Source organism: Lacerta agilis, chromosome 4 (assembly GCF_009819535.1).
Source record: "Lacerta agilis isolate rLacAgi1 chromosome 4, rLacAgi1.pri, whole genome shotgun sequence".
NCBI classification, from domain to species: Eukaryota; Metazoa; Chordata; class Lepidosauria; order Squamata; family Lacertidae; genus Lacerta; species Lacerta agilis.
In genome coordinates, this window is record NC_046315.1 from 36,855,913 (window position 1) to 37,000,091 (window position 144,179).

At 40.6% G+C, this 144,179-nt stretch overlaps 4 protein-coding genes across 7 annotated transcripts; 2 read left to right on the top strand and 2 right to left on the bottom strand.

The window, feature by feature from the left end:
- Window positions 1-10,894: 10,894 nt before the first annotated feature.
- PROS1 (protein S) lies at window positions 10,895-45,666 on the bottom strand. Its single transcript, XM_033146738.1, has 15 exons — window positions 45,434-45,666; window positions 36,717-36,874; window positions 34,809-34,833; window positions 31,621-31,707; window positions 27,519-27,641; window positions 27,245-27,376; window positions 26,195-26,320; window positions 22,316-22,437; window positions 20,268-20,386; window positions 19,876-20,065; window positions 19,117-19,284; window positions 16,312-16,480; window positions 15,159-15,310; window positions 13,196-13,412; window positions 10,895-11,432 (listed from the first exon to the last, which is right to left on the bottom strand). Exons 1-15 carry the CDS (start codon window positions 45,510-45,512, stop codon window positions 11,245-11,247), a joined length of 2,055 nt encoding a protein of 684 aa, XP_033002629.1. The 5' UTR covers window positions 45,513-45,666; the 3' UTR covers window positions 10,895-11,244.
- Window positions 45,667-47,095: 1,429 nt separating this feature from the next.
- Window positions 47,096-90,012, top strand: ARL13B (ADP ribosylation factor like GTPase 13B). Of its 4 annotated transcripts, XM_033146741.1 has the most exons (12): window positions 47,096-47,229; window positions 49,349-49,510; window positions 51,003-51,073; window positions 59,486-59,735; window positions 77,304-77,409; window positions 78,456-78,658; window positions 81,550-81,664; window positions 83,487-83,742; window positions 84,033-84,149; window positions 85,491-85,562; window positions 86,489-86,532; window positions 88,394-90,012. In XM_033146741.1, the coding sequence occupies exons 2-11, from the start codon at window positions 49,452-49,454 to the stop codon at window positions 86,494-86,496; spliced, it is 1,257 nt and encodes a 418-aa protein (XP_033002632.1). In that variant the 5' UTR covers window positions 47,096-47,229; window positions 49,349-49,451; the 3' UTR covers window positions 86,497-86,532; window positions 88,394-90,012. The 4 variants fall into 4 exon arrangements, with proteins under 4 accessions (XP_033002632.1, XP_033002630.1, XP_033002631.1 ...); XM_033146739.1 differs by lacking the exon at window positions 86,489-86,532 and having other exon boundaries at window positions 47,099-47,229; XM_033146740.1 differs by lacking the exons at window positions 47,096-47,229; window positions 86,489-86,532 and adding an exon at window positions 47,384-47,402.
- On the bottom strand, window positions 68,945-76,678 carry STX19 (syntaxin 19). The gene is made up of 2 exons (XM_033146743.1): window positions 76,229-76,678; window positions 68,945-69,892 (listed from the first exon to the last, which is right to left on the bottom strand). Exon 2 carries the CDS (start codon window positions 69,834-69,836, stop codon window positions 68,961-68,963), a length of 876 nt encoding a protein of 291 aa, XP_033002634.1. The 5' UTR covers window positions 69,837-69,892; window positions 76,229-76,678; the 3' UTR covers window positions 68,945-68,960.
- A 630-nt stretch (window positions 90,013-90,642) lies between the features above and the next one.
- On the top strand, window positions 90,643-107,132 carry NSUN3 (NOP2/Sun RNA methyltransferase 3). The gene is made up of 6 exons (XM_033146745.1): window positions 90,643-90,747; window positions 93,297-93,406; window positions 94,969-95,312; window positions 96,754-96,908; window positions 97,789-97,910; window positions 106,865-107,132. Exons 1-6 carry the CDS (start codon window positions 90,649-90,651, stop codon window positions 107,124-107,126), a joined length of 1,092 nt encoding a protein of 363 aa, XP_033002636.1. The 5' UTR covers window positions 90,643-90,648; the 3' UTR covers window positions 107,127-107,132.
- The last annotated feature ends 37,047 nt before the right edge of the window (window positions 107,133-144,179 follow it).

Genomic DNA, 144,179 nt, shown 5'->3' on the forward strand with positions numbered 1-144,179 from the left:
ACTACTTACTTAATTGGTTTGTATACAGTACTTGTAAAACAGCTAAGAAGCCTATTTTGCCATCAAGCAGTATATCATTAAATTGTTGGCACCATTATTATCTAATAAAAGGTAGCAGGAAATGCTTGTTTGTGATTAAAAATGACCCATGCTCTTGCCACATGTAAAGTGTGGTTGAGTGAATTCACCCTGGCTTTCATGTTGGAACCAAAGACTGCCTAGGATCAGTTCTAGAAGCTTTGCTCCCTAATCCTAAGTAGGTAAGGACAGGATATTTGTGCATGGTTACATATTCTGGGACACTTTTCTTCACTGCTACTCCACATGTTGCAGAAATCAACGGGAATTATGGGCCCTCTTGAACACATTAAGCCCAGTTATGCATCCCACAAAGCTATGGTACATTTCTTTCTTTGTACATGAATGTATTGAGTGTGTTCCTCCTCTAGTTTATTTAACCGTTCAGTTTAAATGGGTGTGTATGACCAGAGGCATCCTGCATAGTACATCATAGATGAAAGCTCCAGTGCAAAGCAGAACAACCTTAGCTAGAAAACACAAACTCTTGCCTGATGAAAAACAAACTAAAAATTGTGTTGCACAGTAGTTAGGACATCTTGGCAGTGACCATTTGTGTACCACTGACAGCTTATGTGGTTTTGAGGCTTTGCAGCCTTTGGGTAAAGAATTGCTCTGAGTGCTGCTGATACTGTTATTGCTTTGAGCGTCATCACACATATTTTTTCATGGTATTAAATCATTCTTTTATAAACAATGGTTTATAATAAAACTGCTTCGTTACCATTGGACCCATCCCAAGCTCCTCGACTCTAAAATAAGGGTAAAGCTGGGACATATCTTACAGAGATCAACTATACAGAAATATACAAATACCAGAAGGTGGGCTGTAATAGCTGGGGAAAGCTTATATTTTGGCCTTGGTTTTATTTTTCTGTTGGAGGAGGAGTATTTAGCATCCCCATTATAATCTCTCTAGAGTCACCATTGGTGATAAGATTATTTCACAAGTAAAGGACTTCTATTAATGGAAATAGAAGTGAAGCAAACTGTAATTTTCTAGCATCAAAAATAAATAGGAGAATTTCTTCCCTCAGTTAAATATTCTTATTCCTGCAATGTGAACACCAGCTATGAAGCACATATTTGAAGGTTACAGTCCATATTTTTTTCATTCTGATAATAGGAAATTTCTTTGGAAATTAGCTAAGTGCTAGAGCAGGCATAGGCAACCTTCGGCTCTCCAGATGTTTTGGACTACATTTCCCATCATCCATGACCACTGGTCCTGTTAGCTAGGGATCATGGGAGTTGTAGGCCAAAACATCTGGAGAGCCGAAGGTTGCCTATGCCTGTGCTAGAGTATCTACTTTGCTTGCAGAAGGTCCCAGGTTCAGTTCATGGTGTTTCTGAGTAGGGCTGAGAATGTCCCCCGGAGAGTCACTGCCAGTCAGATGGATCAATGGTCCTATGATTTCAATCATAGGGAGATTATCCCTGTATACCGGTATATATAATCTCCCTATGGGCTGTTGCTGCCATTTTGTGGCTGAACCTGCCCTCCAGCTGCCATTTCATCATTTGCCATTGCTGATGGGAAACATCATTCCATTATCAGTTTGTTTATTTTTAATAGATTCCGTAAACATGACATTGTCCAAATTAGTTTATTTGAAATATCTGGTTGGAAATTTGCAGCATCTATCTATCTATCTATCTATCTATCAACTATCTATCATCTATTTTATATATTGCCCTTCATCCAAGGATCACAAAACAGTTTTCAGTGTAAAAGCACAAAAATCCATAATATAATAAAAGACAAAACAATAGCGTCCCCCCAGTTTCAAATGGCATAGATTGTTTAATTGGCCAAAATCCTAATTAGCCAAATCAACCATTGTAAGATGGTTTCGTAACAGTGATAAATCTTTGTATGCTACTGTCAGACAGGCACTCTTGGTATGCAACAGCGGGGGTGAAGGGAAAGTGATAATACTTTCCCTAAAATTTTAATATCTGTTCAATTTGGCCCACAGATTCTAACCTGCAGCACCATAGCACATTCCAGTATGCACAAGCAACTCCATGCTCTGGCCCACCAAACGCTTGATTAGGTGGAGGTCCTGAAAGGTAAAATGAAGGTTAGGAAGGGATCCCCACAGAGCAAAATATGTGAGAAACACTGGTTTGCTTGGCCAATCTTATGGGTTTCTTCCTTCTGTGATAAGTAATGGCCAAGAGCACAGGCAGTGACTCATTTCTTCCAAAATGTTGTTGTTCAGTCGTTCAGTCGTGTCCGACTCTTCGTGACCCCATGGACCAGAGCACGCCAGGCACGCCTATCCTTCACTGCCTCCCGCAGTTTGGCCAAACTCATGTTAGTAGCTTCGAGAACACTGTCCAACCATCTCATCCTCTGTCGTCCCCTTCTCCTTGTGCCCTCCATCTTTCCCAACATCAGGGTCTTTTCTAGGGAGTCTTCTCTTCTCATGAGGTGGCCAAAGTACTGGAGCCTCAACTTCAGGATCTGTCCTTCTAGTGAGCACTCAGGGCTGATTTCTTTGAGAATGGATAGGTTTGATCTTCTTGCAGTCCATGGGACTCTCAAGAGTCTCCTCCAGCACCATAATTCAAAAGCATCAATTCTTCGGCGATCAGCCTTCTTTATGGTCCAGCTCTCACTTCCATACATTACTACTGGGAAAACCATAGCTTTAACTATACGGACCTTTGTCGGCAAGGTGATGTCTTTGCTTTTTAAGATGTTGTCTAGGTTTGTCATTGCTAGGTTTATCTTCCAAAATATCCATCCCAAATGAATATTTATCCCAAATGGCTGTTATCTGTTTATGAAAGAGGGGGTGCTTAACTATCTCATATACAGTTGATTTATCGTCATAATGTGGAACCTCTTAATGACCTCTCCTTACTTACATTGTTATACTGTTATTCAGGTATAATTTGAAGCCAAATAAATAATTTTACATATTTTTAAAAGTCTGATATCACTGTAACTCTACCATAGTGAACTCTTGGCTTCATTTATGGGGTTGAATCTAAATTAATATTAATATTTCTTAATCTTTTCCCCCCACACAGCCCTATGCATGTTTGCTCAGAAGTAAGCCCCTCTGGAACTTTTTCTTCCTGAGTTCAGTGGAACTTACTCCCAGGTAAATGCATATTGGACTGCAGCCTTCATATTTTCTAGTCTTTACAATGAGAGTGAATCTGAGGCTGTGTAGCACAACGTTTCGTTCTAGAATCAATGGAGATGGAGTACTTGTCCACACACAATCTAGATCTATTGTATTCTTTTTCCTTTTTGCCCTTGAAAAGTGCTTTTTGAGAAACTGGCTTCATTCCAAATATGAAATATCACTGCATATCGATTTTTGCATTATCCAGCAGTGTGCCTATTTGAAAATGGATGTAGAGGGTCTCAGCTATTGGAGCTGTATCCTCAGAAGCCCAGAGATACTGTGGGTGGATGTATAACAAGATTGTAATCACTCCTTATTTGTTCACCAGGAGCATTTGCAGGGAGACAAAAGCATTGATAACCTAAAGAAGGGAAGGGTTTTAAAATACATTTTAAGTACTCACACCCACCCTTTGGATGGCAGGATCGAGAATCCATCTAGACTGAAAACAGCACGTTGAGGACAAGTATGAACAACTTCAGATTGAGAAAACCTGATTTTGTGCTACAAAAGTGTGCATGTGCTCAAAAATGTTCCAGAGTGCCTGTGCTCCAAAACAGCATAGAATAAAATATAAATCATTTCATAGTCTCTGGCAAAGTTATTTATTTGTTTCTGTCATGCTTAACTTTCAACCAGTGTTTGAACTTTTGAAGGAAAGGTGGGGGCTCTTCATACCCCCCCCCTTTAGCCCCATCATGGCTCCTTTAGGCTTCTAAAGACATAGCTAAGGGGACTGCAACAAATGTTAAAGGGATGGCACTCCTTCACACACATATTATTTAAACACTGCTTTCAGCCACTAATATATTGCCCTTAACTGGGCATGAATCATTGCATTTTTGGATGCTTGTTCTAAACCCTTACAAATGAGGGAATCAGTTCCACCACAATTTTTCCATCTGCATATGAAGAGTAAGACTGCCAGTCAACCAGACTAAATACCCAAGTTGACCGATTTTTGCTTTTAGGATTGTTACCAGAAAAGCAAAGGGGCAAAACTGCTGAGTGTGTGTTATTACCCAGTGATAGCCTGGGCAGCAAGGTCAGCAGCCAGCTCTGAGTGCTGATATACATTGAGCAGTTTGATACTGACACAGTGCAGAAGCAGCCAAACCCCATTTTGCTACTTCACAAAACTGTCCGGGAAGGTTGTCGTGTTCCCTTCCTGTGCGCCTTAAAGCACCCAGAAGCTCAAGGTGCTGGGATTCAGATATGCAAATGTTAAATTCAAAATTATTCTGCATCCTATATTCCTGAGAAGCATCAGAAACCTGTCATCAGCCTTTCTGAGTTCAAGCTATGAATAGTGATCAGCTAGCTGGTTGATGGGGAACAAAACAAAGCAATTGAACAAATATAAAGAAGAAGAAGAAGAAGAAGAAGAAGAAGAAGAAGAAGAAGAAGAAGAAGAAGAAGAAGAAGTATAAGGGGAGGAGGGGGATGAGGATGAGGATAATAAGAAACAGCATCAGGCAGAATTGTACATATGAGGGTCAGCAGTAAAATCAATAAATATCTTAGGAGAATAAAGTCATTCTGTATAGTTACTCTGTATAGGTCAAGCAGAGTTCTTGGGTGAGGGAAGTCTACAAGTGCATGAGACCATCGGTGGAAACAGCCTGACCTTTGTATCCACCAACTTTATAAATCTTAAAGAATGGGGTCTCTGAGGCTGATCTTAGGACCTGGGCATATGGCTTAGGCAATCATTCAAGTGACTGGGTCCCAAACAGTTCAGGTTTTAAAGATTAATATTGGAATTTTAAATTGAGCCTGATTATGAATAGGTACAACTGTTGTGAAACTGGTATGTTCAGATTAAACTGCCTAGGTCCCACCAGCGTTCTGGCAGTTGAATTTTGCACCACCTGAAGTTTCCAGCAAAACTTTAAAAGCAGCCCTATGCAGAGAGCATGACCGTCGTTTGGTCCAGAAATAACCAACACATGTGTGGCCATGGCCAAACTGATTTCTCCAAACAGGGTCTCATCTGGAGAGCCAACCTAAGCTGGTAAAAGTCATGAAAGTAAACTGCAAAGAGGACACATTGTGAAAATAAGCAATTGCCCATTACAATCAATAATTCCCTGAAAGGAATAATAGTGGCACAATTATTGCAATGATGCTCCTACATAGCTCCCATATGCTTGAAAAGGCACATTTTCAGTTGACTGGGCCTTTAAAGCAAAGGAACCCCCAAAATAACATGGTTTAAGTCCATAATCACCATTTCTGAATATCCAAACAAGGATGTTCGTAGTGAAATGTGTTTAAATAAAAATTTGCTTTCTACTTCTTGGATAAGAAAGAGTCCGAAGTGTTTAGTGAAATGATCTTTCATAAGTTATTAGCATCATTTGAACTGAATTATTGCAGTCACTCAGCTCCATCTTCTGGTCTCCAAATGCACAACACCAGTTTTTTAATATGTACATGGATAGAGTGGAGTTTGGTTTTTGGTTGTATAGCTATCTTATGAATCATTAGCAATCATTTATATTGCAATGTTTAGTGTGCAAAATGCATGAATAGTTCATTCTCCTTTCTGAATCATTATCCCCCTTCCCTGCAAAGAAAACTGAGACTAATAGATAGATGGATATATAAAAAGTTTGTTCCACCCTTCCTACAATGAGTTCAAAATGGCTCGCTGCAACTATTTGAGACTCAGACGGTGACTTGCTTTAGACACCACGCTAGCCACAAACCACACTGGAGTGGACCATCTCTTGATTTGGCAAACCCACCCAAGGGAAGTGTGACTTTCAAGCTACATGCTGTTTGTTTGGGGAAGGGCTGGGTTTAGTGGTAGTGCAGCTGTTTTGCATGCAGAATCCCCAGTATCTCCAGGGAGGACTGGGAAACACCGCAGTCTGAAATGCTGGAGATCTGCTTCCAGAGATTGTCGACAATACTAAGCTAGATGGACCAAAGATTTGACTTGGTGTAAAGTTGCTTCCTAAGTTCCTGATTGTTTTCTGGTCCTGACTCCTGGCTGGTTCTACCCCTTCTGCATTCTTGTGTTGTCCTTTGATCACAATTGTTTTCCAATTCTGATTTCCAGCTCCCAGCTCCTTACTCACTCTGGACTGCTGCCCACAGCCCGTCCTTGACAGTTAAGCAGGAAACCGGTGGTGTTTAACTGTGGGTAACAGTAGTGTGTATGCTAAAGTCTGCTGACGGGTAGTGAGATGAATGTTTGCAATAGAGGGAGCAGATGTTCCAGACTGAAAGGTCGATCCTGCTGTGAAGGCATAGCAAAATACCTATTCGTGAGGGCAGTGAGAGAGTTAAAAATAAAAATACTGTTTAATAATAATAATATTCACAATTGGAAATAATAATAATAATTTTTAGCAATGAGAAGAAAATAGAAGTGCGTGCCACATAATTAGGCTGTTGTATTGCTTGCTGGTTGGTGGCTGCTTAGCAATTGGAAATAATAGTCATAATAGTAATGTATTAGACTGTGTACAATGTAGTCACAAGAAACAAAATACTGATAAAGACAGAAAGAGAAAACTGAACACAGTTGAAAAAAAGCCTAAAAACTAGAGACAAAATTGGAGGGGGCATTCCATCCTGTTCAGACCTCAAAACCCCTAAGCAAACAGCAGATTCAATTACTATGATCATTCCTGCTCAGTATGGCAAGAGTTAGAAGAACAATAAGACATACCACCAGAAACAATAATATTCATCTCTTGTAGCCATACATGGCACCATGAAAACACCCAAACATAGTACAGAAATGGAACTGGTTGTATTTCACTAAAAAGGACACATCCAAACTTATCCCCCCCCCCCCAAAAAAAGGGGGGGAAGAGAAAAAGAGAGAACTTGCTTCATGATTCAACTAAGATGTTAAAACTCATTTAGCAGCTGTTCCCATTCCCTGTAAACTGCACGGCTTTCCGTTTATATTCCTCAGCCGAGCGTTGTAAAGAGTCCATAGCTGAACTATTAAAAAAGACCCCCTGGTGCTACTCCAGTTAGAATCTGAGCAGCCCGGAAGGGCTAAGACATGCTTTCCTGTCACAATGACATCTCTGTTTCAGGCTGAAGAGAAATGGCAGTCTCACCTGCTTCTTGGGTCTCACCAGCTGAAAACTCTCAGTGGATCTTGTAAGCTTGACTTTGCTATGGCGCTACAGTTCACAGTAGGCAAGAAAAATGTGGGGTGGGGGAGAGAAAGAGAAGGCAGCTGTAACACCATCTGAGTACCAACTGCATGAGGCATATAGGGTTGTTTATCTGTGCACCCAGGTAAGATGGAGTGCCTGTGCTGAAACTGCATTTTGGCATTGTACTAGGGACATAAGCCTTTTTTCTGAATTGTGTGCACCAGGGGTTGACAACATGACACCCTTGGGTGCCAACATGCCCAGCAGTACCTCCTACTGCATGTGTGAAATCTCTCAGTGAATATTCCCTGTAAAATCCAGAAAGGATACGAGAGTTTCTTCTTTGCATAGGGGCTCACCTCTCCTACATCCTGAACACATTCTGTTAAGCAAGCCTACATTTCATTGGGGGGTTTTTTTTTCATTGATGGGAGGACAGCGGAGCAAGGCTGCATCATTTTGTGGTCCTTTTTCTTCCTTCTCTTTTCAATGAGGCAATCAGTTTGCTCTACTTCACATCCCTGCCGCAAACAGTCATTTCACAACTGGCATCCACACAGCAATTCCTCAAAATATCAAATGGCCTCCAAAAGGTTAACCACCCCTGGTGGACTGGTGCAGAGAGAAAGCTGACAAGGCTGGCTGGCTTCTGCTTCTGCCTCTTGCAGGAAAGGCTATATGGACAAATAAGAACTAAAGCAAAATATACAAACAGAAATTGGTATGAATAGTCACAGTAAGAATAGCAGTGAAGATGCTTTGAGCAAATGTGAACAAAACTACCCGAAACTCTAAATCAGTGTAGAAGATGTGCTTCTATACAGTATTTGGACAGAAAACACACACTTTTGTCTACTTCTAGTTTGTAAGCCTCTTGGGACAGGGACCAGTTCACTCATTCTTTGTGAAGTTTAATGTACAGGGATGAGGCTTCATTATTAATAATACTAAAGCAACAAGCATATGGAAGGAAAGTGAAAGGTTTTTGTTTATTTGTTTATTTTATTTTTTGTTAAAACAAAGCAGCATTTACACTTTGGTGAAACACCCACCTCTGTAATTTACATTACAATATCCATACAGAAAAACAAAATAGAACTCAATTAATTGGTTTTGCAAACTTCTGTAGCAATATATCTGCTCAAACAGATCTTATTCGGAAAAATAATTACTGTCCGCTACACTCTATGACTGCTATTATTAAAAAGACTGATATTTTTAAAAAATAATAATACTAGGGGAAATGTTTGTTTGGTGATATTGTTTATCTGTTTGCATTTAACTACTACTTACATTTAGTTTTCTTAGAAAGATGTCATTTACAAACAAAACTATACAAAAAAAAAAGCCTCTGCCCATGGCACAAACTAGCAATCTGCACATGACTTGCAGAACACAGTAAACCGAGGTTTGGCATAGCAAGTTGTCTGAACCCACTCTTGTGGCTAAGCTTTGTTCTCACTAACCACAAACTGTAACCAAGGTTTGTTCTTGCTTTAGCTCAGCATGGTGCGTGACCAAAAGGGAGCTTGCATGTTCATGCAGGCTTGGTAAGCTGTAGTTTGGCTTGCTGTTATGTTGAACAAGGCCAATATCTATGTTGAATATGGTTCCAGTGCTGTGAACTGTGGCAGCACACTAGAAAACCCAAACAGGTAGGTGCAAAGATGCTATCTGAGTATCCGGTGTCACTGCACCTAGGAATTCAGCCTGCCAAATCATTTTTAATACACTTATTTAGAACCTTTGTATACCACTTTCTGCCAAAGGTGACCTCAAAGCCACTTTGCATAAAACAGTCACACAATTTCAATGCAAATCATAAAAGGCAATAAAAACACCAGCCATAAACAATGGAAATCAATTCATCAAGAACAGTTGAGTGTGTAAAGCTCTCAAAAGGAAGCAAGCAACAGAAACTGGGTGACTGGGTGTCTTCACACATTTCTTATGCTAGGCTCTGTCCAAGAATGTCAGGTGCTGATACCAGCCCTCTTTACCACATTACTCATACTAAAATAAAATAAAAAGTTCAGGGGTAATCTCATTTTCCTACTCATATTGAAACACTGCCCCTTAATGAGGCCAAACGTAGATTCATAAAACGTTTAGGGGTATGCCTACCCCTGCGTATCCCCAGAAAAAAAGCACTGCTCATACTATTAGTTAGATTGAAAAGCTTTTACTTGGTTCTTCTGAATTACCTCAATTATGCAAAAATAAGTTCCGTTAACACTTACTGTAAGCTCTAAGCTCTCCAGACTGCAACCCTAAGCATACTCAATCAAAAGTCATTCCTGTTAGCAACAGTGGGGATGTATATCTTTAAATATGTGTCGGGTAGGATCAGGTATCAAAATAAGGCTTGGGCTCAGATCTAAGCCGTGATCCTAGCCATGATTCTGCAGGGATTGGATATCTCAGTTGAGCAGCAAATCCAGTAGGCTGAACTTCCCCCCTTCCCTGATCAAATGATGAACAGTGAATTCAACCATTCTTTCTGGATGGATGGACTGTGTGAACTTGGTTGCTGAGCCAATCCAGCCACATATCTACCTGCCCCACATCTGATGTCGCATATGGATGTGATTTGGAGGAAATAGCCTTGCAGGCAGGCCAAAATGGGCCCAGATTTGGCCCAGAGGCTGGAGGGTCATTACCCCTGACATACAATTGACTTCTATTTGAAGTTTCCATTTGGAATTAAGGTGCCAAGTCATGAAGTTTTGATGCACTGGAATCATGATTCTAAAGACATTCCTGTGGTTGGTTTCATTGGACCTACTTAAATGTGTCAGGGATCAAATTTGTAAAATTATTGTATTTTAATCCTATTGGCAGCCAAAGTTCCTTAAGCGGCATATGATGTTTCTGAGCTATGTTCTAACCATGGCTAAAAATATAGTGCCGGTTTGAAGCCTTATGCATGTTTTCCAGTTAGAAATGGGGGGAACATACTCTTTCAGTCAACAGAGGTGTTATGCTATGAAGAAATCTAAATGGGATGCCATAGGAGGCCATCATGCTGCTTGCTAATAAAACATATATAGCATTCTTCCTAGAAGTGAAGTGCAAAGCTGGGATCCCTCATGGTGAATGGACAACATACCTTAATATCCATACAGAATTTCAACCTGTCCAATAAGTCAGATATATCGCTTTCATCACTATCTTCCTCTATGAATATCATAACTTGAAATATATAGTACAATGAGATCTTACTGGCTCAGAATATTTTATAAATGGAATGTCAGGTTACTCTATTATGGCAGCTTTTTGATAGTAGAAGTTGTAGCCTGGTTGCTGCTGCTAATAGATCTACTCTGAGAAAGAGGTTGTTCCCATTTAATATACAGGTAATCGCTTAAAAATAGTAAAAATGTGTTGGAGTGGTCTCAATTGTAATTTTTCTCTAAATACTTGTGTCACTATTATTGGGACCTTTGAGACAGGATCTTCATATATACTTGATTTGGTCTACCTCTGTAGACATGTAACACTCTTTTTGTAGGATCTATGTGCAATATTATTCATTAGAAAAAATGAAATGTCTTGGTTCAGTTTATTCAGTGTGATTATTTGCAGCCACAATACAATATATTAGAACCAAGACATTAATCTGAGTGCAGATAGATGTTTCTGGATTTATTCTCCAAGGTATAAAATATGAATGGTATAATTGTTGAACAGCAAACAATTCAACTAAAAACTCTTGAAATGTTATAACTGAAACTATTTTGATGAAATATTAATCTTGGTACAGTCCCTTTATTTTGGAAAAGGATGCAATTCTTTTGTTCTCAAAACACATTATTAGAAAAGGAGAACCTTTACAGTTCAATTTCTGTCCTTATTCATGTTGTGCAAAACAATCTGGATTTTCTCATGAGAGATTAATGAACAGATGGGAGATCAGTGGCAACAACACTCGGCATCTCATCCATAAGCAATGGGCATGAATGCGATCTAATGTCATTCTTTTTGGAGATGGCTTCATCCAGATCCAGCTGTCTATCATTGATCTTCACCTCCATGCAGCCATTATAAAACACTGTTACAGGGGTTGCCTCAAGTGGAACATCTGCATTAAAAAAAATCAGCACTCTTTATTTAAATATTGATCCATGCTTCTTTTTATTTTTTGACATGTATAAATGCTAAAAGATGTATTCAGTTGTGTATTTCGTATTCCACATATAGAGACACACACATATTCAAATAAATGTAGAAATCAAACAAGAGTGAGGAATGTCACACACAGAGATTAAATAAATAAAATAACATGGAAGACAAACATTGCAGCTATTGAAAATACCCTGCATACTCCTGACATTGGGCTCCTCCAGAAAACCTGTTTATTGAGCATTCATGCTGTGCATGTACAAAGCTTGCATGGAGGTTAGACTGTTACCAATCTTTATTGAGCATTCACCCCAATTTGCTTGTTTTACACAGCTTCTCAATAATATTCTGCTCCCCCCCCCACTTTTCAATGCATGTCGCCTCTCACTTTCCTAATTGCAAAAAGTCGGGGGGGGGGGCGTTTAAAGTGGATCTGATGCACTTCCATTTTGCAAACTTAAATTTCCAGCATTAGCTTGAATCCCTTCCGCAAAACAGCGACAGTCTGGAGGTACCCATTCATAATTTGTTCATCACATTGTTTGTTTTTTTTTGTTTTTGTTATGGGTTTTGTTGTTAAGTCTCATTTTGCCACAGAAAGGCGCATGAACTTCAAGCTGGTACACTTCTCAAGGACACTAATGGGGTGGGGAGTTAATCTTATTGAAAAAGCTCCTGCTCTTTATCCAGCCATTCCAAATTTCTTTTCTTAAAACATCTCATGGTTAAACTGTAGCCACATGGCTCAAACTAGGAGGGAAACCTCCCTTAGGTGGCAATTGATGGTAGAAGAATTTCCCATTGACAAAAATGTGACTCTAGGTGATGTGCCCTTTGACTTTCTGTTGTGTTGATTTATGTACCTGGATTATTTCTTTGTGTGTGCTAATTCTTTTCATGGTCCTTGAGAACTATGAAGCACATGGTGGTTCCATGTGATTCTAATTTGCTCTTTCCCCATGACTTTTATTGCCAAGGTTTAGATCAGCATTATTTTTCTCAGCTGATCTCCCCTTTCTCAAACGAGAGGAAAACACCCACAAGGGTGACCACTGACCACTGGATAGCAAAGAGTATGAAACTTCCATACAATGTGCTGAAGGACCACACAGTTGATTCCACCCATAGCTAATCCGAACCCAAAGCTTACTTGCACCAGCTAGGTAACATTGTTTATTAATGTTACCTCAGTGAATTTCAGTTACAGTATTCACAATTTCCAGGTCGATTTTTACCCACTTTCAAGGAAGTTCACCAAATCATAATAGCAGGTAGCATTTTGGATGGCCTCTCATAAAAAGGCTTTCCTTCACACATCTCGAAATTATTAATATAGAAATAATAGGTTGCAAAATACACTAGCATAGTTACATTTTGTATGTAATTCCTCGGACTAGCCAGCAGAGGACACTTAAAGTATGCTGTAACAGCTTCATAAGATTACAGGGGTGTGGGGAACAGAAAGGAGTGGGCAGGGAAGGAGGGAAAATAGCTCCCCTAGGGTCATGTCCAAAAATAGACTTTGTGAGAGAAAGTCCTCTTCTATTAGTGTTAAACTAATGCAGTTCTAACCACTATTGCAATACCATGTTTCGCTAGAAACTATGCAACAGTGTTTTAAAAGAAACAAAAGGACAAATACAATTGTAACAAAAAAGAATTAAAGTATAACTTAATTAATTATTCTAATCAATTAAATTAATTAAAGGGAACAACACTTACCAGGAATGCCACCTAAGTAAGTATCAATAGACTTATTCATCGCTTGATCAAGAGCAGAGAGCTCCTGTTCCAAGGAGGCAAGCACAGTGTATGAATCAGCTGTAAGTTCAAGCTGCTGTCTAGTCACTCTGAGTCTCAGCAGCATTCTTCCTGAGGTACACAATCGCTTTGATTCCAACCGGGCCACAATGACATTCTCAATTGATACAATGATATCCTATGGACCAGAAACAAAAAAAAAAATGGCCTTGTTAATTGCATTTTCTTTCTTTCTTTCTGTCTTTCTTTTATCCACAAGGAAGCTTGAAGCAGCTGACGGTAGAACAGTAAAACAAATGCAGCAATATAGAAATACCACAGCCAAATATGAAAAAAAAATGTTACAACGAATCAGCAAATGCTCTAATAATGTATAAATAAAATACCCAAGGGAAAAACACACTTAATAAACAATGCACAATTCATAAATATTCAATCAATGCATCCTGACAGCAAAACCATGACAATAAACAATAAGGGGACATGTACTTTAGTGGAATATAACCCCCAGCTGAAAATATACTGAAAATATTGTGACACACCATTAGAGCAGACAAATCCACTCTAGACCCAGCAGAAGCTAAACAAAAGCCAAAGAGGAGCCCTTCTGGATCACACTAAAGGCCTATCTAGTCGAGCATCCTGCTCTCACTGCAGCCAACCAGGTGTCTATGGGAAGCCCCCTGGCGGTTTATTAACAGAATGGCCAGGTTACTCACAAGATTCTCTAACCAGGGAGGCACCCATTAATACTCTATCATCATAGGGAACTAGTCATTATACCCCAATAGACCTTTATGGCAAGCCTGATGTCTCACACCAGGTGCTTCCCTAGACAATCTGTTTATTGAGCATTCAGCCTAATTTACTTGTACAAAGCTTACACAGTGGTTAGACAAGGTTCCAGTCTTTACTGAGCATTTGTTGTGATTGTGTTTGTGGGACGGATAACAGTGAGCACTCTTTCTGATTTGTGAATGTGCTGGTTACACATTTTCCCACTAATCATTCATTCATCCTATATTTTTCAGTGCCTTCAGTGATAACTTCCCCAATTGCAAAGTCTCAGTTGTTGCTGTTTTAAAGTGAATTTGATGCACCAGGGCGAGAGAGCACTTTAACTGTGCAAACCTAAATGTACAGTGTGCACTTGAATCCCTCCCACCGGAAAAAGAGAAACTGGGAAAAAAGGAGACAGCCTTCTCCATTCTCCCAACTGGCAACATAAAGAGATGAGCTGTCTCCAGTAGTGGTTGCGACTGCAGCCCAGCCTGGAGAGTCTTCACAAGGTAACAAAGATGTACTTCAACGCCGAGGGAATCTCTGAAGTCTATTCCCTTTAGTTGTTACTTGTTTTATTTTCACACTGTAGCACAAGAGGAACCAATTGTAGCAACATTTTCAAAGAACTTCAAGCTCAGCATCATTATTTCTGATGAGGTAAAGCACCTATGCAGGACTGTAACTAACTGTACTATCAGCCAGAGAAGAGTTTGCTTTAAAGAATCAGGTCGTAAAAATTCTGCACATAGTAATCTAGCAGGTCAAGGAGAGATTTGCCACAGCAAACTTTCAAGCACGCCAGCTCCCAAGGGCATTCTGGAGTGGTGCAGCTGAGAAAGAAAAGCTTCCCCTTTGAGTCACCTCAGAGTTCACCACTCTCAGTGGAAAAGCTCCATTCACAATTCCAAAACCAGCCTAGTCATTCACAAGTCCTAACATCAGGACTGTCTCTCGAGTCTTCACCTTGCTTTAAGCCTCTGTGGGGTGGGGGTAGAGGAGGATACCGAATTTCAGTCAGATCAGATGCCATGGGAAAGGTGAGGGCTAAAATAGTATCCACACTTTCCCTCAACAAATTATCCCCCCCCCCAACTCAGCAAAAGAATCTGGCCAGCTCTGTCCACCATGCACAAATAACTACCTGTGTGCCCTTGGAGTTGGAGTCAACTATGGACAAAGCAAGAGGCACCATTTCACCAGAAACCAAGGCAAGCAGGACTCCAGTGCCTGTGGATGGCCGGATGGCCAGGGTCATGTTTATTAACCAATCTTCAGCGTTGTTCAGGCTGTTGTCTGTTTTATTTTAAACAAATAAAGCAAGAGAAAATTGTCAATTTAGCAAGCCACAAAATAATTGCTTTCTAGGCTTCTTGGAAAACTTGACTCTCTAACCGAATACTTAACACTGGGGTTTTGTCCTTCCTGAACTTCTTTGTTTAACGACCAGTATGTAATTTTCTGAGAGATCCCCCTTTTGATGGTTATAAGTCTCCCAGGAAGCCCTGACGTCTTCCCAGTGCCCTGATAAAGAACAGAATCAGAGTGTGCCAATTGCCCTGACATACTTATTCTTGGTTATTGGTCCAACTGTTTGATTGCAATGTTCACAGAAAATAGGTAGCTGTTGATCTATAGCACATCACAAGAAGCTTTCCACCCGATAATCTAGTTAGAATCACATCGTGACAACAATTTAGGCTGTCTAAATCTGAAGGACTGCCTACTTCCTTTTGTCTCCCCTGATGGTCTGGTCTAGAAATGTTTACTTATATATGTTTAAAAAAAAAAACTACGTCCCGCCTCAGGGCAAAACCCTCCCAAGCGTGCATCAAAACCATTCCACAGTAAAATTAAAACCTTGAAATATTATATTGAAACAAAAGCAATTATATAGAAAAAATAAGAATGCTGCTTCTTAAATATTTTGAAATGAAAAGGTGTCTGGAAAGGTGGTAGGGTAGGAACCACTATATATCTCCCTAGGAATGGAAATAGGGCAGGAGGCCTGTACTAAAAATGTGCGGCAATATTTCATCTGCCATACACAGAAGCAGAGCTGAGGCCTGAGAAATAACTCAAACTAAATAGAGGACACTGCTTCCTACTTTGGGAATTCTGGTACCACATCAAGCCTACCACCCACATGGTTAGATGGAGAACATTTTAATAGTTCCACTGATTGCACTGAAGGCAAAGTGAAAGACAATGCCCTCCCCTCTCTCTGCGCTGTTCCTTAAATATAGTAACTACCCCTGCTGAAAGATGTTTTCAGAGAAAGTGCAAGAATTACTTACTGTAGTTAATGTGAAACTTGGCTACTCCAGTGCCGGGATAGTAAGTTCCTTTCCCAACGCTTATTAAACAGTGTTTGCTTTCTTTCTGTTGAATGATGTCTTTTACACCAGAATTTCCCTGATTCAACAAGTTCCAGGCACGGATACACCCATCCAGGCGTGGGTTAATCTGAAGAAGAAGTTGCAGCACTGTTTGTGGCAATCCACAATGGTCCAAAAACATACCCCATATTACACTTCTGTTTCAGTGTATCTGAAGAAGTGTGCATGCACATGAAAGCTCATACCAAGAACAAACACAGTTGGTCTCTAAGGTGCTACTGAAAAGAATTTTCTATTTTGTTTCGACTATGGCAGACCAACACGGCTACCCACCTGTAACTGGACCCATATTACATGTTACAAAATGTCATCTAGACACTTTTTTTCCTTTTTTGATAAAAATGTACTATGTAAGTTTTATAAATATGCCAAATAGTATAATTTTATATGCTAACAAAATTATAATTGGTAAGTTATATGTTGTTAAATTAGAACATTGAGGTTTAATAGGAAAGTAAGCATTTTTTTCTATTTGCCCAAATATTTCACCACCAACCACAAAAATAGAGGACACGGGCTCTTTATTTCCCACAGAATTCCCACAGACTTTACATCGGTACCCGGAGTTTTCCAGATCATGTACTTAGCTGCAAAATGAATTATGTTCATAACTTACCATAAATCCAATAATGTATACTATAGTTTCACCCCACTACAAGAATTGATAAATGTCACAAGGTTTGCATGTCAGCAGAAGAAAAGAATTATAGGTGAGATAAGATAGATTCACGGATCTTTTTCTCTTATTCTTAAAATGCATAGTCACCCTGACACAGCAATTGCAATGAGCATGTGCATTGCTATTCGAGGAGGGTCTGCTTTCACCCCCATCACAGTTCAGGAAAGAAAGAAAAATCTGCTTGGGATCAAGAGTTTTTTATCCATCTCTGAAGTAAGATACAAAAGTTTTTTTTTTGGGGGGGGGGTTTCAACAGAACATGGGATATTTTATTTTATTTTATTTTATTAAAGATTTTCTTGGTTTACAAAATGTCTCTCGCATTTTTCCATGTAACATTTTTACAGTTAGACCACACAGTGAGGTTTTATCTAGCAGAAGAACTGTCAGTGCCTTTGTGGTGCAGCTCAATTTTGCTTTCTGCTTTCTTCAGAGGTGGATTTTATTTTTATTTTTATTTTTTGTCAACTGGACAGCAAACTATACAAGAGCAATGAACAATAGGACCTGAATTTTAATTTTTGGACAAGCCAATTTCTATGTAACTCTCATAAAATAAGAGCTTGCAGTATGGAGACAGCTTTCTGTGGGCTGACTGGTTCTCAAAAAGAAACTTTAATTATATGCCCATAACGCTAGATAAAAAGAACCCTCAATTTAAATTTTCCATAGGGCCAGTGTTCACACTTACAAGGTTTTTAACCTCTGTGCTGGTTCCTTTATGTGCAGTGTTCCCACACCAGGACAACTTCCATTGTGGCCACAGTTTGCTTGTATGAAAATGCAGCACAGGAGTCTAAGAACCCTTTAAATTCATTTCCTTTTTACCACTGTTACCGCAAGAGTGCAGGGGGTCCATGCATCTGGCTGTTAACCAGAAGGTATGGGGTCGACCCCACCCAGGGCAGGATTCCTGCATTGTGGGTGCTTGGACTAGATAACCCTATACAGTACAATTCTATAATGCTTGAAACTTAAAGGTGCTTCTTTTTTCTGCCCCTTGTTTTAGGGCCTTTGCAGGAGCGGTTTCAAGGATATGGAATGGCTGGGGAAACCCAGCCAGATGGACAGGGTATAAATAATAAAATTACTACTACTACTACTACTACTACTACTACTACTACTACTACTACAATGGAATTTCCTTCCTTGGAAAACTCAGCAAGCTCCTTTTCTTTCAAAATACTTGAATTTCACTGGATTTTTGGACTGTCACTAAATTTCATCCTGCTGCTACAATTTGTTCACTGTTGCTCTGGTAACTTGCATTTCGTTTCTTTTTTCTTACAGTAGCATATATTTATTATGATACACACACACACACACACACACACATATATATATATAGAGAGAGAGAGAGAGAGAGAGAGAGAGAGAGAGAGAGAGAACTGCTATAATGTGGCCAAATGGCAGGATACAAATCTTCTAAACAAATAAATCTTGCAGTAATCCCAGCACAAAACTGCTAGCACAAATGGGCCTGTTGCAGATTTGGTGTTTCCAAGCTTAGTAGCCCTATTCTAGTCCTCTCCGTTACAACCCTCAATGCACTGGACCACTTTTTCCTGCATTCCAGGATGGCTTCCCTTTTTACTGAAGTTACATGAATCTGCAGCAGTAGATACAATTGGTTGCATGCATCCTTGAATATTTGTTTCTGTTCAAAGTCTCCCCAACTTGAATGCCTTTCAAACTAATGTGTTTACTTTTTTTCTTTTCTTTTTATCTGGGGTCTGGAATTACCTGGAACTAGGAAGGCCAGACTTGTAGATTAATCTGTAATGTGGATGTGTTATGCCCTGTGTTCTAAGAATAAAACTAAATAATGAAATTCACAAATCTACCTGAAAGGATAATCTCTCACTGGCCACTCAAATGCAGTGGTACAAAGCTTCGTAACAGATCTCAGGAAATATTGTCCATGATGATGTTTTTAAAAGGGGGGGGGGAATGCATTAACTCTAATTACAATAAAGGAGATAACGCAACACCTGATGTGTGACATTAGCACTGAAAACAATTACCGGTTTAATGAGAGTGTTGTCCACTTTGCGAGGTAGTCCTGCAATATACACCTTTGTCTCCAGAAAGCCATTGGAGGGCTTAAAAAGATTTCTTGGACTATTGATGCTCATAACTGCTTCTTTTGCTATTTTTACACTGATGCTGTGCTCTAGTTCTTCCACGGAGATCTAAAGGTAAAGGAAACAGATATACTTATGTATGTTGAGAGAAGTCATCCCAAACCAACAAAGGGGATCTGTATTCAGAAAGTGTTCTGCTTTGAATGGCACAAGGAAAAGGGAGCTCAGTTTGGTTAATAATAATAATTTTAAAAAACCAGGGTGTGCGCACACAGATAGTTGTTAGATCAGATCCACATATATCCATATACAGATCCATATACAGAAGTGTTGGGTACATGGATTTCCCCGCCCCGAAGCCTTGCACATGAAACAATATCCACACAAGTGCATGTGCTTTTTAAAGGACAGGATCTCCTAGAAAGGAATTTTTCAGCTTTTCATGCCATTCTTTAGAAAATGCCAGTATGAGCTCCTCTTGTCTGAATGAAGAATAGGAACTGTCTCGAATCTTAGACTCAGAGCTCCAACGGAGTGTTCTTTTATTATGAAGACATGGAAGTATTTTGTGGACATGAAAGTATCTTGTGAAAACGACAATCTGAAGCTAGTATTGCATATTCATCAAGGGGCTTTAAGCTTCTTCTTTTATAAGCAATTCAATGTTCAGTTTCCTAACTCATGGGGGAGGGGGCTTACCATGTGCCACAAACCATCATTAATGGCTTTGCCACCGCTTGTTACTTTGGTTGCCAGTTCATTCTTGAATTGAATTTCAATCTTTCCATCACGCAGTGCAAGCAAAAACCATTCAGTGTTGTCGTGGGACTCGGCATACAGTATAACACCCTCATTATCGTAAGTCCGGAAATCAAATTCTGCAGAAAATCTGGGTTGAGGTTAGGAAGGGGGAGAATGAAGTATGACTGATAAAGAAACTGGATCTGTACTTTTAAGAACTTTGTAACAGAATGACAATACAATTAATAAGTGGTGCTGATAGGAGAGCTGCACACTGCTATTCAATAGGACTAAATGTGCATTCATACTGCTATCTACTTAAATGTGCATTCATATTGATATGCACTTACCTTGTAACTTCTGGCAATCTGAACCTTAAATACAAAACAGGGATCCCTGAAAATTGCTCTGCCAGATAAAGCAATTCATAATACTTTTCAAGATTCAGGGCGAGACAATCCTGTACAACCTAGACATAACAGGAAACGAAATGTTACATTATAGTTTGATCAAGTGAGTCCACTTTTCTGTTCTAAGCCAGTTTTTGTAATTTATTCCTAATCAATAGGATGAATTCAAGCAACTACCCCCTCCCCAACTATCTCCATGTACGTTGGTTCTTGCAGTCACCATGCAGTGAGGAGATTTTACACATAAGCAATAACATTGATTATACTGGAATGATCTTTAATTTAACTGGTTCCTGGTACTGAATTTCCCATACGTTAGATTTGGAAACTGTTTCCACCCACTAAAGGGGAGACTGTTAATAATCCTGGCCAGATTAACAAAGACTTCTGTTTATTCTGCCTAGTATTAAAAAATAAACCTATGAAGCTGAAATATTCTAGGGCAATATTTACTCGGAAGATAAATGGCCTGCTTGCCAGTTCCATTATCTTCAGGGAATGGAATCACACCCCAGGTTGCCTAATCATTAAATCACAGTTAACTACCACTCACTAGGTTCTCTTAAGTATGTTCAAGCACAATAGCAACCTTTGATCTGTGAACTATTTAAGCCCCACTACATTGAACTGCGTCAAAGCTTGTTTTAAGTGGTAGCTGTCTGAATACATTTCAACATGCCCGGCCTTGCCAAAGAAGTATAAAGGAAGCTATTCATAGAGGAATGTTTTCATTGAAATCGTGCACAGCCTCATGGTTTCCTCAGCAAGAAGTGTGCATGTTAAACTGCTTTGCCCACTTACTACACCTCTTATGAATTTTTAGCTTGCTGCAAGAGAATTAAATTATTTTTGAAAAAGTGGAGCCACATGTTAACGTTATAAAACAACTATACTAGTGATGGATAGTACAAACACAGGTTTTGAACCTATGATTAAACACTTACTTTGGAGAACAGAGAAAGAGGCAATCATTTCCAGGACTATTGAAAGTGTTATGATATGGACAAGCCATTATTAATTGTTTTCCCTTTGTGTTGTCAAACAGGATTTAGAAGTTTTTGAAGTGTAGAAAACCCCTGCAAATTTAATTTTATGGATACACTCAATGAAGGGTCTCCATCAATGACCTCAGGGCACAGGTAGGGATGTATGAGATGAGATGTTCCTTTAGGTATTAGGGTTCCAAGCCATACAGGGTTTTATAGGTAAAAGTTACAGGGAGGTAGCCGTGTTGGTCTGCCATAGCCGAAACAAAATAATAATAAAAAATTCCTTCCAGTAGCACCTTAGAGACCAACTAATTTTGTTATTAGTATGAGCTTTTGTGTGCATGCACACTTCTTCAGATATACTGAAACAGAAGTCACCAGCTGTCTTATTACAAAAGAATTTCAGAAATAGACTGGAAAGAGAAGTTGCTGAATTGCAACTTATTACCAAACTTAAAACCATGGAGAGACCTGGTCTGAATAGAGACATTGGATTCTTATCTCATTATACATGATAAAGCTATTTTTAGCCATCTCACCCCTTGCTTTTTCCTGTAAGACCAACTGCAGTCATTAATAGTTGTCAACAGGTTTACCACACCCATGAGCCAATCACCCATTCCCACCACCCTTCTGAGTAATACCTCTCCGCACCCTCTCACTATATATAAAGGTCTCGTGACTTCTGTTTCAGTGTATCTGAAGAAGTGTGCATACACAGGAAAGCTCATACTTAGAACAAACTTAGTTGGTCTCTAAGGTGCTACTGGAAGAAAAAAAATATTTATAGGTCAAAACCAGCCCTTTGAATTGGGTCTGGAAACAAACTGGAAGCAACTGAGGTGGGGAGCAAGGATCAGCTTTATGTGGACCCAGTTTACATTCAAACTGTCATATTCTGGACCATTTTGGACAAGTAGCTGGTGCATGTGTGGTTTTTCTCAGCCTCATTGGGGATGAATATTACTTTCAAAGGAAAGTAAGGAGGGGATACTTCACCTCACAAGTTCTCATGTCCTTAGAAAGCTTGAAGCCCTTCTTGCCATCACAATAGCAGGTGTAGCTTCCAGGAGTATTGACACACATTTGGGAACAGGCATTTTCAGCACATTCGTCCACATCTGCAGTGAAATGGGAAAAAGCAGCTTGACATTTGCACTTATCACGAGCCCAACCTCCTGGGAAGCAAACTGACATTTAAGTGGCATGAAGCTCAGGCAGTGTTGGGATTGCTCAACACATCCACATGGCATGCAAGTTCCAGGTAATGGCTCCATGGTTCCCGTGCCTTTTTCCAAAAATGAATTTGGCATTCATCTACTGTAAAACTGAACGGTCTGTGGACAATCAACCCAAATGCAGCCCACCAGTTAGGTATTGTGGCTTAGCAGATACTTCACCCACACTCCAGTTTTGTAATCCTAGACTACCACCACCAACTACATCAAACTTTGTTACAGGTTTTGCCAGCCTACTGTACGTATATTTTCAAGCATCTTAAGGTGAAGCATGCATGAAATTTCACATTATGTGCAAAGGACGATAGGCAAATCTAACTCCCTTAGTCCATGTTTAGCTGGAAAAAAGAGAAGGTTAAGAAGAGACATGAGAGTGTCTTCAAACTCCCAAAGGGCTGCCATGCAGAACATGCAGCAGACTTGTCCCTTTAGATGGCAGAATGAATGGGTGGAAATTGCAAGGAAGCAGATTTCGGCTAAGCATCAGGAGAAACTTCCTAATGGTAAGAGGTGCCTGACAGTGGAACAAGCTGCCTCAGGTGGTCCTTTGCTGGAGGTACTTCAGCAGAGGCTGTGTTGCAATCTGTCAGGGATGCTGCAGTTGCATCCTGCATTGCAAATCCTACACTGAGCAAAGGTTTGGACTTCAATGACTTCTAGAGTCTCTTTCAACTAGTGGAGGAGGTCCATTAAGATGCACCTGCCTGCCTTCTTACTCCAGGGAGTTGGCACTGACTGTCTGCTTCCTTCTTCTAGTCATGGCTTTGCCCTTGTAAGAATCATCAAGGAGGAAGATGGCTCCACCTAGCTTTGGTCACCTTGCCTTCTGCCCTACCACCCTTAATGGGAAACAGCTACTGTTGCTTCTAGCTCTAGGCTTCCAGTTTATGCAGCTGTCTTTCTCAATCACAGCAGCTCAAAAGCAGTTTCCCCAACCAACCACACTCCACTCATACAAATATGTTCTTGTTGGCATCCGTCTGTCTCGGGAGACAATGTAAGCACCTAGAAAATGTCTGTGGTGGCTGTGAACTGCATAACCATGACTAACTGTTGGAGAAAAATATTCACAGAAATGAGCTGCAAAGCTAAAAAGTAACAACAACAACAACAACAACAACAACAACAATCAGAGCGTAAATTGTGCGAGCAAGCTCAGACCAAGGTGCCTTAACCATGATATGATATATTGCTATTTTAAAAAAATGTAGCATCTCAAAATGGTCCCTATTATATGCTCAAACACTATGCACCGCATACATACATGCTACCTCTGCTGTAAAGCAAAAATCAGCTCGGTACAATTGCAGTGGGAGATGAGTGTGCGTGCCAAATTGCAAAGCCCAGGGGGCTTGGGAAGCATTCATTCAGAAAAGAAATGTGGGCTGACCAGGGCAAAACACATTTTGTCCTGACTGAGTGAAGCTGACTACGTTCTCTGCTTTGTTGGCTAAGCACAATAAATAATTTAGAAGTGCAAGGCTGTGTGAAAGACAGCATTAGTAACTTGCCTTCTCTGAGAGTAAACAAGACTCCCACTGCCTGAGAATATCCCACTGGGATCAAGCCCAGGAAATCTTGCAAATCCTGTTCCTAAAATATCACGCTTGCATGATAAAGACTTATCATGCCCTGAGATGTATAAAATTTAAGTTGCAGAGCTTGGTTTTGTAGCAGCCTAAGCATTTATGTACATCGTGTGACTCGGCAAGCTAAAAATTTCCAGTGTATTCTAAACTGCAAAGTAGCTATAACCCTTCCACAGCTGCAGAAAAATATTGCTTTTTGCAATATTTCTGCCCCATTTTGGGTCACATAAACATGGCAAAATATAGTTTAACTGACAGAATGGAAGATACTTAGAATTTAACTAGGAAGATCTCATTTACTTAGATAATAAGTTCATTGACTAAGGGTGGTTTTACACTTTACACAGCAGGTGCCAGTTCTGTGAATACACGAGCATTACACCAGTCTTTCTGCAGTAGAACTTTACAATGTGTGGATGTCATACCAATAGCTTTAAAAGTGGGTGCTTAAGCCTTTTCAAGCGAAGTATGGCACTCACCCATCAGCAACACGCGGGGTGTGTGGCCAATTTGTATTTTATAAATGGGAAAATGTGGAGTTCCTTTTGACATCACAGAATCATAGCAGGGGACCTGCGGGAGTGGACAGTACAAAATAGTCTTCTTTTTAAAATAAAAGTTGACAAGATTTTGGGACGCCACAGAAAGCCCTTTGACATGATGGTACCACAAAGGAGCTTTTGGGGGAGAGGCAGGTGTAGCCTGTGGGCCACAGCTTTAAGCATTCAGCATGGTGCCATGATTGGAAATATCTAGCCTCTGAGTGGCCATTGCAGCAGACAGACTCCAGTGTAATACTTGGTGTACTCAAGAAGATCACACCTGCCACATGAAGTATGCAACTGCTTTAACCAAACCAAATTAGTAAAAATGTTCCAAGAACTTTGGAAGGAAGTTTGCATGGCAATCTGTGTGGTGTGATGGCTACTGGTCTTGGGTCTGGATACAGAAAAGGCAGGTCCAAACTCCTACTCAGCTTTGGAGCTCAGATGGTGCTCTTATAGTTCAATCCTTAATATGTCTACTCAGAAGCATGTCCCACTGAGTTCAAGTTTGCTTGTTTCTTTCTTTCTGGCATTTCTATGTAGCCTTTCAAGATCAGTTTTTGGCGATTTAAAATAATGTAAAAAAACCAACAAAAAACAAATAGCATAAAGGTTCTTTAAAACCTTTGGTACTGAAAATGTAGGAGCAAATTTCTCTGAACCTAACTGACACCAGAGTTGTAAGGAAGCAAAAAATATGGCTTGAGCCTCCCTAAGGAAGGATGAGATGCAAATAACTCAACAGTGGAAACAGACGTCACTAACCACATGGTAAAAGATTACATAGGGAAAGAAGCTAACTGGACTGGGAGGTGAATCTTACTTCAGCACCAACTATAGGACACTGCCATTTTGGACAGTAGGCTAGTTTAGGGGGTGCAGAGCAGGCCAGTGTTGCTGCTTTAAAATGTTTTTATTGTTTTATTCACAACCCCTTCAGCTGATGGAATCTTGGGTGGCTAGGAGACACAGCTCTGTCCTACATCTTGCTGCCACTTCCTGCCTCTCTGGCCTCTGCATCTCTCTGCCGAATGGTAGGGTTAGCCCTGGAGGCAGGAAGGCAATAGTATGGGGCTCACTACCGGTACTTCACATGTAGATGGTACATACAGATATTTTTCTGTATTCCACATATTTATTTGACTTCTTTGCTGCTGGGTGGGCATATGTTGTATATATTGATGGATATGGTGTTTTCTTTAAAGAATATTCCCTTCGTTCAGCTTCCTTTATGTTATAGAAACAAGATGGTAGAAACTCAAGAGGGCTAATTTGAGTGGCATTGTCCCAATATTGTGACATTTGCAATCTGTGTGAAAAGTAATCTAAACTGCCTATGCATTACCAAAAACCAAACAAGCATGAAATCTGTAAAACAAACCAATGGTGAAGTGCACACACACACACACACGCACCCCTAAATAGAATGTGGAAAATCTGCAGAAAATAATGGTGAATACGTCAAGAAAGGTAAGCTAAAACATCATTTAAAAACAAAAGTTCTACCTTCACACTTCTTTGTAGTTGAGTTATAGGCATAACCTGCCGGACATTCACACTCGTACTTCCCAGGAGTATTCTTGCACTGTGCTGTCCCACAAATCTTTGGGTCCAACATGCATTCATTCCTGTCTGTAAATGCAAAATGCTATTATTAATTTCCCACAAAAAAGGGAATGGATTGATTTCTGCTGCTATTGCCTATTGTTTCTTGCCACTTGCCCCAAGGGCAGAAAGGATCTAAAGAGACAATAGGAAATGGTGAAATATGCAAAATGTGAACAGCATAAACCAGTCATGGCCAAACCTGCCCCTCCAGCTGTCTACAACTCCCATCATCCCCAGCTAACAGGACCAGTGGTCAGGGATAATGGGAATTGTAGTGCCAAAACAGCTGGAGGGCCAAGTTTGGCCATCACTGGCATAAACCATAAACTCACAGAATCTAGACATTTTACTGTTTTCAAAAAAGTTGATAGCCATAAGAATGGGCAGTTTTCAAAAGAGAATTATCTTATTTTTCATATTTTCTCATAGTGCACTATATTTTCCTTGCATGTGCTTACCCAGGTGGCAAGGTTCCATGTGATCAGGCTAAGCAGCTCCACCATTTCCTATTAATTAAGCAGTATGATTGCAATCCAGGGCCCTGCATGGGGTGGATGGTTCAGCAGCAAGCTAGACAGATGGCACATTGTGAACACATGGGTCACAACAGGCATTAGGGTAGCCTCCCCTCTGCCCCTTGTTTGACCCAATCCCATCTGTTAATAGACTTGTTGTTCAGTCGTTCAGTCGTGTCCGACTCTTCGTGACACCATAGACTACATTTTCATAGAAGACCAGTGGATTTACTGGTACGTGCCAAAACTTTGCTACTCCTGAGGCCAAAGTTGCCGATACACACAATTCCATATAATATATAAGACAAACATGTTGAAACTTGCCTGTATGGACCTTAGCACTGCAATCAATAGGTATAAATCTTGTTACATAATAAGATTATGTTTTTGTTTTATGTGCTGCTGGCATTTCTATGTTTGGCTTCTTCCTTACCCTCACAGTCCAGTTTATTTGGATGTATATAATAACCATCTTCACAAATACAACGGTAGCTTCCAGGAAAATTAATACAAGTTTGACTACACCCTCCATTTCTGTTTGTTAGGTCTTCACATTCATTGATATCTGGGGGAAAACAAAACAAAACATTCACTAAGAACTTGTTTGCCTCTATAGTGCTTGTTTGATATGGAAAGATATGTTTAAAAGTGATCCAGCTCTGTTTTCCACCGTAGGGAGGAAAAAAAAAACACCTACGATCACTTACCCTCTTCACATTTCTCTCCTTGCCATCCAGGTTTACAGACACAGGTGAACTTGGCTTGCCCATCTCTGCATTCCTTATAACCATCTTCATTGCATGGCAGTGGAATGCACTGGTTTGATATTACTGCAAAGGCAGGCAAACAAAGCAGAAAAAGTGTCAGTCTTATGATCCAACTTTTCTTAATCTTGATAGTTCATCTTTTTTTTAAGAACGGAAAACCTTTATCTACAAGAACAATAATTGACAAAGCCAATTCAGCCCTAACAATTGTATTTTATTCCTTGCCGGGTCTTTGGGCACAGCTAATGGATGTCCCATGGACTGCAAGAAGATCAAACCTATCCATTCTTAACGAAATCAGGCCTGAGTGCTCACTGGAAGGACAGATCCTGAAGCTGAGGCTCCAATACTTTGGCCACCTCATGAGAAGAGAAGACTCCCTGGAAAAGACCCTGAGGTTGGGAAAGATTGAGGGCACAACGAGAAGGGGACGACAGAGGACGAGAAGGTTGGACAGTGTTCTCAAAGCTACCAACATGAGTCTGACCAAAATGTGGGAGGCAGTGGGAGACAGGAGAGCCTGGTGTGCTCTGTTCCATGGGATCACGAAGAGTCAGACACGACTAAACGACTAAACAACAATGGCTGCACATTTGACATAGGTTTTATTTCCAACTTCTTTCACCAATCTGAACAATAGTATGCTTCCTATTTCTGATGAAGTGGGTGGAACTTCCTTAAGAGTTACGGTTGCCACCTGCATATACGGCCTTTAGGAATCAGATCCAGATACTTTTTTCCCCCTTCAGCCCTATAGAAACAGTTGATATAAGACATAATCTCCTACTGGATCTCATTTTGTTAGTTTAGTTTCTTCTCATTCTTCCTCCTTTGAGAGGAAAGGCAGGATATAAAACTAATAAATAAGAATAATATATTGTTAATGTTAAGAGGATTGCATAAATATATATATTTTACTAAATGTGTGCTGCCCTGGGAACCTTCAGGTTGAAAGGCAGGCTAAAAAAAATTGAAAAATTAAAAATACAACACAATACAAATAATAGGCCTCTCTTCCTGAACAGTATATGAAAGAATACAAGAACAAACAAAAGTTAAGACACCAGATTGCAGAACAATGAATTTGAGAACTTCATTCAGCATCAGTGTGTGTGCTAGCACAGAATGGGCAGATCTACATCAAACATTTAACCAATGTACATTTAAATCACACCACTTTCCCCAAATAATCCTGAGAATTGGAGTTTCCTCCTCATAGAGCTACAATTCCCAGCATCCTTAAGAAGCTACAGTTCCCAGGATAGCACCCACTGAGTTTTTGCACATTTCCCCCCAAGTCAGTTGCGATCTAAAATGAGAGAAAGAATGACCTAGCTGTGTTTTAATCCAGTTATGTTTACACAGCCTGTAAAAGCTTCTTCCTGAGATTGCTGTCAAAGAGAAGGGGGGAAAGAGAAGGGGGAAAGCAGAAAACAAGGAAGTGGTGGTGGGGAGGAAGGAACTGTGAAGCGTATACTGTAAACATAATAGAGAACACATTAGAAAGCTGGTGCTGCCAATAAACGTGGTAATATTTTGTATGCATCCACCCATTAATAATTTGTCCATCCTGCAATTTTCAATGCATTTCCCTGTCACTTTCCTAACCGCAAAAGTATTTTCTTTTAAAGTGGATTTATTGCGCCAGGGTAACAGAACACTTCAATCCATTTTAATTGCACAAACCTAAATACCTGGTATGCACCTGAATCTATTCAGTAAAAATAGTGACAGTCTGGAGGCAACCGTAGTGTCCCTAAGCCTTGGGATACACCGAACCGTGAGATCAAGTGTTATGATTTCAGGCGCATCAACCAACCACTTCGAAAATTCTTACGTGGCAATGCTAAGACTTGTGGCAATGCTGAGACACAAAGCTCTTGCTGCAGAGGAGGCGCCGATATTCCTGGTACATCACTGTTGCTGCAAGCCCGGTGCATCTCATATTGCAGGCATTCCCAAACTCAGCACTCCAGATGTTTTGGGACTACAACTCCAATCATCCCTAGCTAACAGGACCAGTGGTCAGGGACAGTGGGAATTGTAGTCCCAAAACATCTGGAGGGCTGAGTTAGGGAATGCCTGTCATATTAGCTTGAGATGCTACAGAATTTTCGGGACTAGATTGCCAGGATATAAAGTCGCAGTTACAACATTTTTTGTTGTTGCTGCTTGTAATATCATCAGAGCTTCTCCAGTGGGTAATCTGTGACAACCGTTTTATGGCACAAGCACATATGAGGAATAAAATTAACATCAAGTACAGCGACGCTCCTCACTAGAGACTATTCAGCAAGATAATTTGCTCACACTTCCCTGCCACCCCCCAAGAGCCTCTAATGAGAGAGAGAGAGAGAGAGAGAGAGAGAGAGAAGGGATGAATAAGAACACACTTTAATTTGTGACTGCAGGCATGCTAGCACAGCAGTCTGGGAGCCTCCATCTCTGACTGCACGTGTGATAATGATCAAGGATTCGTTTTTGCCCTTATCTGTTCTCAAGGACAAAAGACAGAGACAGATGCTTAAGGATTAGAATGTATGCTTCGCTTGGGATCTCTTTCCAAACACCTAGAAAATGTTGCGATAAGAACAATGGGAAGGAGCATTTACAGCAAAGGAAAGAAGCTGCTTCTGAGAGATTTCTTCCTACTCATGTATTACACCATACTTTGGATGTGTTTGTTTATTTATTTGAAATAATCTATATATTGCCTTTCCAGCCACAATGGTTATCAAAGCTGTTTGTGCCTGATCAAACAGACTGAATGAACTGCAACATTTGGAGTTGGAACTTTTAAAGATAAAAAGAAAGGAACCACTAGAATCAGTCAAGAATTTAGTGCAATTGTCTCCAACTTTTTCAGACCCCTATAATCAAATTCATGTTGTAGAAATTTACCTGTTTTGTGGGTTCAGGAAGGGCCAAGACAGGGGAAGCCCTCGACATTTCTGGTAGCCCTGTTAAGGGAGATGTTGTCCCTCTCAGAGTACTATGCCTCAGTCTGCACATGCACACCACACAGCCCGGTTCCCATGATGAAAATAAACTCTGGGACTTTGTGGTCAAAGTTCTTAGATACCCAGTCAAAGAAGACTTATTGCAGAGGGCATGGAGAGCTAAGATGGGGCCAAAACAGGGATAAAATCATGATATTTCCTGACTACACGAAGGAGGTTGTAGAGGCCTAGGAGACATGTTCTGGTGCAGAAACACAGCTCAAGAGCACAGCATCATACTGAATTATCTTCATTAAATTTCCCACACTTTTCTGCATCAGCATTAATGGGAGAGTCCAGTCCTTTAAGGGCCCCAATGTGGCTGAAGACTTCCTCAGCAGCACTTGCATAGTTCTATGCCAGGCACGTCTAACATGTAGATAGTGATCTACTGGTAGATAACTGGATGTCTGTGATAGATCACTGGTAGATCACTGGGTCCCCCCAAAGAAGCTCAACAAGGGGGTAGATCACTGCCAGTCTTTAACTCTGTGAGTAGATTACAGTATCTTGGGAGTTGGCCGCCCCTGTTCCATGCTATTGTTGTTGTTGTTGTTGTTCAGTCGTTCAGTCGTGTCCGACTCTTCGTGACCCCATGGACCAGAGCACGCCAGGCACGCCCATCCTTCACTGCCTCTCGCAGTGTGTTCCATGCTATGCCTCAGAATAAAGGTCAAGTTCTCTTCTTGCTGGAAAAGCACTGGAGAAACTGAGTCTGTGTAGACATTACTGGCTTAAACTGCAGCTGCGTCGTTCTTTTTCACAATTTGGATTGAAGACAGTTTTAGGGAAAGCATATACAAGGGCAGCAATGCACAAGAAATGACAGGATAGATACAGGATAGATATGGTTCCTGACTAATGCTGAGTGCACTGGAAGCTGAGTAAATGGGGGCGGGGGCGTGTTGGGTTTACACAACATGAGTAACTGTGTTATCTGCAATCTGTATTTCTGGTAGACCAACTGGTGTCAGTTACAAGAAAGGCTGGGACAGAAAAAATAAATGTACGTCTCGACTCAGGAGGTATGGTATAGTGCTTACCTTTTACACAGGACCTCAGGTCAGCTGGAATCCCGGAAGTCTGTAATGAACTCGTGAAAATTTCGGTTCGAAATGAAGCCAGGCAATCTGTGGAAGCACAAGCAATTTTATATGTTTTTTTTATTTACTATACTTATAGGCTGCTTTTCAGGGCTGTCCCTCTCAAGGAAAATCAAGCTGCATATTGAAAGACAGTAATCACTACAACCACAATTTACTATTCTAAAGATTCTTAAGGGTGGTGTTCCATATTCAGCTAAATCACACAGTGGAGGAATTCTGGCATTGTCTTGCTTCAGACTGTAGAGGACTATTGGTGAGTTGCAGGGAGGTTCCTTTTTTAAAGGCTCTCCCACATCCCACATACAAAATGAGTTTGAAGTAGCCTTCTCCCTTCCATGCTGGCTTTTCATGTGCACAGGTAACAATAAAAAACCGTGATCCTCCACCTGTAGACTGAACGTGAAATGGTAGAACCATGTGGTTTTGCTGTTTGCACAGCTCCTTACGGCTCATCCACACTTCTGTTTGTGCTGCAATTTGTGCCTAGAAATTGTGGCACAGACGGACCTGTGCCTAGAAATTGTGGCACAGACGGAAGTCCTGTCAGAATCAAGAAGAGGCACATTTCTTTTGCATTACAAAAGAGATCATAGGACTGGAAGAAAATGAAGGCCACCCAGATGTTCAAACTAATTTCCTTCAAGTGCTAGAAATTTATAAGAGCTAGTGATGGGTAGCATATTTTGCAAGAGCTTGAATAATATTATACTATTTAGCAGTGTTTCCCCCCAGAGGGTACTCAGGGGTATGCAGTACCAGCTCCTCTTTTTTGTTGTTAAAGAGTGTGGCACTTACTGTGACAACTTCAGGGCGAGTACTGGCACCTATTTTTCCAGGAAAAAAGCATTGCTCTTTAGTGGTAAAGTTATGTAACTTTGTTTTGGTGCTCCATATCTGACTATTTCTGCCTGGTTTCACAACTGATAGCAATCTGATTCTGGCAAAAAACAAAATACCAAATGTACTAAATACGATTAAACCATAAAAAAATGCATGTCAATACAGTACAACATTATAGTGCGTCCACCAACAGAAAGCTGACAAATCACTCCCAGGTAAAGAAGGTGGGTGTAGACAAGGAATATGATTGCTCAAGCATAAAGAGAGTGCTGTATGCTGTATAGAAGAGAAAAGAAGGAGAATTCTCAGAGTAATCAGCCATTATAACCCAAGAACTGGCTAGTATTGCAACAAACTTAAGCACATTTACCTTGGAGCAAGTCCCATGAAACTCAGCTGAGATTATTTCAAATTGTTCATGGAATCAGGCAGCAAAAGACAGCAGCATCTGGCTTGCTGCCATTTCATGTGTCCCTCAATGCCTTTAGATCAATCCCCATACTGCTAGGCCTACTGTGGCATGACACACAGCCACAAAGCTGCTGCTTTATTTATTTGGACAAAAAATAAGTGGTCCTGCCCTTCTGTCCCAGTAATGTGACCTCCAGGGTAGCTAAGGCTACAGTACAACAATCTAAAACCACACCAACAAAAAGCAATACCCATCAGCCAGTAGCAACGGCCTGTTGAAAAAGCAGCTTTTTTAAAAAAAAAAAACAAAAACTTTTTTTGCAGAAGGCAGGGAGAAAAGAGGTCAGCAAGGTTTCCAGGGGAAGGTGTTTTGGAATCAACAAAAATGTCCCTATTTATGCCAGATGCATACTTACTTTTGTTGTAATGCTTACTCTGATGACCACAATGAAACTCATATGGAAGGAAGTGGCCAAGGATTTCCACCACATGGGAAAAGCATGTGGAAAGCATGTGTGGGTGGGTGGGGGTATTGCATGACCTCACCTGCCTGTGTGCTTGTGCTACTTGCCCATATATTGGGGCCACAGAGACAACAGTAAAGGGAAGAGGGCCCCATGTGGCTTGGTGAATAATAATAATAATAATAATAATAATAATAATAATAATAATAATAAATTACTTATACCCTGCCCCTCTGGCCGGGCCTCCCCAGCCACTCTCAGCAGCTCCCAACAGAATATTAAAAACACGATAAAATATCAAACATTAAACAATGTAAAGGAAGATGTATTGGAGTATCATAATGTATTGATGTTGTTAGTTTTTCTTTTTTGTTTGTTTGTTTAGTTGTTTTGTGTGTGTTTCTGTATTGTTTTTATCTTATTTTATGTTTTTATATCGGAAAATAAAAAAAAACTTTTGGAAAAATATATATATCAAACATTAAAAACTTCCCTAAACAGGGCTGCTTTCAGATGTCTTCTAAAAGTCAGATAATTGTTTATTTCCTTGACATCTGATGGGAGGGCATACAGTCGTACCTTGGAAGTCTAACAGAATCCATTCCGGAAGTCCGTTCGACTTCCAAAATGTTCAGAAACCAAAGGAAGCTCCTGCAGCCAATCAGAAGCCATGGAAGCCCCGTCAGATGTTTGGCTTCCAAAAATAGTTCACAAACCGGAACAGTCACTTCTGGGTTTGCGGCGTTTGGGAGCCAAAACATTCGAGAACTAAGCTGTTCAAAAACCAAGGTATGACTGTAGTTGTTTATTTCCTTGACATCTAATGGGAGGACGTTCCACAGGATGAGCACCACTACTGAGAAGGCCCTCTGCCTGGTCCCCTGTAACCTCACTTCTCACAGTGAGGGAACCACCAGAAGGCCCTCGGTGCTGGACCTCAGAGTCTGGGCTGAACGATGGGGGTGGAGACGCTCCTTCAGGTTTACTGGGCTGAGGCCGTTTGGCGAAGTCTTTGGTCAGTCATCTTTCAATGACATAATTGCTCCCAAGAAAACTTTCAGATGCAGTTTCTTTCTCCCAAGAATTGCTATTGCAGAAGCTAGAAAGCAGGGCAGTGGGTGATCTCGTAGGGAGATGCTAGCTTTGCTGGATTGAAGAAAATATGGCATTAACAGAGAACAGTCCTGTACTGTGCATTCTGCTTTCAATGAAAAGCATCCCATATAGTGTCACAGTGGGGCAGCTATAATGGGAGATGCTGCCCACACAGACAAGTACTTACATGCTTTGCTGACTGCAAACCATTTCATTGCAGCCACCTTCCAATTTTCTCCTATAATCTTTTAAAGAAAAAATGTTTTTTGTAATCTAAATGTTAAATAAATTTGCACTTTGAAAAATGAAACTTACCTAAATATCGGGGATAGAAATAGTCCTGTGTTTAAAAAGAAAAAGGAAGAAAGACAGATCCCATTAGAATATAAATCAGATAGGAGAAACAGCTTAATTTTTGCACTACTTAGGATGATAATTAAAATTTGCTTGTGCTGTAACTGTAATAGGTCATAAAGAAACTGATTTTATCCATTTTTAGTATTTGCCGCTTGTTTAATAGTTTAATTAAATTGTTTTTTTAATGCAACTCACAAAATATTTATTAAGTAAAGAGCAGCAAAACAACCCAACTTTGAAAATACTTCTTGAGGAACCAACAAACTGAGATCAGGTTATCCTTTCTAATTATGTGGCTAAGAACCTGTAACTGAGCTCACTATTCAATCTCATTTGTGATTTCAAAGAACGAGATGGGGCATCTTTGCTTGGTTACTCCAGAACCTGGATGTTCCATAATTTTAGTCACACCTTAAAGACATCAATGCATACTCTGTATAGTCTGAGATCATGGTCAAGTGCTAAGGGCCACCTGACCCAATAAGAATAAGAATAAGAATAAAAAAATTATTATTTATATGGCACCCATCTGACTGGGTTGCCCCAGCCATTCTGGGAGGCTTCCAGCAAATTAAAACATCAATAACAAGAGCTGATAAAAGCTCTGTTGCATAGTCATTCTCTATCAAAGTGGAACGGGAGTGAAGATGAAATATGAGCAATAATTAAACGACACAAGAGCATTATAAAGAGCAGTATAAATCTGAACTAAAGCCATAATATGGAGAAATCACATATACCGTCACTTGCTTAATGATGTGAAAGTGTACATAAATTGGATATTCAAACCCTAAACAAAGGCTCCTAGTATTTAGGTTTGCTGGAGAATTCAGAATAGTGTATAAATATGTGCTTAATGATAGCTGTTAAATAAGTGTATGTACACATCTTGAATATTAGAAGGGAATGTTACTGGCTGCCCATACACTGCCAGGCTTGGTTCAGGTTTCTTGCATTAATTTACAAGACCCTTAACAACTTGGGAACAGCATACCTCAGGGACGTCTTGCGCTGTCACCAAGGTATTTGGGGGAGTCAGTGTTAGTGGTCCCCTGTGGCTTGGATACATGGCTCATATCCATCAGGAGCCACACATGCACTATTGTGGGCTCAATTCTGTGGAACTCCCTTCCAGTTAAGGTCAGATATTTCCCCTCCATGTTAAACTTCCAGTGCTTATCAAATGCTTACTGAAGGCTTACTGAATTGAATTCTGAGCCATCTTCAAATATTTAAAGGACTGTCACATGGAAGATGGAGCACGCTTGTTTTCTCCTGCTCTGGAAACCAATGGTTTCATGTTACCAGAAAGGAGATTCCGACTCCCCATCAGGAAGAACTTTCTGATGGTAAGAGGAAGAAGAAGAAGAGGAGGAGGAGGAGGAGTTTGGATTTGATATCCTGCTTTATCACTACCCGAAGGAGTCTCAAAGCGGCTAACATTCTCCTTTCCCTTTCCCCCCCCCACAACAAACACTCTGTGAGGTGAGTGGGGCTGAGAGACTTCAGAGAAGTGTGACTAGCCCAAGGTGACCCAGCAGCTGCATGTGGAGGAGCGGAGACGCAAACCTAGTTCACCAGATTATGAGTCTACCACTCTTAACTACTAGAGTTGTTCAACAGTGGAACATACTCCTTCGGAAGGTGGTGGGCATTGCTTCACTGGACGTTTTGAAGCAGAGGTTGGATGGCCATCTGTTGTGGATGCTTCAGTTTAGACTCCTGCTTGCAGGGGTTGGACTAGATAACCCACAGGGTCCTTTTCAATTCTACAATTCTATAAATCACAGAAGCAGGCTATGCTCTACCAAGACTACTTGCCACCCTTAGTAACTGGAAACTGTCCATAGTCTTAAGAGCTCTTACCGTTTCAGGGTTATTTTCAAAGACCTCTCTGGCTTCTTCCTTGTTGCAGTATTCTTCAATGCACTCCCGCTCCAAATTCCCCTTCTTGCTTTCTTCCATAAAGGAGTTTGCTCGACGTTTTCTGGCAAGAAACTCTGATGCATGATGCTCAGATAAAACTTTTAAAAAACAAGCATTTTGCGTGTAAGAGGCTCTGCTGTGCATCCAAGCAATGTCTTAGATTATAACAAAGATATAAAGTTAAGATTTTTGTGACCACATAGACCACTATCAAAGCAGCATAACTAATTAAATGTCAGCATTGCTTTGTTTTTATGTGTGTGGAGTAAAAATCCTAACCCACTGAACAGCAGCAAACAGGAACCCTCCATACATCCTCCACGGAACAGACACCATACCTTTAAAGCACCTGGCTTTCACCAAAGTGTACTGGTACCTGTAGTTTGTTAGAGGTGCTGAGAATTGTAGCTCTGTAAAGGCTAAACTACAGTTTCCACGATTCTTTGAGGAAAGCCATGTGCTTTAAATGAATAGTGTGGGTGGACTTCCGGCGGCGACGCCATCGCCGGGTGGTCGAAGGCTGCTTCGGGTCCGAAGCGCCTTGTCCATCCCGGGGGTTAGGAGCCGCGCTACCGCAGCGCGCGGCTCCGGTTGGGGTGCGGGAAGAGCGTCCCGCACCCTGGGCTCCCCGGCTGCGCCCGCGGAGGCTCCGAACCCTTCCCCTGCCCCCCTGTAAAGGGGGAGTGGGGGTGAAGGGACAACGGAGCCGGGCTTACGGGGATATGCCCCAACCGGGATGCAAATGCGGCGGCAAAGCCCGCGGTGAGCGTCTAAGTTCTACCTGTGAAGAATGGAGCTAAAGGAACCCGGTGGTCGTGAGTAAATAATCTTGGCAGAAATCGTGTTTTTGGAACGATCCGGGGGGAAGGAGAAAGGCAGCCTGCCTCCCTCCCTTCGAGCCTAAGAAATTAACCAATTGGAGGGATTGCTGCCACAGAACTGGTTATAAAGTATTTAAAATCGATACATGAGACTGGCAAACTTTTTTCTTGGGAAGCTAACTAGCGGAAAATATCTCTATTTAAAGTTGCGGTGTTTGCGCTCCAGCTTAGGAAAATGGCGACGAACAAAGAGACAGGAGAAGAAATATGATACCCACTTCCTCCTCCTCTGTCAGTATGCTGGGTTTCGTCCTTGAACTGGTATTGAACTCTGGACTAACAGATGAACAAAGGCTCACTGCCTTGAAGGTGGAACTACTCTACAGAAAAGTTAAAGTCTTGTGTGGGGGTCTGAAATGGAACCAACTGCCCACAGAGGAGGCTAACAAAACTTTTGACACTTTGGAAGAAAATCTTGTCAAAGAGCTGAGAGGATGGATGGAAAGATGGAAAGAAATGAGTGAGCTACTTCGGAGAAGAAATTCGCTTGTTGGGGGTGGCAGCCCCAAGGTGATGTCAAGATTTGCTATATCCAGTCCCCGAGGTGTGAGCTCGGGGGCCAGGGACAGAGAATTAAGGTATTTACAAGAAGAAAAGGAATGCTACAAAGAACCGGAGAAGCTGAGAGAGGGAGAGTTGGACACCTCGGAGCTCGTGGCAAGGAGAGCTTTGGACTATGCCTGGATCTGTGGACGTTTGGAGAGGGAAGATGCATGGAAGTTCAGGGTTGATGCCATCAGGAGAAGAAGAATGGACAGAGGGGGTGTGGGGTGATGTATTAAGCAAAATCTAAAAGTAATCTGTTATGGTACTCTGAAATTGGAGGGTGAACATTGTCAACAATAGTTTGTTTTATTATCTGTGTGAACATGAAAAGAGATATTTTAAGTTTTTATGTTATTAGCAGCAGTTCAAAGGACAGAAGAGATAGATGTGATGAGGATGATCTATGAGGATTTATGAGGATGTAGTATAAATAAAGTCGATTTAAGTGGTTTAAGTTTATAGATTAAGACGATTAAGATTAAGATGAAGATTAAGATGAATGTTCTTTTTTATATATATAATTAAGTTTAATTTTTTAAATGAAGAGGTTAAAAAGTAGATTATGGATATAAACTCGAAGGTGAAAAGGCAGGGGAAGTCAACTGTCAAGATTGGAAAAAGAAATTTTTTTTTTTTGAGATGTCTGATTAAGAAGGAAAATCATGGCAATTTTTGTATTAGATGTGTAATTGTATTTGTTTAGTATGTGTATAAATGTAGGTGTGGTTAAGGTTGTATGTGGTTATAAGTAAAAATGTCAATAAATTCTTATTAAAAAAAAAAATAAATAAATGAATAGTGTGGGTGGGGACGGGTGGGACCCAACAGCCCAAGTTTCCAGCACCTATAACCTGTAATTTCATACAGAAAGTATCATGGTGACCAGGCTCCTCATGTGATGTGCATCCACATAAGAGAGAACACTGGCCACATCCATGCCACACTAACAGTCATGGAGAATCTTGGGAACTGTAGTTTCTTAAGGGTGCAAGGATATGTAGGCCTGGGGGATTAGCACTACAGTTCCCAGGGTTCTTTGGGGAAAACCATGACTGTTAAAGTGGTATAAGAGTTCTTGTAGTTTATGGTGCGGGTGTGACCACTGTGAAAAAAATAGCCACTCTTGAGTTTCCCCTGGCTCAGGCTGGGGGACAAACCAGGCAGGGGATAGTTGGTTTATCCTGGTGATTAGGCAACCATCTATACATAAGGGAAGGTAGTACTTTGGTTTTGAGCACCGCCTTTCATTTGCATTCCCCTCTAATAGTAAACACAGGGGGTTGAGCACCAACAGAAAAAGGGGCCAAAAGGCCAGCCACTGAAAACTATGAGAGTGGTATCAAATTGGTTGGGGGAACCTTGAGATTGCAAAAGTACAAGAAATAAGGATCACTCGCTCCAGCCCTTTAAAAAGGAGCCCAAGGAGCACTGAACTGCTTAGCGGCCAGACTATTAAGTGACAGATAGAAAATGGCATGGAATGGAGAATCTGATTAGCTGCCCCTCTGCAGCAAGTTTATCCACCTACCCACCTACTCTACCAATGGATTGTCACTGAACGGTTGCTTGTGTTAGTTATATGTCAAAATGATAAAGAGGATAACTTCAAGAATACTTAAATAAGCTGTTTTGGAGGGAATCTGCAAGCAATGAAGCCCGTACTGCAGGAATGAACAAGCTCACTTTCCCACATACTGTTGAGTACTGGACAGGGATGTATAAAAGAGGCCCCCTGACAACAGAGACTGGTTGGCATGCAAAGCACTCTAGGGAGAGAACAAGGACACTCCAGCTAAACTAGGCACAACTTCTTCCTACTGGCTTGGACTGGACTGGTCTGTGTATGTATACGTGAGAAGGGTTAAGAAGATTGGACATTTCTAACTAGGCGACTGGGTAAAATGAAAAAAAATATTGAAATAGCCTAGTTATGCAGCTTTGTATACCTGAGACACAATTGAGTAAAGAAAATACTGCACTGGCAAATACAAAAACAGCAGATTTGTGCCTGTACAACTGCACAGCAAGACCATTCCATAGTTGTGTCTGTAATGTGGGATTATCTGGAACTGTGCATTCTTTCCATATTTTTGCCTTGTTAATAACGTCCTGTGATTAAAATCCAAGTAGTGAATAGGCAGGAAGGTGACTACCGGTAGTAAAATACTTCCATAGCCCTACATAAATTTAGTAGACTCTTCTCTGTATGATTTTTTTAGACTGGAACTCACTCAATATATTTTTCAAATTTTTAAAAAGTTACAAAATTAGTACACGAATGTGCTTATATCTGTAAGATATAATTACATGGCTTATAATATAGCACTAGCAAAATGTGCACACCAGTGTTTTCTAAGAAAGAAAGAAACCCTGCCACCTAAAACTAAATAATATGTTGAGCTTTTCTGGAGAGGGTTTAGCATAACTTCAATACCACTAGCACTTCATCAAGCACTAAAATATTATATTCCTGGCAGGGGGCACATGCAGCAATATATCATACAAGTGGGCCTACAATAGATAGTTATGGAGTGCTCCTATTCAGGGTACCAGACATGACTTTCCCAAAGACACACCATCCCACCACTACCGCCTGGTTTTATATTCCCCATCCCACAACAAACACTCAGCATCCTGTGGCCACTTAGAATGTAAAGACTGCTTTGAGCTGTTTTGGGGTGTCTCATCTCCCTAGTTAGACTTTCTCCCTCTGTATTTTTTTAAACTTCTGCGAAGCTTGGGTTTCTCTGAACCCTGCTGTGAATGGTGCTGTTTTGGTTACAGGTAGGTAGCCGTGTTGGTCTGCCATAGTGCTGTTTTGGTTACTTAAGGAACAAAAGGTTACTTAAGGAACAAACCAACAAACAAAAAGTGTAGGATATACAGCAACTGCTGCTAAAAATATACCGGTATATATTTTAAAAATCAATTTTACTAGTCCAAATGATTCAAAGCATTTCTCCATAACCAGGAGCATTATTCAGATAATAGACAAGGACAGTATTTTGGATAAACAAGGCTGCATTTCTAAATAAAAATAAATCCCTATTTATTTCAGTGGGACGTCTTCTGAGAAAATAAGATGTAGTTTGGGGCACGGGGGTGAGGGAGGTTGAGCAGGAACTTGGGGGAACTGAGTTCCCTTAACTTTTTAAAATTAAATAAATAATGGGGTGGGGGAGTCCTGCTGGGGCTGGAACTGATATCCCCCCAATGCCTGAGCCAAAAATCAATAAAGTTGTTGCCATTTCTAATCCAGATCACTGTCTGCTTGAGTTTATTAATCACATCTTACATTTAGCCACTGCTGTATGTGTGTGGCACTGCAACTGGCCCACAATAAACAAACAAACAAACAAACTTTGTAGTGAGTCCCCCCACCTTTTTTCTAGAAAAAAAGCACTGGTTTTGGCTTTAGGAGTTGAAAGTCACTTAAAAGTGATTCATGAATAAGGCTTTTACTGTCAGGGAAAGAAGAAATCTTCTTGCATGTAGGTCATATGTTTCGATTCAAGTGAAAGGAAACTGAAGTGTTCCACTGCAATGCAGTGAGGCCTGCAAATCAAATGAGCTTTGGGCCCTTTCCAATCAAAAGTAGAGAGTATATTTATTAATTTCCTATCTATTTGGGAGAATTTCTATACAGCTCAACATAGAAAATACTAGAAAAATGGTACATTTTGAGTCTTGAAAGAACATACAAAATAAAATACAGAAAAAAAACAGTACAGTGGTACCTCGGTTTATGAACTTAATCCGTTCTGGAAGTCCGTTCTTAAACTGAAACCGCTCTTAAACTGAGACGCGCTTTCCCTAATGAGGCCTCTCACTGCCAGTGCCCTTCGACCATTCGGCTTCCGTTCTTAGACCGAGGTAAAGTTCAGAAACCGGGACACTACTTCCGGTTTTGCGGAGTTCGTAAACCAAATAGTTCATAAACAGGGCTGTTCTTAAACCGAGGTACCACTGTATAGCATCTTCAATAGTGTGGACAAGAGGGCAATAAGAAAGAAAGAGAATAAGAAAGTTCTAACAAGGGTGTAAGCAGGGATGGGAAACTTGAGCCCTCCAGATGTTGCTGAACTACAACTCCCATCATTCTTGACCTGTTACTATGCTGGTTGGGGCTGGTGCAAGTTGAAGTCCAGTCCTGGTTCAAAGCAAAGCACATTGGATGCTTGCTGGGTAGCAAAAAAAAAAAAAAAAAAAAGGAATTCCACTAAATTAGGATTTCAATGGCAGAAATTCAGAGGGAATTTCCGAAATGCTAAAATACCTTGTTCCTGGTGGTTATGGAATGAATGTCAGAGTGGTTATGGAGTGGAACAGTTAAAAGTGCCTCACTTGAAAACTGCAATACCTGGCACACAACAAATAAGGGAGTCCCTCAAATATGCTGGTCCCAAATTGTGTACAACTTCAGTATCAGCAAGACCTCAACCTGGCCTAGTAGCACAGTGGCAGCCAGTGCAGTCATTTCAGCAACATTATATGCTGATGACAGGCTGTTCTAGTCAGGAGTCTTGACTGTCGCACTCTGCACTAGCTGGAGAGACCAGACCAGAGCAACCAGTAATCCATCTCTGATGTCACCAATGTGGGGTGTGAAACACAGAGCAGTCAAATACAACATTCCTAGAGTGGACATAAAAGGGGGGTGTCTGGACCAGCCAGTTGGAACTTCCAGTTTCCTCCTGGGCTGGGACAAACTTCCTCTACATGTGACCAGAGGTGGGCGTGACCTCACCTATGCAGGTAACAAAATAGCACAGGAGAGGCAGCCATCTCTCTCTCTGACTCCATTCCTCAAAGAAGCAACATCTCCTTAGCCTGAGATGCTCTCTTGGCTGGAAGCCAAGAAAGCATCTCAGGCTAAGGAGATGTTGCTTCCAGTCAAGAGAGGACAAAGGAACTATCTCCTTGTGGGATAGATTCCAGGTGTATATGTTTTGTAACTTAAGTCTGCCTTCTGGGATCCATCTGTGAACAGAATGTGAGTAAACTCTTTTATACAAGACTGTGTCGTGTCTTTTCTTTTTAAGAGGGAATAAACGGGAATTACCAGGAAACTTATACAAGCCTGGCAAACCTATCCGCTGTGAAAAGTTTAAAAGGGGAATGTTACTCTGCTATATTGTAGAACTTGTTAGCACAAGTTGGGAAGGATATAATTAAACAATATATCCTCTCCTGCCTCCCTGAACATTCCCACAATCAATGCCTGAACTGCTGTGGATAAAAGTTATCCCTGTCCAGGAACAGCTGAAGTTGATCAGAGGTACTCCTAGCCACCTGTTTGACCTAGCCATCTTTCTCAAGTCAACAGGGCACTTGCTATTGGCTTCCAACGGATATGGACTTCATAGTTCAATAAAACAAAAGTGAAAGTGAAACATTTTATTAGCCCCATGTTCAAATCATTGAATGCTTTGAGTTACAAATACCTTTCCTTCCAGTGCAGATCTTTTGAGGCAAAAGCATTTTTACAGCAGCATGGCATACATTGTACTTTCAAGATATATCTCAGTTCTACTAATACAATTGTAAGTTTTGCACAAGTTGCTTTCTACTTTATAAAAGTCAGTTGGCATTTGCTTGTTGGATCCTTGTCTTTAATTTGTTGAAAATCTGTTTCTGTATTCTGCCAGAAGTAATATCTCCAGGAAAGCAAGTTTGTGATCTATTAAGATTTATAACTTTGAAAAAACCTTTCTGTGTACAGCATATCATTTCTGAATGAAAGCAATTCCAATCAAAATGTCCATCAAATACTGTGAAAGTGTTTCCCCATAGATGGCTGTGAGATGCAGCAGATCTAATAAAACTTGTCAGACTTCTACAATAAAAATAATAAAACTTTTTCTGCTATCTTAACCCCCCCCAGCTTTCCTAGCTATGTAACATCATTCTTTTAATTTAATTTTAAATCTTAGTTTTGGATACCAGAGTTGAAAGCAGAGGTAAGTTCTGTGTTACTTGAAAGCTAATGTTTCTGACATTTTGAACAAGCAATCCTAAACATATTTACCATGGGTAACATATCTCTCCTCATCCTCCTACATTAGGCTAGTGGGCATTGTGGTCATAGGCTATGAAAATGTCTTTTCCTTTTGCCCTCTATTGTAAAAGCTCAACAACTTTTTGCACCCCCACCATCCTGGTTATGCCCATGTTTAGGCCCGGTTTGCAAGTCACATTGTGCCATAGTTTAAAACAAACTATGGTTTATTGTGAATGAGCAGTGTGCTGCTGTGGTGCTCCTCCTCTGCTTTTGTTGCTGCTACACCAAGAAAAAAACACACCTTACAAATCCATCATGGTTTGCTTAGAAACAACCCATAAACTGAGTCCACAGTGTGGTGTGTGTGCATGTGTTAGGAGCATCATGGGAACTTTTGAGCAGCATGCAACAACATGCTGCTTGTTCACATTAAACCATAATTTGTTTTAATTTAAGCTATGGTTTAAGGTGACAGGCTACTATAGCATACCTCTTTGTGATAGAAAAAGCACAGTACTTCAAAGAAAGAAAGAAAGAAAACCAAGAATGTAATGGTGAAAAAATACTGCCAAAAACTCGGACAAAAAGAGAACTGACTCTTGATCAGAAAAAGAAACATTATTATTTTTTGTTATTATCCTGTGTCAGATATTGCATAAACATTCTGCAGCACAGCATTGTTTTTTTTAAGTGACCTCATTATTTTGCAGTAGTGGAAAACATGTTTATTTGTCAGTGTTACTAATTACTTCTTCTGCACATTGATTGCTTCCTAGTCCTTAGCTCTGCTTTGCACAAAAACTGATTGCTTCAGGATGGGGGATGGGGATTTGCTTGAGCAGCACAGGGTCACTTTCCCAACAAGAGCAGCTCTTTACAATCAAAATCAGCATCTCTCAGCCATACCTGATACAAATGAGCCAAATCAAGTTTACAGTTGTCCTCCGCACACATTCTGGAGAGCAAATTTCCTTGAACTCAATGGGATTTACTCCTGAGTAAACACACAAAGAAAATGTGCTGCATCTCTACTATTTTAGAAATTTGTTGATGCAAAGATACATTCTTTGCACTCTTTTTGTTTTTAAAACGGTTTTGCAATTGTCATTACACACTACAAGCACCCAGCTGGAGCAAGAGGGCACCGGGACACAATTCTGAGTTTCACTGGAAAAGCAAACAAAAACGGACTTTTAACTAAAGTTGGGAATCCAACTGATTTTACTTACATGTCCTAGCTTCAGAGAGAGCGATCGCTGAAATATACAGGCAAGAAATAAACAAGCAAGCCACGCAGTGAAGCCTCATCCTTTGGGGGAGTAGCTGCAGTGGGTTATGTAGGGCGTGTGTATCTGTTGGGGGTTAGGAAGGGGAGGGGGCTATTTGCATTTGCTGACAGGTCGCCTTCTTGCTGCTGCTTCCTCTGTTGACACCGTGCCTGGAATCAGGGAGGCAGCAGCAGGGGAAATGTTCCGACCTCCCCCTGCTGAGGGAGGGGAGGGAGAGGAGACTGGCTGGGGGCTGGAATCTGGTTGCATACAGAGGCAGGACATTTCCAGGAAACATTCCTGCTGCAATTCACATGGTGGGTAAACAGGAAGCACGGGAGGGAACCTCGAGTCCATATCCCAGAGGCTGTTGAACCTCCCTGGTGCTGGTTTCAAGCAGCTGACTGGAAAAGATAGGGGGGGGGAGAGGGAGAGAGGGAGGGAGGAGGGATACAGTATTAGAGACAAAGCTGCCTTTCCATCATATGTTTCCCCACTGGTTTCTTTAGCATTGAACTGCATCCGGCCTAATCGCTTTCTAAATCTGGCCCGCAGACGGTCCGTGAATCAGCGTGTTTTTACATGAGTAGAATGTGTCCTTTTATTTAAAATGCATCTCTGGGTTATTTGAGTGGGGCATAGGAATCCCCCCCCCAAATATATATATAGTCGGGCCCTCCCATAAGGTTTGGACCCGCCCGCCCCCCTGCTGAAAAGGTTTTCCGACCCCTGGCCTAGCCACTGCGACTAGCAGTCATTGAGAGCCTCATCATCCTTGTATCTGTCTAATCCTCTTTTAAAGCCATCCGAGATGACCATCACCACTTCCCATGGAAGTGTGTTTCATTGTTAAAACTGCTCTGTCTGTGCGACATATATTTCTGTCTTGCTTTTCTACCCACGAGTTCAAGGTTGTGTGCGCTTTGCTCCCCTTCCCCTTGTGTATTCACAACAGCCCTGTAAGGTAGGCTACTACGTTTTAAGTTATTGTATGTAACGGTATATAAACTGTCGTTCTTGTCAGTCGATTTGAGATGGGAATCCACGGAGGGACCCAATCTACATATAGCGTACTAGCCCAGGGACTCCTGCTGGCAGGCCGCCCATTCCACATGATGTAGGCATTGGACTTTTAGGGACGAATTACTATTTATTGAGCCACTCCCTGCCTCTCCGTCTAACCTACCTACCTCGCAGGGTTGTTGTGGGAATTAAATGTGAACTATGCGTGCCACCTTGAGTTCCTAGGGCAAAAACATGGGATATAAATGCAATTATTATTTTTTTAAAAAGTGTCGACTGGTGGTAACACAGGATTTACGTGGGTAGAGAGAACGGTCTTACACGACGAGAAAAACGCCTCTCAAAAGGCAGCCTTTGCTGCTGCACATCCGCGTCGCGCGCGAGCTCTGATCACCCTGGAAACCCTTCCCGCCTCCTTCGCAACTAATGGTCGGCGGGCAGCCGCCAATCCAGCCACCGCCCGCTCTCCATTGGCTCCTTTCCTTTCCTTCCCGCCGCCCCCGTTTCCTTCGCTCCGCTCTCCTGGTAACCATTGGAAACCGGCTTGGTTACGCGTCCCTTGCGCGCCCCGCGTCTTTATCGGCCTGCCTCGGGGACCCGAACCAATAAGCGATCTCCCGAGGCGTCACGTGAAAGAGGGGAAGGCGGGACGAAAGCAGCGGGGGTCACGTGGCTCCGTTGGAAGGGCTGCTCTTGAGAACCGGCGGCCGCTTTGGGGGCTCCCAGAGTGACGGGTGAGGCGGAGAAAGGGCGGTTAGCGGGGAGATGGGGGGGGGGCGGGCGGCGAGTCCCGCGCGGCGCCTTCGAAGAGGAGCCACCCCCATCCGCGAGGGTCTGGCTGTGATGGGGAAGCCGGGGGTGGCGGATCTGGCTCGTTGTGTTGACGTGCTTCTACCCTGAGGCGCTGGTAAGAGGGGCTCGTAAGGCTCGGGCCCATTTGCCTTCTGGGCTCCTGTTTAGGGAAACGAGGCTAAATCCAGTGTGGGGTGCCGGCTAAATATTCCCAAAGGTTAAAATCCAGCCTCTGGGAATGTTTTGTATCCATTTACTGTACATTATCTTGGAAAATTTGGGATCCAGCTTGTTCCTCTTCACTGCCCTACAAAATTGTGTATCTGGTGCAAAGAGATTATGCTCCACTACATGGAAAAAAAACAAAAACTTCTTTTTAAAACTGCAACTTTTTCAATGGGGTAGCCACTTGGGCAACACTTGAAAGCCAGCCTTATAAAAGCTGTTGATTTCTTTTCTTTTTCCCCCCCAGGAATGGCTTCTTTGGCCAACATTTTTATTGATGCAACAAGAGTATTTACGCTCCATACATCCACTAGATCTACACTCGGAAATTTATCAGTTTTGAAATAATTATTCTGATAGGTGGAATAACGAAAAAACAATTTCCCATCAAATTCCCACGACACAATCAGGCTGTGATCGGTGGAATAGGACACCTGAGGCGCGAGAACTCGGCACGGTATTATAATTGCAGACACCAAAGGAAACTCTCTCAATCTCCTCAAAATACAACCAAGAACCTGCAAGAAGGAAAACAATTGTTACTTATTTGAACAAAAAGAATTAAGCCCATGCTAGTGTCGATAACTTTTGGAAGGCACATTCTGCTGAGGACTACCCCCGTACAAACTCATAGAATGAGGGCCATTTAAGAACAGTTCTGGGTGTACTGTGCCACTATTAGCCAAAATTGTGGAAACTTTTGTTAATTACTCCAACACTAACACTGCCTCAGAAGAACATCAGGTGACAGCAGCACAGAAAGGGAAACAAGCCAGCTATCAGTTTTTCCTCTGCATTATTTGAGATTCCAATGTTTGGGATAATTTCCCTCCCCCCCCCACTCCCAATTATTTGTTGTGATTGCTTTGTGCCAGTGCTGTTGTTAATCAGCAATATCAAAAGCAACACGATGACCACAAACAAACATATGAAAAACTTTAAGGAATGATTCAAAACATCAAAACCAACACACTGAAGTCTCTGAAAGTCCTTAAATGAATCACAATACTGCTGTTAAGCCATCTTAATCATATCAGTGAGAAGGTGGGGCCTAAACAGACAAATTTCTAAAATATTCTAAAATATTTAAATAATTCTAATTCCCCAGAAGAGAGTTGTTTTGAAAGTAAGTCTGCAGTCCTAACCCCATTTACCCCAGGAGTAAAGCTAATCAAACTCAAGTGGATTTACTTCTGAGTAGACATGGTTAGGACTGCAGCCTAACCAACCCCTTCTCTCCTCCACAGATAGTAAGAATCTTGGACCAGATTAAAAGCATATTATTTTGAGATTTCCCCTCAACTGCCAGCATTTGAAAACTCTGAAAGCACCACCATTCCTTGGTCACTGAAGAAGGACATTGGGAAGGTGGGGTGCACTTCTAATCATTCTTCCTGAGCAAGGTTGGGTTGTGGAATATCTCCCACTCCTGGCTGAGCTGACCTTAAAGCAGCATTTATGATTTATCCAAACATAACTATTAACACTGGCTAAGGGCAAGCCATGCTGGAAGTTGTTGCTGGTGGAAAGGGCAAAGAAGGGGTATGTCCAATGTATGCAATGAGCATGCCAGGGCCAAGAAATGAATTAGCAAAGTTACTCTGCATCCAAATTCCAACTTCTTCTGTGCAGATATGCCAAGAGACCCTTACACTGATGTATTTCCTGCATGAATTGAACTGGGGGCAGCCCTTTCATTGACTCATAGGGGTGAATTTTAGTTGCACTAGAAGGTTTGGTGGTGTAAAAAGCTGTTGATTTCTGAGATGGTTTTGAAATAATAAAGTTTGGTGATTCATTATTCATTGTATTCCCTCCTCCCATTTTTCATTTCAGGTGTAAGAAGAGCATCCGAGTTGCTCATGTCTTGGAACTCCAGGATCCGTCTACATGCTGCGTCCTTAATTTATTTGGTCTGCTGAATGGCTGTTAGATAGGGATGTATAGTCTGATGGCCAATTGTTGCAACTGGCTAAAGCGGTGGCGAGAACCTGTCAGGTAAATTACTAGACATTAGAACCATCTTCTTTTCAATACCTTGAAGTAGTCTGAAGATTGTACTCTGGCAAGTGTCACAAAGATGATGAGTTATGTCCAGTGCTGCTGTTCTACTTGTGCAGCTGACTTCTGCTTGTGCAAAGGAGCTCTGATTTCCCTACAGGCCACTGCACAACCTCAAAATTTGTTCCTGGGATCTCCCAGGGCAGATTTTAGGGTGAATGAGAACACAAAGGGTCATTGTGCAGGTGGAGTGCCACTCATGCAGCATTGGATACAACCAAAAGACTTTAAAAACAACAATAGCACAACCATTTTGAAATGGCATTAAAAAAACCCTGTAAACTGAAAAGAGTAAAAGAAATTGGTAACTTTAAAAATACAGTAGACCTTTATTAGTGACATTCATTTGCCTGTTCTTAAGTCTTATTTAAAAACTTATTGGAACTGTTTGCAGGTAAAGATCCCCATGTCTCCATTTTCACTAACCCAGGGCTTTATTTGAACCAGTATTCAGACTCTGTACCACTTTCTGCTAGAGATTAGTTCAAGGACAAAAGACTTTAAATGTGCACTTTGAAAGGGCATGTGGATGCAAAAATACATATGAGCATGATGTCTTTCTTAACTGGGGGAACATAATCTATGTGAAAACAAAATCGAAAATTCTTTCCAGTAGCACCTTAGAGACCAACTGAGTTTGTTCCTGGTATGAGCTTTCGTATGTGAGAAAATAATCTATGTGAGAAAATGAGATGGTTAAAGGTATGGCAACATGGCACAAGGAAAACGGCGACAACATTTCTGTTCAGTGCTACAATTGACATCATCTATCCACATTCATCAAGAGGCAAAAACAGAATCCCACCCTTTTTTTTCTGAGAAGCACGGATGTACTTTTTTTTTTTTAAAAGCAGAAAATTGATTTCTTCTATCCAACTCAATATCCAGAGCTTGCTAGTTCTCTCTTGGTACTTGCTTCCAGTGCCACAGTATGGCCCAACAACAGCAGAGGTATCTGAACATAGCACAAGAGGAAAGCAACACAATGCTCAGAGAAATTTCAGAGTTTGTACAAATGTGGGGGGAAACCTGACAAAAAACATTTAAATACACAGGGAGACCTCTGCTTCTTCATATTCATGTAACTTCATCTCAGGATCCCTCTGTGCTCCAAGTTCCTTCTCAAAACTTGCATTTTCCAGGAAGCCTTTGGAGTATCTCCCCTAGTCATACTACACTATGGTAATATGGTATGAGTAATTGAAAAAAAATTGCATATTCTTCCCCTGTTTTCCCAATGCCTCCATTCCCAACTCTCCATTGCTTCCATGTAAGATTATGAATGGTGCTGCATATAAAAAATAGGTACTTGGTGGTGTTGATGATTCTCAAAGATACATTCAACCCCCCCCACCACCCAAAAAAATTCTGTATGGCATTCAGTCAGGACAAAGTCTGAAAATATTTTTTCTTTGTATATAATTCAAAGGAGTGTGACATTAATCATGGTGGGTCTTGATAATGCTGGAAAAACAGCAACAGTGAAAGGAATCCAAGGAGGTAAGTAATATCTAAACTATTATTGTATTTGTAAAAGTATTAAAATGAGCTTTTAAAAATAATGTTTGCACAGGAGGAATTTTTTTATTTATTGCCCTTGGCTAAAACAAAGCCAAGGCTGCAGTCCTAACCTCCGTTATCTGGGAGTAAACCCTATTGAATTCAGTAGATTTACTTCTGTGTAGACATGGTTAGGATTGTGCTGCAAGATGCCATATAATGCTAATAAATACAAAACCCCAACTGAATAAAAAAAGAATTTGTGTTAATGACTATACTGTTGAATTACGCTCAGGATATTTAACACTTTCAGGCATATGTCACAGATACAGTACTGCACTTCGTTACTTCATTAAGGAGGGACCAAATACAAATGAGTGACCAAAACCACAGATACAGTGGTAACTCTAGTTGTGAATACCTCTGGATATGTATCCTTCGGGTTACGCACGCGGCAAACCTGGAAGTAACGGAAAGGTTTCCGCTGTGGGCGCATGCGCAGAAGCAGGCTACTGCCGTGTGCACATGCAGAGAAGCAGCACCTCTGGATGTGAATGTTTTGGGGTGCACACGGACCCCTGGAACAAATTAAATTCATATACAGAGGTACCACTGTAGGTCTAGGAAAAGCTATGTACCGGTAATATAGCAGGATAATTGCTTTCTGTTTGATGCAACAAGTTGCACTTTTAAAGCTGAATGTGGATTCTTTTCTGGTTGAAAGCAAAACTTCTGTTGTATGTGTGTAGGTCTTTGGATTCTGCTTGGGCTTATATTTGGAGATGCCATAGGCACTTGGGCTGCAACCTCATGCACTTACCAAGGAACAAGCCCCATTGAAAACAGTTGTGCTTGCTTCTGAGTATGCCTGCATAGATGGTACAGTGAATCACTGTCAGAACATCTCACTTTTTTGTGAGCATTGCTCTCATTTATTTTGTACATCGTTAGCCACATGCACATTGTTAGTGTGGCGATCACACAGGGTCCCCAGTCGTTTGACGGACTATTGATCCCTGTGCCACCACGCGCTTCGCTGCCACCAACCAGGATCCCCTCCCTGGTAATAACTTTCACAGTCAGGGTGCAATTTTAAACAAAATAATAAGTGTTTATTTAAAAACTTCAACAACTTAAGAAATTGGTTACAACCCTGCCTACGCTCACCACTAGACCTCACCACCAACCCTCTCAATCAACAACCACCCACCAACCAACTCCCTCGATCAACTGCTCTTCATCAACAACTCCCAACTCCCCGCTCTCTCTCTAACTGACTCTCTTCAGCTGCCCCTAGCTCCTCCCCCCTCTGTTTATTGGACAGCCTAGGGCCAGCCACTTAACCCCTTACTCACTCCCGCTCTTATATGTATTCCCTAGAAAGGCAAACGCCACATACCTCCCCCCTTAAATAAGTTTGATTCAGGAGGGATAACTGTACAGAGTTATACTCCTGATCAAACTGCGTGACACCTTAATTCAAACAAACATTTCCTATGTTTACTAACCTTAACTCCTCATCTTATACTGGCTTAATAATTGTTTTTTTCCCCACATTATATACAATAGATCATGCAATATTAAACCTTTAGTTAACTGCAAGAAAATTTGTAACTGTCCATTTTAATCTTTGCCTTCGGGTCTTCGTGATAAGGCATCTGCAACGATGTCCAGGATCCTTTCACGCTCCTTATTGTCCTTAACCGCCACAAGAAGTGTCTTTCCCTGGGCACCAGTCTTTTCTCTGCCACACGTGATGGGATGCAAGTTGTCTTCCCCCGCCATTTGACACAGTCCCACTCCGATCCCTGCAGTCGATGCGTCTGTAACGATTGTGGATTCCAATCTGTGTAGAGTCTTTGTTTCTCAGGGTCAAAAGCTCTCTTGGATCACCCTCTCTCTCCTTCAGGATCTCTGTTAAGTGTTGAAGCTCGATGCCTTGTGCAAACGTCTCCAAGTCATCAAAAGCTGCATAAGAACTGGTTGTCTGGCTTTTGAATTCATTGGGAACTGCTTTCAGCAGTTTGTGGAAAGCTGCTTTTTTAGTCAGCTTGCTGAAGCTTTTTGGACACACGGGTTTACTTAATGAAAGTAGATTAAAAAGCTCTGATTGCCTATGGCTGTTAGCAATCTCCCTTGCTGTCAGTCCATCTTTGATCTGTATTGAATTATCAGTTCCCACTTCAAACAATTTGAAGACGACTTTTTTATGTCTTTGACGTGGTGGCCACGTTAATGCTGTGTAACCACGTTCATCTTGGGCATTTATTTGTATTGCATGAGCAGCAGGGTACCCAACTTCCCACCACACAATCTCTAGTGTAGGAAACACTTTCACTTTCATAGAAAGTTGATGGGACACCCTGGCAACTATAACTTTCAGTATGTTTTCCTTTCTATATTTCCAACTGATGAATGTCTTATCATAACTTTGAATAGTTGTTCTAACTGATCTCACAGATAGGTCTCCTTTTAAAACAACTCTGACTCCTCTTGAATGGGCGTAACCCATAAGCTCAGGGTCATATTTTTCACAAATCGCCACTGTGGTAATATGTGACCAGTCATAAACTTTCCAGACCTGCCCCCCAATGTCAAATATAAAGACCTTGCATTCTAAATATGGGGCTTCCTGTTCCTCATCCCACAGGATCCCGGAAATAAAACTGTTTACTAGATCAATGTTTACTTTATATGGGTGCTGACGTCCTGCCACGTCACTGCATGGAGCCCCTCGGAAAGGAACGTTTGCAATTGAACAAATACGGGCCTTAATTGAACCTAGACAGGTATAATCATAGCCATACCATGGAACACTCATCACAATCTTCTTTGGATTAATGCCCATGTGAATGTATTTTTCATATTCCATTATGATGTGGTTATATGGAGCATTGGCTCGGGCTTTGCATTGCGACCACACATGACTCTGTTCATCGTACGTCATAACAAATATGAAATCACAAGACTCTGCAATCCCGGTGTCAATGTGTTGGACTACCCCTTTTGCTAGTCTTGGAGTATTACTGAAAATCGTTTTAAATTTTTGTAGGATGTTTCTTATTTCTTCCTGCTGTGAATGGGTTAAGGTAGGGGCTAGCTTAACTTCTTGTATATTACATTCTTGCTCCCCTCTCCCTTCCCAGCATGGTATTTCTGCTTCTTCTGGGTCCTCTCGGATAGCACAGGGAGCCCAGCTTTCAGTTTTCTGGTAAGGCTTAATCATGTTTACGTGAACTACCTTGCACCCCTCATCCCCCTGCTGGATAAGGTAGTTTGCATTATTTATTTTGGACACGATTTGGGATGGTTCCTCCCAGGCTAGTTGCATTTCATTCCCCTTTTTGGTTGCTCTAGGCTCGGGTTGTGCCACGTCGTGTCCTAAACTCTGGGCTGGTGTGGAGATTACAGGTAAAGGACACAGTTTTGCCTTGGTTTTGTCCTGACCTGATCCCTGCCTTTGGCAAATGTCACAGGCTTGGCAATACATTCTAATTTGCTTCCCCATTCCTGGCCAATAGAAATTTTGTGCCACTCTTCGTTTGGTCCGAGTTATCCCCATATGTGCCCCAAAAATACTATTATGGGCTTGCTTTATGATTTTTTCTCTATACATGTGAGGAACCACTAGTTGTCTGCGGTTTCCTCCTCCCCCTTTAATAGGTGTGCTAAGGGCTTCACGATATAACAGCCCCTCCTCTAGGCAGAACCTCTCTGGGCAATCAGGGGTTAATGGAACAGTAGATTTTGCTGCCTCAAAACAGCTGTTTAGTCCTATGTCATTCTTTTGTTCCTGAGAGAAATTAGTCTTTTGAGTAGTTTTAAAAGGTATTAGGAAGCCTGGCTCACTCAAAGTTTCAACTTGAGGACTCTGAGTCCTGCCCTCATTGGCAACTGTTTCGCTTCCCTCAGTATCAGTTGACAGTTGGCCCCCCTTGGTGCGGGTAATAACAAACGCACTCTGCACATGCTCCAGGAGATACCAACCGATAAGCACCGCAGTGGGGATTTCCTCTGAAATGGCCACTTGCCACTTTCCACTCCAGTCATGTAACTTAATGTTTACCTCAGCCATTTGGAGTCTAACTGGCTCTTTGGCGATTCCTTTTATTTCTATAGTTTTTCCTGGAATTACTTTATCGGGACTGATTACCTCAGGATGAACAATTGTGATTTGGGATCCGGTATCTTTTAACCCTAGATATTTTTTGTTTTCAATCCAAATATTTTCTCCTGACTTTCTCAAGAGCACATCATTCTGTTTAATCAAGTAACAGTGTATTACTGAGGCCTCAGGAATCTCCTCTGCCTCAGGCCTAGCTAGAGCTTCGGTTTCCGTGGCAACCTGCTTAGCCTCACCCTGCCCTACTGAGTGGATACAATAAGAGTGTTTTTGAGTGTTTGTGCTCCCAGATTTAACTTGTTCACCAGTCTTACATTCAAAGCTTCTGTGGCCCAGTTTATTGCACGACCAGCACCTCATATCTCTTCCCCCAATATAATTAGATTTATTTTCTTTTACCTCAGAGGTATGGGTGTTAGTTTGACCCACGTCACTTGGGCTTTTTGGCTGTGGTATGTTTCCCTTTTTTATTGCTGGAGAAGAGCTTCCTTTAACATATTGAAATTGGTTTCTGGGGTTCCCCCACAATTTCCCGCCAAATTTTGGACTATCAAATCCATGGTCCCTAATTTCATTAATTTGGTCAGCTATGGCTGCTGCCTCCTGGATGGTTTTAGGACTTCTTTCCTTTACAAGATATTTCAGCTCCCCAGTTATGGTGGCATAAAATTGCTCCAACGCAATAACCTCTCTGATTTTTTGAATTGAATCCGCACCCTCCTGCTCTAACCATTTTTTGAGGTAATTCGTAATTTTTGCCCCCAACTGAGCATACGTTTCTTCCCTCAACTTTGTCACACTCCTGAATTTTTTCCTTAGTTGTTCTGAGGTAATTCCAAACCTCGTATAAATTAATTGTTTAAACATCTCAAAGTCTGTTGACTGTTCTTCTGTCATTTGGGCGTATATTTCTGCCAATACCCCACTAATTCTAGCCCTTAAGATCACCATTTTCTCCTCATCCTTCACTTGGAAATCTTTACAGGCTCTCTCAAATGATATCAGAAAAGCCTCTGGGCTATCTTTCTCCTTGAACTCAGGGAATCGCTTTAAATCTATCTTCCCTGTTGTTTGACTACTGGCGTTATTACTATTGTTTTGATTCTCCATTGCTGCTAATTCTAGTTTCTTCATTTCCAACTGAAATTGCATTCTTTCGCTCTCTTGCCCAGCTCTAATTCTTTCGCTCTCACTTTCCCTCTCAGCTCGAATTCTTTCTTTTTCTAATTCTAATTTATATTGTTGTTCTAGTTTCCACTTTTCTAATTCTATAGAAACTTGTGGCTCTCTCGCCTCAGGTACAATATTAGTTTCATCTTCTAAGCTCTGCTCTTCCCTCAGAGGATTCCCATTTTCCTCCCCCTCAGAGCTATCTTGAACTGGTTCCCTCACAGGGTTCTTTGTCTTTTTAGGTGGCATATTGTGTGATTGAGGATTGACAGTTAAATTAACAAAATAAGAGAAATCTCCTCTCAGCACTGTTCCCCCTGGCTAGGTTTCTCCAGACTCGGGTCTCAAAGTTCTGCTATGGGTCTTCTCTCTACCCGTTAAGCTTACTTCCTCCGACCCCAAGTCAAAACTCTCTGCCAGAACAGATTTGTGAGCTCTCTTTTCTCCTTTTGTTATCTTAGCCTTGCAGCATCCTTGGGTAACCACAACTACACCCCGGGCTAGGTTATCACTTCACAGATTTACCCTTCCCCTTCCAGGTGTATTGTTTAACCCCAGCTGCTTTTGCCAATTTTGTGGTGAACAGGCACAACGATTTCAATATCCCTCCACGGGCTTATTGATGTCTCCTGCCAGCGTATTGATCTTATCCCGTCGCTGCCGCCAGTTTTGTGGCGATCACACAGGGTCCCCAGTCGTTTGACGGACTATTGATCCCTGTGCCACCACGCGCTTCGCTGCCACCAACCAGGATCCCCTCCCTGGTAATAACTTTCACAGTCAGGGTGCAATTTTAAACAAAATAATAAGTGTTTATTTAAAAACTTCAACAACTTAAGAAATTGGTTACAACCCTGCCTACGCTCACCACTAGACCTCACCACCAACCCTCTCAATCAACAACCACCCACCAACCAACTCCCTCGATCAACTGCTCTTCATCAACAACTCCCAACTCCCCGCTCTCTCTCTAACTGACTCTCTTCAGCTGCCCCTAGCTCCTCCCCCCTCTGTTTATTGGACAGCCTAGGGCCAGCCACTTAACCCCTTACTCACTCCCGCTCTTATATGTATTCCCTAGAAAGGCAAACGCCACAGTTAGTGCTTCCAGAGCCTCTGGATGTCAGTAAAACTTTGGGAGCAATGTAGATGCAAAATGAGACTGTTAAGCTTAGATATATGCACTTCAATATATATATATATTACTCTTGCATGTTTCCAAAGTAGAGGGTTTACAGGCAGTTGGAGAAGACTGGTGCTCCTATTATTGTAGAGAAAAATAATATTTGTTAGGAGTCACCTTGTGTCATAAAATGGAAGGGAAATATCTTTGGTAAGCATTTGAGGAACTGCTGACATAAATTATTTTTAATTATCGCACATATATAAAATATCCACATTAATGAGGCATTTCACATTTTAGTTTAGGATAGAAAATCAATAGTTCCCTTTTGCCTCCCCCCCTTTTGTATGTGCAGTAACTCTTTATTTGCTGAAATGCACAGTAATGAGCAGACATCAGTAAATTTTACCTAAAAATCAATGTTGTTGGTATTACCTTTTTATGATATTGACTTGTGATATAATTTGGAAAGAAGGAAATTGTATGTGCATAACAAAGTGTTATTCTAATGATATTTTTATATCCCTATTTATAATTGGGAAGGTACCAACAATTTGCCAGATCACCTTTATCCCTTCAACCATAAAAATCTCTCTTAGCATCACTTTCTCTCCTCTGCCAGCTCCAATAAAACAGCATGCAAGCTTAGCATCAAATAAAATTTCTGTTTCAGCTGAGGAGAAGTTTCAGAAGTGTCTGTTCTAAGTGCTTGAAAGTTTACTGACATACATGAACACATTGTTTTGGATGTATCCAGTCCAGAATAACAGTGGATTTTTCATATGTGAAATAGTGAGTATCTTTTCTAGGTGAAAAGATCATATGACTTCAGTATGACCCAGATCCAAAGGGCCCATGGGCAAGGGCTTTTCATTTTCACCATCTCAGTGGAAGCTCTTGATCCCTGAAAAGTCGCTGTGAACACGGGGGTATTTTCTGTGTTATGGTTCTCAACTGCAACTGGTGAAAAAACAAAGTCACTTCACTTCTCCCCTGCCCTGAAAGCTCTTGGCATGTGCATGGGCATCTTTGGGCACTGTGATGCCTGTGGCTCCAAACAAATTCTCATTCTAGCTTTTCTTGGGTTATGAAGTCCTGGCAGAAAGCATGCCAGCAACAAATTATCTTCATTAAAAACAAATCTGCATTGAAATGTGGGAATGTGAAATCAAGTGAAACAAGATCATTTTAATATGATGAGTTTGTCACCTCCCCCTGTCCTTATTGGGTTGATTCTTCAAGGGTTCTACTCAGGGTTTGTTGCCTAGCTCTCTCAGTTCTTCATAAACTGACATTGTTTTGCATATGAAGTACACATTAACATGAATTTCTAATCCCACAGTAAAATATTGCCTTAAACATGTCCAGGATTTGTATAGTTCTGTTCTACAGGCTCAAATTGGTAGCCTACCATCAGTTAGGGTGTAATTCGCAGCAAGCCAGGTGATAAGAAATTTAATTTGCATTCATTGTGATCATAGCAGCTTATGCATTAATGTCTGTCCACATGACATCTTGTGATCCATGTTTGTAATATTTGTAGCCATTATATACATAGAAAAACTACAAATGGGTCTGTAAAATTCATGTTATTCTGATCTTGAAAGTACATCAATCTCTCCTACCAGATTGATGCATTGCCCCCCACCCCCACCCCTTAACTCCTCAAAAGTAGGCTGGGGAGTAATAACATGTTGGAAATAGGTTTCCCTTTCTCCAAACTTGATCTTGAGTTGGAAAACATTATCCTCTTCTTACCTTTCCTTTATTTGATACTTTGAGGATTTTGGTTCCTGATATTCATTTTAAGTGCCTCTCTGTATGTGCTCACACATGCTTGTGTGTCTGTTAATGTAAAAATAAAACAAAAACAAAAATACTTTACAATTTGAAAAATCAGTATTCTGTCTTAAAGTGCCCACAGTCCCCCCCCCCCAAAAAAGATAATTCAAACTGTATCACAAGTGTCTCATAACTTGTCCTTTAATTTCATCAGAGTCCCCAGAGGATGTGGCCCCAACTGTTGGCTTTTCTAAAATTGATCTTAAGCAAGGCCGGTTTGAAGTCACAATCTTTGACTTGGGAGGTGGCAAGAGAATCCGGGCTATCTGGAAGAATTACTATGCTGAATCATATGGGGTAATATTTGTTGTGGATTCCAGTGATGTTGAGAGAATGGAAGAGACAAAAGAAACTATGTCGGAAGTTCTAAAGCATCCCAAGATAGCAGGGAAACCCGTATTGGTGTAAGTAACAAAAATCAATAATTATTTTAAGTACTGATCTATAACTTAAATATATTCCCCAAAACATTGAGTTTGTGATACTACTTTTTCCTTAAGCTGCCTTTAAAGCAGAATATTTTATTTCCAACCAAACAAGCAGAGAAATTAAATTGTATTGTGCTGCTGCTGCTGTCATTAGAAATGATGGCTTCAGTGTGGCAGAACTATTGTCTGTGCACACACTCTTGAAATGAGTTATATAATTTCTGCAAACATTCCATTATTTCCTGTAGTGATAACTCTATAATTGTTTTGACGAATAACGATTTCAACACAAGTAATATGACCCTTGTGTTGTCTAACATAAGCATGTTATTAGCAAACTGTTGATATTAATGAGGTCTCCGTGTTTAACACCAGGGGGTGCAAGTGATGCATTATCAGAAGAACCTGGTAGCTAGAAACTGTAGTTGTCTCATGCATAACTGTGTGCAGCTCTTACTCCAACATGTTCAGTGTAACGATGTAGCAGAAAGTGGATGCACTGCAAGTTAGACACCTGCAGAGTAAAATACCCTTCTGCCTTTCTGAACAATATGGTCATGATCCAGCCACAGTGAAGCAGGTTTAAGTCCATTTTAATGTAATGCTAACTTACATGTTCTTAATTCTTCTGTTGAAAGCAGTGGGGCTTTAAATTAGAACTATGAATTTAGAATTAGAATGAAATGAGAAAAGTGACACTCAATAGCAGCTGGTAACATTTTGACCTGATAGGGCTGCAATTTTTAATATATTGTGTTTTCAGCACAACATTACTTAATACAGCACTTACTAAACGGTTTATTAATTGACAGTAAAGTTGTGCTTAAAATTAATTGAACAAATGCCAGGCATTTAGAGATGAATTTCATATTGTTTAATTATGAAAAAATCAATGTTTAATGTAATTACTAAAACCGTTAACTTTTTATTTTTTGTATTAATTAACCATGGGTAGTATTAATTTTTTGGTAACAAAATAAATATGAAAATTGTATTTGTGTGAAATTTGTGCTATTACAATGACTTTCTGTACTGCATCACCTGTGACCAATCTCACACCCTCCTTCATTTTGCACCTGTTGTTTGGACACCAGTTGCACCACCCTAGTTACTCTTCCGGTGGCAACTTAATTCTGATGACTGTACAAAATATCTGGCAGAGGAAACTGAGCAAACCATCCTGCCAATTGCAGAGAACACTCTGAATAATCTTTTATCCCTGATGTTGGGTTTTTGCAACTCAAATGTGATTCAACTGACAAGGATTTCAGGAAATCCAGTTGGGAAAATTTTTGGTTGAAATATCTCCCTGTATATCCCAAAACAAGAGAAAGGCTCTCCACATCATTATACAATTTATGCCGTAGTGAATCTGATTTTGCTGTGCAACAGACTGGATATTTAAAGTGTTCTAAGATCTGACTATTTGAAATTTGAAATTTCGTGTGCATTTTTGAATTTTTTGGGGGGAATATATATATATATATATATATATATATATATATATATATATAAATATAAATATTCTTGATTTGTTTTTTAAATTAAGTCCCAAAATACTGTTTATGAATAAAAGTCAACAGTGTTTCAATACTTTCTAAAAATAAAAATAAAATAGGGGCACCAGATGTGGATGGGGCATAACATTTTTATATAATCTGAGAGGGGGCATAGGTTAAAGGTTGAGAAATGCTGCTTTAGAACTCTTTCCACATTTCTGTCTAGCAGCTTCTTTTTTATAGATAAATCCCTACAGGTGAGGATCTTGTCATCAGTTACTTCAATCGTTTTATAATAAAAATTGTTCAGAGTTTTGTTTTGGAATGTGTTAGCTATAGCTGCCAGCTGCTATTTTTATTTCTTAACTTAATTATTGAGCTACATATTTGGGGGAGTGAATTGATCGTACTCCTAGTCCTACCATCTTCACTTTAGACAACTGTAATACTGACAACAGTTTGCTCTAAAACAATTAGGGTGAAATGAATGAAGTTATGCTTCTAGGCAATTTCTTGTTATGATCCCTTTAAGCTAGTATAAGGTTGTAACTTTAGGAGGGATGGTTTTGCAGAAGAATATCTAACCTATTTTTTTATTTATTTCTGGGCCACTATCTAGAATTAGATTTGTTTGTCTCCGTTGAAGTTTCAGTCAATACTTGCTGAAAGTCCATCTGTCTTCACTGGGCACAAAGGAAGAGTGTGTGTGTGTGTGTGTGTGTGTGTGTGTGTGTGTATGTGTGTGTGAGAGAGAGAGAGAGAGAGAGAGATGTATTCCTATGTACTTGTATTTCCCTATGACACATAATAATATATTTACCATTATCTCAAAAAGCTTTCTGCACCTATTTGGTATAAAGGATTTGGTGGTGATGTGATCTGTCTTACTAATGACCTGAGTTAAATTGTAGAAACTGAGAACTAGATTGGCTCACCCACTATAATCTAAAAACACTGAAATGGTTGTGAGGTATCAGGCCCATGGATGCCCTCTTTCATACCTGGGGCAAAAGCACGAGTAGTTATGTACAAAAGTACATCTTAGTTGTCCATAATATTTTCACTCGAAGTCTTGATAGATGAATAAGTTCAGCATGTTGATAGTTTTCTTCAATATAAACACGCTGTAAATTTCCAAGTTTGTACAAATACTGTATTTTTTCCAGCTTACCTAGTGCAGCCATCTTGAACATTTTCATACCAAAAGCTCCCTCCTTTAAACCAATAGATGCAAATTGGCATCCAGTTTTAATTATTATATGTGCACACGTCTGCCCATCTCCCTCCCTCCCACCACCTCTCTCACCAAAGGAATTCTGGCAGATACTTAATGGGCTGAATTTTTCTCTTTCACACCCAAGCTCTACCCTCCTTCGCATCTGGTGTCCTCTGTTAGGCTCTGCTTTCATGTAATCTAATGGCAGATTACTATACCCCAATATTAGGTAAAAATCAGTGCTATTTTTCACTTTTCTATGCCCCTTATTTATCTGATAAGAAAAACAAATGTTAAAGAAGCCCTGAAAGTGGTTTTACTATATTAGTGCATCTCATATGAAGTCAGAAAGAGACTGTTTGTGGGTCATGATTTAACTAGTTGGACCAATTATTCTAGTGTATGTGTTTGTGCCTTTTAATATATTTTGAACAGATATGCAGCATTACCTTGCATGTTGTTTAGTGACACCTAATTGTAAGCTGCTGTTGGTTGGAAAGGCATGCTATACATGCCTCCTATTGATAGCATAACAGATACCCCTTAACTGCACCTCCGGCTGGGCTGGGGGAATTAGGATTGTGTTGTTGCACTAAAGCATGCACATGAATGGACCTGCTGCCTATATGAATCAAATACATTCTCAGAGACTAAGTACTCTTCAGCCAAAAGCCCCCTTTTAGAGTGATCAATATTTGTGAGCACAATCCTAGTAAAACAAGAAAAATACCATTCTGGTATAGAACACAGGAATTTAATTTCGAAGGCTTAGTTACAAATACCTATCTGGCTATAAAGCTCTATAGATTACCTCTGGCATTTATATATCAGCCTAAAACTATTTCAGAAGGATGTGAGGATTTCAGTGCTGAAAGTTGTAGATAAAAGTGAATACATTCTGAATGTGTGTTCTTGTACTGAATCAGTCAGATATGTTTAGAGTCTCAATACCTTTTAAAGGGGATTAGAAGACTTTTTAAAATGTTTGGTTGGAATCCTATACACAGAAATAAAGAGTACCGGTAAGTCCCATTGAATTCAGTGGGGCTTGCTTCTGAGTAGATTTCTCCAAGACTGTACAGTACTAGGAATTCTCTTCTAAACCATATGGAGCTTTCCATCAGCCAGACTACTTTGGAGTCAGCGTTCAAAATTAGTTGAGCGCCAGTCACATTTTTTGACTAGCAACTGGCCTTTTGTGACTGGATGGGTGCCACCCTTGACAACTAGCATCTCCACCTGCCTGGCTGCAGTCGGCTGGTCTGCAGGCACAGCAGCAGCAAAAAAGTGCATTTGCAGGTGAATTAGCTTCTCCAGGGACGGAGTTCCAGAGTCTGGGAGCAGCCACCAAGAAGGCCCTTTCCCCCGTTCAGGCATGTCTGTGAAGGTTGTAGGACAGAGAGAAGGGCTTCATTGAAAATCTCAAAATGCAGTCTTTCAGATAGGGATTTATAGGTCATAACCAGCACTTCTGGTAAGCTAGGGCCAGTGACACAGAAGCAGGCAGGAGATTTGATGTACTATTCTGAGATGTAAGACTCTTTATAAATACATTTTGTGGCCTGCTAAAAAATCCAGTTTACTTCTAGATAGAAACATTTTTGTCCCTCTTGTCCATAAAAATAAACTTAGCTCAATGCTTTTCCATAATCATAAACGATGTTTTCCTTCAAACAATGTTTGAAGCTTTGTTTTAGATGGCATCCTTGTCACAGTCAGGAAGAGATAAGTGAGCAACACATCCTTTCAGAAGGGAACTTGTTTACCATATCACGCAAAAGAATTATTCTGATGGGATGTGTGTGGTGCTGTAACATAGCTCTTATTCGTAAAATTATTTAATTACTCCTGAGTCTGAGGTTTCAAGTGTCTTTTTGTAGCAATTATGACTAATAATAAAAGCAGAGATTTTTAGGAAGTAAATTCAGCAGTACATCCTGTACTTTTTAAGGAAATGTTCTGAATTGCAGCAACATACAACTTGCAATATTGTAATATGCCAAGGCAAAAATCATTGTCTGTTCTTTCTGAAAATGTTTAATTGTATCCCTAGTTTGATGTATGTTCAGCTGCAGGGGAGGGGAGGGGAGGGGAAGGTATTGCTAAAGCCATGTACTTCATGTACAGGGCTGGTCAAACAGAATTTTGCCACATAGATTAGGAGATTAGGAGCAGTGGTGAAGTAATAATTAAGCATGGTTTCTGTGCCACTTACGTAGTGGTTATTTAAATACTACTGAACCTTCCAAAAAGAGGCTCCCATATTGTTGCTGTAATCTATTTCAGGCACTTTTTCTTAAACTCTTTATGCCAGTGAGTGTAAATATCAGTTGCAGTCAGTTATAGTGGATCAAGAATGGTCTCTTACTTGTCTTTGCTTTTGTATATGCCTGTTCCTACAACGTTGTGGACTATTCCATGCCATTACTATTTTATTTGTCTCCAGTGTAAGTAGGAGGCAGATCAAAGAGAAGGAGTATGACTAGGAAAGAATGACTGTCAATAATGTAACACATGTGTTTTCTGATATCTTTTTGCTTCAGTTCATGTTGGATTATCTTGGTGGCCTATAAGCATGTTTAGCTGATAACCATTCCTAGGAACCTCATGGCTTTCCATGAATGGGGAAGTGTGCTGATGCACCAGGAGGAAACAGTGGCTGCTTCTTTCCTCTCCCATGGTTTCACTCACTGTTGTGTCCAGATTTGAGCTTGTGGTTTGCCTGACTCCAAATGATCCATTAGCAGTAACTTAGATTTATTATTGGCTTACTGCTCACAGTGTGTTTGGGAGAGCCCAGGATCCTAAGTTTACGCAGAACACTAAACCAAGCCATGGCTTAGCTCTCAGTTATGTAGAGGAGTTTGGGAGGAACTTAAGTCAGTGGTTGCAGTTTCATCACTGTGCACCAGCACACTTGCTCATTCACAGTAAGCCACAGTTTGGCTTAATGTTATATGTGAATGAGACCAGTGTAGGAAGAAAATATAGCCATTACACTAAGGAGCTATAATGGCTGGTTGGTTGAGAGGGTGGAGAAACCAGGTGTTGTAAAAATAATTGAGGGAAACTCTGTCCTAGAGTCTTATAAGGATAATCAGTTCATCCCATAAATCATGCTTTATCATTTTTTTGACCACAGTACAGTAAACTGAAAAGCCTTTGCTTTTAAGCACAAAATTCTGTAAATGGCAAATCCATGGTGTTGTATTGCTACATTTTTGCCACAGCTATTCCTTCAGGTTACTTTAAATTACAAGGTTGCATGAATGTAAATACACAGCTGTTGGAAGAAAATGCTATACAGGTATGAGATTTTAACTGGACATGCTTGGTCTGAAAAACCTGACTAGCTTGGTAGTGACTAGTGTGCATTTTAAAAAAAAATGCTGCCAGGGTGAGGGAGAATTTTAAGTGTCAGGGTTGAACAACAGCATCAGCTGTTCATGCTTTCCTTTATGAACTGATACAAGAGTCCTAAATTTTACATGTCTGGTTCAAATTATTGCAGACACTTTTAAAAAAATTGATCTATCATTTAAACACCAGGTTTGCATGATTGTTCCTGACTTCATAAAACATCATTTAGGAACAGGCGTTGAGGAAGAGTGTTCCTTGCTCACCCATCCACTCACATGTTGGCATTTGAGGCTCAATTCCCATTTTGTTCTCTCCAAAATGGGGAACAGTGGCATAATCTCTGTTAACAGACCAGGGTATTAAGATGGATCTGATCTTACCTTACTGTTCTGGCTTGTTAACAGGTGAGTAAGTCAGCCATGGAAATAAGCCAACAAAACGAAGGTGCTAGCCTGCTACAAGTTTAGCACTCTGCATTTCCATGTTGTCCATAGAAGAAAAATCCCATACTTGGCAGTTCACATGGGAACTTAGACTTCTAACCTCTTGGTAGACTTGTTTTTTGTTTTGTTTTTTAAAATCCTTCTAATAAGCAGACTAGATTCCACTAGCCTATTGAATTTTCATACCAGTCACAAAGGGTATATTCTTCTTTTTCTGATAGCACAGAGTTCCCTGGTTGGGACATAAGAAAGAACTCTGGGCTTTTCCATGCACAAAGTGATTTAATATAATGCTACCCTCTAGTTTTGTACCAGCAGAATGGAAGAGGGAGCGTTCTTTGCTTAGTCCTGACACTTCTTCCCAGATTCCTAAGCCTTGAAAGGTTGTTGGAACCTGGTCTGCAGGTGGGGCCAGATCTCATTTGCGCCTTCCATGTTAATTGTGGAAGATACCTAGCTAGCACATTTTGTACTAGAATTCAAAATGTAATGCTTGAATCTGCTCTGAATGTAGTCTGTATTCTTAAGTACTTGTTTTTTAAAGCTTCATTTTAATATGACATGTATGAAGTACATATCAATTACAGTATACCGTGTTTCCCCTAAAATAAGACGTAGCCATAAAATAAGCCGTAGCAGGATTTCTGCGCATTTGCGAAATATAAGCTGTACCCTGAAAATAAGCCATAGTGATAGACACAGTTCTGGAGGGTGCCAAAAGTATTAGTTCTCTAATATGTAAATTGCCAACATGGTTTAATTTAATCTTCCCCACACATACTTTTCATGCTTGTCTCACACTAGTGATAGATTTGCACTTTATGTAACAAACTGTATATATATATGGTAATAGTCTTTTTACTTTTCTATTCTGAGTAAAAATAAATTAGCTTTTTAAATAAATTAAATTAGCATTTGTGAAATGTGGTAATCTGACAACTATGGAGAGCTAAAGCTGCTGGCAGCAAAAAAAGTTCTTCTGCAGACAATAGCTTTTTCGTTTCTGAAGAATTATGACTCCAGTTTTAAATCACATTCAGAGTGGACTCATTGTAATCAATTTACTTTAGCTACTTAATAATATGTCTTTAGTTTTGTGTTTTTAGTAGTCAATGTCATGTTACTGTGTTCTGACATAATTGTGGGGGGAAATATATTTACGAGATGACCACAAGAATCTCATGCCCACAAATGGGCCAATCCCTTTTATGGTCTAATTGTTGCAATGCTTACATAAACAGATGTTATGCTCAGGGTCAAAGAACCACATACCTATTTCTATGTGTCCAGTACAACTTTCAGCTTGTGTTGTATGTTCTATGGCAAAACATTTGTGAACAGAGAGAACTTTTGAAAATAACTTTTTCTTTAATGGCTTGGTGGAGGGTATTGTGATTCAACCAGAAAAAGTCTATTGAGGTTGATGAAGCCTTTCAACATGCCTAAAATAGTTCTCTTGGCTTTAGCCTGTGGCTTGATGGCAGCTTACACAGGCCCTCTACACCAGGAAACTGGAACTGGCTACAAGGAAGGGACAAACATTTTTTTTCATGTATAATGTATGAAATAGCCTTTTTCCCATTTTATTTTTTTTACCTTTTTGACCCTAGTCTTCGGATGAAATTAATAAACCTGTATTGCTAACACTTGTTTAACAGACACAGAAAAGCTCTGCTGCCAGAATAATTCCTTTTTTTGAATAACAAATGTTCAAAGTTGGGTGAAGCGTGCTATGCATTTGCACCAATTTTTGTTTTTTTAATCATATATATTGAAGAAACTTTTTATGTTTTGAAAGTATAAACCAAGACCTTGGTTACAGATGCACATCTCCCAAAATATCATAGAACTGTTATGTTTATACAAATGACATGGAAGAAAACGTGTAACATACAAAAATAGCTATATCCTTTACTGCATTCTTAAAGATTTTACACATATAATGTTTTTGTAACAATCTTTCCCCCTTTTAACCTGTTTCAGTGCTGCTCTTGTAGCTGAACAATCTAGTTCCCTGTTCTTCAAATAGTATTTTGCCGAATACCACAGTCACAAATTATTTCAAACTCTTTGTTCTTAGAAAAGCCAGACAACAGAGGAATGTGAACTCGCTGCAAATTTGCTGAGCACATTTTGTATGACATTGTTCTAGCATTTATTACTGGCTTGCAGTTTTCCTTCATCTAAACTGCTGAATAAAATTGCTAGGAGCATACAGTCAATTTCCAAGGAAGTGAATCGAATGTGGAGGCGAGTGTTGTGTGGCACGTGGTTATACCTGTTGTCACAAGCACCTGTTTGACAAGTTCCTATGACTGGTAACAGAACTCTATCCTGCTACACCCAGCACTACCTTGTTCCCTTTTTTGAGAAACTCTTCACTATTATAGCAAAGTCCTCCACTAGATCTTAAAAAGCAATGGCAGGGGATGAGGGTCAGAAAGTCTGCCTGTTCCCTTGTAGGTCACCCCTTTTTGTTCCTTAGATCCCCTGCCAAATTTGCAGCATTCAGGGCATGTGAAAGGAAAGAAAATGTTGAATCAAACTGTGGCTTTGCCTGGTAGTGCAATTCCCCCACCCCCACCCCAAAGCAGGGCTGCCTATGTTCATTACATACTGGATTAGGGCTATTGCAAAGAACATTTAACTGCCTGTATCCCCCCCCCCCCCAAAAAAAAACCTATTAACAGCAGGGGCAGCACCAGCAGCATATTGCTCTGCACGGATGCTTCTTTCGATACTTTGCCGCCAGCCTGAATTTCTCTGTTGTCGTCTGAACATAGTCCTGAGTATTGACAACTTCCATTTCGATGCTGTCGATCATTTCGCCTTGTTCTTCCACCAAAAGTGAGATTTGGACAAAGAGGCCCTTCAAGTCTCTCACCTGGTTCTCCAGATTGACCAGTTCTTTGTGTCTCTGTTCAATCTCAGATAGCTGAGCTTTTGTGATATTGACCTCGGTGAGCAAGTTTTCGTTGAAGATTTCCCATTTTCCTTGCTGAACCATGTCGTTCACTTCTTCCTCGGAGACTTCTTTCCCAGCCACTTCAAGCTGGCGCACAATAAAAGCTTTGCATTTTTCTTGCTTGGCTGTTATGGCGGTATTGTACAGAAACATGATATTTTGGAAGCGGCGGAACAGGACCGCCCGCTGAGCACTCAGAACCCTTATGATGGCAGATGATGAACCATGTTCTTTCTCTGCTTTCTTCAGTGTTTTTGACAAGTCGTCCAAGCACTTGCTAATGTGTTCTGCTTGAACCTTTATCCCTTTTGTGATGCTGCACTCCTTTTTAAGTACGCTGAATCTCCTCATGGAAGCCACTAGGCTTTTTTGCTGCTGGCTGAACTTTTGGACGTCTGCTGCCAAACTGTTAATATCATTGTGAAGTTGCTGGATTTCATTCAGGTACCTTTCAGTTATGGGCTCCTTTTCAAAAATGACAGCGGTTTGTTCAAATTCTTTTTCCTCTGCCACAACACTAGGAGAACGGCTGTTTTCTTCTATTAATTGCAGTTCCTTTGCTCGCAATTTAAGCTCTTGAAGGCGGTCTTTCATCTTCTGTAGAGTTTTCTGTGGTTCTGTTCTTTTTAAAACCAGACAGTTGTGTAAACCTAAGGATTAAAAACCACTTTAGTAAGCTGTTGTTTACCCACAGACCTATTACAAGGATGGCAGAAAACTTTTAACAAAGAGGGAGGGGGAGTCAGAAAAATGCAGCAGCATAAGCTACCATAAATAGGTTGCACATAAAGCAAATTTTATTTTTCCCTTGGACATGCTGTTTGAAATACTTGGTCAGTGGTAAGCTTCTCAAGATTCTTTGAAATGTGCAGGAAATACACATAATTGTTGACTGTCTAATACTGGTTCAATATTGTACTACATCTTTTTTATTATTTTTTGGTGTGATGAGCTGAAGGAAAACTCAAGTGGTCTGCAGGCTGACAATATCTTGAAAATTACATATGTAAACGTGTTTTTTTAAAAAAATAAATAAATCCTAATCATGAATTGGAGACTTGCATGATCTTTTACCTCTTACCTTCTCTCTCCAGAGCTAACCATGGTGCTGTCTAAACTTTGCAGAGCCAACTGCTTGGTGTAGTGAAACGTATGAAAGTAAACAATAACCATGTCGGGTTAGAATGTACTCTTCTGCATTTATTAATAAATACAACTGTATTTATTAAAGGAATGAAATAAGTAAGATAATCTGCACGGAAATCTGCTAATCATGACTACAAAGTCAGAAACATTTCTTCTGCACTTTGGAAAGAACTAAATCTGTGACATCAAAAACAAAAAGCTAGTTTCTTTTTGGGCATGGAAGCAGTCCAGTTATTTTGTACTTCCTAAGAAGAGATACAGCTGTTGCTTCTAAAACCTGAAATTCTTGGTAAACTTGAAGAGTCATTACTTTGATTTGGAGAGGGTGGATTATTTATATCAAGGATGGGGAGCCTTTTTCAACCTGGGAGCCACATTTTCCAGGGAATGCATGACAGGGTTGGGTGGGATGACAGGCAAAAGTGAGTGGGACGATAGCTTGAGACTCTTACCTTTTTGTACATTAGGCTTTGTTGCACCCACACAACAAACACACACAGGAGCCTACATACTTCACTTTATCCAGGCAAACGAACACAATTCATGGAAGCGTTCTAGTCAGGCAAAAACAATTGAGGGCATGGAGCAGGGCTGGTGAGAAGGGGTGTGGTCTGCAAAGGTCCCAAGGGCCTGATAGTGCATGCTGGGGCCATATTTGTCCCCTGGGCCTGAGATTCCCCACCTCTGCCTTACATAATTTAAATATCTATATCCTCTTTCTACCCAATGGTACCCAAGGTTGCAAACAATAAATAAGATAAAACAACCATATGAAGTATGAAACAGCAGATAAAACAGGCAGATAATAATACAGGTCTTTTTAAAAATAATAAAAACCCAGCCAGTTATATTGGAAATTTGGATATTGTAGGGATTTTTTTTCATTACACATCTGTAAATTGTGTCTTGACAGATACACATGCATGCACATACCATTCCCAATTTGAATAACTTTTTTAAAAGAGTGGCTCAGCCTATTCAAAGGATCAGGCATTGCCAATGACATTACCAGAATGTGAGTAGGATTATATATAAAAACTTGTTATTCACAAATGCTTTATTCTGTACTGGACTGAGGGAAGTAATATCAATGTCTTGTTACTCTTCAGTTTCTACTCTCTGAAGATTAAATAGCTTGTTGATTGCTGACTAAGGATCCAGTCCCTTGGGGGAAATCTTCTATTCATGTTTTTGACATTTGCAAATACTGTAAACTGTTCCCAGTAGAGTATGCCCTAACATGCAGTCTCATGGCCCTTTGATAAAAGTGCGCCTCTCACAGGATTATGCTCCAAATTCCAGCTCTTGTAATGCTTGTTTTTCATTGAAGGGTTTTATTTGTGGAGAGGTTGGTGGGAAAGAGAGAGAAAGAAGGAAAAGGTTTATGGCCTTGGAGAGAAAGAAGCAAAAGTCTTGGTAGGCTTTCAGTTTGACTGACCTTTTGGTGCATTGCTTTCATGTTAAGGCTATGCTTGCTGGTTTGGTTCACTCTGATTTTTCTGTTGTTTATCACGTTTTTGTATGCTGTTGTATAATCTATGGTGCCCCTTTGTTGTAACTATATCCTGTACCCATATGCTGTGGACTTATCTGTGAAAACTGGATAAAGAGTGGGTGGCAAGAGCTGTAGGCTTTGAGCTGTACTCAGTGGGATTTTTCATACATTGATTCCCTCAACATGGCTGCCTGAGTACAAACTTCACTTTTGTATGAAGTCGGAGGTTTGATACTTAAAAACCACTTATTGTGCTGTTTGGCCAGATCACATAGGGCATCTAAAGTAAATGCCATTAGGCATTTGCAGTTCTGGTGCCATGATTTTCCACTCAGTTTGGCTAAAAATGAGTCTACTTATGTTACAGCACCAATGGTTGAATACTTCCATGCTGAAACAGTTTCCAGTTGGCGATTGTAAACAGTGGAACTTCCCTAAAGGGCTTGGTTCAGAAATAGTTCACAAATCAATTAATGATTTGGTTAAAGTGCAATCCATATTTTAATTTAATAAGTTGGGTTTGGCAGCAGTGCTTACCTGACGCCATACAGACTGTGCCTTTAAGGAAGGTGGTGAGTAAGTACCAGCAATATGGTACCTTGTTGTAAGTAAGCCTATTAATGTAACCATTTGAGCATCTGAAAATTATATAGCTGGGGTTTATGGCTTGAGATCTGTATTTGCTTGACATATGATACTGTGGGAAACACCTAATTCATTGATACAACTGCTGAGTATGTCCTATTAGTCCCTTCTCAAATGTGTTTTTCTCCCTCCTTAATATTGAGGAATAATTTTCTGTGCCTCCTTGTATCATTTGCCTAAAGTGCAGTCTCCAATCCCATTTCCTTAGAATACCATGAGTGTTCTGGAAGTTAATAGGCAAGCATATTTCAGTACCAGTTGTTGGAAACTTGCAGTCTACTAGAAAAATAAGCTGTGTTCTGATAATACATTGCAAAACGCTGTGACTCCTAGAGCAGAAAATTTTGTGATGACTTTCTTCAGTAATGTTACAAAACTGCTTGGTACAATTTAGCATTTTCTTTTTAAATCAGTTTGGTGCATGTAAAAATGAACTGATGTACTGAATTGACACATCAGGGTAGCAACCTGAAAATATATCTTAGCACAGTCTAACACATCCCTGCCCAACATTAATTTAGTATGTCTAACCACTTAGTAATTAAGTGGCAGAACGATAGTCTATTTTGTCACCTACAGAAAACACTAACTTGAATTGCATTAAACTTAATTAATGTAAAACTGTAATTCTTGCAGCCTTGTTATTACGGTTAAAAATAAACCTTTAAACGTTGGCTGTTGCTCATACGCTTTTTAAGAGGCTCAGTACTGTACTCCATTGCTACATCTCTCTAGCTGTGAAACACAAGTGTACACAACAAAGAATAGAAAATGGCTGTAATAAACTTTGCACTGGCCTCTTTTGCTTCCAGGAACAATGCAAAACTCTGCTTTTAACTCAAGATGATTGCCCTGGTTTTAACTTAGAAAGTCTTGTGCAGTTTGGGATCAGAGTATCTGCCTCCATATGAATTTGCCTGAGTGTTAAGATCTTCCTCAAGACACTATTCTGTTAGTGCTCCCATTTCCAAAGGTGAAGTGACTAGCAGCTGGGATAGATTTCTTTAAATTTTTGAATGGTGGTATCTCATTCTTGGTGCACTCTTCCTGAAGGCCATCCTTTCCTTTAGGTATCCAGACAAACTATTTAAAAAATAAATAAATGACAATTTTTGTTTTTATTTTCTCTGTTACTTGCTGTTTTAGCATTTTATCATTCTGCTGCTGTTGCTTTCTAAAAAGTTTGCAACATTTTGAGATGTTAGGCTAGTATTCTTCGAATTCATCCTACTGGTGCAAGGACTTCTGCTGGCTCAGTAGAACTTCCTCACCATCTCCCCTCATGCCCCCCATCAGCTCCCGAGGATTGGGGGAACCCCTAGAACAGATTTGCTCAAGCACAGGGTGAGGAAAGGAAATGGAAGTTCCATTGCACCAGCAAAAGTCTTTGTGTAGCAATTTCATTGGCCATAACTCTATATTTGCTACTTGCTTTATCATTCTATTATAGGCTGCTGTGACATAAGAAACTAATTTAAATATTAAATGTTTGAAATTGTAAATATACCCTCTCCTCCCACCCTGTTGCAGTATTGCTTTTATATATACAGTATATTTAAAATGCCTTGTGAAGATTCTACTCTTTTAAAGTCTCAAATAAGGAATAGAATATCTTCATTTTTCAAGAATAGCATTGCCATTCTTTTAAGGATTGTTGGTGTTGGACCAGGGTCAACACATGTATCGTTTTTACAACAGCTTTATTATATAACAAGGTATTGGATGAGAGTTGATAATTCGCGAGGTAAGAACCAAATGATACAGGGTGGAGATCACTAAATGAATACTCCCAGAGAAAGGCAGCGTGATTCAGAAATGAGGAGGAGGAGAAGCACTTCGTAATAAGAAACTGCTCATAATGAAACCAGAGCTTCAGTTGCCAATAGGTAGCAACAAACTTGAAAAAAACCAGCACCATAAATGCATGCGTTACTTGGAAAGAGCCATAAATAAATTGAGTTAATGTTCTTGGTGACTGGAGAAATCAATTGTATTTGTAACTGCAACTGTACTGTTTGTTGAATAATGTTATGAACAGTTTCATATGGGCCGTGCCAATACTCTTGGAGGTAGGAATTGTTCTCTGCAAGAGTTTTAGTTGTCATTGCAAGACAGATATTGTGTTGCGAGCTTTGGAGGGCAGGCATGATTTGTTCCCTTGTTGACGCTTTCCCTGGTAAGCAGGGAGACTTGAACTGTTTCAGCTGCTTAACAAAATGTCTACTTCTATATTGGTGAAATACCCTAAGGACTTGGGTACCCTGCAGTTGAGCTAGTCATTGACATTTTTAAAGTGGTTATTGCACATTTAATCAGACTAAGAGAGATACAATATCTGTTGATATCTTAATTTAATGTTTCCTTTGAGTGTTTGCAGTGTTAACATTGCAGGATTTGTCTAGAAAGTTTTTTTTTTCCAAACTGTAGTTTAGGGAACCCTGAGATTCTCTAGGAGAATAACAAGAATGGCAGGAAAAAAATATTTCTGAAAGGCACGTCCCCAATAAAATGCTGCAGGTGTTCTAGGGCTGCAATCTTCAACCTTTTCAGACTTGGGATCCATTGTTTAGACCCAACAAGGCTTTCCAGAGCTCACTTTTTAATGTTCTAATGTATATTTCTATGGTGGTAATGTTACAGTTTAGACCCACTTTAGGTCATGCTGTGACTCACCATTTGAAGACCAGCATTCTGGAGTATGAAGTAACTTTGGACAACCTGGCAGTGAAGGCTCTTGCCAGCATGCCCTGATTATTATAGAATACTCTCTGTTTTGAGGGGGGTTGTTGACAGACAAAGCAGTTTCTGAATGCAGAAAATAAGAAAAGCCACTATCTAAATTCAGAGTACAGAAATAAAATATTTTTAAATCACTTGTAAAGCCAATGGAAGGGCCACCTGAGGCATTATATTGTGCTAACCCTGCAGCTTGCAGCAGGCAAGTTTAGCTGAACTTTTTAAAAAATCATGTTTTAACCTTTTATAATAATACCCCAGCTTTTTGAGGATTAAGGAAATCCTGGAGTAAAGTTTCATTACATCTGTTATCTGTGAGCATGACCTTTGACTGCAAGCATTTCCACATCCAGTACTCATATTTTTTTCATAAATGTAAGATGATGTCATTTCTGTCAAATGTACACATACACTCCTTTCCCATGATTCCTAAAATAAAAGTGCTGAAGCTCTCCAACTGTAATAAAGTTCCCTGAGGCTCTTACAGCCTTTTTCTGTTTCCTTGATTCCACACCATATTCAAGTAGGTATAATAAGCATACAAGTAAATAAAACAAGAATCCTTCATGCAGTGTTTAGCTTGGTATTCTTAACTTTCCCACCTCCCAGAATATAGCTTCAAGTATATATTTTGCTGTGAACCTTGCTCGGTTTTGAAATGAGGAATTTGTGCAAAGAATGCTTTTATTGACTTGGAAAATTAAAAATGAACTCTCATCTTTTTAAGCTGCTGCTGGCATGCTTCCAAATGAAACGAGTTTGGGTGCATAAAACATGTCTAGCAGATTAGTATTCATGTACCTAAGTAATAAAGCTCTACAAACATATCTATTGAAAATGTATTCAAACTTTGCAGAGGGCAGACATCTCCTGTATTCTTAACACACCTTAACATTGGGGGCTTTTAAATTACTCAGTGTTCTACTTTGTATTATTTGATGTAAAATAAAACCGAACTACTTACCTTTTTAAAAAATCCTGAGTTGCCGGAAGCCTCTTTAGGATCTGGTGCTTCAAGGTGCTTTGCAATATCCTTGTGAGGGTAAATAACAGAGCAGGAGTGTGATTTCCATTAAAACAGTTTCTGCTTACTTAATCCTCCTAGACCTTAATGATCATTGGGAAAGTGCATCTTAGAAAGCTGTGGAGTGTGAGAGCCTTCACCAGTTACGATGTACAACAGAGCAAATTGCTTACTTTACGCTTGGGGAATCTGGTTCTGCCTGTTGGAAACCCAGCCTTGCTTTCAAGGCGGGCCATTCTATTCTAATGAGGCAGCACCAGGAAGTGCCATTGCTTGCCTTCCTCCTTACTGGACTTGCTGGTTTACATTGCAAATGTCTGTTGCTTAATATGATTCTACTCCTAAAAATAAATCCCCTGAACATTGGATACTTGGCATGCAAATCAGAGGAATTTTTGGACTATGCATATCATTGCCAGGGATCACAGTTAATATAGAAGGGAGGAAATCCCAGGGTCCTCAGAGGCCAACAAGCATGCACAAAGTGCTATCGTGTGAATATACAGAGTAACTGATCCCTCCCCACTCCATGCCATCCTTTCACATGAGATGCTGTGTGTGTGCGTGAGAGAGAGAGAGCCAGCCAGCCAGCCTATATGAATAGCTACCACGCAGGCATGAAACACCATACAGAGCTTTTGGTTCTGGCCACTGAATATACACAAGTTTGAACTCTACTTAAAAATAACACTTTGAATTTGTGCATTCCTTTTGTTGAACAATTTACAACAAAACGATAAGCTTGACAGTCACCTACTTCAAAAAAATTAGAAGTGTAGTGTATACTGTGTGTTTTAAGAGTAATTAATACAATATTATGATTTTCTTTTTCTGATAATTAACCATTATGTGCAACTTATTCCTCTGAGGAGTAATTATTGTAAAAGGGCAATATCGGAGACTCTATTGCACACATAAATTGAGATTTTCTCCTGCTATTGCTTGTTGTCTTGTACTTTTACTAATGTAAACAGCGCTGTTGCATCTTCTCACTTGGTGGCTTTCTTTTTCTTAGGTTAGCAAATAAGCAGGATAAAGAAGGCGCCTTGGCAGAAGCAGATGTAATTGAGTGTTTATCTCTTGAAAAGCTTGTCAACGAGCACAAATGTCTCTGTCAGATTGTAAGTCCATTTTAATAAGATTAATTGTAGGTTCATTTTAATAAGATTGATTAACTTTCTTAAACCTGATGTGTGAGCAGAACTTTGAAACTAGAATTATGTAAACCCATTGTTCCCATCCACTTTACAATCGGCCATTTTCTCTTCTTCTGTGCTCCTGAGCTCTGGTTGTGATTGCTGCATCAGTTTTAATACAAGACAGGTAGACTTGCTTCAGCGGCTTAATATCCAGGCTGTAAGGAAATTAAGGCCAAACCCATCCTAGCCTTTGCCACCACTCAAATGCTTTAGGTTACTGTTCCACTGTAGTGTCCATCATTGCATTGAATTTAATTGCTGCTCTTGAGCTTTATTAACTTATTTATTTAACAAATGTTGCTCATAAAAGGTGGTGGGGGGGAACAGTAACCTTTAGAGTAACCAAGTGAAATATTTTAAGCAATGGCAAATCTTCCCAACATGTCTTTCACTGTAAGTTTTATTCCAGGGTTGTCATATTTGTTGGAACATTTCTATCTGTGGATCTGTGTCATATGCTGGTATGCACTTATGCCAAACACGTGGGAGCGGGGCTAGTAAGCTCAGCCCCACGACTGTCCTCACACGCCCCTTGAATGTGTAGTGGGGTCATCCTTTCTCCCATTTTATTCTTTGACATGGCGGATTCACTTAAGATGACAGCACTTTAAATTCTGTTATGCCGCATGTGTACTGCTTTAGAAGAACCCTAGTAAATAATGTTTTCAGTGTGTAAATCCTCATTTAAATCACTCTTGTACCAAATTTTCAAAGTGATCCTTTCTCTCATATTTTGTGAATGTATATTAGGACAGCTTCTAGAAAAGCCATTTTTGGAGTGTGTAGGCAAACCTGCACCTGCATCTTTCTGGATTGCAGCCTTTGCAGTTCAGTACTGAGATGGATCAAAATGTGTATGAGTTCCAACTGACAAGCACCTGTATAATTGACAGTGAATTAGGATCTCATCGTCCATGTTGATAGTTAATTTAACAATATTATGCTGCTGATTTTTCTTTTGCATATAGGAGCCTTGTTCAGCGATCGTGGGCTATGGAAAGAAAATTGACAAATCTATAAAGAAGGGTTTACTCTGGCTGTTACATATTATAGCCAAAGATTTTGATGCCTTACATGAACGAATCCAGAAAGACACTATAGAGCAAAAAGCAGCTGAAGAACAAGAGAAAAGAGAACGGGCAGAACGAGTGAGGAAGATACGGGAAGAAAGGTATGTTTGTTTTGCTTTATAAGAAGGGACTGTATGAAATAATACAATTAAGTTTTTTTAAAAAAATTATTTAGTTATTTAATGTCATTTGTTTAGTTTGAAGTAGCATAATAACTTTCATTTATTTATTTTGAAGTAATGTAATAACTTGAAATAACATAATAACTTATATTTACTTTAAAATATGTGTTGGAGATTACTCAATCATCGAATCATAGAGTTGGAAGGGACCCAAAGGTCACTTAGTCCATCCCCCTGCAGTGCAGGAATCTCAGCTAAAGTATCCATGACAGATGGCCATCCAACCTCAGCTTAAAAACATCCTAGGAAGGAGAGACCACCACCTCTTGTGGGAGTCTGTTTCACTGCCAAACAGTTCTTACTGTGAGAAAGTTTTTCCGAATGTTTAGTTGGAATCTCCTTTCTTGTAAATTGAAGCCATTGCTTTGAGTCCTACCCTCCAGAGCTGTTAATTGTCGCTTTCCAAGTGTATTGGTAATTGTGTGGTAGAAGTCGTCAACTACTTCCTCAGAACCTGGAGCATCATTAGAGTGAGGCTGTTATAGTGAAGCATAGGTGGTGCCTGCTGTTCCTTGCAAAATCTTAGGGCTAGGTTCAGGTTCTTACATGCTGTTATTATGATGTGCACAGCATTCTGGAGTAAAACAACCATGAATGATTTCATTGACGGACCACACGAGGTTTTTGTTTAGTTTTTTAAAAAAATACAGTGGTACCTCGCTAGACGAAAGGCATTCGCTAACGAAAGGGTGACTCGCAAGACGAATTTCCCTATGGCCGCGACTCGCAAAACGAAAACGTTTTGTGATTCCCCCCGTCAAACCACACTTCCTCCGACTGCTTTGCAAGACGAAATTTCCGCTGTACGACAGCACTCGCGGAACGAATTAATTTCGTCTTGCGAGGCACCACTGTAATCTGTGTTCATAATTCCTTAACATGCCAATCTTTTCCATTGATTTGTGTTTTATTCAGCACAGAGTGTACTGTTCACACATTAAATGACCATTCTAAAGTACAGCGCTCCAGTTTCATTTATTCAGTCCAGATAATAAATGTATTTAAATGTATTGTGCTTCAGTGCAGTTTCTAAACTTTCAAAAGCAGCAGAGAAACATTGTGTTTACACACTGAGCATACAGAGTCCATGTGCTCAAGCATCTGCCTTGGTTGCTTGCTCTAATGACCAGGCATGGCACTCACGTATGTAAGTGTGCACATTGAGGCTGCAACATTAACTCTGCTTACCTTGGAATAAGTACCATTCAATTTAGTGGTAGTTGCTTTTGAGTAGACATTAGGTTCGCCCTGTAAGCTTGTTTTTGGTAGAAGTTGTAGATGATGTAAGATTGCACAGTATCAAGTTATTTCCATGACTGCATGCATTTGGGAGCACTTTTTCTCATACAGTAAAGCATGTAGAGTAAAGATTAGAGGCAGGCAGCTGCAGAAAATTATGCATGGTTCATCAAGAGGCGGTAAAAGGCAGATACTTTGCACCAATTTTTCTCACTTCATGTCAACATCCTAGAAATGGCTGCTCAGTAGTCTTGTGTTCCTATAGCTTTCTGTTCCTATTCTATGATAAATTAGGTGAAAATAGTACTGTACCATGCTTCGGAGAAAGCTTTGTAGACAGAAGCCCAGCCAGTGATCTCTTTCAAACTGAAGCTTTATAACAGAAAAGAGATGTTGATATCTTGATCATAGTAATGACTTGTTTTCCAAATCTCTCTGCTCTCTTCTTTCACTTCTGTCCCTATGATTTCTACAGTTGCTGTCTCTAGGATTGAATATATATATATTTTTAAAGCAAACAATGGATATACAGTATTACAAGTCTTATTTATTAATTATTATTATTTATTATTTAAAAAATCAATATGTTTATTGTTGCTTGTACCTCTCAGAAAAGTGCTTTGAAATACAGATTTGGTTCCAGCAGAGACTTTCCACTAGAAGAAGTGCCTCTAACTGGATCTAACTCACAAGTGTTGTGTACTGAAAACTTTATATGGTTGACACCCATAACCTCCTTTCCTGGTTCTCCCCCTTCTCCCACACAAGCCTCCTTTGCCACTGTTTTTCCTCTTCTCTTTCCTCCCCACCTTTTCCCTAGCTGCCCCCATGCCTTTATTTTCCTTTTGGTTCCTGATGGTTGTTTGTCTGAATAAAATTGTCCAGAAGCACCACATTGACTACCTCCAAGCTAGTCAAATGATTCCTCTTTATGGAGTGTGCTGTATCAGAGGTTCCCAAACACACTCAACTCCCTTCTATCTGTCTTCCTACCCGCTACACCTGGTAAATAAAGCTGCCCTTGTGTGCTTTCAAAGAACAGACAAGTCTCAAATCATCCAAAATAGGTGCTGCTAACAATACCACAACAACAAAATTGGAGAAACCTGTCATGAGAATCAGGTGGTGGTCTTGTGTGCGGTAAAATCTTTGGAAAATATAGGGATATTGAATTTTATCTTGTTCTGATTTTATTAAGAATTTTACACTCAATTGTTTGCCTTAAGGATAGAACAGAATGCATGTTCAAATGCATATTGAAAGCTGGTTGTGCTAATAGCTAAAAGTGTGTGTGCCATCAGCCACAACATTTCAGACTTGGATCTCATTTCAGCCCCTGCTAGCTGGCCTCAAAGAAGCTAGTGCTCTCAGCTTCACATTCGTTCTTTGCAGTTTGAGGCATAATATGCATTTGTTACAAGGGGTGTTGTAAGGATGACTGACATAATGTACATGAGATGTTTTAAACACTTATAATGTACTAAGTAGCATAACCTAAATGGCATTTCCTTTAGAATTGTGTTGATTGAAGATCTTCTGTCTTTCTTTTTTTAAAAACAACAATAACAAAGAGATCGGAAAGAGCGAGAAGAAGCAGAACGTGAAGGAAGAAGTCTTCCTAATGAGGATGACTGTGAACCAATAAGAGGCAACCCATTCCAGCCTATATCAGCTGTAATCACTGAGGTATCAGAACATTTGTATGTTTGAAAAAATGTTTTTGATAATCCATATATTTGAGACTGATACTGTTCAATAATGGATATGGATTATGAGTCAGAGTGTTGATTAGAAGTGATTTTTCCTGCTCAACCTTCCCCTTAATTGAAAAAGTATTTGGAGTAACACAGATCAGCAACTGCCCCTACCAATATCAAGAATCCTAGGTAAGTGCTGGTTTGGTCTACAAGTCTTAAAAGAGGTACATTACAGTATCCATGTCCAAGTAAGGGATTTTCAACATGATCATCACCATTGTTTACTTGGAAGTTATTAACATTGATTAAAATATGTTCCCACAGTCAGACTAAATATTCAATGTATAATATTAAAAACTGGTTTGTATACAGTGCTGTGTGACCATGGCGTTCTACTCGTGCAACTGGACTTCCTTTCTTTTCCTCTTCCCATGTGCCTCTCCTTAATCTGCTCCAGAGGGTCCCTCAACCCAGTGGAGCAGATTTTGAGGCTGAATGTGGGGGTGGTGGGGGGCAGAGGAGGGGAAAGTTCTGTTGTGCAAATGGAACACTGCTGTACAAACTGAACAGCAGTGTTGGCTACAACTCAGTATCTTAGTCAAGCGAAGACTGTGGTGGACATCTTGCTTGGCGGTTCTCCAAAAATTAATACCAAACTATTTGTTATTTCATATTATAGTACATATACAGTCCAGTACCTCTCTTCCATGTCTGCACATCAGGCAGCAGCCCCTTGCAAGTAATGCAAACAAGAGTGCCATACTTAGGACTGTAAGCTTGGCTCCTATCCAGGAGTGCCATAAACTTCTGCTGCTGCACCAGGTATGGCACTCGTTCTATAGGATAGCCATCATTGTTCTAGGAAAAATACTAAGTATGGGCTTGTTACATCTATGCATTCTAACTTTTTATAGATACTTCATTTCCATGAGCTTCTTTGAAAATGTATATGCTCCTGCTTTTCCAAATTTGTTGAAAACATAAAATATAATTCAAAACAAAAACAAGTGTTAACAAAAGAGCTGCATTAAAATCAGCTTCCTTGTACTCTGACCACTCTTGATTGTTCCTTTCCCCATGAGCCAAAGACCTTTGGAAGCATATATTAAGGTCCGAACTGCCTTCATAATAGCAGCACTTTTTTTAGTTAAACTGGTTTAGAATAATATTACCAAGAAATGTCAGCAGCTCAGCTTCCGAAATCAATGTAAGTGATTAAAAGCTTAGTATTCTCAGCAAGGAAGAAGCTATATTACAAAGTCTAAGTACATTATACACAGTGGTTTGTTTGTGGAATCCCCCATTAAGCTCTGTGTACATATAGGGCAACTAAACTAACGCTACTGAAAATATTTGTACAGCTGAACCTTTAAATACCTGACATTTAAAAACAATTAAAATGTAAAGTTGCACATAGCATGTCTTTACTAAGAATAAGAAACTAATTAATATTCAGAGATTAAGTCTTCTATATCTGAAGTTTAATTCATTTTATATTATTGATTATCTATGATCGAGCAGAAAGGATGGTGTGCTACCTAGGAGATTAAAAAAAAATCTAGGCTGACTGTGAACTCGCTTCAAATCTCTCTGAAGATTTATTGCTGAATGTAAACAATTATAAAATGTTTTGCTTAGTTTGTGCTACAAATGATTTTAATAATAATAATATATTTTCACTGATCCTTGTAGAGTTGTTTGTTTGTTTGTTTTTCTTTTTGCTGACTTTCCCACTGTTCCACTGTCCACCCCAAATTTTCATGTCTGCACTGCTGGTTTACAAAAATTGCGTTTTTTCTCTGCTTTGTTAGAATGAAAAGAAAATTGAACAAGAAAAGAAGAGGCAGCGGGAGGAAAATGAAAAGTCTGCCATTGCCTTGAAACCTAAAACAGATCAGGAGCAAATGGACACTCAGAGCCTGAACAGCCAGCAATCAAATGAGAGTAGATTGGTAGAAAACTATAAATCTGCCCTAACACAACGATTGGAACATGAAGATGAGAATGACCAGCACATCTCAGAAAGTCTTGACTCTGGTGATAACGCCACTTTGAATTCTGGAATAGGTGGGTTGAGTTTCATGCTCATAATATAAACACTGGCTTTCACTTACTAGCCAGCTTCTATTGTGTTTGCCACAACTCCCCTTCTTTGTCCTCTAGCATGCATATAATGGTTGGATGAAAGGCAGGAAATATTTGATAATAAGGTCGTTTTTAATGTTGCAGTTTTATTTGCTGTTTTTATTTGATTGTCGTTTCAAAGGATTACACTGTTTTTACCATTTGGAAACTATAAGCCATTCTGAAAATAGAAAGGCAGGATACCTATTTGTGTTGTTTGTGTTTTGCTTTAGAGAACAGCAAAAAGAAAACAAAGAAGCTAAAATTGAAAAGGAGTCATCGAGTAGAACCAGTCAATACGGAAGAGCCAGTTTCCCCAAATCCTACATCAGTAGCACCTCTTGCACCAGGTTCGTAAACATGAATAACTACTGGTATATCAGTTTCAAAAAGGCCATTTCACATGACCTTTTAGATAATAGGAAAATAGATCTCACATGGCTTTTTTCATAACATAGAAATTTTAAGGATAAACCTGCCACTGTTGGATTTTATTCCAGAGTGAACAATATTCTTGCTAGGAGGGAGTCCCCCCACCCCACCCAGCACACACTGGGAGATAGTTGGGAGCATCATTTTACAACTCCTGGAATTAAGATGTTTGAGGAATTGGACCTCCATTAATTCCGACAATAATTGACCTGATTCAAAACTCTTGGGGTTAATGGATTACCCACCCCCTTTTCCACTTCCCAAATTTTCTGGTGGCAGTTCTTGGTGAAAGCCATATCAAAATATGTCTTTTGAGGGAATATACAAGCATTTGTGCCCTTAAAAAAATAACTAGATTAATGGGAAACATGACAGAATGAATAATAAGTGAACAGATGTGAACGTGACATAGATTAGAAATAGTCTGATGACTGTGGGCATATAGGGAATCTCTTTCTCTCCATGCCCTGCTTATAAGTTTCCCATAAATATTGGCTGGCTACCGCTAGAGACAGAAAACTGGATTAAATGGCCCATTACAGATGGTACTTGTCATTAGTAGCAACAAAAAAGGAGCACGGCTGTTCTTACATTCTTATCCCTGGCAGCTTGTTTTAAAATGAAATTTTCAATGCACAGTTTATTTATATTATTAATTTCTCCCCAACAGCCTAGATCTCTGCATCATCATCATCATCATCACCATTTTTTATTTGTATGCTGCCATTCTACAGTTAAAAACAATGCTCAAGGTGGCTTACAACATGACAAGATTTACATAATTACAAAAGTCATAAATAAATAAACCACATCAAAAAAAATACACAATGAAATGGAAAAAAAATTCCACATAAATCAAAATCTAAAACAAAATACAGCATTAATATCACAGTTTAAAATGACATAGGTAAAAAAATAACAGCAATTTAAACAAAAAACCAAAACGGAGCACACTCTGCCCAGCAGCAACGGCAGCAGCAGTCCTTTATAGAGCCCATCAGGCGCTGAGCAGGGGAGTCATGTTGTGTTTGGTTCCCACTGACGCCTAAAGGAAAATGTTCAGTGAGATTGTGTAATTTGCGTGTTTTGATTGTCTCGGTGATATGTTGTTTGTTTGCCTTTAAATATATACGTGTAACCTTTTCTGGGTTACGAATGAATGAATGAATACATTCCATCTTCACAAAGATGAATCTTTGCATCAGTAGATTTTTGTTTGACAATGTGGTGTTGCTCTTTGATATTTTTTTTTCCTGTAGTTGGCTGGGAAACTCCTACTAAAGTTAACAGAATTCGAAAACTTGAACCTCTTGGTGAAACCCGTCGTAATGGTAATTTCAGAGGAGATCACAATTTGTTGGTTTTCCTCAGAAACCTATTCCATTTTGCATGCTGGCTTTTTTCTTTCATTTCAACTAACTATGTGCAGCTTTAATAGCATATTTTTTCATGTTTTGAAGAGAGCTCATTCTTTGTTCTAGCTCCCCCTCCCCCATTTAAAGCAAAGTGTGGGCTGCATCTTGCTTATAAGGTATTTGCTTCATTCTGTTTGCTTCAATACAAATTGGTCTCTGGTGTGCCCCTGCACCACGATTTACAAATAAAGCAACCAGCACCCCATGGTAACGGATCCCATTACATATAATACTAAATATGTACTTAGGTATAGACCAGAGGGAAAAAATGAAAAAAGCCCAAATATTGCCAGCTTTACATATATCAATGAATTCCTAAAGCTCAGGTGGTATGTAGGGATAAATCTGTTTTAAAATAGACCTTTGTTCTAAATCTCATTGATTGTACAATAAATGAGCCAATTCTTTTAAAAATTCAGCTGCCTTTTTCTTCTCAGGTGACTAATGGAGTGAAATACATCTAGATGCTTTTGCACTGTAGCATATCCTCATTGCTTAAGCATTTGTATTGAACAATATTTCCAAAAAAGGGGACGCCCTTAGATCAGTGGTAGAGCACATGCCTTGCATATACAAGATCAAACCTCATCTCTAAAGGATCTCCCCTACAAAAGGCTGCAAAACACTCATGTCCTAGAGAACTGCTACAAGCCAGAATAGGTAATATTTAGGTGGATGAAGGCAGCTTCATACATTTGCAGAACTATTATTTTTTTCCAAAAAAGTAAAAAAAAAAGTTAATACTTGTGGTGGTAAGCACAAATACTTGCACTGTAATGAAACGGTTACATAATATGCCTTTCCAAAAATTTGTGTAACAAAATGCATCTTTCTTTTTTAAGGAGTATAAAGAGAAGAAAGCAAGAGAAAAGAGAGAACAACAGAGGTAGGGAGGAGAGCGAAGGGCTTGCATTTGCTGATTTCATTCCCTTTGCTCAAAACAAGGCAGCCTGATTTGTGGCTGGAGCCTGAGAATGGAAATCAAAGATATATATATATCCTTGGACCCAAAATGGAGCGACTTTCCATATCTTTCTGATGTGTAAACGCAAAGTGGAAAATCTTCTCATGCAAGAAATACTTCTGATTGCACATGGTAACTCAGTTTGGTGAATTGCTGACACAAGAATGCATGTGGCATTCATCACCTATAGATTTGATTCCCAGAAATACAGTTAACAATGCTTATCTGTCATGGAGTTCCTTGCATTCTTGTCTGCATTTCATTAACGAAGAGCCACAACTTGGATTTGAGATGATAAAACAGAATCTGGGGACAAACTGAGAGTCATGTGCCATGGCTTTTTTGATGCGACTATGGGCACTAATGAAAGTTTAGAATCTTCTGTTAGAAAGTGTGCATTTGCCAGAATTCCAATACTGTTCAGCTTCAGGAGAAACAAGAGACTTCATCAATCCTCCAAAAGGTTTGGTCTACACTTCCCATCATCTTTAGTCAGCATGGCCAGCCAGGGCTGATGTGAGTAGTAATTCAAAACATCTGGAAGGCACAACGTGGGGGATGTTGAGACAATTTCCCTAAAATTCAGACCATTTTAAAAACTCGCTTATGCAAAAAGAAGAAGGAAAAGCCATTGGATTCATGTATATTTTTACTAGAGAAAACTATGTAGCAAATATTTATGACAATACTTAACGTCATGCAACGTCATGTATGAAAAATAATTAACTTGACAAACTGAATCAAAACTAGGGGGAGTAAGATGTATGTAGCTTACCATCTATTTTTGGTGCCACAGATTCAAAAATATCCTAAGAGCTGCTTGCATGCACTTTTCCTGTTAGCTCTCTTTCCTGCTGAGCACATAAACCAATAGTTTTCTTTTTCTTACTTGATAATTTTGCACGTATTAAGCTTGCATGTATCACACATGGATGTTTTTAGAGTGTAAAGATGAATGTTTTCCTTCTCTTAGCTATATTTATTAATTTGGCTGTGGGGGTGGGGTGTCTCCTTTTTCCTTTTCCAAATCCTGTTTATCTTAGGAAACACATTGTATTGTCTTAAAAAAAGAACTCCCCAAATTCAGAAGTGTACAAGCAAATCTGGAGCTGGTGTGTCTGGACAACATTACAGTTGAAGGTGTCCACTTAAAAAGCCCCTACTATCATTTACTGCTGCTTTATAGCTAACTATGTTAATGTGGAAAACAGTGGAAGAGAGGGAGGAACTCTGCAAGTGAATGGTCCTTTGAAATTCTTCCTTTCCCTTTCTTTATTGATCCTGGTCAATGTGGGCTTCACATGGTTAACTATAAAGCAGTTGGGGAAAATAGCAGCAGCAACAGTTTGGGGTGTGCCTGTATATATAATCAAACACATCATCCCAACTATTCAGGTTAGACAAATTTTTAATTCCCTCCCCTCTTTTTTGTTCATATTATGTTTGACCCTATTCCTATATTTCTTTTAACATGTTATGATTTTTCTCGCTGAAATACATTACCTGTAGACTTAAGTATCTGCTGGTGTGAAATGTTTCAAGCATTGCCATTTTTCTTCCGCAAGTCTTCATGACAAAATAATGTCATTGGGAGAAATTGCAAAATATGGGTTAAAAAAATTATGGACAAAGGTATACCTTTTCAGTATTGTATGTTTTGCCATGCCCCCATAACTTACTAAACCAGCAGGCAGTTCCACATTGGTGTTCCTCTTCTTCAAAAGAATAGCTAGATATATGGTACTATATATGTTAACTTGGTTTATTTTCTGATGTGTGTTAGATTTCTATGGAAAGCCGCTGCCTCCACTGACTATACGGCAAAGACCTAACAGCGATACCCATGAAGTAATTTCTTAACCAACAGTCATGTGGCAGTTTTTAAAGAAGCACGTATCATGTAAAGGGAAGACCTGTATAAGACAATGTGTTATTGTTTCCAGAAACACCTGCTATTCTTAAACGTTGCTGGGCAAGGACAGTAAAGCTGCCTTGATATCTCAGCCGTGAAGATGGCCCTCACAAACTACCCTATTTCCTTCTTGACTCACCAGTTCTTCTTCAGGGTTAATGTGGAATGAGAGAACTTACATTAAGTAAAACTCTTGGGAAATGGAACACTTGTTTTCCTTCCTGAAAAGGATAGTTGCAATCCTGAAGAGAACATTTTCAAGACCAAATGCAACTTAACTGTGCATCTGCAAGGACTGTTTTAAGTTTGGCTTAATACTTCAAGGAGACTTGTTCTTTTGTTCTTTTTGGGGAGTTGTAAAATACATGCATGTTCAAGTGGGGGGTATAAAGTGTACATTTTAACTATTTTTATATTTTTCTAGTATTTTGTTTTAACAGAACTATTTGGTTAACAGAACTATTTTGAAATATTAAAGTCCATAGCTATATTCATAAGCAGAACATATTTAAGAATGTCACATTTTCACAGCACTTCACTCTTGCACGTGATTTGCCTCACTAGTTGTCTTGTTGTTACTTTGTCATGCTCTGATCCACCAAGAAGAAATGTGAGTGCAAATGGATGTTGTGCTCATGTCTTTAGTGAACCACAGCTAGACTTCCTGGAATAATACCATTTATATCTTCTGGAGGCAAGAGTGAAGTAGGAGGGCTGAATTCAGCCCCCATCTCACTTTCCAATAGATTATTAGTAATAGTCCGTGTGCAACAATGATTCCTGGAATTGATTTTTCATTTCTTCCTGTTAGATTGTGTTGCTCTCGTGTGACAAATGGAATTGTATCCAAAATTATGATAGTTTTCTTCATGGAATCATTTGATTTTGACTACATAGTAACCTAAAATGAATTATCTGAGAACAAAAGCCCCAAGGTCTAAGAACGGAAACTACAAGCAATAAAAAGTTGAAAATAATTTAAATTTCCTGGAAAATTAAATCACTTATTGCAGAAATTGGGAACCTGTCACTCTCCAGATACTGTTGGACTAAAGCTTCTGTCATCTATCACTTTGCAGCTGGCTGAGAGTCGCAGTCAAATAACATCTGGAGGGCCACAGGTTTAGTGTGTATGCATTTTTCGTAAGATAACACTGAAATGCTTCTTTTTCAGTTTTGTGTTCAGATTTGTGCATATGAGAATATATGATAAGGGAAGCCCCTGTATGATGGGCAGCTCTGAATATTCTTGTACACAGTGGGTACAAATTCACACTAGCATTAAAGTGAATAAGGAAGTCTCTTCTATTGGAGCCCTCTAGATCTCTGAAAACTGTTATGTTCTGACAACGTATTTCTAAACTTTTAACAAACTGGACAGGAAAGGAACATGAAAATATTTCTTTGGTACTATGTATATGTGTGTTTGAATATCAATTAAAGAGAGTAACTTGTACACCAGAAATAAAACTGACACAGTTGAAGCCTCACATTTGACTATCAACGTCTGTGAATTTTGCCTAATTGTAAATTTCATTCCTTGAAATATATCTAACTTAAAACCTGCGTGAATATAAATTTTATTTGCATGTGGATGTAGAAGTTATCCATCCACTGACTAATTCCCCTTGCCTGGGAAGAGCAAGGAACCACAGTAGCAGCTCTTACCACATCTAAGGATGATCCTGTCTTGGGGGCGGGGGCGCGGTATTTTAACTTTGTGTTTTGTGTTAAAAACATGCTTTGTCCAAAGCGCTGGTAGAGCACCACAGTATCATTTTGAAAAGCATTTATTTGCTGCATTTTCTCCCCCTAGGATCTCAAAAGTGGCCTACATTTAATTCCCCATAACAACCCAGTGAAGTAGGCGTACTACTGTCCTGCCCGGCACCAAACTGCTTTCCCCTTTCGAGCCCCACGTCGGGAGAAAGATTCCCTGCATTGCATGGCCCTCGAGGTCCCTTGTGAAACCCTGCTCCTTTCGTGTCGACTGCAGGGACAGAAGTCAGCGGGTTGACTTTCAGCGAAGCCGCGGGAGGAGGGGCTGGAGCCCCGCCCTTCTGATGACCCGGCGCGCTCGCTCGGCTATGCCATTTCCGCTGCGAAGGGCCGGCCCACGGGGCGCCATGAGTGCGCTGCGGCGCTTGGGCCGGCTCGCCCGGCGGCTCCGTGGCTGGGAAGACGACTGCCGCCGGAGAGACACCCACTCCTCGGCCGAGGAGCAGGTGAGCGCCAAGCGGGCGTCGCGTCCTCCAGCACGGAGAAAGGCGCAGCCCGGGCTTCCTTGCCACTACGGGAACCAATCGCAAAGCAGAGCCTTCCCGGCCGCGCGCCGCTAGCTCCTCCCCTCTTCCCTCCAAGGCTTTGAAAACTGGAAGCATTGTGTAGCTGCAGCTATAGACGTATTAAAAAATATAGATTGAAAGATGCAGCACCAATTTCCGGACTCGATAGAACTTATTTTCCCCTTAAAGGGCTGTCCCTTGAAATCCGTCCGTTATTTTAAAGCTGGTGTTCGTGACTCTTCCTCCCCCCCGAGCCCCGCGCGCAACAAAACATCGTAGCAAAAAGCGAGGCTCGCGCGGGTCTTTAATTAAGAGTTTCGAAAGCTGCAGCCCTGCGCGCTTTCCCGACTGGCTGCGGTTGGGGCTTACTCTGAAGGAGACTTGCATAGGAATTCCTCGCGCGTAAAACGGAAAGGTCGTCCTTAGTGCTTGTGCGTTAAGGCGTCTCTGTGCGACTCAGCAAGGGGTTGAGACGCGTAGGGAACTTGCCCGGTTGTTTGGTAAGGGGAAAGGATTCACTGGAGACCCAGGATCGGCCACACCTCCAAGAGGCGACCTTAGCACTGCGTTATATTTCTGGATTCCTGTATGCTGCTTGCTTATTTACTGAGCCTCTGCAGCTTCAGCGTGCACCCCACACCATCCTGCAATATTCATCCCACACCAAGTTGCGCGGCTGTCGTAAGCCACTCTCGGGCAGACTGAGCTAGAAAGAACTGAAGCCCTTCCCCCCCCCCCCTGCTGTTTTTTGGTTGAGGCGCACACACGCCTGTGTCCTCCCTGCTCTATCAAAATGTTGATTCTTCTGCCCTAAGGGGGTATTTAAAATAATTTCCCCTTTCAGAACTGGGAGATCTTTTTCACATATATATATATATACATATACACACACACATACATATATATCTATCTGGACACAGTAAAAGATGGGGAAAAGAATTCTGATAAATTCACCACCACCTGTCTCCCAACTGGGTCTGAGTGGAGAGTAAATCTGCCTATGGTATTTAAGTAGCCATCATCAGGCATGGCCAGTTCCACCTCCAGCCATGTTTATTTATTACGTTTATATCCCGCCTTTAAAAAGCTCAAGTCGGCTTCGTTGGTTCTCCTCTTCCCCATTTTATCCTCCCCTGCAAACCCATTAATTAGTTTTGGGTATAGAGACCAAGTCACCCAGGGAGCTTCATGGCTGAGGGGGGATTTGAAGCTTGATTTCCCCAAGCCTTGTTTCTTGCAATCCTAGTAGTAACCACAATGGTTCTGCCTCCATCCTTCTACTGCACCCACCAAGATAAAGAGAAACTGGAGAGCCATCTGATGATCTGTGTAGAATACCTTTCCCCAGTCGAGTGACCTTCAGATGCTTTGCACTTCAACTTCCATCAGTCCTGGTTAGCACAGCTGGTATAGGAGATTATGAACAGACTGTTGGCAGCAGGTGTTTTAAGAGGTCCGTTTGCTTTCTCTCCCATTCAGTAGAGAGGATGGATTCTGTGTGTATTCTCTTGGGGAACCAGGATCGGAAAGATTGGGTGTGATGCATCCTTGAGAGAGCAGTGGTATGTGTACTGCTTCCTCCTGCTGCTTGTGGTACAGCAAGGGAGTCTGGGCAAGGGGAAGCTGTCTTGTCCTCTCACCTGCTGGCTTTTGTATGGATGATTCAACATTGGGGACGTGGGCCCAGCAAACCTCAGACCTTCCTGACAAAGGCTGAGGTTGAGCAGGGCCAACCCTGCTGTTAGGCAGAGTGAGGCAATCGCCTCAGATGCAAGTACTTGGAGGAGGGAAGTGTCCTTAGCACTCCTGAGCCTCTGACATTTGATCTCCCTCTGCTGGAGATCGGAGCCACACAGCCTGCCACACACACACATCCAGGTGCAGTGAATGATGCCATTCTGCTGCCAGTGTTGTCAGCTTCCATACGTGGAATTGGGGACAAATGGACCATCTTGTCCTTTGCCTCGGGCTGCAAAATATTTTGAACTGGTTCTGTGGACAGGCAGGGAGAAACAGTCTTTTGCTTGCTTATTCTAGAGGTTTTTGCTGGCGCATTTGCATTTTTCTAGAGGTTTTTTTTTACTGTTGCTGCTGCATTTTTATATTTGTAAATTTATTGTAAGATGCTTGGGGGGAGGGGAGGGAAAACCTGGTAAGAAGCAACTAGCAAGTCAGTAATAATAAACAACTTACAGTGAAATCTTAACCATATCTACTCAGAATTAAACATTACTTACTTAATTAATCAGGCCTCTCCTAGGTAAGTGGGGTTGGAATTAAAGACAGTTATTTTAAAGTGAAGTGGAAGGGGAACTTATTCACAAATCTTTTGTATTAACCTTTTAAGAATCCATGCTGGCGTAGAAACATCAGTTACTTGTTGAGAATACAGCTTCTTAAACTGTACCACATAGAGTTAAAGTATAAGTACAGTACAGCCTTTGGGTAATTGGTATTCATATATGCTTTTTTGTCATCTTCTCTCCAAGTTGGAAACAAAATCAGAAACAAAGCTTCAAAAGAAAATATGCCAAGTTGTTCTCAGTCATTTTGAGAAACAATACTCCAAAGAGTTGGGAGAAGTGTGGAACTCAATCAGGTCAATTTTCTGTTTCTTTTCTCTCCCCCGCCCTCCCCCCTTGTTCAATGCACCATAAAATAATTACAGTAACACCATAAAATAATTACAGTAAGCATAGCTCCTCAGAATGCAAACTAATGCAAAGTTTTGAGTTTTCAAATGTGCTTTCTGTTCCCTCAGTCTTTTATACTGAGAAGGCGGGGGACAAATCTGATGACTACATAAAAAAGGGATGACAAATTTCTGGGTTTTTAGGGGCCAACGTCGTGCTTCAACATCTGGACTAGATTGGACTAGAAAGACCCTCAGTCCCTTCCAACTCTGCAAATCTCTGATGGAAGTCAAACAGCATCTGGATGGCACCATGTTGCTCTATTTTTCATGAGTAGTCCAGGACTGAAAGTACATTTTGCCATGTACCTTATTTATCTAATTATTTAGGAATACATACCTTGTTTTTCAAAGCAAAACAACAACAAAACCATTCACATAGCAGTTCATCGGTGTTCTGGTTTCATAATAAGATGTACAATACAACTTGGAAATATTGTTACTGTTGTTTTCCCTTGCAAATGAAATTATGGGTAAGCATTGTAATATACCTTGATTAAATTTGGATCACCAAGGACTAGAAGAATTGTCCCAGGGATTTGATATGACCCGTTCACTGCTAGTTGGCCATCTCTAATGTAAAAGAAGAGTTCATAATTAGGCACAGGAAGCCTAGTATGCATGCAAATGACACAGGGACATTTCCCTTTAATCTAATGCAGACAAATGGACTAAATTCTATGTTTCTCTGGGTTTGCTCAGCCAGAACTAAGCTGTGCACTATTTTTTTAAAAAATACCTCTTGCAATGTAAGATAGCCTTTGGGGATTTGCACAGTGCCTTTTCTTTATTTATAGATGATGCAAACCAACCTGTACATCTGGAATAATGCTTCTGGGACAGAAGAACCAAGGCTGACTTCAGCCTAGAACTTTTCATTTTAGAAATTTCCCTGAGCTTGGGTGCTGGAGAAGTATAAAAGATTACAGTACTTCAAACTCTTGTGTGCTGTTAAGAACATAATAAGAGCTTGCTGGATCAGGCCAATGGCCCACCTAGTCTAGCATCCTGTTCTCACAGTGGCCAACTAGCGAGGCTGAGAAAGTGACTTGCCCACCCAAGCTGACCCAGAAAGCTTCATGTCATTCAAACCTGTGTCTTCCCCGTCATAGCCTGACGTAACCGCTACACCACTCTGACTCTCCTGTAATACCACTGAAAACAGAAAGTAAATCATGTGATAAGGGGGAAATTCAAAGGCAGTTTCTGTAATCCCACCCACACTAAGAGTGACTCATTCCAGACTAAAAATCAGGTGCAATATGTTACCCTCCTGTATTGATCCAAACAGTGATGATGAAAATGCGTTTGCATGTAATGCAGCCTGCATATTAACTGTAGCCCATCTGTTTAGCATAAATCTCTGCTTGGTGCTGAGCTGTTTCCTCTCCCCTTTTCCTGATGTTGACACACTTTTGTCTTCTGCATGCCTGTGTGTAACATGTATATATTTCTTTTTTAATCTCCAGTCAAGTGCTTTCAACACCTCAATGCTGGCAGTATGCTGTCCTCCTTAATAAATTCAGTTTTTCCTCTGAAGTGGAGAATGACTTGCACTTAAAGGGCTATCGCCTCCTTTTCCCGGAAACTTCGTCCTGTTTTCGCCAGTCACTCAAGTGTTACATCAGTAGCAGTCCTGGAAGATTCCCTGCTCAGAAACACAGAGCTGGTAAACTGAAAGAATATTACCTGCTGAATGCAGCGTCAGTTCTGGCTGTGCTGGCCCTGGAAGTTGAGAATGGAGAGAAGGTTTTAGATATGTGCGCTGCTCCAGGGGGTAAATCGATAGCGACGCTTCAGTATGCTTGGCCAGGTAAACCACTGCACTCCTAAACCAATTAGAACACACAAATTGGTTGCTAGATTGCTTAAATAACCTATTAAGCAGGTTATTCAGAGGCATTCATTAAGAAAGCTCTTGCGGCATTCTCCCCCCCCCCCTATTGCAGTCAAAACCCAGCACATCAGGAACTGGAATTGGAGCTGTCTAATTTTTATTTCAAACGCAATCTGCATATTATGCCCTTGCTGCCTGACACCAATTTTTCTGTGCATTAGTCTGAAGGCACATGAAAAGAAGTGCTCTGCAGTCCTCTGATATTTTCACATCATCTTTGTGATACCCTGGTACTCTAATTTTGCAGGGTCAGCTAGAGAGGGAAACAACGCAACCTTGGCAAGCTCGCGAGTTGCTGATACATTAAAAGAACGCTTCCCAGTTTGTATAGAGTGCAGGAGGCACATGAAAAGGAAGAGAGAATGTAAGAGGATTAGCAGGGCCAGCGCTACCATTTGGCAGACTGGGGAGGCTGCCTCAAGCTGCAGATGTTTGAGGGGCAGCAGCAAGTTGTTTGTAGGGCAAGACTTTGTGGGCACATACCCTACCCTATACTCCCTTAAGCTAGCCTGCTGCCCTCAGACTTGGTGAAGGATGCTGTCCTGTCATCACCCCAGTAATGCAGATCATCCCTTCCTGTGGGTGCTTTGCAATTAAAAAGGGGGGGCAGTAGGTGCTTCATTGCACCCACCTGGAGTATAATGTAGTTTGCCACCAAAGGCAATTCTTGCAATATTTTTATTCTACCATCAATATATGTGTTCCAAAAGGGACTGCTTGACCATTTGGCTGGATCAGTGGTTCCCAAACCTCCATCTCCCACCCAACAACTTGAAAATGATTTTTCTCTGTGTTGTAGCAAATGTAATGCTCTGTGCTAGGGCTGTATGATTTTTTTAAAAAAATTATGTTTTGTTTTTTTTGCTTTTATTTCTTACATAGAAATCAAATTGTAGTACAGTAAAATGCAATGTGAGAAATAAAAGAAGCAAGTGAAATACAATTAAAATCAGTATTGATATTTAATGTGAAGGATTTGCTGTCTCCTGTCTTCAACCACAAATCCACAGACACACTGTTGACCACCTGAATGAAGCTCATGGACCAAGCAGTGGTCCACGTTTTGGGCAACCCTGTTCAGCAAATGGTTTCCACTCCTCGTATTGTGTACTGTCAAATCATCTGGTAATGGGAGAGACCAATCAATTGATTGCTTCACCACTACATGCTGATGTGTGTTGGGTTTTTTTAAAAATTAGTCCTAATTCTTGAGATAATGTTGCTACTTCTAGCTTTGGGTTCTGATTTCACAGGGATTGTTCTGATAGTCTGGTTTGCATGCCACCCTGGCCGGTTTGTTGGGACAGGTGGCAAATTGACTGCATGTATTAACTCATCTGAGATTCTTTTTCTTTAGGGCTTCTGCACTGCAATGAGTATGACCGTTTGAGATCACGCTGGCTGAAGCAGACACTGGAATCCTTCATCCCAGAATCTTTGATGAGCCTCATTACTGTTTCACAGTTGGATGGAAGGCAAATTGGAAATCTTCAGCCTGAAGGCTTCGATAAGGTATCTCTTTCATGGCTGCTAGCTTCATGGGGCTCAGACTTTCTCATTCTCCCATCAACCCCTTTCCAGTTCAGGGATATCACAATTCTCATTGATGGCTCTTGAATAAAATAGGAAGATAAAAAACTGTAATTTATTAATTATGCATTTATCCTTTGGGTCGCAGAGGGTTCCATCAGATCTCTCATCCGGGCACTGATATTAACATCGTTTTTTCAGTTTATATGCCACCCTTCCTCCAGAAGGAGCACAGGGCAGCAGACACAGCAATATTAAAATATTTTTAAAAACCAAGTATGCCTTTCCAAACTATATGATTCTCTAAGATATTTAGAAGATCCCCTCCTGGTGGTGCCATGGCCTGCCTTGATTCATCTGGCATCAGCTAGGAAAAAGGGATTATTTGCGATGGCACCTGCATTATGGAACAATCCCTCCCCACTCCCAAGATCCAGAACACCCCCGCCCAGTGCTGAGCTTTCTATAGCAGTTGAAGACATTCTTGCTCACCCAAGCTTTCGGGGACCCTTGATCACCAGCTTAAGGACTCGCTATTCATTATTAGTGTAGTGTACTGTATAACGTATATATTTCTTACATAGTTTTGTGAAACTTTGTTGTTGTTTTTAACGGTTGTATGCTGCTTTGATACTTTTTGTGCAAACTAGTTTAGAAACTTTTTTTATAAACATTTTTGCTTTGCGCTTCCATAAATGTTTGCATTTGAATAAAATATATGTAGTGCTTGAAATGCAGTAAAAAGTTTATTTGATTTGTAGGGAGATGGCACTGTCATTGGGTGTTTTCTCACAGTATGAGATTTTTTTCTGTCCAGAGTTTCCATGTTTGGCTTATTTTTACTTTGCTATTGGTCACTCAGGTGCTCGTGGATGCTCCATGCTCAAATGACAGAAGTTGGTTATTCTCTTCCGATACCCAGCAGGCTACCCTGCGATTAGCACAAAGGAAGGCATTATCTGCTATACAGATACAGCTGCTAAAGTAAGAAACACAAAGGAAGATGACTGAAATTCAATAACGCTCAGCCCTGGACTGAAGGACGTGCTGAATTGTATTCTGAGGCTCGGTGTCTGTCTGACCCATATACTATCCTCTCCATATGCAGCCACACAGACCCAGTCATCATTTAAGAAGGCAGAGCTACACTGTCGCCTCCCAATAACTGTCATGGTTGAGAGAGAGAGAGAGAGAGATTCTGCTCTTCATGCTGAGCAATAGGCCTGTAACTAGGACAGTCACAGGAGGCAAAGGAACACGTTTGCGCTTACTTGCCTTTTAATGTACTTCAGTACAACACAACTAAATCTTTTTTCAAAAAGCTTTTTTCTATAGCCGTAGAAAAAATAATATAATTTTTTTATCACCTCAGTACAGTTTGGGGGACAAATGTAGCCTAAGAAAGCCATAAAAAATACATTACTTGAGTGAAGGTATGAAGTGCAGGACCATTTGTACCTGTATTGAGAACTTTCCTTTTCCGGTATAACAATATTGTTGCCTGTAAGTCATCGGGTCAACGGTACCCCACAATGTTAAGTACGTACACCTACAAGAATGGCACGTAGAGTCTAACTGACCCTGCAGTTTCTAAAATGTGAAATAGCACATTGCATCATTAACATGCATAAGACATTGGCTGCTACATTTTTATTTTTATTTTGCCATTGCCCTTCTCTTGGTGTCCGCAGTGGCAGGGCATTACTCTTGACATTTCAGGTAAGCTGGGTATGTTTCTAGACTCAGCCTAGGATTTGATCCCCTCCAGATCTGTTAGGAAGAGTTGGTTTTGGGTTGTTCTGTCCATTGTAGATCGTTCGGTTTCCAAATAATGCCACCATTTAAGCAGGAAATGTAAACGTACTATGTTTGGGGAAGAGGGAACCACCATTGGTCACCATTTGATCATGCATTTGGAATTATCCACAACACTTTCTGTTTTTTTATAATAAAGAACAACCTCATGCTTTCATTCTGATTTCTATCTGGAATTGCTGCATCATTATGCATCGAAGGAAAGAGAGTCGCTGTTCTCTCTTTTTGGGGGTACATAACAAAAGTGTCAAATCTTCTAAACCAAGAAATTGCTGTTGACACTTCTGGATTTGTAGACAAGGGCTTGTGGCCACATGTTTTCCTTAGCCAACCTTCTGACTGGCGGCACACTGATCAGAAAGCTGTTAGTCGTTATATTCTGTGCAAAACCCTGTAAATGGGTTCTTAAGTTTCTTGTTCAACCAAGCTGGCCGAGATTATGAGCTGCTATGGCTGACTGCTCACAAAGATGCTTGAGGCAACTCAACACCACATTTCGGAAAGATCTTCCTGTAAACAGAAGAAGGGGGTCACCTAAAGGCCCTTGATGGGAAATTGCCATTAAGTCTGGCCACCTGTTGAAATGAGGGTCCATGTTGCTTGCAAGCAGTTGCAGTTGGCCTCAAAATGATCACAGAAGCAGAATCAGTATCACTCAGCATAAATTCTGCAACTAGCTACAATGGGAGAGGGGACAATTTTGCTGGGGCACAAGGCAAGTTCTAACTGGAAAAAAAGGTTTTAACATTCAGATCAGATATACTTATCTGTATCTAATCATGTTCATATGGGAAAAGGCTTGCTTATATCACTATTCCCAGTTCTTACCAAATATGTTAATTTAACCAACTTTGTAATATGGGATATATTCCATAGTATTCCATCTGTCATATTTGACAATAGGGCATCCTAGTTTTTTTAAAAGAATTTTTTAAAAAAACAAAACAAAACAAAAAACTTTGACTGCTCACTTACTTCTTCACAAAGTAAATTCTTTTCTATCCAGAGGAGACGTTTTCAGCTGGGATCTTACCCTGAGAGCATACTCAGAAATGCTCCCAGTGGGACCCTATACTGTGTCATATATAGATAGCCCTGGTGCTGTGTTTTATCGGTGTCCCTAGCCAGATCATGAGGCCAGCAGGAGACTAGTGGTGTTTACATGGTCTCTTTCCAGCAAACATTGGGCTTGGATAGTGGTGATCTGCACTATAAACAGGAACCCATTTCAGGCCATTTTACTTGTTAAAACCTCCTGTAGTTGATCTGGGAATCGTAAGTTTGGATTGTACGGTGCTGGAAATCTTGAGAGTGGGGGTCTAGGCTGTGTGTGGAATACCTAGCCAACTCTCAGAAGTAGAATTCCTAGGAATCCTCAAGAAAAAAGGAGGAGGGAGCGGTAATAGATAAAAATTAACAAGAAGGTTTTCTTGCTCGCACCTAATTAAAATAAGTGGGTTGGGTCCAGAGGACATTTTTCCTGCTTTGGTCCCATCAAATTCAGTGGGACTAATATCCTTATTTACTTTATGTGGGATTGCAGCTTTCATCAGCACTTGGTCATTGCTAGCCAAACCCATACAATTAAATTAATTTTCCAAATAATGTATTCTAGGTTTTTCATCTGTCCTCAAGAAAATTCATGGCTTGAATTGGGTGTATTTGGTATACTGTCGCTTATACTGTTGCCCTTGCCTTATGTTTTACTGAGGCAAGTAGAAATGATTAGAAATGTAAAATGTAGAGCCATATAATATGATAAGGTTATATGAAAGAGGAGGCCAATGAGTTAAACAAGGAATTTCCCCCCTCTTCCTCATTCATTTTCTCCCACTATATATTACTTTATGGCTATTGATCAAATACTAAAGCTTTTTAATGTAGTGCTATGTTTCACCTCAGAAGTATCCCGGCTGTCAGGATGAATTGAGAGAGAAATAAAATAGTTTGTTTTCCTAAAAGTAGTGTTCTTTATGGAACGCTCTCATAAATGGCAGCACAAGAGAAGGTTGGGGACTGTTTTTCCCCCTTTTCTTTGCATGACTTCCTCAAGAAAAGGTCTACAGGAAGCTTGTGATTTATAACCGAAATATGAGTGTCTTATTGCAGTAATGCATCATGTCACCCATTTCCTTTGGAGAAATCAATCACATTTAAAACACTGACCTCCTTCAGTTTTCTCTTTCCAATATTTGACATGTAAAATCCAATTTGTGAACTCCTGGCTCAAGGAAGCATACATCATTCAGTGAAATTTTTGCAAATTTGTATAAATCATTCTAGATTATAATGCTGAAGTGGAACATTCTTGACAGCAGGAACCTTGTTGGTAGAGAAAAATCCAAACAAACCAAAATTGCCCATCTCCCCAAAGCACATTTAATCCAATTGGGCCTGCTGTCTAGAAGAGAGAGAAATTGTGTGTTTGATGAAAGCATACCAGGCTACAGGAATAGCAGCTGCAAACCAATAACTTTTCTGCTATAGTTCTGAATATTAATTCAGCCGTCCACCTCTCGTTATTCATAAATAAATAAAGCAATAAATGCATTGATTAATATATTGTTATACATCCCTTTTCTGTTATGCCTTCTGGCTAAAACAAATAAAAGTAAGTTATTAATACTATAACATTTCACTGTTTTGCCATGAATCAGCAAGAGTCTGAAACAGTGGGATTTTACAGCTTATGTGTGTGCAAAAGATCACTCCATGTGGTTTATTACCCATTAACGTATTATTAACACACTGGCTTAGGGCTAATGTCCTGTAGTGAAAATCACAGCCATTCTGCTTCCCTTCAGGTCTTGCTTCCACGCTAAGCAGGTCTAGGTTGTGGTCTGGCTTAGCATTACAGTCAACCCTGAGGTTGTGTTCATCTCCTCCAAACAAATTTTGGTTACAGCTCATGGTTTGGCTGGAAGGACTGTTGGGAGGACGAGTGTGACTTTGGAGCATCCATAAGTACACATGGCTTCCCACTTCACACAGTTGCCCTCTCACTTGTTGACGTTAGCAACAATGAAGAAGCGGGTAGACTGGCATGCTCACAGCCATCAGTGTTTAGTTGGCCATGAAGAGGGCTAGCTTCAACTGTGCTTCCGGGTCTGGATTGCAGATAACCGTAGCTTGCTAAATTTGGGCGTTATGGTAACCTCAAAGTTATTGGAGACCAGAAAGTGAAGGAGTGAATTGGAATTAATCAGGGGGGAAAGGAGGGTGAGACTGCACAGATTTGAGGCACAGCACTGGTATCCAGACTGTGGTTTTCCTATGCCATGCAAATGGACCTAACAGCTCACTTCATTTTGATCAAAGAATCACAGTAATTTAGAGCTTTACTTTTTCCACATGTTATAAATGGCTGCAAGGCTGGAACACACAGTGGGGGAAGTGAGTGATGTATAGTCAGGCACAAAGAACTGCTGTGATCTTTCAAACATTTCTCTAGGTGTATTTCTATAGTTTGGACAAAGTATGGCACCAGTTTCTGTCTGGTTTGGAGTTATGAACATTAATCTAGTAGTCTATATCAGATGTTCCTTTGAATCTTTCATTTCTTTAAAGGCAGACATGGACAAGTGTTAATTGGGCATGTTCTTAGGAGAAGGGGTGGAGCTACATTTATTAATTCATTGCATTAATCACCCTCCTAAGACCCTAGGGTGATGTAGAATAAAACAAAAATAGCTACAGGATACATAAACCATGTTTTCAAAATACATATTTTTTTCCTTTCACTACTTTTGAGAGAGTGCTGAGTTTTAGTTTTAGTTTTGGACCACGTAGAGAAATTTAGTGTGAGGCCCCATTGCCCTAGCACAGGGGGGGGGGCAACTCCCAAGAGACTGTGATCTACTGGGATCTGATCACAAACTGGGAGTGATCTACCCCCTTTTGAGGGGGGGGGGTTCAGATCAAAGTTGTTGAGCTTTTCTTAGGAAGGAGGAAGGCCCATTTTGGGGGGGGGGTCGGGTCAAAGTTGTTGAATCTTTTCAGGGAGGAGGTAAAATGTTGAGCTTTTATTAGGGGAGCCACAGTTGTTCAGCTTCTTTGGGGGGAGCCAATGATCTACCAGTGATCTACCGCAGACGTCCAGTGATCTACCGGTAGATCACGATCTACCTGTTGGACATGCCTGCCCTAGCAGAAGCACTTCTATGGGTTTCTGCTTGCGGGACCAGGTAGTTGACTCTGACTCATAGAGGGTAGCCAATTTGTTGCCCTCAAGATGTTGCTGGGTTACAACTCCCATGAGCTTCAGCATGACCAGCAGTCAGGAATGATGAGAATTTCTTCAGTATTTGTTTCCTATCCCTTGGGTCTGTTATACCTCTATTGATTTGCCTCCATCCAGATTTCCAAGAATGCTGTCAGTGCTCCAGATACAAGATATATAGACTGGACTTAGGTTTGGAATTTAATGTATGTTTGGGTGTAAGCACCATCTTATAAGAGGCCTTCTCTCATGCACGGGATGAATGCCTCTTCTGATGCCATTATGAAAAAGAAACAACACTTCAGAAACAATGCTTTGCAACCTACCGTATATGCAAATTTAATGATGCAGCTAAAACTCATATGATCAGTCGGGTTTCAGCCGCAGTGCCCTGCAGCATCCCTCAGAGCCTTGTTCTTTTTTATACACATACACAAATCCTTCTCGCAACATGCACACTCCCATCTCTGTAGAACTCTGCAAACTGAGAGGGGTGACAGATACCCCACAGACGCCTCCTTTTTGCCAATGCTTCCCTCCTCCCCCAGGAAACGGAAGAATCTTTCTTTGCCATTGTAGGTTGAAAAGCTACACTAAGTACAGAGCTTCTTATACACCCTTTTAAGATCAATGGCTTTAAGGGCAACAATATTGTAGCTATACCAGCTGGATAAACGAAAATGTAGAGATTAATCAAGATTGCAGTATCTCTGTCCGTCCGTCCCCCCCGAGCATAGTCTTGTTTTGGATAACAAAAATTAGATGAAAACAATGGATGACTATGTGAATGATAACAGTTCAACCAATATTTCAACTTCATATATATCCCTGTCAACCTAAAATGCTGTTTTCTCTTGCCTGAAATGCTGTTTTCTCTATACAAAAGGAGCTATCATCACCTCCATAATGAGCGGTGAGACATGTATGAAGCTTTCTGGCACTGTTTTTGGCACATCACCAATGCCAGCATGTCGCCACGCTTCAGAGGCATATGATAAATTGCATATTGTGGATACAGAAGGGATTTTCTGGCCTTTTCGGATTGATTTTGTATGGGAGGGGAAAGCCTACAGTAACTGGGAAATGTAAGTGGAGTGTCTGTGATGTGGCTAGGACAGGTTGATCTTTAAAAGGAAAACAAAATCTATGATCACTTTCATAAGAAGGAATGTGGGGATGAAAGTAAATGTGATTTCAGCTGCTTGAGTGGCTTAGAGGGGATTGCTTTTCTGCTGATCAGAACCAGCCCGGCATTCTCAGAAAACGACTTCTAATAGCAAACACGAGATGGCAGCGTTGAAGTACAGCATAATCTCTCATAACTCAGCCTGAAATTTTTGCTTTCTCTTTTTGCTGCTGTTTTAATACGAACAATGGATAAATTAGGGACATAATTAATGCTGGTCCTTCTAACAGGATAAAGAACATGTAATTAGTCTCTCAAGGAGTGGGCTGAGGAAGTGGAGTTTGTAATGTGAATGACTGTGCCAACGCTATTGCCCTATCTGTATGTATGCATGCCTGTCTCTGTATAAAGTGTCTCTCTGTGTGTGTGTGTGTGTGTGTGAGAGAGAGAGAGAGAGAGAGAGAGAGCGACGCCAAGAACAAATATATAGCAATCTATCACAAAGTTTAATGTGTCTTTATGTGAAGGAGTTGTTTTTTGGCAACTTCTAGCGACAAAAGATTTTGGGGGCAGGTGTGAGCTGACACTTAAAATGGTGAGTTTTTGAAAGTTGCTGAGAATTTGAAGTGATACTTATTGCTCCTATATTCTCATTTGCTTCTTTTTCTTTTCGTGTTTGTTTTCTCTCCAGCTACTGCTAATGCAAGCCTTTAGAGGATATTCAGAATGTGTTAACAGTTTTTAAGTCTTCAGAGCGCTTAGGATGGATAAAAAAAAATGTTTATTGTCCCATTTATATCCATGGCTTAAATCCACATTCTTCAACTTCCCTGCTTTGTGATCGATCCATTTATCATGTTCAACGGTTGTTCTTTGAGCTAGTGCTAAATTTGCGATTAATTGAGCCTTGCTTAAACTCATAATAATGCTGCGTATAATATACATAGCCCTTTCCCAGAGTGCTTAAAACACTTCACATTTTATATCAGTAATCCTTAAAGGAGCCCTGTAGGATTGACCACTGTTATTACCATATTTCAGTCTATGGGGGAAGTATTTCAGTCTATGGGGGAAGTAAAGGGGTGATTCAAGAAAGTTGGTTGTGCTTAATTAAAAACAGTGGGCCAAGGTAGTTGCAGCTTGTTTCTCAGTGATTTCAATGGAATACAAGTGCAACTAAATTACTTTGGATTTGGGTCACATCTACACCATACATTTAAAGCACACAGCTGCCCCAAAGAATCCTGGGAACTGTAGTTCACAGACCTATGGTTTCCAGTACCCTTCAACTACAGTTCCCATGATTCTTTAGGAGGAAGCCATGGGCTTTAAATATATAGTGTGGATTTGACCCAGGATACAGATATGTTTTCTTCCGCCTCCTTCCATCTCCTGGTCTTTTCTGTCATTTCTCCCCAAAAGTAGTCTTAGTACCATTGGCACATATCAACCAAATGTAAGAGTATGGCCTATACTACGTGATGTCTTTTCCCAGTTTGTTGGCAGATTACTGCTGTGGAATTTTGGTTCAATACAACTCTTCAACAAATTGAAACTCTTTCAAATACACTGTATAACCGTTTGTTGATGGTTTATCATTTGGCTAAGTTCTGATACACAGAAGCCAGTTGGACCTTGTCCATCATATTCTACAGCACAATTTAAATAGTAGTATGTAATATTCCCAATAACAGCAGTGTATGAGGATATGTAATATTCCTGCATCAGGAGTGCATGTGGATAGTTTGCCCATTTAGCCCTAGAATGCTATATTGCTAAGCAAGCTGGTGACCTCATAATAGGTAACCTACTGTCAGGGAACTGTTCCCGGCGCAGCACAAGGTGGTGGAAGAGTTCTCGGGATGCTACAGAGAGCCCCGGCCCCACCTGACCAGCAGCACCTCCTCTAGCAGCGGAGGAAGCAGCGAGGCTTCCAGTGGGGAGGGGCATGGGACTCAGGGGATGAAGGGTCGAGGCTCTGAGGATGCTAGAGAGACCCTACACTCCCCTAGCCCAAGGGGCAAGGAAGGAGGCACTCAATTTCCGTCGCCTCAAAGGCGTCGAGGGGTGAAATGAAAGGATGGAAGGCGGGGTTTTCGTATACCGAAACTCTTTTGTTGGGGTCAGAACCGGAAGGGGCCATTCCCAGATTCTGCTGACATTTGATACAGACATGAACTTTTTAGCTCTGCACTGTACATAGTAGGCTATGCACAATAAAACTACTAAAGGAAAGGTCGGAGTTTTGCCTGGTTACTCATGAGCAACTAACCGAGGACCTTACAGGTACATTGTAAGATGGCAAAATGAAAATACGAGTTTCTAGTGAAAAGCAATATTGGGTGTGAGTTTTGGAAAGAGATGCACCATAATCAATGTTTAACAGCTGAAATTGCACACACAAATGAGGACTTTTTATAAGCATGTGACTTGCGGCATTTTTCATTATGCATATCTAGTTTTAGTAGTTCTCTGTGCACAGTCAGCATCGCAGGTATAACATGATGCTGTTAATAAATAAGAACCCCAAAATGCTATTCTAATAGAAGATTTAATGATACAGAATTAAGACTTTAAAAGTATTTTCTCCAATAACACACTAATGGTTTCTGTAATATAATTAAATCGGATTTTATATTCCTTAGTTGTGTGTTAAGAAGTGTATGACTTGCTGCTGATAAGCTAGACAATGCCCAGTCCACGAAAAGTGTGGCTTTCTCATTTGAAATGCATACGTTTAATCAATCCAACTCAACATTTCCGGTTCCTTGCACACAGGTCTGCAATTAAAGCCTTGCGTCCTGGAGGATCTCTGGTTTATTCCACATGCACTCTTTCTAAGGCGGAGAATAGTGATGTCATAACACACATCCTCAACTCCTGCAGCAATGTTTGTCCGGTGGATATGAGCGCCCTGGCCAGTTCTGCATCTCAGGAATTCACTCTTGCTTCTGGTGTCCAGCAGCATGAACTTCTAGTACTTCCTGAAAGGGGGAAAGCTTGGGGACCAATGTATGTATCTAAATTAAAGAAAATGTGATTGATATTCTTCTTGTGGTTGCAGTTCTTTTAGGTCATAATGACCAATCCTTTTTTAGGGGCAACAGCTTTTTGAAGTGAAAACCTGAACAGGGGATTGAAATCCAATCTCTTCTATTTGCTGGCAGCATCCCCCTCCATTTTTCTATTTCGGTACCCAATTGGAAAATTGGGGGACGAGTAGGGGGATGCCCAATGGGACATGCAGAGATGTGTTTTAAGTAATTGCGCCAATTCTGAATGTGAATTATAGGCGTGTTGAAGAACACCCAGTTCACTAGTCTGTGGGCCATGTGTGTGCACTTGCCTGTAGCTTGTAACAGAATTGTCAGAATTTGAGCACTCATTTTAAATCCAGTTAAAATGTATTTGCTTGTAGAAACGTACTTGAACACAGGATGACACTAAGAGCAAACAGTTTAAAAAGATGGAAGCAACATGTATTCACAGCACCTCACTACACAAAATGGGATAATTTCAGGAAAAAATGCCTGCTACGAATTCTGTTTTTATGAGAACAGCAGTGGAGACTTCTTATTAGAATCATAGAATTGTAGAGTTGGATATTCTGGTGGTACCTTCTAGTTCTGCGCACACATTAAGCAGTGGACAGCAAGTTAACACCTAGATCTCACTAATCTATAATGCAGTTTCGCCCACACCCTGCAAATAGTCACAACTGGAATCCCTTTTGCCCGAGATCCTTCTGCTCGGCTGCAGAGCTCAAATTTGGTATACCAAAATAGTCTTGTTTTGGAATTGCTTCACCAACCTTCAGTGAATCCTAAATAGCCGCCGTCAACCTCATTTAACCGGGAAAAGTTGCTGAGCAAGCATCTCTTTAGCTAGCTCTAGAAACATTAACTTTCTACTGCTTATTAGCAGGTAAGTATGTTAAATAGAAAGTTCAGCCACTGGATAGCATTTCTTTTGCACGCAAAGAAGTAACCTGGTTTTTGTGATTTTCAGATGCCATGTTTCTGGACCAGTTTTCAGGACAATGAGAGATTGATTTAAAGTTATTAACATCTTATTTTCCACTATTCCACCAGATTATGAATATCATCATGCACTTTTAAAAAGTCAGTGTCTGGTTTATATGGAGAATTTGTCCCTTTATGGTGAAGCTGTGTCATGTGCCAACAAAATCAGTTTTATTATGAAGTAACTTGTTCCCTGGCTTAGAGGATTGTTTTCTGCCTCCCTTGGAGGTTGTAGATGACACATGGAGACCAGCTTACTGTTACTGCTTTTACCTCTGTCAGAATCTGCAATGAAAGAGTTGATGGTGTTGAAAGGCCTCTAAAACAGCAGATTGTCAAGCAAATGTGGTGCTTTGGCATGGAGTTTGGAGACAAAAATGCATCTTATCTGGCAAATGCAAAACAAATACTTGAAATGAAACTAGGGTGACAAATGGCAGTAGCCGCCACACAGTGTTACAAGAGCATTTCTACACAAATTCAGCCATAATTACTGGTATAAACAATCCTGAACAAATGGTTTGTCTAAAGCAATGTTCGTTCTATTCTGAATGCAAGAGAGAATGAAGAATTGGCACTCTCAAGCAAATGTCCAGTCATTATTTATGAATTACTGCAAAACAATACTAATATTTATTTCTTCAGTATCGATCACCCGCTAATCACTGAATATTTCAATTTTAAAGCAGAGGAATGATGAAATAAAATAATAGCAGCATGCCGAAAATAATATACAAATATTACAGAATCCATAGAAACAATCGATAAATAAATTAACAGCTCCATCATAAAACAAAACTAAACTGATGTTAAGGCAACAATTAGCATTTCCAATTTAACCAAGTATCTGGATATAGAAAATGGGATATTCAAAGTGAAACAACCAAACGGCCTTAGCAGTTGTTCCCATCCCATCTCTCAACTGGAGCAACCCACTCCCTCCCCTTATTTTTCACATAAAGAAGGCTGCACTCTGTGACAACTGATTTTCACTCTAGAGCTTACGAGCAACTTCCTACCAATCACTCTTGGTATCCAGTCCAACCAGGTTTTCACTCTGAGTGACATCAACCTTTGCCTCAGTTCTCCCCAGCAAAAACCTCCCACCTTTTTCTACAATAGCAATAAAGCAAAATACACAAGAGAAATAGAGTTGAGATACCCAAGTAATGACACCAAAGGGGCACAACCCCTTTGGTCTTCCAGATGTTGGACTGTAACTTCCATTATTGGCCATGGGGGCTGGGGCTGAGGAGTTGGAGTCCAACCACATCAGGAGGGTCACAGCTTTCCTGTCCCTGATACACGATGCTGTGCTAGATGGACCAAGACTTTGATAGACCAAGGCTGCTTTTCCGAGCACAATTCAAAGTGTTGGTGCTGACCTTTAAAGCCCTAAACGGCCTCGGTCCTGTATACCTGAAGGAGCGTCTCCACCCCCATCATTCAGCCTGGACACTGAGATCCAGTGCCGAGGGCCTTCTGTCGGTTCCCTCACTGCGAGAAGCAAAGCTACAGGGAACCAGGCAGAGGGCCTTCTCAGTAGTGGCGTCCGCCCTGTGGAACGCCCTCCCATCACAGGTCAAGGAGATAAACAACTACCTGACATTCAGAAAATACCTGAAGGCAGCCCTTTTGGGAAATCCCAGGCCCTTAGGATTTCCCACAAAGACAGCCTAAGACTGACTCATATGCAGAATGGCTCTCCTAAGAACCTAAGAAGAGTCTGCTGGATTAGGTGAGTGGCTCATCTAGTCAAGCACCGTGTTCTCACAGTAGTCAGCTAGATGCCCTATGGGAGGCCCACAAGCTGGATCTGAGCAAAACAGCACTCTTCCCTCCAGTGCTTTCCAACAGGTGGTATTCAGAAGCATACTCCAACTATGGAGGCAGAACATATCCATGAAGGTTAGTAGTCACTGATGGATATGTTCTATCTCCGCAGTTTACAAAAACTGTTTACAGGAAATTGTTATGTGTCTCCTTTAGCATCATACTGGTTGTATTTACTTAGGTCAGTGAGACCTGCTCTTAAGTAACTGCACAGCCTCACAGCCTTTGTTGTTTAAGACTGAGAAGTCCTCCATGCAGGGTGCCAATAGATTGGGCTAGCCTCCAAAGCTACAGCATTTAGTAACAGCATGTTTAAAAGCTCCCTCAGCCCACATAACAGTGAAGCAATTAAAAGGCACCACCAAGCTATAACATCATTTTTTCCACATAAAACTGCCAAAAATAATAATAAAAATGTGCAGATCAAAGTTTGTTCGAACCACAGAGGCACTTTAAACACACAATCCTCCCCCTGCCCCAACCTAACCCTTAAAAGCTCTCAGAATGGATTTTACTGCATCTTGTACATATATTTAAGTCTCAACATGCAATTATCAGCCTAATGATGAACTACACATGGCTTCCCCCCCAAGAATCCTGTGAACTGTACTTACACGTGATGGGAATTGTTGCTCTGTGAGGTGGAAACTAGAGTTCCCATGATTCTTTGGGGGAATGACCTTTGAGTGTGCTTTCAATGTGACCATGGGCCATATTAAAAGCAGTTCTCCACGACAGTTCTACCCATGCTTATTTGAAAAACAAATCACATTCCTTTCAGTGGGGCTGAGATTGCAGATCTGTAATGAAGACCAGCTTTTCAAACATTCTTCCACTGTACTTTGGATTACGCTGCTTCAAGTTATTTTCAGCTGTGTGTTTGATTTGCGTGCTGAATAAAATATATTCTTGCTTTTCTGCTACACTTTCTACATGGTAAATAAAACTGATGGAAAGTGTTGCAACAGGGATATTGTGATTCACCCAACTGAATTTATATCTTGAAATGATTCCAAATTCTGGCATTACATGTAATATTCTGGGGATTACTGCTGTTAGGTGTTTTCAGATTGTCATCTGAATGTATTAGGAACTGTGTTACTTCGTGTGATTATTCTTCAGGTTTCAAGGGCAATTTTATAACCTTTATGACTCTGATGATGAGCTTGTACACAGGGCACTGCCTTGAACAAATTCAAACCATTGGTCCATCCGGCTCCCAGCAAGTTCCAATGTTTGTTTTCCAATCGTTCCTGGACATGCAAGAAATTGTACTTAAAAACCAGGGAACAAACAAAAATTCCAGCAACTGGCAAACCCCTCCCCCAAACACCCCCTCCCCCACAAAAAACCAGCCATGATTGGGTCAGGCGAAAATCTAGTGAGTTGGCATCCTATTCAGATCTGGGAACAGCTTCCAGTTCCCAGTCTAAAGTGATCCTGTCAGGGGGGTTGTAAAGTGATTGATATGGTTAATACAAACTAGAGATTTCTGCTGAGCTGCCAGGCTGTACTCTTAGCCTTGCCTTTGAGGACGAGAAGCCTGAGACAGCAACAACAAAAGCATCACAGGGAATGCCAGGCAGCTATTTCTGCCAGGGTAACTGGAAGGACTCAAATGGAAGAAAGACAAGACATGCATTTGCTATACCTTTTGTGTCTTATCACCAGAGCAGATTTTTTAAATTATTATTAAAAAAAGGCCTCTTTCTCTCAAATTTAATAAGCACATTTCTGGGATTACATAATTAGAATTAGCTTTTTTCTGTGTCAAACGCTGCATTAACCATGAGAGAGAGAGAGAGAGAGCGCACTGGAGTCCAGCAATGCAGTGTTTGCAAATGTCCTAGGACCTAGGAGATGTGGAAATGTGTGGTAACAAATCATTGAGATGTGTTGCTTAGAACAGCAGTGCCCAGATAAGGCTGAGAAAAACTCCCATCTGAAAGCCTAGCAAGTCAGGCTTCCTATGTAGTTTTTTAAGAAAAAAATATGACTGGTGCTCTCCTAAATGATTTGCAGCCTGTTTCTCTCTCATTCCCCCCACTGTTTCTTTAGACATATATATTTTTGTACATAATAAAGGTAGAAGAAGAGAAGATGGGCAATGACAATTAATGTACAGTTAATTCATTGTTTCAGCTGCCTTGCCTAGCTTTGCCCAGACCAGAAATAAAGAAGGTGGATATTGTACAATTGGGGGCAATCTGGACACTGGAATTTTATTATGGAAGGAGAGAAAGCAAAAAATGGTAACAGTAGCAGGAGCAACAACCACCAGGCAGCAAAGGAACCATGATTTAAGCAAGGAGGTTGTTTTTAAATGGGGATTTAGGGCTAGGTTGATAGCATTATGTCAGTAGCAAAAAGAGAAGGCCTGGAACAGTAGTTAATGGTTGTTTGGGTCTATGTTTAGCCACATTATTTGTAAGTGTGCACAATGTTGGGGTGCAAATGGTGTTTCCATATGCCATCTCTATATTTCCTTCAGACTTGCTTACATCTTTTAATTGCATACATAAATGAGCAATTTATTCTCAATCACTCCTCAATTCCTATTTCCAGACAATGTGATCTCAAAGAATGGGTGTATTTGACTAAAGGTGTATTGAGGCACTTGTGTCCTCTACAGTCCTAGAACAATACAAAACGTGTTCTAGGAAAATCCCAATAATTCATGTCCTTGGTGCCAACTCATCTCTCCCATTCATTTTTCTTTACCCTGAAGCAGTTAACAATTTAAAACACCATAAAAATATGATAAGCAATAAAATAACTATAGAATACAACAAGCACTACAACATATGAATAAAAGCAAGACAAGAACAATCTCAGCTGCATAGAAACCAATACAAAAGTAGCTACATAAGCAACCAGTTACGTAAATCTATTTTCCCAAAGCCCTTTCCCCTGTGTAATTGTCTCTGAGTTACTATGATGTTATTGAATTTGTATTAGTTGTTTTGATAAATCTGTTGCTGTTGTTTGCTTTATTTACATACTATTGTGTTTGATCTGGTTGGACAGTGTTCTCGAAGCTACCAACATGAGTCTGACCAAACTGCGGGAGGCAGTGGAAGACAGGAGCCTGACGTGCTCTGGTCCATGGGGTCACGAAGAGTTGGACACGACTAAACAACAACAACAACATTGTGTTTGATATTACAATGATCATGCTATTTGGTGTTGTTGTTTTTTAATGCCGTTGTGATTGTTGTAAACTGCATTGAGCTCAACATTTATTGTTGGAAAAGCGGAATACAAATATCAAATCAAATTTGTCTAATCCTCTTCTAAAGCCACTCAAAGTATCACTGACCACAAATCCAGCCTTGCTGCATAGCCTCCCACAATTGTGTGTGCTGCAGGGATTCGTGAGGTTCTGACAGCATCCCACTGTTAAATACAAATGAAGGTAAATGTGGAAGTTATTTACCTATTCAGTAACAGGTTGTCAAGCTGAAACGGCAAGCATAGGAACTACACGTGAGCTCCTCTCATCTTTGAAGCTGTGTCGTGTCTCCCATACACAATTTTCACTGAGGAAAATTTTGCATAAACCGTTTCTTAACAGCAAAGAGACATCTGTCAAAAAGGACTTTCATCGGCTAGTCTTTCAGCCTTCCCAGAATGCCTGTTGAGCCCTTGAGGGGGTGTAGTGGGCGTGTGTGTGTGTGTGTGTAAAATTTCTCATTCCCCCATCCCTTACAGATTACAGAGCCACATGCAGTGTGTGGCAGGCATCCCACAGCTCAGAGGGCCCTATTTAAAATGCATTGTAGGTAGTAACTAAAATAAAATGACTTCCTTCTTCAGCAAAAATGTCATAACTCTCTTTCATGGATGAGTGGCTGTGAAACCATTCTCAAGGGGAGGGGCTGGTGTCAAATTATAAAACCTAGCTTGGTATAGCTTTCATTATTTATGTGCGTGTGCAATGAATTTTTCCAGGAGTTTTTGCTCAGTTACAGCCTTCCCCTTAACATGCAACAAAGAGATACCCCCACTCCCCCAAAATTATACACTCGTTTTATCCAAAAAATATTCAATTTGCATTATGTATTATTAATATTTAATAGTCCTTAAATATTTCATATTACAGTCTGAACACCTGTGTGATTCACGGCCAGTGGTTCAGCATTCATTTAATAACTCTGGGATGGAACTCAAGACCACAAGTGTTTTAAAATTGTCCGTTATAGCTGTTTCATCCACAATTTTTTGGCTGCTCAACCTCTTACATCAGTAGGAGGTCCTTATGTGTGTGTGTATGAATTGTGTTTTGCATGAGAATTGTTATTGTTTTAGGCAAATTTTTGACAGCATTCATGTTTTTAAATGTAAGTCACTTGGAGACCTTGAGAAAATCCAACTAATAAATCTAAATCTTAATAGAAAATAAAGGAATAAATGACACGAAGAACTGGACAGCTTGAAAAATTGCAATTGGGGTAAGGATAAACATGGGATGTGCTAGGTCCAATGCTGCAAACAGGGAGAGCTGCTACCGTGAGGGCCTCCAAATAGAGATGTTAAAGTCTAGAATGACCCTAAATAAGACTAGCAGATCATCCTTAGTATGAGTTGGCCTCCTAATGAAGGGATGGGGAACCTTAGGCCCAGGTGCTGAATGTGTCCCTCCATGCCTTTCTATCTGGCCCCCATAACTGTCTGTAGGCCACTCCTTGCCAGGTCACACTCCTGACTTGCCCTGCTTCACACCCTGCAAGTTTTTGACCAGCTGTCCTGTGTCCTTGAATTAGGACAATGTCTCTTGTGTCATGAACTGGCAGACTGTGGGGAGGAAGAAGAGGATCCCAGAGAGGGATGGAGTTGGGACTGGGACACACTGGGGCTAGCTGGGGATGGGGGAGGAGAGGTTGGTATAGGAAGTACTGTACTCACAGGGTGACAGAGGATGGCAAGGGGATGGAGGCCAATGTGTGGGATATGTCAGTCAATTCAACATTCCATGAGATGACTAACTGCCATCTATGAATCTGTCAGTTAGGTCAGGTTTACGCTGCTGCTGTTGGTTGTAGATGCTTTGATGGAGTCTCTCAGTTTATATAGCTGATATCTTTTGTTGTGTAACCTAAATATGTACATGAATGAATCTGTCAGTAAATTAGTTTATCTTGGTTATTAATCAGATTCATGTGTATTTTTATTTTAAGACAGATAAAGGGATTGACAATCAAGAAAGGATGAAGGACTCAAACGAGTCAGCAATCCGTTTGCCGCTGTGCAGGTTTAAATAAGGAACGTTTAACTCTGCAACCATATTATATAAACGTTCCGACACCATGCCCAGGAAGCAGAGCAGCAGGACCCATTCTGAGAGCCAGGGGAGACACTGTCTCCATAAACATAGTGGGCTCTGAGGTGTGGGGTGCTCCAGGAGGCAGAGGCAGAGGCAGGCAAGGGGCTACGGCCCAGCTCACTAGCTCTGGGAGGAAGTTTGTGAGTCCTCAGCTGGAGTAGGCTTGGAGCAGGTGAGGGTCACCTGCCTCATCAAGCCCAGATGCTACAATCATCATGTTAAGTATAACTGGGCAGCAGAGCTGAAGTGCTGGGTCTGCTCAACTGCCCATGTTGATAGACTTCAGCTTGAATGCACCAGGATTTCTGAGGCACTGTACTTTGGTCTGGACTTTGGACATATGGACTGACTGTGGACAGGGGACTTGATATGCTGACTTGCTGCCAAGTAGGCCAGGGGTTCAGGACATCTTGCTTGGGTGGGTGTGGAAACTAGTCTATGATACAAAGGTTCTGTCCACTGTTCTGTCCATTTTTGCCTCTAGTCCCATCCATACTCTGGCCTCATACAATGGTACCTCTGGTTACAAACCTAATTCGTTCCGGAGGTCCGTTCTTAACCTGAAACTGTTCTTAACCTGAGGTACCACTTTAGCTAATGGGGCTTCCTGCTACCGCTGCGCCGCTGGCATGCAATTTCTGTTCTCATCCTGAGGTAAAGTTCTTAACACAAGGTACTACTTTCGGGTTAGCGGAGTCTGTAACCCAAAGTGTTTGTAACACGAGGTACAACTGTATTTAAGGCCTCCAGAAATGAGGCCCTTGGGGTGAAAAAGGATCCCAACCCCTGACCTAATGGGGGTTCACATATTTAGTGTTCACCCACCCATTGTGAAGCCCTTATTTGCATCTTCTAGCTAGGCTTCCATTGGAGATAATATGCCTGACAGACAAGTGGAAATTATTTATGGTGACTGATGATGGCAGTGCCATGCATCCATGAAATCAAGTAATAGCTTGACATGATTTTATCCTAATTCTCTATCCCTAACAGGGACAGTTAAGGTCAAAAAATAAATCTCAAAAATCAATTGGGACATTTTCACAAAGCAAGAGAGATGAAAGCCAACAGAAGGGTAATTTGGCTAACTTCAATATGCGTTACTTCAATGTGTGTTTGTTCAATGTATAGACAAGCCAATGAGACGACAGCAAAAGTTTTTTTATGGTGATTCTATTTATGTGTAAATCTTTAAAGCAAAGACAGCACAGATGACCAAACTATAGATGACAGGGCTGCCACATACATTTTTTTTCATGGATCTCCTCCATTTGCAATTAAAGTGGGGAATGCGAGAGGTCTACTTTTGTTCTGAAAAATGTGCAACGGGGGATGGGGGAATTAAAACATGCCCCTTTCCACTAACGTATCTCACTGTGTTCCATTATGCTGCACATTTTCTCTGAGTTCAGGTGTGGGAGTTGGCTTGAAATTGCTTCAAGCACCCTACCCCAACCTGGTGCACAATGGCTGTGAGGGCCAGGGATGGTGAGCATTGTAGTCCCAAACACCTGAAGGGCACCCTGTTGGGGAAGGCTGGCTTAAAACAGCAGAACACAGCCAGGAAAGGTGATAGAAGAACCAGTTTCACTCATGTTCATGAAAAGAGGAGCTGCTCACCCTCCTCCATCCCTACTTTACATGTGAACAGTGAAGACAAGGGTAACTGTCCTGTCACATCCTGTTGGGCTGTAAGCATGCTGCTATATCAAAATGGGGGATATTTGCCTAGCAATAAAGAATTGGTCAGCCATTACCCTGTTTAGGGAAGTTTTTAATGACTGATGTTTTAATGTATTTTTAATATTTTGTTGGAAGCCACCATATGGGTGGGGTATTAATAATAATAATAATAATAATAATAATAATAATAATAATAATAATAATAAAAATTTACCATCATCATCATCATGCAAAGCTCTTTCTGCTGTTTCTGGTTAAGTGCAATTCTCTTTTTCCTTTTTCTCCACTTACCCACTATTGCTTAGAAGACAATTGAATAAAGCTAATGACTAGTAGCAGATGCTCTCTGGTTAGTGCTAGTGACATAAACTGGACATCATTTACATTTTCCAAAGCTAACTTTAGTTGGATCAGACTGCAGAGTGCTTGATAGAGACACTGTATGAAAAACAACTCCTCCCTTGCCTATAGCAGCATTTAAAAAATTCTACTCTGATCACATGCTTGTCAGTTAAAACTAGGATAGCCGTGACAGTATATTTTTATTAAGACTACAGTATGTGTTTGTGTGCTTTGCTTTTAATTGGGGAAAATGATTATTTTTGCATGAGGTAGTTCAAACCCAGGATCAAGGGAATGGTTATGGCATTTCATCTCGTACTCTGTTTGGCAATACACAGCAGCTGCTGGTATTCTCCAAATTAATTTTCCTCACCTTCAGTAGCAGATGCCACCGTGGTGGCTGTAAAATACCGTGAGCTCTGGAGGTTTCAAAGATTAAAAACAAGCCAAAGTCAAAGCTGAAAATAAATAAATAAATGAACACGAAAAGAAGCTATATTTCCTCTACTATGGTTACATTGGTTCTTCACCTCTGCCCCCCACCCCAATACATTTAAGTATAAGAATTGCACGGTATGGTTGTTTTGTGATAGCAGCTCCCGTGTTGGAATCATAGAATTGGAGAGTTGGAAGGGCTGTCAATTCCAATCCCCTGAAATTCCAAAGCATCCCTAACAGATGGCCATCTGATTTCTGCTTTGAGACCTCCAATGAAGGAGAGGTTCACCACCTTCCAAGTAGGCCACTGTCTACTTTCCACTGTCAAACAGCTATTACTGTCATGAAGTTCCTCCTAATGTTTAGTTGGAATCTCCTTTCTTGTAATTTGAATCCATTGGTTTGGGTAAAGGTAAAAAGATGCGGGTGGTGCTGTGGTCTTAACCACTGAGCTTCTTGGGCTTACCGATCAGAAGGTTGGTGGTTTGAATCCCCGTGACGGGGTGAGCTCCCATTGCTCAGTCCCAGCTCCTGCCAACCTACCAGTTCGAAAGCACGCCAAAAAGTGCAAGTAGATTAATAGGTACCACTCCAGTGGGAAGGTAAACGGCATTTTCGTGCGCTGCTCTGATGTCGGTGTTCCGTTGCGCCAGAGGCGGCTTTGTCATGCTGGCCACATTACCCAGAAAAACTGTCTGCAGAGCAGGCAAATGCTCCCTCGGCCTGTAAAGCGAGATGAGCACTGCAACCCCAGAGTCGTTCACAACTGGACTTAACTGTCTGGGGTCCCTTTACCTTTAAAAAGATAAAGGACCCCTGGATGGTTACGTCCAGTCAAAGTCAACTATAGGGTGTGGAGCTCATCTTGCTTTCAGGCCAAAGGAGCCGGCATTTGTCCACAGACAGCTTTCCGGGTCATGTGACTGGCCAGCATGACTAAACTGCTTCTGGCACAATGGAACACCGTGATGGAAACCAGAGCGCACAGAAACGCCGTTTACCTTCCTGCCACAGTGGTACCTATTTATCTATTCTCATGTGTGCATAAATAGAGTCTGTGATGAGCTTGAGTCTTTTTCTTTTTCTAGGATAATTAAAATTAAAAAGCAACGAGACACCATGTCTCAGGTATCAAGGCATTTCTTTTTGCAGTTGTTTCTTGGGTTCTAGGTGGAGATTTAAGGGAAATAATGACCCAAAGCCATTTCTGGCTGTGGAGCTTACAAATTTTGAGTATATTCTCAGGGAGAGGTTGAAAGACATTAGAACACACACATTTAAGATGCTTTGCAATCCTTTACACAAGAAGTCTGGCCACTAGTTCTTTCCATAATACTTAAATTCCAGTCCTCGTGTAAAATAACTGCTGTTTAAACAATCCTCTAGTAGTTTTTAATCAAATTTGTTTTTAAAAAATAAATGAAAAATGCTGCTTTTTAAACCTTTTCTTCTATGAAGACCCTTTCATCTTTCCTTTGTAAGTTTTATATTTGCATTCATGTAAGTCTGTTTATCGTAAAGAATGTACGAGTTTGCAGAAAGTACATTGGTTGTCTACATGCTTACTTCTAGCTTGTACAAATGTAAGTGTTCACTCACACACACTTTATTAACATCCCATTATGTATTGTACATTTCCCTGCACACTTAGAAAGCAAGTAATTGACAAGGATTCCCTTTCCTCATTTGGCCTTTAGGAACTCGCAGGTGAACTTCAGCTTCACAGATGACCTTTAAGAACATTCTACAATATCATTGTTTCTGACTAGAACAAGTCATAATAAGTTTAACTTCATAAAATATCAATGAAGCTGTGATGATTCATTTGGGCAAAAAGTGAGGGGGGAGGGAATATTGAAGTCCATTGTTGTTCCTGGACTTTTAACATTTTAGCTATTTCTCATTTCCTACTGTGTTTCCAGAAATCACTGGTGGTTGGGCTGGCTACTTGCAACATGATCAGATGAATCACAATCCTTCATAAAATGTGCTTGTTTGTGTATATTATAGCAGTACAGTAAGTTATAGTACACGCCTCAAAGATCCATTGTTGAGGAATGCTCCCTTCCACTCATGGCAAATGTAATATCTACAGCCTTTAACGGCAAGGAGGAGAATGATGTTATAAAGTTCTCACATTAGTAGCACAGAAAAAAGAGGAATAAATAAATTTAGCAGGCAACGGATGCTTAGGAAATGGGAAAAGAGGAGGAGAAAACAGACAGAGACTTGAGGGACAGATCTTAATTAAGGGAAGGAAGATATCAGGGTCAAGTCTGCAGCTTGTTAGAGCCATTACAGGAGAAGATGGAAAAACCTGGAAGCAGTCCCAGTTAACGTTCAGAAACAGGAGGGTTCTGATTATCAGGAATGCTTGATAATTGCAGGACTCTCTCTCTCTTTGAGGCAGTATTTGGTAGCAACTGTTTACCGTAAATACCCTAATAAAAGTATTTATTTTTGGCATTTGTATGCTGCCCAATCAACCATGTCCTCTTGGGGTTTCACAATTTAAAATCATAAAATAAATATAATAACAATTCAAAGAATCGGCACAAAACAAGTGTAAACCAGTATAAAACCCATGATATTTTACTGTGTTAACCAGTGCCAGGATATGATTAACCAAAGTGTACGTGTGAGTGGTTTTGTTTCTGTGTGTGTGAGCATTTGTGTGCAAGAGAGAAAGTTTTTACACAGAGAAATGACTTGTGATAGTCACCACTGATACAAGCACTTCAAACTTCATCACAGGCAGTTGCTACAGACTATAATACTATAGAAATGCTCCAGTTACCTATCAGGAACAGATAGCATGTGAAGCCAGCTTCAGGCTTGTCTTTTGTTTATGTTCCCGTTTCCTCAAAAATCAAAAGAAACTACAAGATACTTGTCAGCTTTCTCATTTCAACATGTAACTGTGTCCTGGAATCCATATTATAACATATTTTATCTTGCCACCACACACTACTGAGAAACATCAATACAAATGATAGAGTAGAAGACTACCTAACAGCTTCTCTCTATGTGTTGACCCCCATTGCTCCGAAGTCATACTGAAAACATTATCGCCTTTCTATGCCAGGAGGTTTTTCCTAGTCTCTGTTGCTTTCTCTGAAGATGTATTGTACTGTATAGCCCATATTTCCATTATCAAGGTTGGCAGGTTTGGAGCAGTGTTTCTAAAGGGTTTTTTAAGAAATTACCCAGAGACTGTTGTGTCTGGTGAAAAAAAAAATAAACCTAGCTGACTGTAGGTTTTGTTACAAAACAAGATAGCATAAAAATAAACACAAAGCTCAGTAATGTGGAATGCAATGTCTTAATAGATGGAGCAACATGGAGTCAGTGGTTAACTGGATTTATTGTTAAAAATTAAAATAAATCCCTGCCCTTTCATAAGCCATATTTATGAAACTGCATGTGCAGAAGAGATGATGAACACATGAAAGCCAGAAGTTGGGCCCTACATTGCAATTTTGCTTCCTTGCCCCCCAAATATGTAGACTGCATTCAGATCAGGTGTTTATTGCATTAGTTTTATTGGTTATAATGCTAGAGCATCTGCCACAATTTCTAACATTCCTTTTATAATGCAGTGTTTACTTTTTTCTTTTGTTGTTTAGGATGGGTGTAACATTTCAGTTAACTAAATGACTCTTAACAGTTCCCAATGTTTCCTAATTAATTCTTGGTAGGCTTTTTGGTATCTGACTCTGCTTCCATGTCCTACTCCTAGCAAAGTAAATTCTTGCACGAGCTGCTGCATATTTGTATTTAATATACCTTATTATTTAAATTGCATCGTGTATAATTTAAAAAAGCATACTTGTTTCCACCTAAAATATTTTCTTAATGACTGTTATGACCATTTGCGTGTTTAGACCTTTTACCCTCAAATAAATTCAGACGGGAGACAAATATTTGGTTTGTTTTTTGGCAGAATTTAGGCCACAACTTTATTGATTAAAGTGGTTGCATAGTTTCTGGTTCCACTAGCTCCCTGCACCGTTGCAGGCAGACCTGTGCCAGAGCCATGTTCGTAGGACAGCCAAGAATGAACACCAAGGACAGCTACTGGGAGGCGTACCGATCAGCCGCCCTGATGTCCTCTGGACTCGGGCACGGGCAGGACCCCATTCGGGGAACGCCAAACCAATGAGTCCCTGGATTACTTTACTGGAATATCCTGCATTTGCATAGGCGTGGCCACATCACGTGCCATGCCTATCACCTGAACCAGAGCCTATCCGCAACTTACAAGTTGTGACGATTTGCTACATGGCAGGTGAAACCCAAGTGGCACCAGCCAATCAGCCAAATGGGGAAAATTCCTGCCGTGCACCTGCCCCAATGGCAGGCAACACACGACGGCATAGCAAGGTCAAGCACAAGCCCTAAATATAGGGAGAGGCAGGCGGGTGTTCCGATGCGAAAGCCCCAAAGAGGAAGTTCAGTAGCCTCACATGGGCTTAAATAGGTCCCACATTGCTGCTTCTTTGAGGCACCCCATTGGCCAGATTACACCCCAGCAACACGGGACTGACCTATTGGGAGGTTGTGGCTATCTTTCCAATTAACCACCCACAACACTGGGTCGGATAGCCGGTCGCACCGCAACACGTGCCCTCCTTTATGCAGGACACACTTTGCCATAGTATTTTGGCTTTCCTACACCTACATCACATATGAAAAAGATACCCCTTTTCATCATGACAGATGCAACATTTTCCATCCTCCACCCTACTGATCATTGAGTTCTTCAGGGGTGGTCCAGTGCTACAGAAATGCCGTTTTAATGCAGTTTTCCTTTAAAACAGTTGCAACTGAAAAGTCAGATCATTCCCCAAATTTCCAGACTTCCATTCTCATTTTTGCATGTCTATGTTCCACTTCAATATGTATATATATTTACAATGAGCAATATTCAACCATGCAGCTATGTTAGCGCAACAATTTTAGCTGTATCTCTCCCCACCCCTATCTACTTCATTGTGGCACTGAAGATAGTACAAAAATGAAGTAGTCGCCATGGCAGCAGAACCAGCCATTAAAAAAAAAAAGGATGCAGAAGTTCTGGAATGCAGTAGATTAAAATTATATCTCTCTTTCTCTCAGCAAGTGTGTAGATGTAAACCTAAAGCAATGTGACTTTGGAAGGGTTGGACTCAAGGAAATAAATTTTACTTGGCATTTCTGTGAATAAAGCAAATCCATCTCTCAAAATCTTTGCAGATGCTATCTCACCATGCACTCTGCTTCCCAAAACAAGATTTGAATTTCACAAATGAAATTAGAGTGGCAAGGCCTTGCCCTGAATAGAAACTAATCCTTCAGAGTCTTTATCCTGAAGCTGCTCATGTAATCTACAAACTTGTTAATGTGCAAGTTTTGCTAATTCACTCACAATAACCTGTAATATTAATGCAGGCAAGTGTCAATATTAACATTCAGTATTAGATGCATAAAATGCTTCCTGTTTGCCTTTTAAATAATAAAAAATGTGCACTGTAAGATTCAGGTATATCACTCTGAAATTTGTATTTTATTCGAGCAATCCAGATCTCATTACATTAGGCAAACACTGTACTAGCGGAAAGTGGATCATGTAAATACCTCTAATATTATTCATGAATTTTCCCTTCTGCAGTGGGTTGAAAATATGCTACAGATATTCTCTTATAAATGACCTTGTTTAAGTTTTAGTATTGTATTCCTATATATTTTCATTACTATTTAAGAGGCTTTGATTTACTTCGCTAGGTGTGATTTAATATTTCCCTGTTCTTACTGTTCATCTGCATTTTCGCTATATTTTAGTTCCTTTTCTTCCCCATATCCTCTCGAGACCTTGCTGGTCTGTTGTCACTGATTTCTATCACTGGTTTGAAATGCCACCTATACTTAATACGTTTAGCCTTAGACAAAGTTTTAATGTAGCTTTTAAAAATCAGTCCATAAGTTATGACTACTTTTTGCTGTGTCATCTACTGGTAGAAATGAGCCCATTAAATACTTGTTATAAGCTGTCTTGCGGTGTAATGCTGCTAGTATATTGGCTGCAGGGAAAATAAGACTTGCTGTTAAAACACTTCAGAGCATAGAAAGAGAGGTGTACATGTCATGTATAGTAATGTCATTGCAATCACCTTTGGGCACTCAACTTGTCTTGATTTTTTTTTTTAAAAATCCTATTAGCAGAAAATGGTGCTTTTGATGAGCTTTTAGAATTCATAATAGATATATGTCTCATAAAAACATGCATGACAAGAGAGATATTAAATATAATCCACATATATGAGCAGACTCTCGCTCTCTAGTCTGCTCACACATGTGGACAACATCCTCATGTATACATACATGTGCAGACATAATTGCTTACTATGATAGGAATGAGTCTATCCTCATATGCTTTCCTCTCTCCTCTCCTCACCCAGATGCTTTTGTTCCCAATTATCTAAGTTTAATGGAGGGTTGGAGAACCCATGACCCTCCAGATGCTGGTAAACTGCCAGATCTCTGGCCATTGGTCATCCTGGCTAGGGCTGATTGGATTTGGAGTCTAACAATATCTGGACAAATAAATAAATAAAATAATAATAATAATAATAATAATAATAATAATAATAATAATAATTTCCTTCCAGTAGCATCTTAGAGACCAACTTAGAGACAGCCAGGCATTCCTTACCCTTAGTTTCATGTTACAACCAAATCCTAAACTGTGGTTAATCCTAACTACAGTTTGCTGGGAGGGACGGGACGACCCAACTGCATAAAGAATGTTGTAGTGTGTTTCAATCTGTTTTTTTTTTTGTTTATCATTGAATTTACTGATTTTTGAGTGCTTTATAAATAGTTGCTTTTAACTGATATATTGTTTTATTCTTTTTGTAATCCACTTTGAAGTTGTATTACAACCAAGAGGTGTATACAGCTGGCAAAATATATAAATCTGTAGGTTTCAAGCCTGCTTGATTTAAAAAACCATAGTTAAGCCTAATAGTTTGCTGGATTTAGGCAATTATAGGAAGCTGAGGGACGTGGGTGGCACTGTGGGTTAAACCACAGAGTGTAGGGCTTGTCAATGAGAAACCTCGGTTGGAATCCCTGTGACGGGGTGAGCTCCCATTGCTTGGTCCCAGCTCCTTGCCAACCTAGCAGTTCGAAAGCACATCAAAGCGCAAGTAGATAAATAGGTACTGCTCTGGTGGGAAGGTAAGCAGCATTTCCATGCGCTGCTCTGGTTTGTCAGAAGCTGGCCACATGACCCGGAAGCTGTACACTGGCTTCCTTGGCCAATAAAGCGAGATGAGTACCGCAACCCCAGAGTTGTCCACGACTGGACCTAATGGTCATGGGTCCCTTTACCTTTAAGTTTGATTTAAAAATAAAACAGAAATAAAAACTTCTGAACTCCTCCATGTAGCTGTACCAGAAGTCTGGGAGGGGGAGGGCTATAGTTCCACAGTAGAGCAGCTGCTTTGCATGCAGAAAATCCCAGTTTGAATATCAGGCATCTCCAAGCAGAGCTGGGAATGTCTTCTGGAAATCCTGGAGAGTCTCTGCCAATCACTGTAGCCAATGCTGAGCTTGATGAGCCAACATTCTGATTCAGTATAAGGCAGTTCCCTGTGTTGACCCAGGAGAGGCCAGGTTTGTGCCCATCACATTAATCTCTCTTTATGCTAATTTTGGTTCTTGAGGTGCTACAGAAGCTTGAAACCTATCTGACGACAAATTATGCTATTCAGGAAATGTAAGTGTATCACCTTGCTCTAACATGCCACTTTCAGCTCTCTAAAATGGAACTATGTCTCTAATCTAATGCAGTATGAGAACTGTTGCCCCTTTCTATTATTCTGTAGCAAAATTAGTGGATCTTAAAAATTCTGTCATAAAACCTTTGCACTAATAACATAAGGCTTTCTGTGAATGAATCTTCATAACATCATTAGCTTTGCCTCTGGTCTTTAGCTCCCACTATTAAAAAAAAAACCCTTTTACATATTATTTACCATTCCCTCCCTCCCTCCCTCCTCCCTTTCCTGCTTAAGTTAAGCAATTGTTAGCAACCGGTTCTAATTTTGGGTCTTTTGCTTCTGCCAGTGCACTTGTAAGAACCCTCAGTAATATTCTCCATGCAGGAGATGGCTCTGTGGCATCCAGGGCCTTCAGCTTTATGACTCTAGCCATTACATTTTGGAATGCCATCTCTTAAAGGCTACTTGAAAACCCTTCACTCAGATTTCCATTACTACATAATAGCCATCCTTCTGGAGACCTGCCCTCTTGCATAAAAAATAAAATGAAGCAAACTTATTCTGACAATAGCCCTGGCACATGCTATGCCTGAGAGTGGGGATGGTACAACACAAAAGCAACCTCATCTTGTTTTCTAATCACTTTACAAAGCTAAGTCAAGACATTTTATTTTATTTTTTGCTTTTGCTTTTAGATAAAAGGCATTCAACTGAGTTTCACTCCATTGAACCCAGTCTGCAGAACTGACAACATACCTTGAAAAGATTCCTTCAGTAGATAATTAGATCAGTATAATACAAGTACTGTATAGCATGAATTAACCTTTGCACTCACATGTGAATGCAGTCATATATTCTTGGTGTGAATTGTTTTCACTGATTAGCAGGGCTGTCTATTAGGAATTGTAACGTATTGATTGGTGCAAAATGGTAGCAATTAGAGATTTTTGAAAGGTTCAGAGGCTCACAGATTAGCCACATCATGCTAGTAGTTATGGGTTTTCAATAAAGAAGATAGAAGATGTGTTGAATTTTGAAGCAGAAGAGTGCTTAATCATTTCATTATGAAAAGTAATGGCGTAGCTTATTTTCTATGGTAACCTGACCTCCCCTTCACATTAGGCGAGACCAGATTTTCAGATTATTGTCTTTACTCCTTACCACGATCACTTAGAATCATAGCTTGATTCATGCAACCGTTTTTAATGTGTTGAAATTAGCACAAGAACACATTTTGCTGTGCTAGGCACATTTGTGATTAAGCATGTTTCCAGATCATGACTTTATTTATTTATTTATTTAGTAAGTAAGTAAGTAAGTAAGTAAAGTGAGTAAACCACCCTTCATCTGGAGATCGCAGGGTGGTTCACAACATAAGAAAAGACTAATATGGATTGGTATATTTCAGTCTGCTTAGGGGAGCTGAAGAGAAGTTGTCTTGAAAAGTTTAAAACTGGAAGAAGTCAGATTGGGCTATTAAATGAAAAGGAGGCAGGGGTTCTAAGCCTTTCCATTATAACTTTTATATGATTTTGTCATGAATGATAAATGTGTGAGTAATTGATATTATAGTTTGAGTATAAAATGTTTAAGTAAAATATACTCTGAATGTTCATGTTATATTGAGTACAAGGACAAGCTGCCTCTAGTTTTGTACAAGTGTATACTTGTTCGTTTGTATTGCTCTGCTGCTCCTTACACAGGCACAAACTGTACATTCATTGAAAATTACATGTGCATCACTTTACAAGTGTACAGCTCAACTGTTTTCTGTACACACATTGCATTCTTGCTGAATGTAATGTGTGAACGTTCAATGCTAAAACTGGTAGAATTTGTCTGACACGGTTTAATCATTTTGGTGTTGTCTTTTTCGAGTATATAATTGTATCCTTTTAAAATTGGTTTTGTATTTGTTCGCTCAGGTTGTCTTGATAAAGAGAAATGGTTGAAAATGCCAGGAAGCTGTATATTGCATTTTCTAAAGGGTGGGGTTTTCTTTTGTTTTTGTCCTTGCTAATCAGCCTTCACTTTGCCTGCCCTTCTATGTCCTTTTGTGCAGACTGCTGAGATGTTCTGCTGTTGCGCTACTCCATTTTCATGTGGGGGTTCTTCCTTTTCTATATTCTGCTATGTGGCCCCACAGCAAACCCTGACTAATGGCTCCCCTTAGCTTGTAAGGATCAAGTTGCTGAAGGAGGAACTGAAAAGATGAATAACTGTTAATGAAAGGCTCCCCCCTCCACAACTCTCTGAGAACAGAATTAGGCTGGGGAGCACAATTCAAGACAAATTGTTGTTGTTGTTGTTGTTGAGAAGAGCAATTACAAATAGATTCCATAAATCTGTGAGGCAGGAGTACCCGGTACATAGGAGGGAGAGTATATGACAGCTTCCCTTTCCAGGCAATCAGGACTTATTTGCTATGTTCTGTCTCCACCATCAGATGCAGTATGTCTGAGCAACAGTTGCTTGGAATTACAGGTGGGGAGAGTGCTGTTGCACAGAGATTTTGCTTACAGACTTCCTATAGGAACCTGGTTGACCACTGCAAGAACAGAATGATGGGCTAGAGACACTATTCTCCTGATCCAGAAGTGCTTCTCTTATGGCCAATGATAGCCAATGGTTTGTAATATCAACCAACACCGTATATCGGGTGTAAAGAGTTATTTTTTAAATTTAGCAGTGGACCTTTCTAAACCCACTGGCTGGCTAGTGTGGTTGAGATCTGTGCAATGCTGCTTGTGGATGTGCTGAATTTCAATAGACCACTTTAGCTATGCAACTTGGTGAGCTTTCTGACCATGACCTCGAAAAAAGAAGACAAGGCCTTTTGCAGTTGTAATAAAGAAGTTACATTAGATAAAGTTATTTTCGATGGCTCTTTCCAAAAGATTGAGAGTCAATTATGCCAGCAGGTTCATCTTCAGGACAGTAGCACAGATGGGTATATTGTACTTGTCAAGAAGATTTAAAGATGCAATGTCAGAGGTTGATCCCAAGGCCTTCTTTTCTCCCAGCAGGATATGAATAATTTCCATTGAATTCCATGGAGTTAGTTGTATTCTATGGTTAGGCAATTCTGGCTCTCCAGCTTCCTTGTATAGTTACAGTAACAAAATCAGAATCATTCTTGTTAAATATATATCTGGCTGCACCAGCAACGTAGAAATTAAATGGGAAGGAAATGTGGTATTCTAAGTCAATTATTCTCACATGGAAGGTCGAGACCCACCATGGGGAGACAGCAACTTTGCTAGAGAGTTGCCAGCAGATGACTGTACAGCAGGTTGAAAAACACTAAGGGTCTCAGGGAGGACAACAACAGTGTCCCAAGCAAAGGGAATATTCAGTATAGCTGACTACTTCAGTAGTTACCCACCATCAAGAAAGCTTGAAATCCTACATAACAAGAGGCTTCTGGATTATACCAATGGTCCATTTAGTCCAGCATCTTGTTCTCACAGTGGCCAAACAGATGCCTGTGGGAAATCACTGAGTAGGACCTGAGCACAAGAGCCCTCCTGTGGCCTCCAGCAACTAGTACTCAAAAGCATGACTGTCTCCATGCCTGGAGGCAGTAAATCACCATCATGGTTATTAGCCATTGATAGCCTCTCTGAAGCACAGTGTAAAGAAATCAACACATCCCAGTCCTGTTGTTACTTCAAATAGAATAGCTTTGGTGGGTGGTATCAGGATTGGTACCACGGTATGAGGGAGAAGGCTTGTAACTCTACCCCACTTACACTCCTCCACACAGCTGTTATTTTCTCCAGGTGGGAAACTACTATGAATGATGAACTGTTACCTTTAAAGAAGCAGCAAAATATAAATGCACAGCAGGAGCACTGAGTTAAAATCAGCCAATAAGCAGGGAAGGGCTGTTCAAGTTACTAGAAGTTCACATAGTTTCTAATGCGCTTGTTTGCCTAACGTGTTGTTTCAGCTATTATGTGGTCCACCCACACACTTTCATTTATTCATTTGTATTCTAAAAGCCATTTTGGTTTTGATATGAAAACAAAATTATAACTGATGGTTTTGTTTTTAAATGTGAAGTTTTCCTTCCTTACATGGGAGCTTCAGTACAATACAAAAACCACAATATCAACAGGCTAATTACAAAGCTGACATAAACATTATTTATTTTTTAAAAGCAATGTCCTAACAGTGGCCATAACAAAGAACCTAACAAACCAGCATAGCAAAACTAATTTGAATGCAGCAAACCTTAAAAATCCTTCAGCCAGTTAAAATTATTTAGGACCACAGCATTTTTACTCAAAGGCCTTCTAAATTGAATGAGCCTGCAGTATCTGCTTCAAGCCATCCGCCACATTGCCCTCCAGAGGGAATTCCTTAATTGTGGGACCACTGCCACTTTGTGTAACATTGACAGATCATACCTTTGGGTACGAAAGGAGAGCCTCTGAACATGATCTTCATAAGCATAGGCAGTCTGGGACAGGTGAAGATGATTCCTCAGATAACCTGGTTCCAAACTGTTTAGGGCTTCAGAGACCAAATTGCAAACATGCGCTGGATTATGGAGAAAGCTAGAGAGTTCCAGAAAAACATCTACTTCTGCTTCATTGACTACACAAAAGCATTTGACTGTGTGGACCGCAGCAAACTATGGCAAGTTCTTAAAGAAATGGGAGTGCCTGATCACCTCATCTGTCTCCTGAGAAATCTCTATGTGGGACAAGAAGCTACAGTTAGAACTGGATATGGAATAAATGATTGGTTCAAAATTGGGAAAGGAGTACAACAAGGCTGTATATTGTTTCCCTGCTTATTTAACTTATATGCAGAATTCATCATGCGAAAGGCTGGACTGGATGAATCCCAAGCCAGAATTAAGATTGCCGGAAGAAATATCAACAACCTCAGATATGCTGATGACACAACCTTGATGGCAAAAAGTGAGGAGGAATTAAAGAACCTTTTAATGAGGGTGAAAGAGGAGAGCGCAAAATATGGTCTGAAGCACAACATGAAAAAAAACTATGATCATGGCTACTGGTCCCATCATCTCCTGGCAAATAGAAGGGGAAGAAATGGAGGCAGTGAGAGATTTTACTTTCTTGGGTTCCATGATCACTGCAGTCACAAAATTAGAAGACGCCTGCTTCTTGGGAGGAAAGCAATGACAAACCTAGACAGCATCTTAAAAAGCAGAGACATCACCTTGCCGACAAAGGTCTGTATAGTTAAAGCTATGGTTTTCCCAGTAGTGGTGTATGGAAGTGAGAGCTGGACCATAAAGAAGACTGATCGCCAAAAAATTGATGCTTTTGAATTATGGTGCTGGAGGAGACTCTTGAGAGTCCCATGGACTGCAAGAAGATCAAACCTATCCATTCTTAAGGAAATCAGCCCTGAGTGCTCACTGGAAGGACAGATCCTGAAGTTGAGGTTCCAATACTTTGGCCACCTCATGAGAAGAGAAGACTTCCTGGAAAAGACCCTGGTGTTGGGAAAGATGGAGGGCACAAGGAGAAGGGGACGACAGAGGATGAGATAGCTGGACAGTGTTCTCGAAGCTACCAACATGAGTCTGGCCAAACTGCGGGAGGCAGTGGAAAACAGGAGTGCCTGGTGTGCTCTGGTCCATGAGGTCATGAAGAGTCAGACACGACTAAACAACAACAGGTTAAACAGCAACACCTTAAACTGGGCTAAGAAATGTACTGACAACTAGTGCAATCCATATATTGGTGTTAACAGGCTTGATCATCCTATTTCCACCAACAGAGTGGAGAACACTGTCCCACTAGGACTTCTGAGCTGGAGTCTTCAGAATAAATGAGGACAATGCAGCCTCCTCAGGCTGGACAGGCACTGACCCAACAGGTTGCTCTTGCACAGAGCCTCTGATTCAGTACATCCATGTTGGACTGTCTCTGAGGACAATTCATTTTCCCACTCCGAATCCCTAGCCTCATCTCCTGCAGTTTGACCCCAGGGGCACGGCACAGGAGAAACAACAGGGTTTCACACACATTCATCCATTCCCTGGTGCAAGTCTATCTGCCATCCAGTGGAATGGATCAAAATAATCAGCACAATCCAAGATCAGCTGTTCTTCTAAAAAAAAAGGTAGTTTATGCTGAATAAATTGTAGATAATCTTAGTCTTCCTTCAGAATCTGAAAGAGGCAGCTGCACCGAGGTTTTGATAATATTCACATATATTTAAATGCAGGAAATGAATGAATAAAAGGGTAGGTGATTGTTCAACTAATTATCGTATAGCCTTATCATTTCTTAACTCATACTGTAAAGGAGCGTGATAAAAAATAAACCTGTATATGGCTTCTACCTGCCAGCACACCAGAGTTATTCTTTCTTATTTTTTCCTTGCAACTGACAAGGTTTTATAGCTATTTCCTCTCCACTTCGACATATCTTTTGAAAGCACACCCTCCACAAAACTTCAGTAAGTTTCTGTTCTTTTATTTTCCAAGTTTTCAATTAGACAGGAATTCAAAATCCAGAAATGGTTAGATTTCCACTTATTGCTAACCCCAATCTCAGCTTCAGCTAGCTGGAAATAGCTGGTGATTTTGTAGTCAAGCAATTTGTCTCATTTTCCCCCCTTATTAAAAATGGTATGTCATATAAGTGAGAGGGAGAAAACTAAGCTCTGTCACTCTGAAGATCAGATGTTTGATTCCAGCATTTAACTTGTCAATAGACTATTTTTAAGATGTTAGGGAGAGAATCGTTTAACTTCTCCATCTCAATGTCTCTTTTGAATCTTGTACTTTTATGGATATAAACACCTGGAACACATAATCAGTTAAGACTCCACACTTTCAAGCAAATGTAAAGAGTCCCCAGTGTTTAGCTCTTTGGGTTGTCAACAACTAACTAATAGCTTTGGGTAATGCTATTGGCTATCTCCTTTCATTTGAGCCAACTCCAATTCAATTCAATCCCAATACTGATTATCAAAATGATCGGCTTTCTTTAAATTAGTACTGAGTGCCATGATTAAGGGTAGCCAATGTCTTTGACAAAAAGCAATATATCCTATTCAGAAAAGAATGCAGGCGATGTTATGAGTCAGTAATGTGGTCCTCCCAGGCACAGAATATTCAAAATCTGGATTAAAATCCCATCTCATGACTACCTGAATTATGTAAATGGGACTTTTAGGTAAATTGCATCCACTGCAGGACCAACCCAATGCTAGAACAGTGTGAACCACAGATTTGTCAAGAGCTTTATAACTCTAATTGGTGTGTTCCTTGTTTATGTATGCATCTTCATGATCAGAGACTGTTTTAGGGTAGCATGACTGGTGCAGTTGCCCTGGGTGCTGCCCAGGGGGTGCCAAAACAATGCTGTAGCATCACATAGGACACCACTAAAGGTTGAGAGTCCAAAGTATGCCACTGCTGTGATGGGCTTCTAGTTGTCCTTGCTTAGACAGTTTCCCTCTGCTTTTAATTGTACTGCCCAAGACTATAACCACTGTGTACCTATGATAGAGCACTAGATTGCGCCACAGAGGCCTGCTTTCAGACTTGCTGTTCATAAATAGTTCTATCCTGTGAGCACTGTATAGCAGGAGAAAAAATATGGCCTTTGTAGGAGTTAATCATTTGGAATTCAATTCCCTGCAAACAGTTAGGGCTCTTTGAACACGGTCAGCCTGCACTTGAAAAGTTGGCTGTGTGGTTGCATGCCATTGCAAATACTCTGGGAAATTAATTTTCTCTCGCCCCTGCTGAGAGTCTCTCTGCAGAAGCAGGAACTGAAGCCACACATACACTAATGAATGAACACCATAAAGGCATGTGAGGTTGGACGGTGTATCGCAGTCATGTAGTCCTCTGAACTCTGGTGGGCTCCCTGGGAGTTTTATGGCAAAAAAAACCCCCTACAACCCTGTTGTTTCAGTCGGGAAAGGAAATGTCATATTTCTTCTTGAACCTGCTCTTGAATTTTTTAGCTTGATCAAAATACCTTTTGGATTTACTGAAGTCTCCTCATCTGTCCCCTTGGAACAAAGTTGAACTCGGCTCCACTAACTTAATCTTACTTAGTCCTGCAATAAATCAGTATTTAGGGAATTCTCTGCTATATTAGATAATGTAATAATACTGGTGTGATCTTGCCCCAGATTTATGTTTTCTACTGAAGAGGAGAGTTATGTCACCCAGATCCAGAGTAGTTCCCACAGACTCCTTTTTCAAATGGCTAAACCCTAATAGTCAGTTGTTCCACAGGATAGTAGAATGGTGGAAACTGCAGCCCATTTCATCTTTCTGGTGGTTAATAGCCAAGATTATGTCTCTACACACATGACCCTGGCCATACATCAGAGAAGAAAACCACACACAGAGAACTTTATTGTATCTGCATCTAACAAGGGAGAAAATGAGTGAATGCAGCTTTGTTAACTGGGTTGAAGTACCTGTTTACATTCGAACCAGGATTATTCTCATGGTTTGGCTAAGGATCATAACTTGACACACATAGCAATCTGTGAATGGTAAGAGAACTCAGGGGTTCCAGTGCATACCTTGGGCATTTGGTTTCCATGGAACAAAAGTCACGAGCCTGCTGGCATTTTGGGGCGATGTAAGGCTGATCATAAAATGAAAGGTTCACAACATTATTTTTCCCATAGATCCTGCTCCCCCATTAGGTTTCCAGGTGGTTCTCAAGTGCCATATTACTGGATTCAGCAGAGACAGTGAGTCAGACCTCTTTGTCTCTAGTCCTCAAATTAAATGTTCTGTTTTGGATACATACCTTGATGACATCACCTCCAGTCAAGGAAAGGGGAGTGAAGCCATGCCCCCTTCAGCTCACCTTCCAGACACATCACTAGCTATCTTGTTTCTATATGTCAAGGCTATGGTCCAAGCTTGCAGCTACTTAACTGATTTGCAAACTAGATTGACCATTTCAGCAGTCTCCTTTTTCTGTAGGCCCAAATTTTACAGCTGTGAAATCGTAGCAATCAGTTACAAGGATGTTTCATTTAGATATCCAGGCCTCCAACAAACCATTTGACCTGGGAAATATCTCTGTATTAATATACAAATACAATAATAGTAGAAAGAAAACCTATCTTCTCAACAAAAATTGCCAATAGTGTTTTTTGTTTTGTTTTAGTGACAATATATTTTGTTATAACCCTAGCTTTGGGGGCAAATGCCATTCCTTGTTGCCCAGTCAGCTTTAAATCTTTGTCCTCCCATAAACCTTTTCCCCCCTCTATTCCCTCTCTCCCTGTTTTGTTTTCTTAACTTCAGAACAAGTATACTAAGATAACCATCAGAAGCCAGGAAATAAAACTCCTGTTTAACATTCAGGGGCTGACAGAACATACTTCAAAGATCTGGCAAGACTACAGAGGGTTAAAGTGATTGTGCTTTAAGACAATGGAATTTACATGCTTCAGAGGTTTTCTTTCTCCTTATCTTGTCGGTGAGGAATTAATAAGTTAGAGGCATTCAGTTCAGAATGGTGGCTTGATTGCATGCCTTTTATTAAGTAGCTGAGGCGTGAGGAGACTGTGGAGCTTGATAGATTTTCATACATGGTTCGTTTTGAACCTGACTCCAACTCTTCAATGTCCTTAAACCCCAAGTTATTAACTGTATGCTACGGGCAATCGATGCTTGTGTGTACATATATGTTTCATTTCTACTGATAACCAGCCTCTTCTGAAAAGGTCTTTTCAAGGACCAGCCCTACCGTTTGACAGAATGAGGTGGCCTCTTCAGGCCCCAATTGCTATGCTCCCAATGTCCGCATGTTCAAAGTACATGCAAAAGAAATTCTATTTACTGGTACATACCAATGTGCTCTTGTGTTGATCCTCCACACAGGGGATTGAGCCATAGTCCCTCATCACACAAAGGGCCACCATACACTTACATCGGTACATGAATGGAACATTTCTGACACATTCTGATTCCCTCAAACCTGCTTTCAACACATGGGGGTGGGGCCTTGTGTGAAAAATTCTAATAAAACCCAGGCTTGAATACAGACTCTGCCACTGCAGCTGCTCTGGCATCATCTGCGAAAAGATTGTGGTATGCTTTGCTCTTTGCTCACCCATGTTTGCACGCAAGATGGATATTTCTGTTCCATATATATGTATGTACTCATATGCACGACACAGGGAGAACACACTTCCATAAAGATGGCATTCACTGTTATAGGCTGCATTGCTAATGTCTGAATGGGTCATTCATCTTTGGTCAAGGCCTTTCAGTGTTTATTTACAGCCAAATGATCAGCCCAAGCCCTGTTGTTTCAATTTTCCACAGTTCTGAGAGCATGGCTATTTCTTTTAGGTTTCATATATTAATGACTTGTAGGTTGGTAATGTCTCTCTGGCTCTTTAAGGGCGTAAAGAATTTGAGCATAGTGTTATGCACATTTACACGGTTAGGGAAAACTTTGTAGGAGTATGCCTTGCTGAGCACCTAGATATCTATCATATTTATTTTCCTCTGCTCTCCTGCAGGGTAAATGCTTGTAGCTGTGCATTCTTGTTTAACAAGATACATGGGGAACATTGTTCAAATCCATGAAAAAACAAACAACAGCTTGATTGTGTTCAAAGAAGCACATTTATAGGGAGAACACAGGTGGAAAATGCACTGCTGAGTAGTAGGAAAATCAATCTATATAGAACATAATACACTAACCCCCCTCCCCATATTCATATTAGGACTATGGGGGAGAGTAATAACTTTCTAGAAATCTGTTGAATGAATAAATGAATGAATGAATGAATGAAAGTGAGGCTAAGAGAGGGTTCTTGTCATCTGGGCAGCCCAGGACCTCCATACACATTGCCCAGGCTTGTGCCCCAGAGAAGTCACTTTGATGCTGCTAACATAGCTGTTTGACTTCACCCCTGGAGGCACACTCCATTTTCTTGAAACAGACGGATACCAACACTGACGCCATTTAGAGATGAGATTCACATTATTTATATGTCACCATGCTTTTCCTTCTTGATTTCTAGCAGACACATTTTAGATACCTGAGATAGTTTTAGAGTTATCCGTTCAGGTTTCTTAACCCAGACAAAAATTCTTTACATGGGCAGAAGCACCCAAGATGTCCCCACCATACTTTCTCTCGTCCAACAAGATCCCTGTGTGCTTGTATGTCTTCTTGTTTTTTTTTAAAAGGTGCAGACAGACGTCCCTCACGGCAGCAAGCAAAACCCTCCTCCATGACATTTACATGGATACTTCATTTCCATGGATACAGCTGCTGGGCTGAGCCTAGCACAATTCAGCTATATATGTTTGGCAATTAAAAATTAAATAAAATAAGAAAGGGGGCAGATGTCCAGGGAAAAAAAGACTTCTGAAATTTCAGCCTCTATTTCACCCAAAGTGTTTCGACTCTACCCGGTGTTGGCTTTATGTGCTGTCCTAAGAATGTAACCCCCATGTATACTGAGTGTTGCCTATATTGTATACAGTACACATACATTCAGTAAGGCAGGGACGGAGAAACCTGTGACTCTCCAGATGTTGCAAACTCCAACTCCCATCAGCCACAGCCAACATGGCCAATGGTCAGGAATGATTGGCGTTGTAGTCCAACAGCATGTGGAGGGCCACAGGTTCCCTGTCTCTGCAGTAAGGTCTTTATAGACATCTATACATTCTTTTCCCTTTCAAAGTCTGCTCTGTAGTATTTATATACAATAGATTTCTAGCAACAGTTTACATCAACACAGTATTAAGTACCCTATTATAAGAAATTTCTACAAGATAAAACTAGAATCCTAATGTATAATGTATATTGCATTAATTGCAAATACACTGCTATAACTCTTTTGTTAATTAGAATTAGTTCATTTTTATCAATAAACGAGTCAATAAACTTTATGTAGCTGATGCAACAAGATACTAGTACGTAGATTCATTTAGGTTAGGGGAAAACCCACAGGTATTTTGTTTATTTGGCAAATGCAGTTACAAAAGCGGCCTGTAAAAGAGTCTAAGATGTCATTCAAGAATTTATTCAGTATTCAAGCCCTCTGTAAGTCTGAGGTTTCTCCCCCCCTCCAAAAAAAAAAACAAAAAAACCCCCAACAAACCTCTTCAACTAAATAGTGAAAAGCTAAAAAATCATTGACTGGGTTTGCTCTCAGGGCACATAATTCCATTACATTTTCTTGCTTTTTGTCACTCAGAAGATTCTCTTTTGTGTTGGGCTTAATAGCAGACACACAAATTGTTCCAATCTTGCCTTTTTTTCCCCAGCTCCACTTTTCACTTCAGCTATGACAGAGAGCTCAGAGTAGCAATACTTGATGGAAGGGGAAGACATGACTTGGAGATCATAACCCTGCCACGATGAGATTGGCCATTTATGCAAATTCAGTTAGAGCCATTTTTCATACTTCTCTTCCTGTAGCATATCTAAACCAAGCGTAGAGTGCCTCTTCAGAACGAGGCACAATATTATTTGCCCGGTGCATGTAAGATGCTTCCGGAATCAGTCCATCAAGGTACAACATAATTCACACTATGCTGAGCTTATTACGCAAATTCATGGGACAATGCAAAACAATATAATGTATTAGATTTTGAACCCACCCTTCCTCCAAAGAAGCCCAGAGCAGGAAACAAGAAAGCAATAAAATCATACCTTTTTTAAAAAAAGAAAGAAAGAAAAGAATTGCTTATGGTATTAAGGAACTTAGGGTGTAAACTAGACTAAAAGTGGTCATGGCAGATGTTAATAAAGTAGGGTTCCTAACTTCGGCATATCACTACTTGATAGCATGTGTTTTGCCTCCGTTTCAAGTTACTTTGTTGGATAAACAAAATAGTTTGAGCAAGGAGTTGGGCTGGACCAAGTGTCATTCTCTCAACATTTTCCACAGCTCCACTGGTACATGTTTGCACATACGCAGTGCAAACAGCTGTAGTGAGGGGCCTTTCAGTCATATAGTAGTTCTATATGTGATGGCTTGCAGCTCCTGGGAAAGTCTTCATGCATACAACTGAATGAATAAAGGACATTTGCACTGCACCATGTCAGGGACAGGCCTGCCCTACCCAGCCCTGATCCTTGGTCTTGTGCTGCTCAACATGGGAGCAAAGAACAACCAAGCAGGGCCAGTGTTACCTCCATAACCCTTTTCAATTTTATTTTTATACCATGTTATAAAAACATTTCACCTCACACCATTCTTAGATTCCCCACAGAAGCAATGCCCCCACAAAGGCCCAAATAACACTGCCTTTCCATAAAGATTCTTCTTTTGCTGAAATTTGCATCTGAATTCACCTTCATGTTCTGTTGTTTCTTCTGTTATGTGGTTGGTATCCAGGGGTGTAAAAAGGGGGTGGGTGGAGGCGGTCCATCCTGGGTTTCATCCCTGAGGGTGTGTGTGTGTGACAAAATCCCCCCTGGGCGGATTGCCGCACCACCCCCGGGTGCCAATCGCCGCACCAATCACCCCCCTGGACAACGATTGCTGCATCGATTGCCCCTAATGGGCACCGATTGCCATGCTGATTGCCCCTCTGGGTGCCGATCGCCACACTGCAAACATGCATGTGTGCTGCTCTGGGAGCCTGAGCGGCTAGCTCCGCCGCTGCTGGTATCATAATAATCTTTAACATTTTCAGGTCTTATTTGCATGGCACTTTCAAGTGTCAGATCACTTCAAATACATAATCTAGTTGCAATCAGCCCAGAAAGGTCCATCTCCCATATTGATGATGGGGAAAAGGAGACTCAGAGAGAGTGCCTTGCCTAAGGCCTGCAGATTCAGTTCATGGTGCAGGCAATATTCAGTCCAGGGATTACTGTACCGTATTCTCTTAGCCTCTATGCTATATCAGCTCTCCACACAAGTGTTGTCTTAATCAAGTAGATTCTTGCAATAATCACACACTCCTTTTTCTAAGCCTCTGATTAGGCAAGGCGATTCATCTCTCTTCTGGAAAATGCAAAGCAACACCCCCACCCACTTCTTATTTCACGGGGAAGTAGTATATTTAGGAAGGATGTGCAGATGCAAAGTGCAATTAAACATTTTCAAATATGGAGAAACCTCTTCAGCTGGCCTTTCCTTTAAACAATTGACAACATAAACAAGTGGAGTGTTTCATTTACCAGGCGCCAGCTGTCTATTGTGAATGGAATTGATGAGGCTGTGATGGCGCATGGTTGCATTGAAGAAATCTGCAAAGGAGAAGCAGCAGGAGAGAGCTCATCCTGCAGGTGCTTCTGTTGGGGGAATCTCTTTCCTCTTGATGTTTTACTGATGTAATGTACAGCTGGTCAAAGAATGCCTTCAGGCTGTTTAAAAGTTTCTATAGGAAGCAGAATGCTTTGATGAAGTTGGTCCCAAAGTATTGCTAGGGAAAGCATCACTAATTTCATGTGTCTTGTATTCCAGCTGATCATTCCAAACACCATATTGTGCATCACTATTTATTTCCCACCCACACCCCTCAAATTATTTGAAGTGTTTCACAGGCCAAAGACACTATAGGGTTTTCCATCTGTAAGTATTCTGTACTTTTTTTTGGTGCAAATCAGTACTGGAAGCCAAGCAAGAAATAGCTGGGGAAGCTTTTAGATCAGGGGTCAGCAAACTTTTTCAGCAGGGGGCCGGTCCACTGTCCCTCAGACCTTTTGGGGGGCCGGACTATATTTTGAAAAAAAATATGAACAAATTCCTATGCCCCACAAATAACCCAGAGATACATTTTAGATAAAAGCACACAGTCTACTCATGTAAAAACACCAGACAGGCTCCACAAATAACCCAGAGATGCATGTTAAATAAAAGGACACATTCTACTCATGTAAAAACACGCTGATTCCTGGACCGTCTGCGGGCCGGATTTAGAAGGCGATTGGGCCGCACCCGGACCCCGTGCCTTAGTTTGGGGACCCCTGTTTTAGATGGAGCTCTGCAGGAAGAGAGAATTATTCACCTAAGAACTTTTGTCTCAGTGTAAGACTCCTTGTGAGGTTTCTGTAGTGGTTTCTCACAAGTAAACACGCTGGACTCCGGTCCGTCTGTTTACAGGTTTATTGTGCAAGTATTTACAGTGCAGAGCTCAAAAGTTCATGTCCATCTTAGTCACTCTCAGATTCCGGAAGTGGCGCTTTCCTGGAGCGCCCCAGCAATGGAACTTGTGCACCCCCAGTCTCCTCCTTCCCTCCTTGCGTTTCACCCCTCTACGTAAGTGGGGCGATGGAAACGTTGTTGCTCCCTCCTTGCTAGTCTGGCTGGATGAGTGTCTGGGCTCTGGAACATCCCCCAGCCCTCTCCCTTCCAGGCTTCCCTCCTGCCTTTCGTTCCTGCCGGATGCTGTCCCACTCTCCTCGCGGTGCTGGGGCTCTGTGTCCTTTGACAGCTCCTGCACCACCCCGCTGGTATCTGACGGTTCCCTGACACTCTTTGTGGTTATTTACGCCCTTGTTACATGGCATTACTTACTTTAAAAACAATGGAAAACATTATTAGAACTTCACTGAGAACCTGAACACAATTGAAAGCAAAACGGATCTGTTTGCTGAATACTTGTTCAAGCTGCATTTTTCCTCCACTTATAATTTTTCTTCACATTTCGATTCTACCCTTCCTTTGTTTAACTTAAAGTTACACACCAGGATTTGAATCATGCCACTTAATCCTCAGAACAGTCTTGTAAAGTAGGTAGGAGCACAGGAAGCTCCTTCAGACCATTGTCCTATCTGTCTACGCTAACTGGCAGTGGCTGTCCAGGGTTTCAGGCAGAGGGCATTTCCTGCCTTAGCTGGAGATGCTGGCAATTGTACCTGGGACCTTCTGAATACAAAACAGGAGCTCTGCCACTTAGCTACAGCCCTTCCCTATATTGTTCCATGGGGACCATCCATAAAGTATGGCATGCAACAATGGGTGACAGGGTAAAAAAAAATGTGAGAAATGAGGCATTGAGTATTTAGCAAAGCCGAAAGTGACAAAGGAGAGAAGTATAAAAAGAGGAGGTTAAAATAAAAAGTATGACATACATTTTGGATTATGTCATATTACACTTGCCACTATTTCATTTCACATGGCAATCTTAAGGAATTGAGTCTTTTAAAGAATCCTCTTTAGATGGCTCTGACATTCATATCTGAAAAGATATGTTTCTATTCCTGACTTCTAACACCCATATTTTATTTTATTTTTTGCTCAGTAAAGGAAAACTTTTGTTAGAGCATAGACTGTAGAAGAAACGTAAAAGCTTCAAAAGTTATAAGTAACTGAGAGAACAGGGCTTCAGAACAGACATTTCCCGGCAACTTCAGCTAGAACTGTCACAAGTGTTTCAAGTTTAAAAGTAAGAATTAATAAGAGTACATGCTTTTCCAAGTACTCTCTCTCTCTCCCAGGTGGTATCCTTTCTCTTTCACTAATGCCCAACACATGGCATGATACATATTTTTCCTATTTCTAATACTTTTTCCATTTCCATTTCCTTGTTTCTGAAAGGCCATTTGAAAGAAAATATTCTGGGTAGGTGGGGGAAGCTGAGAAGAGAGTGTAACATTCTGGGGACGTTTAGAAGTAAAACCTATTACGTTCTGGGGGAATATGGAAAAGGCAGAAATGCAAATCTGTCCCCATTTTCAGCGAGAGCTCTCCAAAGCCCTGAGGCAGGAAAGCTTTTAAGAATAACTTGCTGGAGCCAACTCCTGTTTAGCAAAGCTCTTAAGCAGACGGTTAACTTCATCAGTGTCAACTGTTATGCTTAGGCAGCTATCCTGAGTGATCTTGCTAGGACACAGTGCTATTTTTCTAGAAAAAAGAGGTGCTGGAACTCACCATGAACACCTCCCCCAATCTCTTAGAATGGCCATGGTGACCACCTGAGAGGTGTCGGAACTGATTTCCAGTGGGTTTTGGTTGGAAAAAAACACCCTGCTAGGACTTGAGCTTAGGCAACACACCTCTCCACTGCTTTATTTCTCCCTGAAAGGTTTAGTTTCTCCCGTGTTCTTTTCAGCCTTCTTTCCACTTTAAGTACAGACATACAAAAGACAGAAATGCTGTTTTCAATGCAGCTGGATCAGATGTTTAAATATGGTTACATCATGCCACCTCAGTCTTCACAAGTGGTGATTCTTCCAGAGGTTCCAAGCACTTCTCCAGGGTTGTGTTTCCACTGGGAAGATCAAGGAACAGTGGAGGCTAATGTCTTTAAGAAATATGGTTTATTGCATACATATTTATACATGGAGGGGGATTCAATGGAGGGGGTGCAGAACATTATACCCTAAGCCTATCTCTCATTGCCCCGCTCATAGCTTCAGCAAGGTTGGGCCCAAATCAGTGGTCAGTCATGGCTCCTGTCTCTTAGTGCAGCCTCCTCCAGCCAGTACCAAGGTGGTTCTGGCCTGCCCAGCAGTTCAGATGTCTGCACTTTGTTCTCCTTTCCCCACAGCACACCTCTCTTGCAAAAGCCCAAGCTTCCTCTCCATCACCTTGGCAACCCCTGTTTTGCACAGGCCCGAGAACTTTATTGGATGTGTAAATAAATGCCTGGCCATTTTTTCATAATTGCTAGTGTTCAACCAGCCGATCCAGGCTGGTTTTCAGAAGCCAGCCCAAGGATTCATTGTCTGGCACAGTTCCGTAGCATGCATTTTCCTATCCTATCCTAAATATTAGCTAGATTCTAACATCCACCAATTTATTGGGTTGGGGTTGGGGATCTCCTTCAACAAACCTATAACAATATGATTTATGCCTATAAAGGAAGACAATCACATTTTTACTGGTTTGTGATTTTTGTGTAGCCGGGGATCAGATGCATTCTATTTCAATCACATTTTTGGCTTCCACTATTTTTTTAATTGAACTGCACACATTTGGGAACAATGTTTTATACCTAGCCCTATATGGAAGTGAATTTTTGATCCTTAACAGGTCTTCCTTTTCCGCGAGCATATCCTTCACCACCTTCCTGCTGTCTTATTTCTGGCCAAAATGTCAAGGCCCTGGAAAAGGTTTGTCAGTTTCACATCCCACCCCTTTAAAATGGCCTGTAAGAGCGCAGCAGCACCAGTGGACTTAGTCTCCAATTGTGTGTGCACTTCCCTGGGAATAAGCCCTTTGAACTCAATGGGTTTCATTTCCGAGAAGATGTGCATAGTAATATTTTATGCCTTTCTGATGAGTGTGCAAACATTTTGCTGAGAGCTGTGGGATTAGTATGCTGGTCTGACCTAACGAGGCAATTCTTATGTACTTGCTCTGTGGTTAAACAAAAGTGTGGCTTGAGAAAGAAATCTCTTCTTCATCTTCTTGCTCCCCTTTTCTTTCAATAGGAGAGTTTCTCCCTTAAATCCCTAAAATACTAGAAGCCTGTTCCACAGGAACTCAGAGTAGGGCTTTCAGTATAGTAGCCCCTTTCGGTAGAAGAGTACCCCCTTTGGGCTAAACCAGGCACCAACTGTTCATAGTTTCTGGAAACAATTGAAGACGTTTCTGTATTGCTAAGCTTTTCCACTTAGGTGAAAATATCTCAGCCTCATTCTGTATTCTATTGTTGTTTTGCTTTAGTTGTATTGTTTTAAAAGATATTTTAAATTGTTTTTTTTTATGTAAATTGCATTGAGACTAGTCTGGAACTCATTGTAAGTAAGAAGATAGGGAGGCTGAGGACAGAGTACTTTATA

What these genes read in the sequence shown, in the direction of transcription:
- ARL13B (XM_033146739.1), top strand. Translation starts at nt 49,452, where the DNA reads ATGTATAGTCTGATGGCCAATTGTTGCAACTGGCTAAAGCGGTGGCGA. An exon ending in GCAGGGAAACCCGTATTGGT is followed by an intron (nt 59,736 to 77,303) that starts GTAAGTAACAAA and finishes TCTTTTTCTTAG; the next exon opens with GTTAGCAAATAAGCAGGATA. An exon ending in AGGAAGATACGGGAAGAAAG is followed by an intron (nt 78,659 to 81,549) that starts GTATGTTTGTTT and finishes ACAATAACAAAG; the next exon opens with AGATCGGAAAGAGCGAGAAG.
- NSUN3 (XM_033146745.1), top strand. Translation starts at nt 90,649, where the DNA reads ATGAGTGCGCTGCGGCGCTTGGGCCGGCTCGCCCGGCGGCTCCGTGGC. An exon ending in ACTCCTCGGCCGAGGAGCAG is followed by an intron (nt 90,748 to 93,296) that starts GTGAGCGCCAAG and finishes CTTCTCTCCAAG; the next exon opens with TTGGAAACAAAATCAGAAAC. An exon ending in GAAGTGTGGAACTCAATCAG is followed by an intron (nt 93,407 to 94,968) that starts GTCAATTTTCTG and finishes TTTAATCTCCAG; the next exon opens with TCAAGTGCTTTCAACACCTC.
- PROS1 (XM_033146738.1), bottom strand. Translation starts at nt 45,512, where the DNA reads ATGAGGCTTCACTGCGTGGCTTGCTTGTTTATTTCTTGCCTGTATATT. An exon ending in CCTGAGGTCCTGTGTAAAAG is followed by an intron (nt 27,642 to 31,620) that starts GTAAGCACTATA and finishes CTGCCTTTGCAG; the next exon opens with TAATATCAAACCAGTGCATT. An exon ending in AAATAAACTGGACTGTGAGG is followed by an intron (nt 26,321 to 27,244) that starts GTAAGGAAGAAG and finishes TTGCATTTACAG; the next exon opens with ACAGGAATGAATGCATGTTG.
- STX19 (XM_033146743.1), bottom strand. Translation starts at nt 69,836, where the DNA reads ATGAAAGACCGCCTTCAAGAGCTTAAATTGCGAGCAAAGGAACTGCAA.